The sequence below is a fragment of the Lissotriton helveticus genome, assembly GCF_964261635.1.
Source record: "Lissotriton helveticus chromosome 1_1 unlocalized genomic scaffold, aLisHel1.1 SUPER_1_unloc_16, whole genome shotgun sequence".
NCBI lineage: Eukaryota > Metazoa > Chordata > Amphibia > Caudata > Salamandridae > Lissotriton > Lissotriton helveticus.
Window position 1 is genome coordinate 1,253,878 of NW_027611655.1, and position 144,179 is coordinate 1,398,056.

The following is a 144,179-nucleotide window of genomic DNA, read 5'->3' on the forward strand; positions in this document are numbered from 1 at the left end:
TTGCTATGCGGCGAAGAATGCGTGTTGGACACCTGTCTGGCACTACAATCGGATGTGCCAATGGACGCAGATACCATGTTGAGTCCGGTAACGGCTCATGCATTGTGCTGTCCCCAGCGGCTACCAATCCTGATGACGGCATTCGTGGAGACTTCACCACTACGATTGAGGGGTAGTGAAGTACAAGATGAAAGCAGCATCGATCAGGTACGACCTTCAGTCAGCTATGCTGATCAAAACATCAATGGAGGCAATCATGCTCAGGCTCATGAATGCATGGTAACAACTTTTTCCGAATTAGTGGAACTTGCGCAAGAAGCTGTTGACAGTTTTTTCAACAGTCTAAATGATATGATGTTTTCACCAGAGCAGCAGGAATAACTTTGAGCAGACTAGCACTTGGAGTTCCCTACATGCTGAATTTGGCCTTCAACTTTTAAAAAGCGATATGGAAAAAAAAATTCTCATCATTTTTTCAGACTGCAAGAACCTTCTTCCCCAATTCCCAAATATTTACGATTTTTTGGGACACTTATCTTCTGCTTAAAGTAGACATTATTCTTAGAGAACTAAATTTCTATTCTAGGTAGTCACGAGACATTCGCTATCCTCTAGCACTATTATACATAACTTTATGATTGTGATGAAATGGTCTCGCACTTTTTTCTGTATTAAGAGCCATTTCATGTGTGGTTTTCGCATTTATTCATGCTGATTTTAAAAAAATATGCATTATGTGTTTAGCATTATTAGACTGCTTGTGCATATAGTACATGTGATAGTACATGTGATTGTGTTTCGTATATTTAGCAGTTTCAATTTTTCAGGATACATATGAATGTATTTTGGGGTGGTACGGTATACACAAACGCTACCGGTTTCACTATGCCTAGATTTGTAAATATGGACATAGTCTACGTGGAGTGGGTGTGATGTATTCCTATAGGTACTGTATCGATTCCCCTATTCCTGACCCTGGTTTGGTTAATAATTAACTAGCAGCCATCCAACGGTGCAGAAACTGTTATCTGATTAAGCCACACCACGGCACAGAAGCGCGTTATGTGATTAGGTCATAACGCATGCCATCTAATTAGACAAGCGATATTCCTCCAGCCCCTGATAAGGCATACGGAGTTCTCAAAACAAATCAAACCTACAGCGACCTGGGAAATTCCCATAGCTATTGTTTTGATTTCACCGAGAACTTCAGCAAAAGAATGTGCGAACGAGCCCGTTCATATGACATCCTTATTGACGTATATATGTCCATCCTTACGTCAATCTCGGCACCTTTCAGGTATAAATATTACCGACATTGCCTTAAGCAAACACATGCGGTGGTGACGAGATTGGAGCAGCGAGACGTGCTGAGGAGCCCAGCAGAGAGCGAAGCCCACAGGCGCTGCCCCGCCTTCCTGACGCGCTGAGAACGAGACGCTGCCTTTCTCCTGCTGAGAAATCCAGCTCCGGCGCTTCCAAGCAGCCCTCGCAGGCAGCTGGAATATCAAGACCTGGGATAAGAGATACCAGCCCTCCATCATTCTAGATCTCAGGTACAGAACTGAATAACCCCTTGCAGAGAATTCTCGAGTCAGTCCCTTGGCAAAGCAAACTTAACTTAAACTGCTACTTATCTACTCCCGCCCACGTATTAGGCTTAGGTCAGGTACACTGGGGTAGGCGTGGTTAGAAGCACCAGTTGAGTACGATTAGTCAAATGTATATATGTATTTATCTATTTTATCCATTTTAAAGTATCATATGGCTCAGAAACCATATCAATGCTTTTACAGTATTATTTTATAATTCTGTCTTTACTGTATGCACTTTACTTAACTATAAGTATTACAATAATAGCGATCCATTTCTCTTGTATGAGAAAGGAGACTGATCAATAAATAACATCTTTTTATTGAACACGCCCGTCTCTTCCTTTTCTCTACAATCTGGTGAAACTAAGAATGCACTGAACTGACTGAGTAAAATAAGTTGTCTTTTGTTTTCACACGACTCTAGAGATACACTCTTGATTAGGGGAGAGCAAAGTTGTCATGTTCTATGGTTGTCAGAAACTAAATCCCTTCTTGTCTATCCAGGGAGGTTAAAATCCTCCTAGTCTATTCGAGAAAGTTTCTAGTGAACTCTGAGCTAGCTGGCAAACACAAAACTTTAAGTCTAATATCGTCGGTAGAAGACCTAGTTAACCTCTGCCCTAGGTCTATACTATTGAAGATATTATTCCAATGCGCAGAGCCTATTGGGATAATAGGAACTACACTACATGTTGGTGTGTCACAGAGCAGAGTCGTGTGGAGTGGAGTGGAATAGCGTAAGTAGTAAACTGTCATAAATTTAGTGGGGTCTTGTACAGTAAAGTGTAGGGCTGTGTCATAGAGTATAGAACATGGTTGTATAGTGGATTAGAGTGTTGCACAATGGAGTATACGTTCATAGAGTGGAGTATAGAGTTGGACAAATGTGTGTATGGGGAAGAGTAGAGTGTCGTAGAGTGCCATGAAGTTCATATTACTCTGCCACAGTATAATGTTCACTGCGCTATTTCTCCAGAAGTAAGTCTTCAGTTGGTTCACATGGAACACCCTTTGAGGTTAGTGTGTTACCTGTGTCCAGCAAACAGTTCACATCAGACACTTTCCACTTCCCCTTGTGTGGTCCACACCACTTATCCTCCAAAGCTTTCCCAGATATGAGCTTTCACACCAACATCGCCAGACCCTCCTAATGCCCAATCAGCATTGCTTTCTTGAAATATCACTCCTTTTATTAGCTCCTGAGTAGCCTGAAGGTTTTTCATCACCTGATCCATGTATTGCCCCATCAAATTCTGAGGCCAATCACATAGTCAACCACATCATTTTGTGCGAACTTGGAAGTTCCTTCCACCCTTTGCTAATCAACCTGAGTGGGCCCCAGACTGGGTGCTCACACAGAAGGCAAAGTGACTGAAATCCATGCCCTTGTCGGGAATCTCCTCGTTAGTGAATATGAGACATGGCAGGAGAAGATCCCAGTTCCTTCTGAAGTTCTCTGCAAAAGCTCTTATTATACTTTTAAGGGTTTTGTTAAACGTCTCCAATAATCCCTTGGTTTGTGGATGGTATGCAGCAGAGAAAGGATGTCATACCAGCTTGCTATCACATCCCTGTACATATGAGGGGATTTGAAATTGGTTCCCTGGGTGAAAAGCACAGTCTTTGGAAATACAGTCCAGAAAAGATGCCCAGGAGAGCTCTAACTCCCATCTATGCAATTGTGTTTTTCAAAGGTGCCACTTCTTGACACCTGGTGCCAGGATCCACTGCAACCAAAATGTCCTGACTCTGAGGGGAGGTGCACGAGCCTCTACCCTGGGCTGCTGGGTAGTTCATCTGAAGGCAGAGAGCTGAAGGGGACAGACCTGTGTCATCAGCACTACTTGAGTGGGGTGAAGTGGGGAGCCATTTAGACAGTCACCTTGAGGTTTGTCTTAAGCTTTCTAGAGTGTTCATAGGACTTTACTCTTTCTGGTCCCGACACCCTGGGAAAGAACGTGCATGTGCGTGATCCACAGGATCAGAATCAGCTTCAAGCCCGGTCATTGTACTGCCAGCCACGCACATTGCTCGCATGCGTGCTATCTCTTTGTACCATACATTATCTTAACAGCATCTGACTAGCATTTTCTAGCTTTACTATTGCACCAAAATGCATTCGTTTTAATGTCATTCTTTTTTTGAAAGGCTCTTGGATTTCTATCCATGGGCTGTGTTTGGTGCGTATCATTGGAAGAGATTTCTAAAGTATCAGGTTTCAATTTAGTTATGCACACATATTTCTAAACGTAATGGGGTATACTGATGGGCCAGTGTGCGTCGCTCTTGCACCACTCAATGTGGTGCAAGAGCGATGCAAATCTTAAATGTGATTTATGCAGTCATGCAGGGCCACTTTGCGTGGCCCCGAGTGGCTCCATAAATCTGGAGAAAATCAAGCAACACAAATCGCTGCGTTGCTTACTCTGCCTGTGATGGCGTTCCATGGGCGTTGCGTAAGTGTTCCCATGAACCTCCCATGGTTTTTGACGCATTCTCAGATATACAAGAACTGGTAAAACTGGGAAAGTGCCAAAAGATATGCCTTCCCAGGAGAGGGGTAATGTGGAGAAATATCTTTATTTCTCCTCGTTGCTTCCTCTTTCAGAATGCAGCACACATCGAAAGAGGAATGTGCTTTTCAGGATTGTTTTTGTGTGGAGGAAGGTGCCCCTTCCTGCACAAAATAAATACTGCATGCAACTGCATTGGTGCTAGGCTGCGAAAAGGGAAAAGAACAATTGATAAACAGAATGCAGAACAATATCATGCATTCACCCCAGTACAGAGATCTGGACCTAAATGCACAGTTTTTTTGCTAACCATGCCATTCCAGTTTGGACCCAGCCATATGCAAATCAGCCTTGACCCTGTGCCCAATGGGAACAGTCCAGCCCAAACTGCCAGGCCAGGTCCTCCCTGGAATGAAAACATGCATCCTAGGACCGGTTTCGGGCTTTCAGCCCTCATCAGCCAGGATAGCTTGACTCCAGTGGCATGGAGAGGACGGGACCCATGTCTGGGCATACCCGTCACACTCGGGTGACAAATGGACAAAGAACAATTGATGGACAGAATGTAGAACAATGTCATGCATTCACCCCTGTACACAGATTTGAGCAGAATAAACTGTGACCCGTGCGCCAATTATATACACAAATGAAAACACAGATTCTCAAAATAATTCAGTGACTTCTTCTCAGAGTCTCAGCAGAGTTTTTCACTAGTGTGTCAAGTAACAAAGACAAACAGCAGTACAGACTACTTACTTACTCATATATTGGCCCAGTACACGAGGGCTTTTAGCTTTTAGAACTTACAGAATTATTTCACAATTTACATATGACAACAGCTCAAGCAGGTCCTACTTGGTACGCCAGTGGAGGGCTACATAGATTGCCTTTGCTAGAATGTTAGCACTGTCTGTTCTTACCAGGGGCTCTGAAAAACAGCCTTCCATACTATGAATAAAGCTTGAAACTCTCAGTTAGTCAGGGACATAGGTAAACCAACATTCTGGATATGATCGTTCCATGAACATTTCAACAAAAAGCAAACCCTTAAATAACCTTAGCTTTATCACTGTTCACTCTTCCAAGGTGCTCACAGCTTTCTGAGAAGCTCTTTGTACTCGGCTCCTTCATTCCACATCCATCACAGACACCGTTGCTCTAGATGTAACACAAGTTATCACTCAGTAGATGATGTAGCACTAAATAAGAACCCTAAAAAAATAGAAATTACTTTTGTATATAAAAATGTAATTTAAATCCCTCTTGTAGCAGAATACATACAAGTACTGAACATTTGGTGGCATTTATATGGTTTATTAACAAGGGGAGTACCAGGACAACAATAGTTTTTGTTATCCTGAATAAATGAGGCATTGGTTCGATAAAAAGGACTGAATTAATAGGAGTGTAGCCCGGATCTCTGTATTATAAGTAGCACTTCTCTCTTCATCAACACTGGAGTGCTAGTACCATCTCAAGAAAAAAAACCCTCGTCAGTCCTGGGAAGACTGAAAGCAGAGCCATTCTGGGAGCAGTCACACTGTCGAGATAGGACCCCCTTCTAATGCCACCTCTGCCAGACTACCTGCTGACAGCAGTCACACTGTCGAGACAGGACCCCCTTCTAATGCCACCTGTGCCAGACTCCCTGCTGACAGCAGTCACGCTGTCGAGACAGGACCCCCTTCTAATGCCACCTGTGCCAGACCACCTGCTGACAGCAGTCACACTGTCGAGACAGGACCCCCTACTAATGCCATCTCTGCCAGACTCCCTGCTGACAGCAGTCACGCTGTCGAGTCAGGACCCCCTTCTAATGCGACCTGTGCCAGACTCCCTGCTGACAGCAGTCACACTGTAGAGACAGGACCCCCTTCTAATGCCACCTGTGCCAGACTCCCTGCTGACAGCAGTCACGCTGTCGAGTCAGGACCCCCTTCTAATGCGACCTGTGCCAGACTCCCTGCTGTCAGCAGTCACACTGTCGAGACAGGACCCCCTTCTAATGCCACCTCTGCCAGACTCCCTGCTGACAGCAGTCACACTGTTGAGACAGGACCCCCTCCTAATGCCACCTCTTCCAGACTCCCTGATGACAGCAGTCACACTGTCGAGACAGGACCCCCTTCTAATACCACCTCTGCCAGACTCCGTGATGACAGCAGTCACACTGTCGAGATAGGACCCCCTTCTAATGCTACCCGTGTCAGACTCCCTGTTGACAGCAGTCACACTGTCGAGACAGGACCCCCTTCTAATGCCACCTCTGCCAGACACCTGCTGATAGCAGTCACACTGTCGAGACAGGACCCCCTTCTAATGCTACTTGTGCCAGACTCCCTGCTGACAGCAGTCACACTGTAGAGACAGGACCCCCTTCTAATGCCGCCTCTCCCAGACTCCCTGCTGACAGCAGTCACACTGTAGTTACAGGACCCCCTTCTAATGCCACCTCTGCCAGACTCCCTGCTGACAGCAGTCACACTGTCGAGATAGGACCCCCTTCTAATGCCAACTCTGCCAGACTCCCTGCTGACAGCAGTCACACTGTCGAGACAGGACCCCCTTCTAATGCTACTTGTGCCAGACTCCCTGCTGACAGCAGTCACTCTGTAGAGATAGGACCCCCTTCTAATGCCACCTCTGCCAGACTCCCTGCTGACAGCAGTCACACTGTAGAGACAGGACCCCCTTCTAATACCACCTCTGCCAGACTCCCTGCTGACAGCAGTCACACTGTCGAGACAGGACCTCCTTCAAATGCCACCTGTGCCAGACTCCATGCTGACAGCAGTCACACTGTAGAGACAGGACCCCCTTCTAATGCCACCTCTGCCAGACTCCCTGCTGACAGCAGTCACACTGTCGAGACAGGACCTCCTTCTAATGCCAACTCTGCCAGACTCCCTGCTGACAGCAGTCACACTGTCAAGACAGGACCTCCTTCTAATGCCAACTCTGCCAGACTCCCTGCTGACAGCAGTCACACTGTCAAGACAGGACCTCCTTCTAATGCCAACTCTGCCAGACTCCCTGCTGACAGCAGTCACACTGTAGAGATAGGACCCCCTTCTAATGCCACCTCTGCCAGACTCCCTGCTGACAGCAGTCACATTGTCGAGACAGGACCCCCTTCTAATGCCACCACTGCCAGACTACCAGCTGACAGCACAAATTATCTTGACCTTTTAGGTGAACAATCTACTTTCTGCACAATGAGCAGTCAAATAACATTAATCCAAATAAATATTTTTTGTTTTATTACATATCCAAAACATACATTTCTTTTTATCATGTAAAATTGAGTCATTATTGTGTACGTTATATAGCGTCATAATTAGTTCTAGGAATATAACAGCATGGTGAAATCAATCTCTTTTTTCATTCCTTTTGTGGATCAATCATTTCATAATTCGGCTTCATCTGCCATCTACAATTGTTGTCCAAAAATAATGTAAAATGGTGATTTTGTTCACATGGTGCTCGGCCTGGCTATCACACGGTGTGAGGCTCTGTGACCTTTGTTAATGATCCCTCACTCTTTTAAAGAGAAGCCTTGTGGTCCACCTGGCTATCACGCAGCTGCAGCTCTGTGACCTTCATTATTGATCCTGCACTCTTCTGAAGTGTGTTCAGCCTGGCTACCATACAGTTGCAGCTCTGTGACCTTCATTATTGATCCTGCACTCTTCTGAAGTGTGCTCGGCCTGGCTATCACACAGCTGCAGCTATGTGACCTTCATTATTGATCCTGCACTCTTCTGAAGTGTGCTCGGCCTGGCTATCACACAGCTGCAGCTCTGTGACCTTCATTATTGATCCTGCACTCTTCTGAAGTGTGCTCGGCCTGGCTATCACACAGCTGCAGCTCTGTGACCTTCATTATTGATCCTGCACTCTTCTGAAGTGTGCTCGGCCTGGCTATCACACAGCTGCAGCTCTGCGACCTTCATTATTAATCTGGCACTCGTCTGAAGCTGCGTGCTGGTTATCACACAGCTGCAGCTCTGCGACCTACATTATTGATCCTGGGCTCTTCTGAAGTGTTTTCAGCCTGGCTATCACACAGCTGCAGCTCTGTGACCTTCATTATTGATCATGCACTCTTCTGAAGTGTGCTCGGCCTGGCTATCACACAGCTGCAGCTCTGTGACCTTCGTTATTGATCCTGCACTCTTCTGAAGTGTGCTCGGCCTGGCTATCACACAGTTGCAGCTCTGTGACCTTCATTATTGATCCTGCACTCTTCTGAAGTGTGCTCGGCCTGGCTATCACACAGCTGCAGCTCTGCGACCTTCATTATTAATCTGGCACTCGTCTGAAGCTGCATGCTGGTTATCACACAGCTGCAGCTCTGCGACCTTCATTATTGATCCTGGGCTCTTCTGAAGTGTTTTCAGACTGGCTATCACACAGCTGCAGCTCTCTGACCTTCATTATTGATCCTTCACTCTTTTGAAGTGAGGTACGCGGCCTGGCTATCACACAGCTGCAGGTCTGTGACCTTCATTATTGATCTTGCACTCTTCTGAAGTGTGCTCGGCCTGGCTGTCACACAGCTGCAGCTCTAAGACCTTCATTATTGATCCTGCACTCTTCTGAAGTGAAGTATTTGGCCTGGCTATCTCACACCTGCAGCTCTGTGACCTTCATTATTGATCTGGCACTCGTCTGAAGCTGCGTGCTGGTTATCACACAGCTGCAACTCTGTGACCTTCATTATTGATCCTGCACTCTTCTGAAGTGTGCTCGGCCTGGCTATCACACAGCTGCAGCTCTGAGACCTTCATTATTGATCCTGCATTCTTCTGAAGTGAAGTACTCTGCCTGGCTATCACACAGCTGCATCTCTGTGACCTTCATTATTGATCCTGCACTCTTCTGAAGTGTGCTCGGCCTGGCTATCACACAGCTGCAGCTCTGAGACCTTCATTATTGATCCTGCACTCTTCTGAAGTGAAGTACTCTGCCTGGCTATCACACAGCTGCATCTCTGTGACCTTCATTATTGATCCTGCACTCTTCTGAAGTGTGCTCGGCCTGGCTATCACACAGCTGCAGCTCTGTGACCTTCATTATTGATCTGGCACTCGTCTGAAGCTGCGTGCTGGTTATCACACAGCTGCAGCTCTGTGACCTTCATTATCGATCCTGCATTGTTCTGGAGGGAAGTACTCTGCCTGGCTATCAAACAGCTGCAGCTCTGCGACCTTCATTATTGATCCTGGGCTCTTCTGAAGTGTTCTCAGCCTAGCAATCACACAGCTGCAGCTCTGTGGCCTTCATTATTGATCCTGCACTCTTCTGAAGTGTTCTCAGCCTAGCTATCACACAGCTGCCGCTTTGTGACCTTCTTTATTGATTCTTCACTCTTCTGAAGTGTACTCGGCCTGGCTATCACACAGCTGCAGCTCTGTGACCTTCATTATTGATCCTGTACTCTTTTGAAGTGTACTCGGCCTGGCTATCACACAGCTGCAGCTCTGTGATCTTCATTATTGATCCTGCACTCTTCTAAAGTGTTCTCGGCCTGGCTGTCTCACAGCTGGAGTTCTGCGACCTTCATTATTGATCCTGCACTCTTCTGAAGTGCGCTCGGCCTGGCTATCACACAGCTGCAGCTCTGTGACCTTCTTTATTGATCCTGCACTCTTCTGAAGTGTGCTCTGCCTGGCTATCACACAGCTGCAGCTCTGTGACCTTCATTATTGATCCTGCACTCTTCTCAAGTGTTCTCAGCCTGACTATCACACAGCTGCAGCTCTGTGACCTTCATTATTGATCCTGCACTCTTCTGAAGTGTGCTCGGCCGGGCTATCTCACAGCTGCAGCTCTGTGACCTTCATTATTGATCCTGCACTCTTCTAGTTCAAGTTCAAGAATTTATATAGCGCACTACTCACCCAGAGGGTCTCAAGGCGCTTGGGGAGGGGGTTAATTATTTATCGAATAGCCAGGTTTTAAGTTCTTTTCTGAAGGAGATGTGGTTCTGTGTAAGGCGGAGGTGAGTGGGGAGTGAGTTCCAAGTCTTGGCCACCAAGTAGGAGAAGGATCTACCTCCCATGGTGGATCTTTGGATACGCGGAACTGCGGCGAGGCCTTGATTGGAGGATCTTAGTTGGCGGGTGGGTGTGTAGAAGGATAGTCGAGTGTTGAGGCATTCGGGCCCTAGTTTGTAGAGGGCCTTGTGTGCGTGGGTGAGGAGACGGAATGTTATTCTCTTGTTGACGGGAAGCCAGTGGAGGTCTTTCAGGTGGCCGGTAATGTGAACTTGGCGAGGGATGTCCAAAATGAGTCTCGCTGATGCGTTTTGGATGCGTTGGAGTTTTTTCTGTAATTTGGCTGTAATTCCGGCGTAGAGGGTGTTTCCGTAGTCTAGTCGACTCGTAACCAGTGCGTGGGTGACAGTCTTTCTTGTTTCGGTGGGGATCCAGTGGAAGATTTTTTTGAGCATACGAAGTACGTTGAAGCAGGAGGATGAAACGGCGTTGACTTGTTTGGTCATCGAGAGTGAGGAGTCTAGGATGAAGCCAAGGTTACGTGCGTAGTCTGTGGGTATGGGTGCTGAGCCCAGATCCGAAGGCCACCATGAGTCGTCCCAAGCAGAGGGGGATGATCCTAGGATGAGCACTTCCGTTTTGTCTGAGTTAAGTTTTAGGCGGCTGTTTTTCATCCATACGGCTACTTCTTTCATGCCTTCGTGAAGATTGGTTTTGGCGGTGTTGGGGTCTTTGGTGAGGGAAAGGATCAGCTGGGTGTCGTCAGCGTAGAAGATGATGTTAAGGTTGTGTTGACGTGCGATGGAAGCGAGTGGACTCATGTAAACGTTGAAGAGGGTGGGACTGAGTGATGATCCTTGTGGTACACCGCAGATGACTTCGGTGGCCTCTGATTTGAATGGGGGAAGTCGGACTCTCTGAGTTCTCCCAGCTAGGAACGAGATGATCCAGTCCAAGGCTTTTCCTTTTATGCCGATGTTGCTGAGGCGTTGTATGAGGGTGTTGTGACAGACAGTGTCGAAGGCGGCGGAGAGGTCGAGTAGAATGAGGGCCACTGTTTCTCCGTTGTCTAGTAGTGTTCGGATGTCGTCTGTTGCTGCGATGAGGGCGGTTTCGGTGCTGTGTTTGGCTCGAAAGCCGGACTGCGAGGGATCGAGGGAGTTGTTGGATTCGAGGAAGGCGGCGAGCTGGCTATTGACGGCTTTTTTGATGACATTGGCCGGGAATGGGAGGAGGGATATGGGGCGGTAGTATTTAAGTTCAGAGTGGTCTGCTGTGGGTTTCTTCAGGAGGGCGCTGACTTCGGCATTTTTCCAGCTTTCTGGGAAGGTAGCAGAGTTGAAGGAGCAGTTGATGACATCACGGAGATGGGGTGCGATGATGGAGTCTGCTTTGTTGAAGATGTGGTGGGGACAGGGGTCGGTTGGCGAGCCGGAGTGGATGGAATTCATAAGGCGGATAGTGTCTTCCGTGGTGATTGTGTTCCAGGCGCTGAGGTTGTTAGAGGGCGGTTTAGGTTCTGATGGGGGTGGAGAGGATTATTCGTTGGAACTGTTTTCGAAGCTGTTATGTATGTCGGCAATTTTGTTGTAGAAGAAGGAGGATAACGAATCGCAGAGGTCTTGGGAGGGAGTGATGTCGTTTGAGGCTGCGGTGGGGTTGGTGAATTCTTTGACGATGTTGAATAGTTCCTTGCTGTTATGGGCGTTGTTGTCGAGTCGATTCTTGAATGCTGATTTCTTGGTGGATCGAATCAGCTGGTGGTGTTTGCGGGTGGCTGCCTTGAAGGTGGTCATGTTGTTGGTGGTTGGGTTTTTTCTCCATGTTTTCTTGAGAGTACGGCATAGTTTATTGGATTTCTTGAGGTCATCGTTGAACCAGGGGGCCTTTTTGCTGTCTTGTTTGGTGTGATGGTTTTTCAAGGGTGCTAATTCGTCAGCGCTGTGAGTGATACATTGTTTGAAGTTGATGGCTGATTGGTTTGGGTCTGATGAGAGGGCGGGTGGGTTTTCGTTGAGCGATGTGAGGAGTTGGTCGGTGGTGATTTTGTTCCATTTTCTTCGGGGAATAGGTTGTGGGGGGTTGTGGGTCGAGGTGGTTTTGTAGCTGAAGTGAACACAACTGTGGTCCGTCCAATGGATAGCTGTGGTGCGATCGAAGGAGATGTGTTTGCTTGAGGTGAAGATTGGGTCGAGCGTATGTCCGGCTACATGGGTGGGGGTGTCAACAAGTTGTTTGAGGCCGAGATTGGCCAGGTTGTCAAGAAGTGTGGTGGTGTTGCTGTCGTTTTTCTTTTCCAGGTGGAAGTTGAGGTCTCCTAGTAGAATGTAGTTCTCGGAGGCGAGGGCATGTGGACTGATGAAGTCAGTGATGTCTTCGCTGAATTGTTTACGGGTGCCTGGAGGCCTGTAGATGAGGGTGCCTCTGAGTGTGGTTCTAGGGTCGGTGTGGATCTGGAAGTGGAGGTGTTCGGCGGTTGTAAGGTTATCGTCGGAGCTGGTCGTGATTTTGATGGTGTTCTTATGGACGATGGCGATTCCTCCTCCTATTTGAACTGAGCGGTCTTTTCGGATGATCTTGTAATTGTCCGGGATGGCTATGGCGATGTTGGGTGTTGATGATGCGTTCATCCATGTTTCAGTAAGGAAGGCAACGTCCGGTGATGTAGTGTCGAGTAGATCCCAGAGTTCGGTGGCGTGTCTGTGGACCGAGCGGGTGTTCAGCAGGATGCACTTCAGGTGGTTAGAGTCGGAGCTGTGTTTGGGGTTAGTGGATGTGGTATGGGTCTTGATGCTGGTAAAATTGCAGGAGTGGCAAGCAAAGGGACCGTGGGTACGTCCCGGGGCAGCTTCGTAGCATTGAGGTGTGCGTCCGGGGTTAAGGGCTAGGAGGGTGGCGGCGTCATACGTTATGCTGGAGGAGTGCAGAATGTGGGGGCCAGGGGGTCTGGCGCTGGGTGCGGTCCAGGCGCGGACGGGCGTAGGCGGGCTTACCTTTGGCGCACCTTCGGCGCGCATGGGGCGCTTCCGCTGCGTGTGACCGCTGCGCGCGGGAGCATCTGTCATATGCGGATAGTGGAAGGGGAGGGGCGAGGGAGGGTCAGCTGGGAGGCGGGGCGGGCTGTGGAGGACGGGCTTTGAGGCACGACAACAAGTAAGATGGCAGCGAAAAATGAAACTAGAGATAGGCAGGGGGACTGAGATGAAATAATGGCTGAGACAATGTGTCTGACAAGCGCGACAATTATCGATTTAAAATACAGGCAATGCACAATCAAATAACACAGCACAAATAGCGCTGCAGCTAGAAGAGCGCGATTCAGAGCATGGTGCTATGAAATCCTAAAAGCGCTACAAATACTTCTAATGTTCAACAATGGAAATCGCGCTATAGCGTTATACAATAAAGGATCCAGCAGATTAGAGCAGCAGATCAATAAGTAGCGTAGCTAACGATACCAGGTGATGGCTGGGAGTGAAGGGAGCGACCGCTTCTGACAGCGCTTACGGGTGTTGGAGCGGGCTATGCAGTCCGTGGGAGGGAGGGTCAGCTGGGAGTCGGGGCGGGCTGTGGAGGACGGGCTTTGAGGCACAACAACAAGTAAGATGGCAGCGAAAAACGAAACTAGAGATAGGCAGGGGGACTGAGAAGTGTGAACTCTGAAGTGTGCTCGGCCTGGCTATCTCACAGCTGCAGCTCTGTGACCTTCATTATTGATCCTGCACTCTTCTGAAGTGTGCTGAGGAAAATGAAATTTTGGCTGACCAGGATGCCCCCTACGTATACCCTATGTTACATGTGTGTGCATGTCATCCATGCATATTTCCTTGTAGTGGCCTGAATCACTAGGCCCCTGCAATCATGTCCTGCATTAGAAATGCCAGTCATCAAAGTCTCCCAAACGTTAAGGTAGCATAAGGCCCATGTATTTTACATTGTGCACTTTTAAATAAATATCGTACTGAGCCCTTTTTGTGGTTCAGATTGAACCACCAGTCCCTGAATTCATGTTTTCATGACTCCTGACACACTGAAAGCCCAGCAAGAGGCCTGCCAAGACAGTATTATGAATAACAGTTATCTGTTGCTTTACAGAATCACATTACAGTCTGGTGAAGAAGGTACACAGAACCCATCTGCATAGATAGGGCCCAGCCATTCTGTCTCTGTTTAAGTGGATTACAGTGCTTGCATCCATAGAAAGCTCATGCAATGAACGAATAATCAGATAATACATCCCCTGACTCTAGATATCAGTTGTACTAGATGTGCTGGTCGCCTTGACACAAGAGATCTCTCTACTAGGTTGAAAGTCAGCTTCCTCCCAGTTACACGTCAATTGCACGTCATGCTCATGTTGCACACAAGTAGGACAAAGTTCGAGCTGGTCATGCAAACTCCTCCTCTAAGTACCCACCCACCTATGACACCTACCTATCACCTACCTATGACTCATCGAAGTACACACCCTCATGTACGCCCACATGCTCTTATCTCTTTCTTTCTTGCTCTGCCTGGAGCGCTCCGCCCTATGTACAAGGAGTAAAATGTATATATTCTGTTCATTGTTATTAAATGTTAGATTACTCTTCCTGAACCTCAGTGGTGATGGAACATATTCTCCCTTTGACTCGAGTTATTGGAATAAAGCCCATTTTAACTTGGACACCACGGATCCTGTCTCTCATTTGATGCATGATACTTTGTTAATGCCTAGAAATTCTGCCAGGGTAATATTTTATTTACCACACTGGCTATCTCACAGCTGCAGCTCTGTGACCTTCATTATTGATCCTGCACTCTTCTGAAGTGTGCTCGATCTGGCTATCACACAGCTGCAGCTCTGTGACCTTCATTATTGATCCTGCACTCTTCTGAAGTGTGCTCGGCCTGGCTATCACACAGCTGCAGCTCTGCGACCTTCATTATTGATCCTGCATTCTTCTGAAGTGTGCTCGGCCTGGCTATCACACGGCTGCAGCTCTGTGGCCTTCATTATTGATCCTGCACTCTTCTGAAGTGTGCTCGGCCTGGCTATCACACAGCTGCAGCTCTGCGACCTTCATTATTGATCCTGCATTCTTCTGAAGTGTGCTCGGCCTGGCTGTCACACAGCTGCAGCTCTGAGACCTTCATTATTGATCCTGCTCTCTTCTGAAGTATGCTCGGCCTGGATATCACACAGCTGCAGCTCTGCAACCTTCATTACTGATCCTGCACTCTTCTGAAGTGTGCTCGGCCTGGCTATCACACGGCTGCAGCTCTGTGGCCTTCATTATTGATCCTGCACTCTTCTGAAGTGAAGCCTTGTTCTCGGCCTGGCTATCACACAGCTGCATCTCTGCGACCTTCATTATTGATCCTGCACTCTTCTGAAGTGAAGCCTTGTTCTCGGCCTGGCTATTACACAGCTGCAGCTCTGCGACCTTCATTATTGATCCTGCATTCTTCTGAAGTGTGCTCGGCCTGGCTATCACACAGCTGCAGCTCTGTGACCTTCATTATTGATCCTGCTCTCTTCTGAAGTGAAGTACTAGGCCTGGCTATCACACAGCTGCAGCTCTGTGACCTTCATTATTGATCCTGCACTCTTCTGAAGTGTGCTCGGCCTGGCTATCACACAGCTGCAGCTCTGTGACCTTCCTTATTCTCCTGCTCTTTTCTGAATTAGCCTTGAGCACAGCCTGGCTATCACAGAGCTCCAGCTTTGTTTGCTCAGAGTCCAGCGTACACCCGCAGGGTTTATGTAAAATGAGAGTTCCGTTTTGCTCATAAACTCAGAATATTATTTGTGTCAGGATTAAATATCATTCATGCTCCTTCTCTTCTGAATCCAGATTTCTGTTCTAGGCCAAAGCAACCAGAACTGTAAAGCAGAGAGTCAGTAGTTCTGCATTCTAGCTTCTAAGCACTGGAATTCTTTGCTATTCAAGATTCAATTATTACCTAGCCGTCAAGCTTTCAGAAACCTGTTAATAACTAAAATGTTTCAACTTCTCTGTCTCCTCGGATTTGATTGAATGATGATGGAAATGAGCATCATTTCTTCCACATCAGTGCTTCAGAGGTAAATTGTTAGACCTGGCATCATTGGCGGGAGTCTCCCTTCCATTTTTGACCGATTTCCTCCTCTGTTTTTATATGTTTTTGCTGGATTTATGCTTTGGGCACTGTGCCACTGCTAATCAGTGCCACCTTGCAAGTGCTCCCTATGTTAAATTGATGTACTAATTGGTTATTCCATGATTGAGGAATTTGATTTACTGTCAGTCCCTAGTACAGTGCGCCATGTGTGCCCAGGGCTTGTAAATCAAATGCGACTGGTGGGCTTGCAGCACTGGTTGTGCCACCCACCGAAGCAGCTTGTAAAGTGTGTCTCAGGCCTGCCATTGCAAGGCCTGTGTGCAGTCTAGCACTGCCTTGTTGACTTGGTCAAGTGCACCCACGTATCTGTCTCTAAACCTTCCCTTTGCTTCATATTAGACACCCCTATGGTAGGCCCCAGGGTAGGGTGCATTGTAAGTATAAAGTAGGACATGCTCTGATGGGTGTAGTATGTTCTAATAGTGAATTACAGCCATTTTTGTTTTTCACTATTGAGTGCTACCTGTTCTCATAGGCTAGAATGGGCAGTTAAGATTAATACATTCTTATAATCCTAACTGACTCAGGGAAAATGGTACAAATTCGAATTTAGTATGCCTTGACTCAAAATAATAAAATACATATTTTAGTAAAGTATATTTTAATATTCTGTGTTTGCAAATACCACTTTTAGAAAGTAGGTATTTGCTTGCCTAACCATTTGAGCCTGCCTCTGCTGGGTTGTGTATTCCTTGTCTGGGTTTGTGAGTGATAGGGCTGGGGAATTCCAGGAGACTGGCTGGGGTAGCCCAGTGGTGATTTGAGAGATCTGCATCTAGATGGGCGGGAGGAGGTGCACCCGGGACCTGAATAGGGCTGGGCCTTCCCTCTACAATGCTGGCTCCACCTCCTGTGGCCTGTTTGATGTCTCTACCCAGCACTGTGAAAGGAGAGGAGGAATCAGGTCAACAGAGTGCTCCAGAGCTGTATCTTCCCTCCCCTGTGCTGGCTCCACCTCCTGTGGGGCATCTAATGTCTCTGCCCTGCACAGTGAAAAGAAGAAGAGAGTCATGTAAACAAAGTGCTCAGGAACTGTTTTGAACTAGGCAGAGGCCTCTCTGCCTTCAGAGAACAAAGGATTTTGGGGTATAAATATTGGGACCCTGATCTCACGAAATTAGATCACTTCTGGAACAAGAAATCTTTCTGCCTAGGAGAAGAACCAAGGAAGCTGTAGGAGTTGGACTGCCCCTCTGCCAGTGTGCTGTTTCCTGGGTTGGCCTGCAGTGGTTGCTTTATTGCCGAGGGGAAGGAGAAGTAACTTTGTAAGGACTTTCATCTACAGAATATTCTCCAAGGGCTTGAACTGTGCTTGCCTCCTGCTGAAGTCTCAGGAACAAAAGACTTCACCTCCAGCTCCCTCCTGAATTTCCTTGCTGGGAATTCTGACTCCAGTCACTGGAAGCTGGAAGCGCGATGCATCGAAAAGAATCATGTCGCCGCCGCAGCTGAAATTATCGCAACGCAGGAGAAGCTAAACTTTGTTGCATCTCCCTGGAAGCGTGTGTTCATCAAAGCTGCTGCTGTCGCATCACCAGAGAAACGTGACACCATCGAGAGAGTCGCCATCGCATCACCGGAGAAGGGGGTCACAGGGCCTGTCGCGGCTCCAAAGTACAGAGTCTCGCAAGGCTGCCAGGGCGTCATCGCATCGTCAGCCCATCGCCGCATCAAGGGCGCCATCTTCTCGCATCGCAACCGGATCATTGCATCAAGGTGCCATCATGCGTAACACAACGGGCCCGCAAGCCGAGAATCTACGCATCTCCTTCGCTCCGGTAAGGCTCACGACGAGTCCCCTACTCTGCGCAAGAATTGAGGCAGGACACAACCGTTCCCCCGGATCACGGAACCGACGCAACTCCCCTTTTGCGAGCCTTTTGTTTACTTTGTGTATCGCATCCAGGTACTTTGTTGAGAACATTGTTGCATTTGCCAACAACTTGAACTAAGCAACTTGCATCATATTTTAAGTCATCTTAAGTGTAGTATTGTAGATTTTTGTCATTTGTGGTCTTGTGTGTAAAACCTGTGTTGTGTCCATCGGTAGTGTTTTCACTGTATTACTGTGTATATTCACAAATACTTAACACACTGCCTCTGAGATAAGCCTGTCTGCTTGTGCCAAGCTACCAAGGGGATGAGCAGGGGTTATTAAGGAGTGTAATCCCCTTATCCTGACTTAGAAGTAAGGGTCCCTATTTGGACAAAGGTGAATACCATTGCCAACTAGAGACCCCCAGATCTAACACATCCTCATACACAAGAGTACTTGTAGTTCTCACAGTACACTAGCTGCACATCAGAATCGGCTTGCTCCTATGCAATCCCTCTGTGGCTTCCTTGATCTTGTGACGTGAATGTCTAGGCCACACACTTTCGGACCAAAACCATCTCAAACCGGTGATTCAGTGGAGCAGAAGACATGCACCAGTACCTACTAGGAGGCTGTATGCCCCGGCCCTACAGGACAGAGTCTTCTGTGATACTGTAAGTACACATATCGCCATCTTTGAGGCGAACAAAGGGACGGCCTCTACAACAGTGATAGAGTGGGATACCTTTAAGGGTGTCACATAAGGCCTGTGCATCAAGATGTAGCATGGTGTAAAACATGCCTTGCGAGCCCAGAACCTCTCCTATGAACAAACAATATGAACAGCGAAATATATGTGGGATAGCTGCATGAAACGAGAACATAATCACCCCTCTCTGAAAGGAGTAAAGAGAGGCAATGGTCAGACTAGGAACACTACACTATCAGATACTAGCAAGGCTCCTATGGTCGTTGACCCCAAAGACCCCAAGAAACGGCAGTAGATACCCGGAGGAAAGAGATATTGAATGTGCAAGCAGATATAAACCAGGCTTTTCTGTAGTATCACACATCTGTCTACCAGGCCGAGGAGGGAGTGCGAGCTCCTCAATTAGATGAGTATTTGAATAGACTGTCGATTCCCAGACTTAACCCCCTTCGGGGACATACACCAGATGAAACCCTGACCACTGAGGAAATTGGCTTCATGATTGACTATATCACATGCAACAAAACTCCTGGGATGGACAGGTTCTCGTTAGACTTTTACTTCACCTACAGAGCAACCCTCTCTCCAAAGCTACTCCAAATGTACCAACAGGCCCGGCAGGAGGGCACATTGCCGGGATCCCTATGGGAGGCTATGATATTGGTCCTGCCTAAGCCCAACAGGGACCCCCTGGAGATACGGTCCTACTGGCCACGGTACACCGACCACAAGATTTGCAGGAAGGTCCTTGCAAACAGGTTGCTCCCCTGCCTCTCTACATTGGCACCAAGACCAGAATTATTTTGTACCTGGGAGGTAAATGTATCTAAACCTATGACGCCTCTTGCAGCTGATGGAAGAGAATCTTCATGAATTGCCTCCATACACAGCACTCTCACTAGATATAGAGAAGGCCTTCGACACCCTGGGGTAGTTTTACTTAGCGAAAGTGCTGATGTGCATGGAACTAGGCCCAGAAATACTGTACTGGATACATCTCCTCTACACCAACACGCTGGCCCACATCCGGACAGGCAGAGATCTCAGTTTCTTTTGAAGCATGCAGCAAAGATACCCACTGTCAATTACTTTTGCCCTAGCCATGGATCTGTTTGCTGGCCAGTTTTGTTCCCAGGACCCAGCAATCAGTATACTGAGTGAGCCAAATTGAGAGGCCATATCACGGTATGCTGATGATGCATTTGTGTACCTCAGGATCGTGCATTCGTATCTACCACAGGTGACGGATGTTTTAGACGATTTTGGTAGGGCTTCTAGACTAAGGCTAAATTGGACCAAATCCAGCTTATATCCCATGCGCCAACTCAAAACTTAGAACAGGAAGTGCTGCCCCAATTAGCACTGAGATGGCACCTTGACATCTTCAGGTATTAAGTGCTGAACTTACCACACCAACAAAGAACGTATACAGGGCAACTTAGGAGATGTCTAAGGTTTGCAGCTCCCTATCGTTTTAGGGCTCCCTGCCACTATCGACCCATGGGTAGAGTGGAAGTTGCAAAAATGCTGTTAATACATTTATACTGCTTCTCGACCGCCCTCAGTTTACCCGCCCCGGCGCTTCTTCAGGAAATTGGACTCTGTTTCTGGTTTTATGGACTTAATCTGGGGAGCGGACAACAAGAGAGTCGCGCTTCGCAAACTATACTCTACCTTGGAACGGGCTGGGTGGATGTACATTTAAAAGACTAATAAAGAACTACAAACTACTATGTGACTTGAAGACAATTATTTCTCAATACAGCCCTTGTTTGTGATCTCGTTACACTAGAAGAGATGGGAGCCTGGGGTGTCTGATCACAGAAAATCATTTACATATAAAGTGGGGTGAAAGCCTGTTCACAAAGCACAACACAACTTGTTTATGTAACAGTTTGTACATTGCACAGGGAGTGGGATTCAGGTAACAGTGTGAGTGTTGTATGACCGGAGCGGGCAGTCTTAGTTGCTGAGACATGAATCTCTGACAGGTGCATCTTTAACTCTTTCAACTGTTTGAGAGAGGGTGGCAGTCTCAAATTCTGGGGGCACAGATACCAACAGCTTCCCTCATAATCCTTGATTTTTGCATCTACAGTTGGTGCAGATGCCACCTAAGAGAGTAACCTTTCCAGCTAGGTAGTGTGCTTCCTGGAGTCAGCCTCCTTTACTTTTCCCAAACTTTGGTCAGCAAAGGTAAATGTGTCTTCTACTAAAGTGTTCTTAGCTCGATTTTGGTAACGTGGCCTGAGCAGTATGGCACGCTCGAAGGTAAAGCAAAACAGTGGAAGTCACAAATTTCAATACAGTTTATTAAAAATAGACAAGGAACTTAAAGATTCAAAACAAGTTTAGATTAAAAAGAATATTTAATATTTATTCAGAAGCAAAATCTAAAGGTGGGCTGTGATTTAAGGATTATTAATTAGCAAAAACAACTGTCAAAAACAAACAAAAAGGTAAATGAATAAAAAACAAGCAGTTCCACTAAATCAATCAGGAAGTCACCTACAAAATTGTAGCTGACTTCGGTAGCTATGCTCGAGAGGACAAAGATACGTTTAGTCTCTGGTGATGATTAACACTGGAATTTGAAGCAAGGTTTTTGGCTGAATGAGTCTCAGAAGGTGACGAGCTGCACAGAAGTGGCTTGAAGTGCAAAATTCCCACAGAGTAGAGTTGGGCTATCAAGTTGAACCTGAATCCAGGGCCATCAACATGCGGGAAACTTCAAGCAGTTACAACAGCTGCACATTCTTCGGTGCTTCCAAGTTATGGAGATGGTTCAAGGTTGATCATAAGAGCCAAAGCATGGAACGTGGCAGGCCTGAGGCATGGTTAAGGGGATAGCAGGTTCCATTTGAAACAAAAAGAAGATGGAAAGAGGCCACTCGTATGCATCTTTGTAATACGAGGCCATGTCCCATTGGAACAGAAGTCATTAGGACTATTTAGGGTGGAGCCAAGAATGGTTTGCATATGGCTGGCCTCGTCTGTAGTTACACAGGACTAGAGAATGATGTGGTGGGATGTTGTAGAGATTAGCTACCAGTCTATCCATCACCTTTAGTTTTTCTCAATGATGAGCCCTACGTGGTATAGATATGAACAGATGTTGGTCCCATAGAGACCTACGACAAAGGGACTCCTGCTGCAGCCCCCTGGTGAAGCTCATTAAGGATGGAAACAGTTTCAAGTTACATGCATTCCAGACCCTTGGGGGCGAGGCCTCAAAGTTCAGGATCAAATGGACTTTGTGGGTCAGTCATGGCTTATAAACACTCAGCAAACACAACACGCTGAATGGAATGAGGCCACAAATTGTTACAAAAGAATGAGGTTAATTCAAGCATTTCCATCGCACACTGTGAGCTTTTCTCAGTAGACGGTTTGTTGGACAATCAACAGATCGATGTCTTTGTGGCTGCTTCATGCAAAGGTTTTGTGATGCTGAAAGCTCTTCCTCAGGGTTCACAGTGAGCACCTTTTATTCTCCCACATTCTCTCTCTTATGTGGAAAGGTTACATTTACAACTAACGTTTTTGTCACATTGAGAGCACAGATCATTTTCTTTCTCATTGTGGGTTCTCTCTTGTTGAATGAAACTGAATCTCCAGTAGACGCTTCCCTGGCATTTAGAACAATGACGAGATTTTTTCCAGGTAAGTTCTCGCAGGTTGAATGAGACCAGATTTCCGGCTGAAACTTTTACAGCATTCAGAGAGCTAATAAGGTTTTACCCCAGTGTGAGTTCTCTCATGTCTAGTGAGATTTGTTTTATGGCTGAAGCTTTTCTGGCATTCAGAGCACTGATAGGGTTTATGCCCAGTGTGGGTTCTTTCATGTACAGTAAGGTTGTATTTCTGATTGAAGCTTTTACAGCATTCAGAGCACTGAAAAGGTTTCTGTCCAGTGTGGGTCCTTTCATGTGCAGTAAGGCTGGATTTATGACTGAAGCTTTTCTGGCATTCAGAGCACTGATAAGGTTTTTGCCCAGTGTGAGTTCTCTCATGGTGAGTGAGTAATATTTTCCGACTGAAGCTTTTCTGGCATTCAGAGCACTGATAGGGTTTGAGCCCAGTATGGATTCTCTCATGTAGAGTTAAACCGGATTTGTGATAGAAACCTTTTTGGCATTCAGAACACTGATACGGTTTCTGCCCAGTGTGGGTTTTTTCATGTGTAGTAAGGCTGGATTTTTGACTGAAGCTTTTACAGCATTCAGAGCATTGATAAGGTTTTTGACCAGTGTGGGTTCTTTCATGTGCAGTAAGTCTGGATTTATGACTGAAGCTTTTCCAGCATTCAGAGCACTGATACGGTTTTTGCCCAGTGTGGGTTCTTTCATGTGAAGTGAGATTGGATTTGCTACTGAAGCTTTTACAGCATTCAGAGCACTGATACGGTTTCTGCCCAGTGTGGGTTCGTTCATGTACCGTAAGGTTGGATTTGCAAGTGAAGCCTTTCTGGCATTCTAGACACTGATAGGGCTTTCGTCCAGTGCTAGTTTTCTCATGTTTAGTGAGGTGGGATTGATGGCTAAAGCTGTTCTCACATTCATTGCTCTCATTCGAGTTCTTTGTTTCTCCAAGTTGGGTTTGTTCCTGGATACATGCCATCTTAAAACTGAATCTGATTTCTGATCATGTACTTGTTTGTTACAACTCAGCATTAACTTCTAAAATAAATTTCAGATGCTCTTCTTAACATATGTATTTAACTAATTATAGTTTTTTCCTGGAGATCATTTTCCTACCTTTAAAGGCACCGATCTAACTTGTCTTATAAACTTTCACTGAGGAGCCCCTTGTATTTACTAAGATGCTCCTCATGGATTCATATTCTCCAAGTTATGCCCGGGTGAATTCTGTCTAGTTTAATTAGTCTCATTTAGGTATTCTAGTTTATCACATTTGATTTAGGAGTTTTAAAGGCACTTACAAGGTATTTGGGCTTTAGTGTTTGCCTGTTAAGTATGTTTGTTCATTCAAGTAATGGCAGGTAATTAGGGCATGCCAGGGAGGTTTATGAATTATCAATAGTGTAACACTGGCCCCTTTTATACTTTCTGTAGCAGTATATGCTGTTTTTGCACAGTGGCTAAGACAAGTACATGATCCACTTTGGAAGGTTCAGGACACTTGGAAAGTACTCGGATCAACCGAAGAGACAGAGTTGGTGGGGGAAAATCTTCCTATATTGGAAATGATAATCCGGCATCTTTGCCGAAACAACATCTAATAAAGAGCAGTTACAATTTGTTTCTTTTAAACAATCTTTTCTCTCCTCTGAATCACAGGAGACGGAGTCAAAAGCTTGCACTTGTAAATCGGGGATAATAGTATTTTTGACGGTTCTGTCACATCACAACACGTCTACGGATGCTGATCTGTTGGGGAGGGTTTAAGTCTCCAATGCAGTTCTCATAAACCATCAAACAGAATTTGCAACACGAGTTTTCTCAAGTGCTCTGTGTGGGTATCAGTTGTGGCCAATGTTCTCCTTAATCTCAGTTACTGACACTTGGTAAACATTTATGATCATTTTCCTCTAGGGAGTAGACAACTTTCACATTCACCAGTTTCTTCCGCTCCAACATCCTCACCATTCCTGGCACATAGAATGTGTTTCTTCTCTAGAGCTCGAGAATGTTTTAACTTTCCTTGAAAATAATCTTTTTCGTTGCGTTTCACTAAATTTGAACCTTCTTTTTTCTGTTCATGCTTCTGTCACCTGTAGAAATGGAGTCAAAAATTGTAAATGAACACAAAGACAAAATATTTGTGACTTTATACTTTGCACAAAGAAAGCATTAACAAAAATAAGACAGGAAATCAGTTTGAGTTGCATTTCTGATAGTGGTGAAACAGTGTTGATCGGGAGCTTGTGATCACTGGAAATCAAGGATGTGAGAGCAAAAGAAGTAAATATTTAAGAAAGAAACACAGATTCTCAGAAGCAGCCACACTATCAAATTGCAATTTCTGTGGCAACGGCTGGGAACATAGTGAGATATTTGTAATTCTTGTAATAAATTACTAGATGTTATTTACTCCCCTGCCCACCTAGACTGTTAATCTAATCCCTTTTCCAGTGATCTAGGAAGGGACATTTTATTGAACAGCACAACAGTAATGGAAACCAAAAAGGGTCAAAAAAAGAAAAACAGAAAACAGAGGAAAGAGAAAAAAGGCTATCTTCCACTTTCACCACAGGGGTCAGGCGTAGGAAACTCTGCAGTAGGCGTGGGTGGTAAATTCCGCTCGTGGAATTTGCTGAATTTGGGTAATTTACCGTTCTGCGGAGAACACGAAATTGCCACAAATTCTGCGATTCGACTGTTTCGAGGAATTTTTTGCTTGCTTGCAAGATATTTCTCCCCGAGCACGCAAACAGCATTCGCGAACATGAAAAAAGCAGCGCGAACGGGCGGAACAAGCAATTCCGTGTGTTCACTGAACTTTTGCATGCTGGCGGAGATATTTTACAGTTTCGCCAAGCATTGCGTAGCGCGACTACTCAAATTCCGCCCACCCCTACTCTTCAGCAGATGCTTGTGAACCCATACGTTACTTCTGCAGTGCCCCCAAGGTCAGCACCAGGTGCAGTTCCACCGGTCGCACCACCCTAAAGCAAGCCCTGTGTGCATGTGTGTCCACGCATATGTACTGTGTCTTTTGCTTGTAGTAGACAGGAAAAAAAAGGGCAGGATGGGAGGACGCAAAGAGATGGAAGTCAAATCCAGAGAGAAAATACGCAGAAAGAACAGACAGAGGGAGGATGGTATCATGTGGTCTGGAAGAGGAGACAAATATGCCAATTGTTAAGGAACTGTTGGGCAAAACTGACCTAAAAAGAATTGGACCTGCACTACACTCCCAACATGTACCAGGAGGAATGTGGATCCATCAGGTGATTATCAGAAGTTTGATAACAACGAGAATAGTGCACAGAGGGAGTCAAATGTTGAAGTGAAGAGACAAAAAAAACAGAGATCAAGAACGGGAATAGAGAAAGAAGAAACAGGGGAAAAGGAAACTTAAGAGTAATAGGAATCCTTACCTGACAGTTATATTATATTTTGTTCTTCCGAGGGTGGCAGCCAAGCTGCACTGCCTGGTCATCCCAGAATATCTTGAAAGGAAGTAAAGAAATGGTTTTGCGTCAGACGACTATCACACTTCATCACATTTTACAAAAAAACGTCCTGAACTTACAAAACACAAGAATCTCTTGCTCTCTGGATGCCATTGTGAAGCAACTCTGGTTATGATATTAAACCAAACTTTGAAATGCACCGCCAGTCAATTTCAAATCTCCACCATGTGTGGTTGATAAAGTTTATGTGCAAGGATATTTTTCACAATAAGGGACGCTGTATCCGTAAATGCCACAAAAGTTCAAAATTCCTTTAATAATCCAATAAGGTACCAGCCAACGCGTTTCGTTCCGTCAAGCGGAACTTCTTCAGGGCTGTGAAACAGAAAATAAAATATACAAAAAACCCTTGTGAGTACTTCAAAATAACCCACACGTGAAATAATATACAGACAACAATAAAAATTACGTGTACCAAAACAAAGACTAGATTAAAAACCTCATTTACACATGAAATTGCAGCATTCTTAACATACACTATTTCTAGACGTTCTTAGATTTTTATATATATATGCTGCAAGATCAATGGGGTAAGGATCTTCCACATATAATCACAAGTTATGCATAATTACAGTAAAACCAAAGGCGAAGAACTCCCTCGCCAAATCATGTGTTAAAAAGTGAATCCGCACGGATTCCTACATTTCATTTTCAAGCATTAGGAGCAGCGTCCTCATTTTTCTGATCATATATAATTTTTTTTCATATGTTTATAATCAATACTTTGCACCATTTGATTACATTATCAGACATATTTCATTAGTTATCATAATTGTTAGAGTTGTTTCAACAGAAACTCTATTTTCTACATCGGATTTTTGAGGTTATGTGGTCCCGGGGAAACCCATCTTAGATTTCTCCCCACCCTGACTACGGACAAGGTCCCTGGAGCAGTCTTGTTTAGGGAGTGACCCATTATCCCAACCATCATTGGGGCCAGCCCTGGCCCTACGAAAAGGCAGCAACATATCACCTCGTATTTAGATCTTATTGCTACACAACAAAACACATAGAAAAAGTCATGTAACAAGGCATAAAGTCTTCTTACCGCAAAAGATGTTGAAATGGGATGTAATTATATTCCCCCAACGTTGGTGAATGCCAAACGAAGTAAATCCAGAAACACTGATATTTGTTTTATCCGTTTCCTCTGTATATTTTGTTATTCTTCGCAAGTAAGCTGTCTCTTGCCAATAATTTCAAGATAAATGGTAACGATGTAACGTATACCTGTAATCGTATAAGAGTAGTATGAGTGATAGTCCATGAGAAAGATCATTGGATCTCACCCTCTCCCTCATTGACACAGGTTTAGTACCAAGACATTTTTACACCCAAAACGCAGTTTCATATGAAAATTAAAAGTTAGAAGTTAAATTCCATTCCATACCTTATGATTTCAACAACTGTATTTTTCTATTTCTGCATCATGATTTTCGATTTGCTTTATCTTTCCTATTGTCCATATGGCACTAACCTAAAGAAATATGTAAATATTGTGCAATGTAACTTGGTTCTCTTACAATCTATACTTAATCTCAGAGTTATTTACATTTCTTTCCAAATGCGAATAGTAATCGCTTTGGGTGGTTGACATTGTAAGTCACATACCTTAAAACCCGTAACGTGCACGTCCTGCACCGTTATGTTAGTCTGACTTCTGAATCCTCAGTCGACTCTGAATTTCCAAATATTTAGAGGCAGTCACCTGAAGGAAACACGATATGGGCATAGGTATTCGTGTACTACTATTGACCAATCACTCGCAAGAAAAAACTCTAAGGTGACAATTCTTTTTCTTTTTCAAAGTTCACCATTATTTAAACCTACGATATTTTCACCCGAAACAATCGTCCAGTCCAACCTTATGGGCCGCATTAAGTCAGTGGGACGTTTCTATGGATCACTTCCCCCGTGACACCGAACACGGCAAGATAGTGTTTGGGACCCCCAAAGCGGATATAAATGCCGTGAGAGTCAGCCAACCAACATATGTACTTGTACCAAAGCGACCCGCTAAGTTTAGGAAATTATTATCATGCCAAACGTTGTTTAATTGGCATGTCCCAAGTGCGAGAGTCGAGGCTAATTCTTACCTATCAGGGTCAAAGTGTAGGACCCCCAGCTGGCGTCTCCTTCGTCCGCGCGCCAATTCCTTTCCGTAAAGTTTTCCCAGGCTCCTTCCTTCCGATAGATTTAAAGAGGTCCAATCCAAAGCCACGTGTGGAAAGCCCTGAATCTCGCTATCCTTTACCACTAACATATGCGCTAGCGTGGGCGCCATTTTAAGCTAGTCAAAAGCCGGACCTATACTGATTATATTTCATGTAAAGGTCTTAGTAATTTATCGTAATGTTCTTAGATCATTGTGTGAATACTCACACGGATGTCTGGCCTTTTAACAGGTCAGACGTGTTAATTATAACACAAAAAGGAGAATTATTACTAATTTCATTAAGTCAGAGAACACTAATGATATTATACAAGTGGTATCAGATAAGTGTTCTATTGTGTTTCTTATACATTGCTAACATTGAATCCGCTCCGTAGTCTTTTAGAGAGAAAGTGACAATAATCTACGCATCCAATGACCAGATATGCCATATAGTGACGAGAGATTATCGCTGCCAGTTCATATGGACACCAGGCTGACGGAATGATGACCGTGAATAGACCACCCCCCTGTATTCATAACAAAATATGCCATTTTTACTAATATTAGGACACCAGTATGTGTATTCGAATTTAACATTGCATCACAGTTCACAAGTCATACTTCAAAGGTTTGCATTTCTCTTTTTGTTTTTTGTAAAGCAATGTAAGCATTTGGATAGATTACAAATACAGGAATTTTGCAAACCAGGCACAAGGAAACTCCAAAAAACTAATTGGGTCAGGCATGAATAGAATAAATTCTGTTGTGAGTAAAATTTCTAATGTCACATTAGCTAATTCTTCTCTAACAACACTGTTTATTCCAGATAATGGTGCATCTCCCCTTCCGTATTATGTCCCATTTCCACACACCTCAAGCGACATATCCAAGCTGCTTCTCTCTTTCTCAGGTTAAGTTCACGGTTACCTCCCATTGGGTGTGGTGGTATGTGGTCAATGCCCTGACACCATATTGTCTTGTTGTCTTTATGGTGTTCCTGCATGTGATAGGACATAGGATATTTCAGGTCATAATTTTTTACGGCTCGGGTGTGTTCTTGTATCCTTAGTTTTAATGGTCGCACCGTGCTGCCAACATATATTTTTTCGCACGCGCACCCTATAACATAAATCACATGGCTCGTGTTGCAATTTATATAGTGCCGTATTTCATATTCTTTGTCAGTGTTGTATTTAAACTTCTTTGTTTTGTTTCTACCAAGGGGACAGATATTACAACCCCCACAGGTGTAGAAACCTTTTGGTTTGGTATGCATCCATGTGCCTGTTTTGTTCCTAATGGGATAGCTAGGACATAGGATGTTCCGCAAAGTCCTGCCTCTTCTAAAGGTGACTCTAGGCATATCGCTAATATCTTCTTTCAGGTTGGGGACCTCACTCAGTAATTTCCAGTGTTTTCTCAAAACTTTGAACACCTCCGTGCTGTTTTGGGTGTATTGAGTGATAAAAGCTATACCGCATTTGTTCACTTTATCATTTTTCTTTGCTTTCTTGATCAGAGTGTTGCTACGAGTAACAGACAAAATTCTCTTTTCTGCTTTGTCTAAGATCTTTTTACTGTACCCTCTGTTGGCAAATCTACTCTTGCTGTCCTGTATGGCATTCTGAAAGTCGTTTTCTCCACTGCAATTACGCCTAATGCACACCATCTCACCATAGGGAATGTTACGTATGGTAGAGCTGGGGTGCGCACTTGACGCATGAAGTATGCTATTGCATGACGTACTTTTCCGATATAGATCACTTTGTATTGTGTTGTTTTCTACATAGAAAAGTATGTCTAGAAATTTTATTTGATTGTGATTAGATTTGACTGTCAATTGAATATTATAGGGATTATCATTCAAGTAATTGAAATAATCCGATAGTTGTAATTCCGTCCCTTTCCATAACATTATAATGTCGTCGATATACCTCCCCCAGAAGATAATCATATCCATCCAGGGGGAGGCATATTTACCCCAGGCATGTTCTCGTTCCCACCACCCCATAAACAGCCCCGCGTATGAAGGAGCAAATTTGCTCCCCATCGCGGTGCCCCTTATTTGGTGGTACCAAATGTCCTTGTGTAGAAAGAAATTTCGTGACAGTATCAATTCCGTCATCTCAACGAGCATTTCATTGTGGTCCATGTGGTCTGCTGTTCTAAGAGCTAAAAATGACGAAAGTGCTCTGATACCGAACTGTTGCGGTATGCACGTATACAATCCTGTTACGTCTAATGTGACAAACATTAGGTCATTAGACCATTCTAGACCATCAAATTTTTTCAATATGTCCCCCGAATCTTGTATGTAGGACGGTAGATTAGCCACTAAGGGTTGTAAAAACCCATCTACATATTGCGAGAGGCGTTCTGTAGGGGAGTTAATCCCAGATATAATGGGACGTCCTGGGGGGAAAAGACCTCCCTTGTGTATTTTGGGTAATACATAAATACACGGAGCCATTGGATGTAGTACCTTAAGGTAACGGCACTCTTCTTCAGATAAGAGACCAACTTCACCCCAGTCCTGTATCCGATTATTGATGTGAGTGACAAGGGAGGGAATGGGATTGCTCAATATTCTTTTATAGCAGGTGGCATCACTCAACTGTCTAGTGATTTCACCCTCATAGTCGACAGTATTCATCACAACAACATTCCCCCCCTTGTCCGCTTCCTTAATTGTGATGCTATTGTCCTGCGCTAATCCATCTAGTGCCAATCGCTCTTTCTTCGTTAAGTTATATTGTTTGGTTGAATATTTGTTAGGTGAGTCAACCATTTTGTAGAAGTCCTGTGAAACTCTTTCATTGAACAAGTCAATGTTTTTGTGTGTGTTCGTGGGGATGTATTTAGAACGGACCTTCAGACCACTATCAATGGTTATGTCCTCTTCAATATTTAAATCGGCACGAATTTCTTGCAGTGAAGGATTGTCGCCACTCTCAATAGATAACAAGAGTTGTGCATTCTGAAGATCAGCAATGGTAGTGGTACAGGAAGGTATAGTACTCAAATCACTGACAGAGTTTCTGGTAGTGTTTTTAAAGTGATCCTTTAATTTCAATAATCGTGTGAATTTAAACAAATCCACCATCAATAAGGTGGGATCCCCCACCTGCGACGGACAAAAACTTAGACCTTTCTTCAAGATGTTTGTCTCCACATCTGTAAGTTGGCGGTCTGACAAGTTTACAATGGACAGGGCGTTTGCAGTGGAATTTGTGAAATCTGTATTAGGGTCATTTACAATTGGAGTAGTCAAGAGATCTAGGTTGTTTTGGATCTGGTATCCATTGGGTGTAGCGTTCCCCCTCTTTGTTGAGTTGTTTTTCCACCCCTTCCCCCCCCTCCTGGTTTTGGGTCTGGGTTGGTATTTTGTATCTTTTTCCCTTGGCGGATGCGTTCCATCTCTAATAAAAAATTGTGCCTTGGAGAGACGGCCTGACATGCCCCACCATCTTTGGAGGATAAACTATCAATGGATGAGATCGAGCTACTACTGCCGCTCTTTGATTCTTCTCTGGCACGTTTACCATCGCCTCCCTGTTTCAGATTATCAAATTTGTGGGCAAACGTATAAATACGCCCTGTCCTGTAATCATTGTCGTCGCGCTTTATTTTGCGTAATTTTTTTTCACGCAAATAAACTTGGTAACGACTTATGACATCATCAAAGAGCTCATAGTTCTTTTTTATACTGTCTTTCAGGCTAGATGTATCTATTTCCCGTTCTAGATCTAGAATTTCTTGTTTCAGCATTGCAACTTTTTTCTCAGAGTGGCGGATCAGTATTTTCATCATGGTGTGTGAGGCCTGCTTGAGGTTCTCCTCCCAATCCCTAAGGGCATCGTCATCCAAGTCCTCGAAGGTTGGGAAGATTAAGATTCGTAAGCCCCTAGGGATCTTGTGGTTATCAAGATATTTCTGTAGAGTTATTCCGTCCCACCATCTGGACATCTCTAGTTTTTTTAGTCTTTCTAATTTTAAGAATTTCGCTCGGAGGCCTTCCATACTTGGTTCTTTAGATGATGTGGCACCCACAGATTGGTTACCACCAAATAAACTGGATGCCATTTCCTCCCTAATATCTTTGAATTTTGACATGATGTTTGTGAAATTCAGATCTGATTTTGTTGAATGGTGCGTATACAGTATATTATATCACAGTCAAATACTTCCAATCACAAAGAAACTTATTCACAGTACGAATTACTTGGTTTGGGTTGTGCAAAATGGGTCCAAGACATGAAATTTTTATACAAAACGAAATAGGCAGTGGACCACTTTAGTCCTTTGGGAGCACCAACTCAAATATCACCAGTATTTATGTAAACTCAATCTTTCATATAGCGTGCAATGTTCAAATACTCCCTGCCCTGAGAGTATATCCCAAATCCTTGGGAAAAATCAGTATTAAACCAAACTTTGAAATGCACCACCAGTCAATTTCAAATCTCCACCATGTGTGGTTGATAAAGTTTATGTGCAAGGATATTTTTCACAATAAGGGACGCTGTATCCGTAAATGCCACAAAAGTTCAAAATTCCTTTAATAATCCAATAAGGTACCAGCCAACGCGTTTCGTTCCGTCAAGCGGAACTTCTTCAGGGCTGTGAAACAGAAAATAAAATATACAAAAAACCCTTGTGAGTACTTCAAAATAACCCACACGTGAAATAATATACAGACAACAATAAAAATTACGTGTACCAAACAAAGACTAGATTAAAAACCTCATTTACACATGAAATTGCAGCATTCTTAACATACACTATTTCTAGACGTTCTTAGATTTTTATATATATATGCTGCAAGATCAATGGGGTAAGGATCTTCCACATATAATCACAAGTTATGCATAATTACAGTAAAACCAAAGGCGAAGAACTCCCTCGCCAAATCATGTGTTAAAAAGTGAATCTGCACGGATTCCTATATTTCATTTTCAAGCATTAGGAGCAGCGTCCTCATTTTTCTGATCATATATAAAAAAAATTCATATGTTTATAATCAATACTTTGCACCATTTGATTACATTATCAGACATATTTCATTAGTTATCATAATTGTTAGAGTTGTTTCAACAGAAACTCTATTTTCTACATCGGATTTTTGAGGTTATGTGGTCCCGGGGAAACCCATCTTAGATTTCTCCCCACCCTGACTACGGACAAGGTCCCTGGAGCAGTCTTGTTTAGGGAGTGACCCATTATCCCAACCATCATTGGGGCCAGCCCTGGCCCTACGAAAAGGCAGCAACATATCACCTCGTATTTAGATCTTATTGCTACACAACAAAACACATAGAAAAAGTCATGTAACAAGGCATAAAGTCTTCCTACCGCAAAAGATGTTGAAATGGGATGTAATTATATTCCCCCAACGTTGGTGAATGCCAAACGAAGTAAATCCAGAAACACTGATATTTGTTTTATCCGTTTCCTCTGTATATTTTGTTATTCTTCGCAAGTAAGCTGTCTCTTGCCAATAATTTCAAGATAAATGGTAACGATGTAACGTATACCTGTAATCGTATAAGAGTAGTATGAGTGATAGTCCATGAGAAAGATCATTGGATCTCACCCTCTCCCTCATTGACACAGGTTTAGTACCAAGACATTTTTACACCCAAAACGCAGTTTCATATGAAAATTAAAAGTTAGAAGTTAAATTCCATTCCATACCTTATGATTTCAACAACTGTATTTTTCTATTTCTGCATCATGATTTTCGATTTGCTTTATCTTTCCTATTGTCCATATGGCACTAACCTAAAGAAATATGTAAATATTGTGCAATGTAACTTGGTTCTCTTACAATCTATACTTAATCTCAGAGTTATTTACATTTCTTTCCAAATGCGAATAGTAATCGCTTTGGGTGGTTGACATTGTAAGTCACATACCTTAAAACCCGTAACGTGCACGTCCTGCACCGTTATGTTAGTCTGACTTCTGAATCCTCAGTCGACTCTGAATTTCCAAATATTTAGAGGCAGTCACCTGAAGGAAACACGATATGGGCATAGGTATTCGTGTACTACTATTGACCAATCACTCGCAAGAAAAAACTCTAAGGTGACAATTCTTTTTCTTTTTCAAAGTTCACCATTATTTAAACCTACGATATTTTCACCCGAAACAATCGTCCATTCCAACCTTATGGGTCGCATTAAGTCAGTGGGACGTTTCTATGGATCACTTCCCCCGTGACACCGAACACGGCAAGATAGTGTTTGGGACCCCCAAAGCGGATATAAATGCTGTGAGAGTCAGCCAACCAACATATGTACTTGTACCAAAGCGACCCGCTAAGTTTAGGAAATTATTATCATGCCAAACGTTGTTTAATTGGCATGTCCCAAGTGCGAGAGTCGAGGCTAATTCTTACCTATCAGGGTCAAAGTGTAGGACCCCCAGCTGGCGTCTCCTTCGTCCGCGCGCCAATTCCTTTCCGTAAAGTTTTCCCAGGCTCCTTCCTTCCGATAGATTTAAAGAGGTCCAATCCAAAGCCACGTGTGGAAAGCCCTGAATCTCGCTATCCTTTACCACTAACATATGCGCTAGCGTGGACGCCATTTTAAGCTAGTCAAAAGCCGGACCTATACTGATTATATTTCATGTAAAGGTCTTAGTAATTTATCGTAATGTTCTTAGATCATTGTGTGAATACTCACACGGATGTCTGGCCTTTTAACAGGTCAGACGTGTTAATTATAACACAAAAAGGAGAATTATTACTAATTTCATTAAGTCAGAGAACACTAATGATATTATACAAGTGGTATCAGATAAGTGTTCTATTGTGTTTCTTATACATTGCTAACATTGAATCCGCTCCGTAGTCTTTTAGAGAGAAAGTGACAATAATCTACGCATCCAATGACCAGATATGCCATATAGTGACGAGAGATTATCGCTGCCAGTTCATATGGACACCAGGCTGATGGAATGATGACCGTGAATAGACCACCCCCCTGTATTCATAACAAAATATGCCATTTTTACTAATATTAGGACACCAGTATGTGTATTCGAATTTAACATTGCATCACAGTTCACAAGTCATACTTCAAAGGTTTGCATTTCTCTTTTTGTTTTTTGTAAAGCAATGTAAGCATTTGGATAGATTACAAATACAGGAATTTTGCAAACCAGGCACAAGGAAACTCCCAAAAACTAATTGGGTCAGGCATGAATAGAATAAATTCTGTTGTGAGTAAAATTTCTAATGTCACATTAGCTAATTCTTCTCTAACAACACTGTTTATTCCAGATAATGGTGCATCTCCCCTTCCGTATTATGTCCCATTTCCACACACCTCAAGCGACATATCCAAGCTGCTTCTCTCTTTCTCAGGTTAAGTTCACGGTTACCTCCCCTTGGGTGTGGTGGTATGTGGTCAATGCCCTGACACCATATTGTCTTGTTGTCTTTATGGTGTTCCTGCATGTGATAGGACATAGGATATTTCAGGTCATAATTTTTTACGGCTCGGGTGTGTTCTTGTATCCTTAGTTTTAATGGTCGCACCGTGCTGCCAACATATATTTTTTCGCACGCGCACCCTATAACATAAATCACATGGCTCGTGTTGCAATTTATATAGTGCCGTATTTCATATTCTTTGTCAGTGTTGTATTTAAACTTCTTTGTTTTGTTTCTACCAAGGGGACAGATATTACAACCCCCACAGGTGTAGAAACCTTTTGGTTTGGTATGCATCCATGTGCCTGTTTTGTTCCTAATGGGATAGCTAGGACATAGGATGTTCCGCAAAGTCCTGCCTCTTCTAAAGGTGACTCTAGGCATATCGCTAATATCTTCTTTCAGGTTGGGGACCTCACTCAGTAATTTCCAGTGTTTTCTCAAAACTTTGAACACCTCCGTGCTGTTTTGGGTGTATTGAGTGATAAAAGCTATACCGCATTTGTTCACTTTATCATTTTTCTTTGCTTTCTTGATCAGAGTGTTGCCACGAGTAACAGACAAAATTATCTTTTCTGCTTTGTCTAAGATCTTTTTACTGTACCCTCTGTTGGCAAATCTACTCTTGCAATCCTGTATGGCATTCTGAAAGTCGTTTTCTCCACTGCAATTACGCCTAATGCGCACCATCTCACCATAGGGAATGTTACGTATGGTAGAGCTGGGGTGCGCACTTGACGCATGAAGTATGCTATTGCATGACGTACTTTTCCGATATAGATCACTTTGTATTGTGTTGTTTTCTACATAGAAAAGTATGTCTAGAAATTCTATTTGATTGTGATTAGATTTGACTGTCAATTGAATATTATAGGGTTTATCATTCAAGTAATTAAAATAATCCGATAGTTGTAATTCCGTCCCTTTCCATAACATTATAATGTCGTCGATATACCTCCCCCAGAAGATAATCATATCCATCCAGGGGGAGGCATATTTACCCCAGGCATGTTCTCGTTCCCACCACCCCATAAACAGCCCCGCGTATGAAGGAGCAAATTTGCTCCCCATCGCGGTGCCCCTTATTTGGTGGTACCAAATGTCCTTGTGTAGAAAGAAATTTCATGACAGTATCAATTCCGTCATCTCAACGAGCATTTCATTGTGGTCCATGTGGTCTGCTGTTCTAAGAGCTAAAAATGACGAAAGTGCTCTGATACCGAACTGTTGCGGTATGCACGTATACAATCCTGTTACGTCTAATGTGACAAACATTAGGTCATTAGACCATTCTAGACCATCAAATTTTTTCAATATGTCCCCCGAATCTTGTATGTAGGACGGTAGATTAGCCACTAAGGGTTGTAAAAACCCATCTACATATTGCGAGAGGATGAAAAAAATTTATATATGATCAGAAAAATGAGGACGCTGCTCCTAATGCTTGAAAATGAAATGTAGGAATCCGTGCGGATTCACTTTTTAACACATGATTTGGCGAGGGAGTTCTTCGCCTTTGGTTTTACTGTAATTATGCATAACTTGTGATTATATGTGGAAGATCCTTACCCCATTGATCTTGCAGCATATATATATAAAAATCTAAGAACGTCTAGAAATAGTGTATGTTAAGAATGCTGCAATTTCATGTGTAAATGAGGTTTTTAATCTAGTCTTTGTTTTGGTACACGTAATTTTTATTGTTGTCTGTATATTATTTCACGGGTGGGTTATTTTGAAGTACTCACAAGGGTTTTTTGTATATTTTATTTTCTGTTTCACAGCCCTGAAGAAGTTCCACTTGACGGAACGAAACGCGTTGGCTGGTACCTTATTGGATTATTAAAGGAATTTTGAACTTTTGTGGCATTTACGGATACAGCGTCCCTTATTGTGAAAAATATCCTTGCACATAAACTTTATCAACCACACATGGTGGAGATTTGAAATTGACTGGCGGTGCATTTCAAAGTTTGGTTTAATACTGATTTTTCCCAAGGATTTGGGATATACTCTCAGGGCAGGGAGTATTTGAACATTGCACGCTATATGAAAGATTGAGTTTACATAAATACTGGTGATATTTGAGTTGGTGCTCCCAAAGGACTAAAGTGGTCCACTGCCTATTTCGTTTTGTATAAAAATTTCATGTCTTGGACCCATTTTGCACAACCCAAACCAAGTAATTCGTACTGTGATTAAGTTTCTTTGTGATTGGAAGTATTTGACTGTGATATAATGTACTGTATACGCACCATTCAACAAAATCAGATCTGAATTTCACAAACATCATGTCAAAATTCAAAGATACTAGGGAGGAAATGGCATCCAGTTTATTTGGTGGTAACCAATCTGTGGGTGCCACATCATCTAAAGAACCAAGTATGGAAGGCCTCCGAGCGAAATTCTTAAAATTAGAAAGACTAAAAAAACTAGAGATGTCCAGATGGTGGGACGGAATAACTCTACAGAAATATCTTGATAACCACAAGATCCCTAGGGGCTTACGAATCTTAATCTTCCCAACCTTCGAGGACTTGGATGACGATGCCCTTAGGGATTGGGAGGAGAACCTCAAGCAGGCCTCACACACCATGATGAAAATATTGATCCGCCACTCTGAGAAAAAAGTTGCAATGCTGAAACAAGAAATTCTAGATCTAGAACGGGAAATAGATACATCTAGCCTGAAAGACAGTATAAAAAAGAACTATGAGGTCTTTGATGATGTCATAAGTCGTTACCAAGTTTATTTGCGTGATAAAAAATTACGCAAAATAAAGCGCGACGACAATGATTACAGGACAGGGCGTATTTATACGTTTGCCCACAAATTTGATAATCTGAAACAGGGAGGCGATGGTAAACGTGCCAGAGAAGAATCAAAGAGCGGCAGTAGTAGCTCGATCTCATCCATTGATAGTTTATCCTCCAAAGATGGTGGGGCATGTCAGGCCGTCTCTCCAAGGCACAATTTTTTATTAGAGATGGAACGCATCCGCCAAGGGAAAAAGATACAAAATACCAACCCAGACCCAAAACCAGGAGGGGGGGGAAGGGGTGGAAAAACAACTCGACAAAGAGGGGGAACGCTACACCCAATGGATACCAGATCCAAAACAACCTAGATCTCTTGACTACTCCAATTGTAAATGACCCTAATACAGATTTCACAAATTCCACTGCAAACGCCCTGTCCATTGTAAACTTGTCAGACCGCCAACTTACAGATGTGGAGACAAACATCTTGAAGAAAGGTCTAAGTTTTTGTCCGTCGCAGGTGGGGGATCCCACCTTATTGATGGTGGATTTGTTTAAATTCACACGATTATTGAAATTAAAGGATCACTTTAAAAACACTACCAGAAACTCTGTCTGTGATTTGAGTACTATACCTTCCTGTACCACTACCATTGCTGATCTTCAGAATGCACAACTCTTGTTATCTATTGAGAGTGGCGACAATCCTTCACTGCAAGAAATTCGTGCCGATTTAAATATTGAAGAGGACATAACCATTGATAGTGGTCTGAAGGTCCGTTCTAAATACATCCCCACGAACACACACAAAAACATTGACTTGTTCAATGAAAGAGTTTCACAGGACTTCTACAAAATGGTTGACTCACCTAACAAATATTCAACCAAACAATATAACTTAACGAAGAAAGAGCGATTGGCACTAGATGGATTAGCGCAGGACAATAGCATCACAATTAAGGAAGCGGACAAGGGGGGGAATGTTGTTGTGATGAATACTGTCGACTATGAGGGTGAAATCACTAGACAGTTGAGTGATGCCACCTGCTATAAAAGAATATTGAGCAATCCCATTCCCTCCCTTGTCACTCACATCAATAATCGGATACAGGACTGGGGTGAAGTTGGCCTCTTATCTGAAGAAGAGTGCCGTTACCTTAAGGTACTACATCCAATGGCTCCGTGTATTTATGTATTACCCAAAATACACAAGGGAGGTCTTTTCCCCCCAGGACGTCCCATTATATCTGGGATTAACTCCCCTACAGAACGCCTCTCGCAATATGTAGATGGGTTTTTACAACCCTTAGTGGCTAATCTACCGTCCTACATACAAGATTCGGGGGACATATTGAAAAAATTTGATGGTCTAGAATGGTCTAATGACCTAATGTTTGTCACATTAGACGTAACAGGATTGTATACGTGCATACCGCAACAGTTCGGTATCAGAGCACGTTCGTCATTTTTAGCTCTTAGAACAGCAGACCACATGGACCACAATGAAATGCTCGTTGAGATGACGGAATTGATACTGTCACGAAATTTCTTTCTACACAAGGACATTTGGTACCACCAAATAAGGGGCACCGCGATGGGGAGCAAATTTGCTCCTTCATACGCGGGGCTGTTTATGGGGTGGTGGGAACGAGAACATGCCTGGGGTAAATATGCCTCCCCCTGGATGGATATGATTATCTTCTGGGGGAGGTATATCGACGACATTATAATGTTATGGAAAGGGACGGAATTACAACTATCGGATTATTTCAATTACTTGAATGATAATCCCTATAATATTCAATTGACAGTCAAATCTAATCACAATCAAATAGAATTTCTAGACATACTTTTCTATGTAGAAAACAACACAATACAAAGTGATCTATATCGGAAAAGTACGTCATGCAATAGCATACTTCATGCGTCAAGTGCGCACCCCAGCTCTACCATACGTAACATTCCCTATGGTGAGATGGTGCGCATTAGGCGTAATTGCAGTGGAGAAAACGACTTTCAGAATGCCATACAGGACAGCAAGAGTAGATTTGCCAACAGAGGGTACAGTAAAAAGATCTTAGACAAAGCAGAAAAGAGAATTTTGTCTGTTACTCGTAGCAACACTCTGATCAAGAAAGCAAAGAAAAATGATAAAGTGAACAAATGCGGTATAGCTTTTATCACTCAATACACCCAAAACAGCACGGAGGTGTTCAAAGTTTTGAGAAAACACTGGAAATTACTGAGTGAGGTCCCCAACCTGAAAGAAGATATTAGCGATATGCCTAGAGTCACCTTTAGAAGAGGCAGGACTTTGCGGAACATCCTATGTCCTAGCTATCCCATTAGGAACAAAACAGGCACATGGATGCATACCAAACCAAAAGGTTTCTACACCTGTGGGGGTTGTAATATCTGTCCCCTTGGTAGAAACAAAACAAAGAAGTTTAAATACAACACTGACAAAGAATATGAAATACGGCACTATATAAATTGCAACACGAGCCATGTGATTTATGTTATAGGGTGCGCGTGCGAAAAAATATATGTTGGCAGCACGGTGCGACCATTAAAACTAAGGATACAAGAACACACCCGAGCCGTAAAAAATTATGACCTGAAATATCCTATGTCCTATCACATGCAGGAACACCATAAAGACAACAAGACAATATGGTGTCAGGGCATTGACCACATACCACCACACCCAAGGGGAGGTAACCGTGAACTTAACCTGAGAAAGAGAGAAGCAGCTTGGATATGTCGCTTGAGGTGTGTGGAAATGGGACATAATACGGAAGGGGAGATGCACCATTATCTGGAATAAACAGTGTTGTTAGAGAAGAATTAGCTAATGTGACATTAGAAATTTTACTCACAACAGAATTTATTCTATTCATGCCTGACCCAATTAGTTTTTTGGAGTTTCCTTGTGCCTGGTTTGCAAAATTCCTGTATTTGTAATCTATCCAAATGCTTACATTGCTTTACAAAAAACAAAAAGAGAAATGCAAACCTTTGAAGTATGACTTGTGAACTGTGATGCAATGTTAAATTCGAATACACATACTGGTGTCCTAATATTAGTAAAAATGGCATATTTTGTTATGAATACAGGGGGGTGGTCTATTCACGGTCATCATTCCGTCAGCCTGGTGTCCATATGAACTGGCAGCGATAATCTCTCGTCACTATATGGCATATCTGGTCATTGGATGCGTAGATTATTGTCACTTTCTCTCTAAAAGACTACGGAGCGGATTCAATGTTAGCAATGTATAAGAAACACAATAGAACACTTATCTGATACCACTTGTATAATATCATTAGTGTTCTCTGACTTAATGAAATTAGTAATAATTCTCCTTTTTGTGTTATAATTAACACGTCTGACCTGTTAAAAGGCCAGACATCCGTGTGAGTATTCACACAATGATCTAAGAACATTACGATAAATTACTAAGACCTTTACATGAAATATAATCAGTATAGGTCCGGCTTTTGACTAGCTTAAAATGGCGCCCACGCTAGCGCATATGTTAGTGGTAAAGGATAGCGAGATTCAGGGCTTTCCACACGTGGCTTTGGATTGGACCTCTTTAAATCTATCGGAAGGAAGGAGCCTGGGAAAACTTTACAGAAAGGAATTGGCGCGCGGACGAAGGAGACGCCAGCTGGGGGTCCTACACTTTGACCCTGATAGGTAAGAATTAGCCTCGACTCTCGCACTTGGGACATGCCAATTAAACAACGTTTGGCATGATAATAATTTCCTAAACTTAGCGGGTCGCTTTGGTACAAGTACATATGTTGGTTGGCTGACTCTCACGGCATTTATATCCGCTTTGGGGGTCCCAAACACTATCTTGCCGTGTTCGGTGTCACGGGGGAAGTGATCCATAGAAACGTCCCACTGACTTAATGCGGCCCATAAGGTTGGAATGGACGATTGTTTCGGGTGAAAATATCGTAGGTTTAAATAATGGTGAACTTTGAAAAAGAAAAAGAATTGTCACCTTAGAGTTTTTTCTTGCGAGTGATTGGTCAATAGTAGTACACGAATACCTATGCCCATATCGTGTTTCCTTCAGGTGACTGCCTCTAAATATTTGGAAATTCAGAGTCGACTGAGGATTCAGAAGTCAGACTAACATAACGGTGCAGGACGTGCACGTTACGGGTTTTAAGGTATGTGACTTACAATGTCAACCACCCAAAGCGATTACTATTCGCATTTGGAAAGAAATGTAAATAACTCTGAGATTAAGTATAAATTGTAAGAGAACCAAGTTACATTGCACAATATTTACATATTTCTTTAGGTTAGTGCCATATGGACAATAGGAAAGATAAAGCAAATCGAAAATCATGATGCAGAAATAGAAAAATACAGTTGTTGAAATCATAAGGTATGGAATGGAATTTAACTTCTAACTTTTAATTTTCATATGAAACTGCGTTTTGGGTGTAAAAATGTCTTGGTACTAAACCTGTGTCAATGAGGGAGAGGGTGAGATCCAATGATCTTTCTCATGGACTATCACTCATACTACTCTTATACGATTACAGGTATACGTTACATCGTTACCATTTATCTTGAAATTATTGGCAAGAGACAGCTTACTTGCGAAGAATAACAAAATATACAGAGGAAACGGATAAAACAAATATCAGTGTTTCTGGATTTACTTCGTTTGGCATTCACCAACGTTGGGGGAATATAATTACATCCCATTTCAACATCTTTTGCGGTAGGAAGACTTTATGCCTTGTTACATGACTTTTTCTATGTGTTTTGTTGTGTAGCAATAAGATCTAAATACGAGGTGATATGTTGCTTCCTTTTCGTAGGGCCAGGGCTGGCCCCAATGATGGTTGGGATAATGGGTCACTCCCTAAACAAGACTGCTCCAGGGACCTTGTCCGTAGTCAGGGTGGGGAGAAATCTAAGATGGGTTTCCCCGGGACCACATAACCTCAAAAATCCGATGTAGAAAATAGAGTTTCTGTTGAAACAACTCTAACAATTATGATAACTAATTAAATATGTCTGATAATGTAATCAAATGGTGCAAAGTATTGATTATAAACATATGAATTTTTTTTATATATGATCAGAAAAATGAGGACGCTGCTCCTAATGCTTGAAAATGAAATGTAGGAATCCGTGCGGATTCACTTTTTAACACATGATTTGGCGAGGGAGTTCTTCGCCTTTGGTTTTACTGTAATTATGCATAACTTGTGATTATATGTGGAAGATCCTTACCCCATTGATCTTGCAGCATATATATATAAAAATCTAAGAACGTCTAGAAATAGTGTATGTTAAGAATGCTGCAATTTCATGTGTAAATGAGGTTTTTAATCTAGTCTTTGTTTTGGTACACGTAATTTTTATTGTTGTCTGTATATTATTTCACGTGTGGGTTATTTTGAAGTACTCACAAGGGTTTTTTGTATATTTTATTTTCTGTTTCACAGCCCTGAAGAAGTTCCGCTTGACGGAACGAAACGCGTTGGCTGGTACCTTATTGGATTATTAAAGGAATTTTGAACTTTTGTGGCATTTACGGATACAGCGTCCCTTATTGTGAAAAATATCCTTGCACATAAACTTTATCAACCACACATGGTGGAGAGTTGAAATTGACTGGCGGTGCATTTCAAAGTTTGGTTTAATACTGATTTTTCCCAAGGATTTGGGATATACTCTCAGGGCAGGGAGTATTTGAACATTGCACGCTATATGAAAGATTGAGTTTACATAAATACTGGTGATATTTGAGTTGGTGCTCCCAAAGGACTAAAGTGGTCCACTGCCTATTTCGTTTTGTATAAAAACAACTCTGGTTATGAATACATATTGTTTTTTCGGTTCAAGAACCATGTGGAGAAGTGTGGCTCAGGGGTTAGAGGCGGCAGACCCGGAAGCTGAGATCGGTCCTGGACCAGGGTTCAATTCCCCGCCTCGGCGGGTCTTGGGCTAAAAATTCCACGGACTCGATAATTCTCGCCCAGGTGCCTCCTCGACTCACGGGTTCACACTCTGCGACTCTGGGCAATAGCTTGCTTAATCTCCACAACGGCCCCTCGCAGCGGGATGCCTGACTTTCACCTTGTGGACACCCTGCCGGGGTTTCTCACAGGGGAATACCAGGACGGGTTCCCTAAGCAAGCGCCAGGATGCCCTTTGGGTGACAGGTTGCGCTATATAAGTACACCTACATTTACATTTACATTTACATGATCCTTTTCTGGAAAAGGTCTCTGTGAATATAGAGTGCACCCACAGTCTCAAAGAACAAACCCTAACATTCCACTCCACTTCTTCATAACCCCCATCTTTCCATTTACAGACCATGAAACTTGCAAATCAAAACAATCTGGTTTGCAAAGGTACGTTAATGTCCTTGAACATAATTCTGCCCACCGTTCATAAATCAGTCAACCAGACTCTTAGATTCATACAAACCATGCTCCCGGAGCAACAGCGTTTCAAGCTCAAGCTGATGCAGTGTGGGAATAATCAGCAATGGGAGCAACAAAGCATCAATGTGTTGGTGCTTTTTATCTATAACTTATCTGAAGGGATGATGCAGAGGGTCAGTATAAATAAATCCTTCATGAGACAAAGCTTGGAACATTGAAATGTTTAGACCTCCATTGAAGACAACGGAGCAGCAGCAGCCTATTCAACCTGATATAGGCCCGCTGCTCTCAAAATTACAATGTCCTAATACACAGCCTCTGCCTCTCTGAAATATATGGTTTGGGCAGGAGAAGGCAGAAGATAGAGCCTGCAGCGGGGCACACAGGAGCCTCCCCCCTTCCTCCTCCCGTAGGTCGCAGTGTCACTGGTATCTAAGAAGGAAGAAGGGGGTTCTGCTCATCTCCTGCATCTCCCTGGCTCAACTGAATGATGAAAAGCAGTTTAGTCGAGCCCAGGAAGAATCGGGGGCTGACTTCAGCCTCCTTTAACAGCTATTGCTGTGAATGTTCAACAATTAACCACAGTGGTGCTGCATGCGGCTGTTAACTGTTCAACATCCACGGCAATAGCTGTGAAACAAAGGTTCCGGAGTACCGGAGGTGTTTCAATCCCCTGGGTCTCTGGTTTATTAATTAACACATTCTGCCCTCATGGGGCAAACAGTGTAATGACCTTATAGTCAGCCATAGCAGGCAATTCTGCCCATTAAAGCACTGTTCCCTTGGTAAAGGCACTTGCATTTAGCTTTGGTGCTACAGCAAGCAGTAAGGTCATATTAAAGATTTAAAATAATGGTTACTTAGTCAGAGAAATAATCATCATAATATTTGCAGAAGGATCACATACAGTTAACCTTAAATTATATCAAAAGCCAGACTCCGATATAACTCAAGATGTAAAGTCAATAGACAGACCACGACAACAAATGTGTGCTAAGAAACAAGAAAACCTTTTTCTATAATATCAAATAGCAAACTGACATAGAATCTGCTTAGTTTAAAATCAAGGAAAAGTTTTACGTACAAAATCAGTAAGAGGAGTGACATGTAGTCTGCATTTTGGAAAAGGGTAAAATAAAACAATTGCAACAAATATCATGAAACAGTACATTTTATAAGATTTTAGACAGAGAGAACACATTATTGACATGGTTCATGATGAGGTAAAAATGACAACAACCAATGAATGTTCATGAAAACATAGCACAACAAAATGTAATTTTATAAAAACACACCTACAAAATGAATAATTAATTATGACTCTTCACCTTAAAGCAGGAGATTGGCATTGGACCTTGCATGCTCTACCATACAATACAGCAACATGGGACAACAATAGTATTAATTCTTCTCAGGTACTTTACTATCCTCCTTTATAGGTCTGGGCCTAGCTTTACACTGCGCAGCAGTGTTCGCGCAGCCGAGATTTAATGTTTACAGTATTGGGGGCTTAAACCCACCCCTCTTCTCCATTGGCTGGCCTCGTAAATGCTGGCCAGCCATTGGAGGAGAGGGGTGTCACTCCATGTAAGCCCCGTCTTTTTCGGACTCGGTGTGTTTTTTAGGTTCTCTCTGTGACGTCTTCAGTCACTCAAACCTAAAAAACACGCCCCCAAGTCTGAAAAGGACAGGGCTTTGTTGTGATTGCATGTGTCCCCTATCAGACACAGTACTCTTGTCTTAGCGAACGCTTCTCTTCACGATCCCTCCCCTGGTGTCCTCCTCCTGCCCCGTCTCTTCCCACCTCTTCTCTTTCCCCCAGATGCCTCCCCCTTCCTCCCTCCCTCCCCCTCCCCTCGTCGGAGCCTGCCGCAGTCCGGGATCTGCCAGATCAGCACCTCGCGGCGCTCCGCGGACCCGGCGATGTCTTGTTTACAAGTACAGCAAGATTTAACGTTAGTGATCGCACCTCTTCCCTTCTCTTTTTGTTTTGTTTTTTTGTGTTTTTTTTTTAGACAGCATTGCAGCTTGCTCTGCATTGCCTTCCCGCTCCCAGGCACGCGCAAAACTTTCAGCATTAGCAACAACACAGGTGCCATGCCTAATATTTCAGCAGGCTCCCGATTGACTTGCTGACCTTGCCAATGCTTGTTTTTTTAAGTTTGGGGGGAGAAGAGGAGCACGCAGGAGTTTTGCCCGCTGTCTCCTGCAGTCCAGCCAGTCCGTTAGTTATTGTTTTTGACAAGGGGTCAGTCAGTGAGCGAGGGGGCCGGTCATTACTGGTTGCCGGGAGCCGGGTCAGGTAGGCGCTGGTTATTGCAACATCCATGTTATGTACACATGAGGGCAGGGCTCTGCAAGTTTCAGGCATCCCTCCACATATCCATGTTCATGTTTTTGTCCTAGTGAAACTTAAGAAACTTTCAGGGTCGTCCTCCTTTACTAGGTTTCCTTTCTTATATTCCCCCCTCACATTCCCCAATAGTCGCTCTTTCCTCTCTCCCAAGTATCTTTTACCTGCCCTCTTTTGGTCTTCTCCGCCCCTCTCTTCTCCCTCCCGTATATTTCCTAAGTTCGTATTACATCTCCCTGCCTTGCCTGACAACTTCTCCCCGCCCCCCCATCATGCCCCACCGTCTCCTCTTTTCATCCACACTGTCTACTTCTGTCTTTATCCATCTGAAGATAATATGCGCTCCGAGATTCCCCAAACCGCGAAGAGGCAAAGGAATTGGTGAACTATGCGAAATATATAAACAACAAATTCTCTCAGCCTTCTATTTCTCTATCTATAATCTTTTCCAATTTCTTTCATTTTCCTCCTTTCTCCCTTATTCATTTTTTTCTTCTTCATGTCCACTTCTGCTGTCCGTTTCTTCCTTCTCAGTCTCCTGCTCGTTGTACATGTTTCACAGTGTCACTGAGAACTGATGCTCCTTTCATCCGCTTATTGCTGAGTGGGTCACTACCTGCCAGCTATGTTTGCACAATGGAAATACTACTGGACGTGCCCTTCTCAAACATTTGTAACATGTTTTCGGTCCTTGTGGTTCAGCTGAGGTGCTCAAAGACTACTGAGGATGTAGCTGCCATTAACAAAGCAGGAATGGTGATGCCAGGGCTCTGAAGAACTGACTTCAGGTGGCCACCTCACTCTGTGCAATCACATTGTTTACAGTACTAGTCTTTCATATGACAACCTAATGCCTTCTGGGTATTGTAGTTTAATTTTGCTAACATTGCACTAATTGGACTGAAACATTTGATATCTTTCATTTGTTAATCAAAAGTTCAAGAGTGGAAACGCTGTCTCCGGTGACATGGAGAGAGAGGGCTACCCTTAGCGTACTGCACATCAGCTATGCCTTTTACTCCTCAACCAGTCGGGCAGTGTGCCCATTTTCCTTCGCTGCAATAGGACCCAAGGCACTCGCCTATCTAATGTTCTCTTGCTCATCCTTGTCCCACCTTTTTCAAGCAGTCTCCAAAAAATGAAGCAGAGGTTTTCTCCATCACATTTTTGTGGACTGTTGTTGTCTTTTTTTCTTCCTTATCCCATGTAGTTTTGCCTCTCTACAAGTAGTTTTATTTATATTCTTTCTATCCCCTTTTCTGGTTACCAATCTTCATTCCACTATAATTCCATCTCTCTTTCTGCAGTTTTGAACCTGTGGTTTTTATTGATTTCTTCAATCTTTCCTGACTTTTTTGTTTTTTCACTCTTGTCTCTTGGCCGCTTCTACTTCGCAGTTTATTTTTTTAAAGTCTCCTATCATCTTCTTGTTACTGCTTTACGCACCCTTCATGGCCTCTTTGCTTCCTCACCATCCCTTTTGTCCACTTGTCCCTCCTGATTTTTAAATATATCACCAACCTTTCCTGAAAAGCGGTGGGGGGCGGGGGGAGTTAGCTAAATTTGCTCCAATGTAGTCGATTTATAATCCCCAAAATTGCCGCTTGTGTATCCCACACATCACGTACATGAACTGGCTTTTCTTTTGCCACCAGAGCTCTCCGTCCTTCCGGAACAGACCGAAAGGACGTGTGTGTGTGTGGGGCTCTGTGTGTGTGTGTGTGGGGGGGGGCTCTGTGTGTGTGTGGCTCTGTGTGTGTGTGTGGCTCTGTGTGTGTGGCTGTGTGTGTGTGTGTGTGTGTGTGTGTGGCTCTGTGTGTGTGGCTCTGCGTGTGTGTGACACTGTGTGTGTGTGTGGCTGGGTGTGTGTGGCTCTGTGTGTGTGTGTGGCTCTGTGTGTGTGTGTGGCTCTGTGTGTGTGTGTGTGTGGCTCTGTGTGTGTGTGTGTGTGGCTGTGTGTGTGTGTGTGTGTGTGGCTCTGTGTGTGTGGCTCTGAGTGTGTGTAGCTTTGCGTGTGTGTGGCTCTGTGTGTGTGTTTGGCTCTGTGTGTGTGTTTGGCTCTGTGTGTGTGTTTGGCTCTGTGTGTTTGTCTCTCTGTGTGTGGTTCTGTGTGTGTGTGGCTCTGTGTGTGTGTGTGGGGGGCTCTGTGTGTGTGGGGGGCTCTGTGTGTGTGAGGGGGGCTCTGTGTGTGTATGTGGGGCTCTGTGTGTGTGTGGGGGGCTCTGTGTGTGTGGGGGGCTCTGTGTGTGTGGGGTGGGGCTTTGTGTGTGTGGGGGGCTCTGTGTGTATGTGTGGGGTTCTGTTTGTGTGTGGGGGGGGCTCTGTGTGTGTGGGGCTCTGTGTGTGGGGGGGCTCTGTGTGTGTGTGTGTGTGTGTGTGTGGGTCTGTGGGTCTGTGTGTGGCATTTGCGAGAGAATAAGCTATTGACATTGTAAATAACAATGCCATTTATTTATGTTTTCAAAACCAACACATAAATACAAATGTTGTCAGTTACAATGCCAATATCTCTAACTTTTGCAAAGGTGAGACCGTTGCTTTGTAAATGCTTGTTATACCCATTTATTTAATTCCCGTGATAGTAGAGTTACATGGGCTCCATATCTCTTCTTTTAGAATGCCTTGCTTGAAAATGTTATCAATGACAGGTATATGCCCTCCTCTGCTTCACGTGTACGGTTGTACTGAGGAGAGTGTGGAAACACTGTATTCAGTTTTACCGCGATTTAAGCTGGCTCTGCACTTTCGATCAATTCACATTTCTTTCCTGTAAAATTCCAAGCCTCTTGATTTACTCTGCAATTTAAATCTGGAGTTAAATACTCTTATGTAAAGACTGGGAACAAATTAACTCTCAAGTTGCCGAATGTTATTTAGAGTCTTCACATTGTGTTTGAATACCTACACCATCCGGTGTACAGTAATTTACACAAGTCATTTCACAAGGTTATTCTCTAACATTATAACTGGATCTTAATCACAGTTTAAGTTTGTGGCCATTCATCATTGACACAATCTGTATGGGAACATTTGCTGACAGCTCATTAGTTATTTATTAGAAATGCCTACAACTTGGACTCCTTTCCCAAGAGGGGTGGGTTAGGAGCTCCCGTCAGTCTGACTGTGGAACGGGAGGCACATTTATTGATTAAAAGAGATGCCGGATTCCCATTTACTTCTTCTACAAAAGGGCCACTTTGGGTGACCTCCAGGACTACACCAAGCATGCAACCCTTCTCCCGTCTCAGGCACAGTTATGGTGTCTGATAAGTCCAGTAGAAACTCATAGTGTAGGTGGAAGTTGTGGAAAATCATTGTTAATCACTGAAGAATTTTGTTGAAATCCTGAATTCGTTAAGAATTAGGCGTTCTATTCTGTATTGGGCTGTGGGGCCATCAGGACTGAAGGCATGTACCAATTTAACTGCCTTTGAGTCTGCATGCTCGTCACAGAGGCCAGTTGGGCTGGGACCATTGGCTGTGACATCCCATTCTGTGCCATCTGAATCATGTTCCTGTTTCCCAGTTTGATGCAAGCATGGCAAGGGGCGTGTCTTATTCTGCATAATATTAATATTTTAGGTATTTATATTGTCATGGTTAGTAAAACCAATACTTTGAGAAAAAACATTTCTGGATGCAACGCTAAAAGACAGGCAGACTCTAAACCACAGGCGCCCTCTTCTGTCCGGTCTCTGACTTTGCTATATTGTGTAAATCTGCTCTAACTCGCGATGGTTGGTACTCGCTCACTATGCTTGCAGAAACTGTGTGTGGTAATTGTGATATAGATTAAAGATGGTACATTTCTGAAAGTTCATTAAGTCCATCTACTGCTGTGTTGAATTTGATAATTAGTGTTGCTTCTCTTTTGGTCAGCGAGGATAACGCTTTAGAGAACAGAAGATACCATCCTTTGCTGAGTACCCATGTTATACAACAGTAAAGTGACAGGAAAGGCTGAACTGCGCTTGTATAATTGTGACAGATATCTTGAGTTCACAATCCAAGTTCCCTGAGAAATTATGAGATCAACACTATTATTCCTCTTTTAAGAGCAATGTTTAACTTGAATAAGACATGATTCTCATCTGATTAAGCTCCATGTAAAAAAAAAGTGCTGGGATTCTATCTCGCATGTTCACTTCATTTTGATTCCAACCATGAACTAGATTACGATAGTTTCACTTATCTCTTAGCGTAGTAATAGTGCTATGTAATACATCGTGGCAAATGATTGCACGAATGATTCCCCCCCCCTTTTTTTTATTGGACTTCGGAAGAACTAACTATGGGCAAACAATGTATACGGGAAATCGTATGACAGCTAAAGGATGATCCATTGTGTCAAATATGAGAGATTAAGATCACAGACGTATTTATGGCACAGCCTTTTCGCAAACTAGTATTGACTACAATTCCCAGAATTCAATGCATATTCCTCGCGTTTAAGTACCGAGAGGATACGTCCTTCCGCACCCGCGAAAAAATAACAAACAAGACGAGCAGAACTCGGCCGAGACAACAGAGGTAAACGCCAATGTCTAGAAATTATGATAACGCTGGCTGCAGTCTTTAAGCATTTTAGTCATGTCCCTGTAACGCCAAGTAGAGCCCACAACATTTGACAACAGGTTAGACAGCAAAACAATAGTCACGCTTTAATTCCTTCGCTGCGGTGCTATTCTGCCGCAGTGCTAGCGGGTGGGGGGGGAGGGCGCGGCGCTCCGATGCTGCTGACGGAACCGCTCTGTCACGGCCCTCGGGTGGGCTGTGCTTGTGACGGAGCGGTTCCGTCACGGCCCCGCCCGCTCAATAGAACGCTCCGCGCAGGCGCGAAATCAGTGCCGCGCAGGCGCGGCGAGCGGGCCGTGACAGAACCGCTCCGTCACCAGCACAGCCCACCCGAGGGGCGTGCCGGAACGGTTCCGTCACCAGCGTGGGAGGGGTTAAGTATTTACAAGCCACGGAGGTAAATAGTTCTGCCGTTCGCTTGACTGTAATGCGGCGTCCCCTGTAATTCGTTAAGAGTTTTGTATCAGTACCACAAAGAAAAAGATATATTCCCCCATCCAGGACCTCGCAACGCTAAGCAGAGCCCAAAACAATACGCGGAGCTTTAAACACTCACTAGCTCCGGATAAAAATAGCTTTGCCGACCGCGTAGACATAACATGGCGTTTCTGCTAATACATAAGGCATTTGCTTGAGCAGTATGTGTTTATTATTCCCACACTCAACATTTTTGGACAATTAGAAAGTTTGAGTTTAAGGACAAAATATCAAGACCAAAAGAAGCACATTCTGCCATATTATGCCCAGCCTGGTTACTGGAAAGCAATAGAGTTTGTTGTTCTATAAATAATACCAGCTTATAAACAGACAATTTTTTCAGCACGTGTGAGCAAAATTCATTGCCGCCATGGCACGATAGAACGACCCCATTCCGATGCAGAATAATACCATCAAAAAATAAGCATAATACATTTGGGGCCAGATGCAGGTCGCCAAATACTGGTCGGTACCGACCGGTATTTGGAGTTTGAGATGTAGGGGGCCTAAATTTTTCACAATTGGTAAATTTACAGATTCGGTATATTTACCGATTTGGTAAAATACCGAATCGGTAAATTTACAGATTCTGTAAATCCAGATGTAGGTGGCACTGAAAACAGTGCCAAAGGCCCTTAGGAATTCGTTATTTACCACTAAATAATATTTGGTGGTAAATAATGAATTTCTGTCTACATGCACATCTGTGACACACATACATGCCCTTAGGGTATGTATGTGTGCCACATGATACACAAGCCAGAATCAGGGGTGCAACAGGGTGTCAAAGTGACACCCTGTCCCCCTTGTCAATTCGGTAATTTTACCGAATCGGTATTTACCGATTCGGTAATTGACATTGATTCCTATGGGCCTCAATTACCGATTCGGTAATTGAATCGGTAAAAATACCTACATCCCGATTGCCAGTTCTTAAATACCGAATCGGTATGATTCGGTATTTAAGAATCAGTAATCTGGGATTACCTACATCTGGCCCTTGGTCTCTTTTACATTTTCAGAAACCCGGCTTACTCTACATAGAGAGAATTCCGCACAGAAGAGCATTAGAGTTAAACAGTTACGAAGATGCAACCTTAACTGTTATCAATTACTGCTACCGTTTTTGAAATCTTGGTTACTGATAGAACCAATCCTCACTTTTCAGAACGTCAGCACACTGACAACAACAACATTGGGAAGACTACCCAGATTCAGGCGCTCCGCGCCTGGACGGGTTGAAGTAAGCAACTTCGGTTTTTCAGACCAGTAATGTATGCCATGACATATTTAAGACGGAGACTGTGACAAGTGTATTTTATGTAATTTTTGTTTATAGATAAGACATGAGAAAAAATCCATGAGAATCTGCCGAATGGTTGAAAAGGTAAGAAGTCTCACGCTGTAGTCCTAGATAGATATTTGAGTATTAAGCCACAAACCACCATAGTAAGAAACTGTCTATCATGTTTTTCAGAGACACTTGGTCCTGAGGAGAATCCCTTGAATAAAGGGATTCGAAACGCGTCTACCTTTTTTTTAGGTCAATCAAGTCAAATCATCATTTCAAGAATTGAATGGTTTTGTTGAATCACGGATGGCCTATTTTGAAATTTGAAATGTATTAGTCTTTGTTTATATTTTTGGAAAAATGTTTTGTTATATTTGCATTGAAAAAGATTTTTTGTTGGTACCCCAGGGTGGGGTTAGAGTGAATGAAAGAAAGATGTATGTATAAATGTGGTAATGAGTTGAAACACAAGTATGAATGTAACACTATATGTGAGTATGAAAGAGAGAATGCTCATGTAAGATTGTTGAAAAAGGAACACTAATTAGTTTCCAAAAAGGGTGAAATTTTCTGTGGGGGATGTTGTATAGTTTTTATTGAGTATGGAAATGTTGTAATGAGTTGTATTTTGAAAAAAGAAACATAATTGATAATTGAAAAAATAAATAGATTAATTCAAACTGAAAGAGTGGTTAAGAGGGACTGGTTTTATTATTTTTCCCCGTTCTGAAGTAGAAAAACAAGTGGCAGTATTGGCGGTTGTAGTTGTTTATTGTTATCTGGAACTACAGCCCTTTAAATGTACCTTGTTTCAAGAGGAATAAAGAGAGGGCTTCCTGCAAGCTGCAGGTTAAAAGAGCTCACCTGCATCAACTCCACCAAGAGTCCCCTGCTTAGGGTGAATCCAGTGGACTTTTATTCAAGTCAAATTAATCTTTATTTCGGAAATCACTATAAAAGATAGTACATATAAAAACTTTTGTTAAAAAACATTTTGTAATTACACATACGATATAGCAACTCATTACATGAATCACAGAGTTTTTTGTTGTTGTTTTTAAAAAAAACTATTTAAAAACAAGTAGAAAGGTTTAAAAGGATTGGTATTAGGTTAAAAATAGGATTAGGCAAGAGGCTATACAAGGCTATCAGTTTTGTGGCTGGGGGCGTTGGTAGACTTGATGTGGGACCATCGCCTCCGCCACACAGCATGCCAGAAATGTGATACCGAAAAAACTAATAGGATAGAGGTATCAGATTTCATTACTCTATAGGCGTCCTTGTAATGTACAAAGCCTAAATTACGGCATGCTTGTACAAGCCAATGTTTCCTGATACATTTGTATGTTGGGCAAAAAAACAGAACATGGATTTAATTTTCAGTTGGAGCACCGCAGGTTGGGCATTCAGATGGAGTATTAAGGGACCATTTAGCAGTCACAGCCCTGAGAGGAAGAGTAAATGTAAATGTAAATGTCAAGGTATTTGTAGAGCGCACGGTCACCAAGCGGTTTCCTGGCGCTATTACTCATACCGCTGTAGAACCCTTCCTGGCTTTCCCTGTGAAGTGTCCACTCCTGGGCACCCCCAGGGTGAAGCCAGGCATCCTAGCGCTGTTGGGGCCGGTGTGGAGGTTAAGCAAGCTATTGCCCAGAGTTGCAGCGTGGGGCCCATGATTAGAATAGGCACCGAGGCGAGAATTGTAAGGTCCGAGGAAATTGAGCCCAAGACCCACCGAGATGGGAATTGAACCCTGGTCCCGGGCCAGAAATCTGCATCAGGGTCTGCCGCTCTAACCATTGAGCCACACTCCTCCACGAGTACCAAGTCTAAATTGGACGTAAAGTTTCCTTGCTGCCCATGGTTCAATGTAGTCCAAAAAGTCCTTGAATTTGTACTCTACTTTAATATCAAAGAATTCTGAAGTCAATCTGCCCACCCCGCTGTTAAATGTTACAGCCAATTTGTTTGCCCTATACAGGTTAACCAAATCAGTACGTGACAAGTTAGAAACAGTTTGTTCTGGATTAAGCCAGAGAGCTGGGATGCCGAGGATTGCACTCGTAGTTTTTATATGAGCGAACCAAGGTATTCTAACAATGCCGGGTAGGCCCAATAGTTGTTTGAGTTCATTTTTGTAGTGCGCCAGCTCCGGCGTTGTCCACAGCCTACGCCAGTAAAGTAGTGGCCTCAGCGCAACTTCATCTTGTACAGGTCTGATTTTTTTTTTTTTTTTTTTTTTTATTGTTGCATCATCAAGCATGAGTACAGAGTAAATCATCTGCTGGCGTGGCGTCAACATTCAGCTGTGGTCAGCCAGTCGCGCAACTTTTCTATACATAAACCTGAGTAATTTGGCATTTCGTCCACTGAACATTACAGACCAATCAAACAAGTATTCAGGCTAGGATACAAGAAATAAACTCCGCAAGGGAGGAAGAAGATTAACCATAGACCTGTGGGTCCATGCCATAGGGATCGGTAGATCAGGGCCTGTATAGTTCGCATAGTGGTGGTGCCAGGTAACTGGGGGGACGGAACTGTGGGAGGGAGCATGTGGGCGGTAGCAAGAGCATAGCAGAAGGAGACGGGTGTCGGGCGTCGAGTGACAAGGGGGTCCATAGTATTCGCTCACAGTGAGGTAGAGCAGTCAGAGGGTGGAGGCGTCCCGTGCATGTGGGTAGCGGGGCGGTCGACCTGGGGGACGGGGGGCGTTGACGAGGGGGCATGGAGTACCGGGGTCCGGTACAGGCAAAGGGGCATCAGTCAAGGATTATGGGCTCGCTCGATTGGGCGGGGGGGAGGGGATGGAAGGGGGGGAGATAGTCGGAGCCTATGTCGGGGGGGGTGGTGTAGGCGTAGGCGGGTCATCAGTGCAAAAGGACTGCCGGAAGCTATGAAGGAGCATGACCCATTCCATAGAAATGGGATGTTTACGTGCACCCCTGGCCTCCTCCTCCCGGAGGGCATCTTCCTCGGCCGCCGCCCACTTACAGACTGCCCCTGTCCAACCCGCTATGGGGGGACCTTCCGGAGAACGCCAATGCATAGCTATACATCTTTCGCCAGCAGCAGCGCTAAGGATACAAAGCGTCTGTGTACCGGGACCTGTTTAGAGATGTGAAAAATGCCTAGCGCGCTGGATTCCCAGGTGGTTTGGGTCATGAGGCCTGTAAGATCTCTCAGCGTGTTGTGTACCATCTGCCACAGGGACTGGAGGCCGGGGCAGCTCCAAAACATGTGGCGGAAGTCTGCAACGGGGGAATGACATCTGGGGCATAGGAATTGTGTCGTGGGATAAAACTTTTGCAGTCGTGCCGGTGTGAGGTATGCCCTATGTAGTATGTAGTATTGGATGTTTTTGAAACGGGCGTTCCTAGATACTCGTTTCGGGGCCTCCAACGCCTTGGTCGACTCCGAATCATGTAATGCGCGCCCGATGTCTTCCTCCCACGTGGCCCGTAGGGTCGCCGGGGGGTGCACGAAAGTTCTCGGATCGATTTATAGAGCCAGGTGACTAAGTGGCGTCCCATTCCCATACGCAGGATAGTGTGTATAACTGGATGCGTGTCAGGTTCGCCGGCCTGGAGATTATGATAAGGACGGAAACCTTCAAGCAGCTGGCAGTATCTGAGGAATTGACCTGGGGGGAGCGCAAACTCAGCGACCAGCCGGTCGATTGGTTTCAGCTGACCCTCCTCAAAGAGCGACTCCATGTCCGTGATGTCGCAGTGCGTCCATTCGGCGAGCATAGGAGCCGAGAAATAGGATTCCCGTCTGGGGCAACCAACCAGCGGTAGTAACGGGGAGTACGGGGTCCTCCCGGGGGATATCCGGTGGATACACATAATGCATTGGCGTGCTATCGCGACTTGGAGGGGGTATGTACGTCGGGGTTAGGTGCCCGGGAGGAGAAGGCGGATAAGCTCCGGGGTCGTGACTCTGCCGGTCGGGGTGTAAGCCTCCTGGGTATGTCGGTCCGCTGTCCAATACGACAGCCATTGGAGCTGCGCCACCAGGAAATAGGACTCAAAGGAGGGAGCTCCGAGCCCGCCCTGTGTTGTGGGGAGTTGGAGGGTTTTCAGGGCCACTCTGTGTCGACCCGAGCCCCATATAAGTGTGCCCAGGAGGGAGTTAAGGTCTCGGAAGAAGGATCTGGGTGGCACCACTGGTAGGTTTACAAAATGATAGAGGAGCCGGGGGAGCATTACCATTTTAGCCAGGGCTATCCGCCCTATCGGGGCTAGCGGAAGCTTGGCCCAGAAGGCAACCGTCAAGCGAAGGCCAGCTAGCGCTCTACGGTGATTACCGTCAGAGATGTCAGTTGGAGAGTGATACAGACGGACACCAAGGTATCGGGGGCCTCCGCAGACCATGAGAGTCTATGGGTCCCCAGCTTGACGTCACGGGGTGGCAATTCCGGGTGAAAGGGGTAGATCGTGGATTTGTCCCAGTTCACTCGGAGTCCCGAGGCATCTGCGAACTCAGTGAGCGTCACCCCTATGGGGGTAAGGTCAAGTTCTATGTCCCGGACATAGATGAGGAGGTCATCCGCGTACATAGAGACGCAGTGCGTGACGTCCGCGAGCGGGATGCCCCAGTGTATTCCCTCCTGACGCAGTCTGATCGCCAGTGGTTCGACGGCTTGGGCGAAAAGCAGAGGTGACAGGGGGCACCCTTGTCTGGTGCCTCGCCGGACCTCAAAGGCAGGCGAGATGTGTTTCCCAATCCTGACACGTGTCGTCAGATCGGTGTAGAGAAGGCGTGTGTATGCTGTGAGTATCGGGCCAACGTTGAGACGGCGTAGGACCGAGAAGAGGTACGGCCAGGTGAGGGTGTCGAACGCCTTCTCCAGATCTAAGATGAGGCAGGCGGCACAAGGGAATTTGTCCCGTGCCTGGTCCTGGACATGGAAGACCCGGCGGATGTTTTGTGAAGTGCTTCTACCCGGAACGAAGCCGCATTGGTCAGCGTGGATCAGTGGACATATGACCTGGGCGTACCTGTCAGCCAGTATCTTCCCGAGGACCTTACAGTCCGCCGATAGGAGCGTGATGGGGCGATACGAACCCATGTGGTGTGGGTCTCTATGTGGTTTGGGGAAGGTAACGATCACTGATTCCCGTAATGAACAGGGTAAGACTCCTAGATCTAGGGCCGTTGCAAACACCTGAGCCAGGTGAGGGACCATCAGGGGGGAAAACGTCAAGTAGTATTCTAGCGGGAAACCGTCTAGACCCGGGGCTTTATTACGAGACATGGCACGCAATGCTTGGGTGATATCTGAGGGTGCTATTTTAGTGTCGAGCGCACGTTTGTCAACATCCGATATCGCGGGCAGCGACAGTGGATCGAGAAAGTGGTCCACGAACGACGGAGAGAACCGCGGTGGGGCCCCGTAAACCTGAGCATAATAGCGTTGGAACGCCAGGAGGATATCAGCTTGAGATCGTACTAACACACCCTCGAGGTTGATGATGTCCGTGATCGGTTTGATCTCGGTGTCTTGCTTCGCCATCCAGGCTAGCAGTGCTCCCGTTTTGTCCCTGTCTTTATGGACTCTGGTGGCATAGGCCCTAAAGTTAGATTTCCTAAGATCCGCACAGGCCGCCTGGTATGATGACTTCGCCTCGGCTGTGAGATCGGCGTGTGCTTCCGAGTCATCGGTTTGTTTAGTGAGTGCAGCTAGACGCTGTTCCGTGGTTGAGAGTGTCTGCGCCAATGTGCGGCGAACTCCTGCGATCTGTTTGATGCATTCCCCCCGGGCCACCACCTTAAACGCATCCCATTCCACCAGTGCCGATGATGCCGTGTTCGCATTGTGTGAAAAGTAGTCCTGTATGCTGTTTTGGTGTGAGTCCCTGAACACCTGGTCTGTCAAACAGTCTTTAGGGAGTCGCCAAGTGGGGACGGGCGGGTGCGGGGGGCACCAGGTCAGGCGCAATATGTGGGCATCATGGTCTGAGATGATACGACCCAGGTAGTCCGAAGAGATTAGTCTAGGGAGGATCGATGCAGAGCATAAGAATCTGTCCAGGTGGACCCGGAGGTTGTGGGGTATCGAGTGGAATGAGTAGATGTGGGTATGAGGATATAGGTGTCGCCAAGCGTCAGTAAGCGCCCAGTGCGAGGTCCACGCTCTGAATAGCTCCGCTTGCCGGGAGACTGGGGAACGCGCCGGGGGGGGTGTGATCGGTCCAGAGTAGGGTCCAATGTGCAGTTGAAGTCACCCCCTAAGACCCACGGGACTGTGGTGAATTGGGCCATGTTGGACTTGGCCCTTAATACTTGTAAACAACAAGGGTTCCCTGTATGCAACACAATAACAGTCAACCCCTAGGTCAGGGAATAAATCAGTGGAAAAAACTACCTAGGCAGTGAATATGAAATAAATACACAAAAATATAAGGACCAACACTAAAGTGAACAGTTTCCAAATAGTTACACACGTTTATTGTAAACACATAGACAATGGCTAAAAAATATACATTTCATGAAAATTAAGTATATATAGATCATCACATAAAAATTGGTGAACATAAAAGAGTAAGTTGTGTGTCGACGCGTTTCGGCGACCAGCGCCTTTCTCAAGACAGATTACAACTTTCTGCAAAAAATAAAACAGTGTATAGTTTAATTTTTCTATTTTCAGTTATTATAATGTTATCTCAGCATAGATATGAATAATTTAAACGATAACTATTATCCACTATGTGTTCTATTTTAAACAAGGAAACACTGTTCAAACAAACAAACAAACGGTCCTTAATTGATCCAAAATTGGCAAGGCATAAATCACATGACAACCTCTATTGTAGCCTACTAATTTTTTCAATTAATTCTAACGTATGTTAGTGGTATAACATGCTCTCGCTACATGTTCTCTATTTTTACATGCACTGATATTTAATGAGCTTTATTTCTTAAATGATTATTTATCCACAACATAATAGCTTCAAAGAATATGTATACATTCATTTACATGTCAGAAAGTATTCTTTGTGTCTACATCAATCATAGGTATTCAGGATAAAACTATGAATCTCATTCTAATAGGACAGGTATACAGGAGATATTAGATGGAAAAGAGTAAGGAAGAGACTAATAATTCAGTACTTTATATTTTTGTGTCGCCACTCCTCCTCACTATTAGGAAATCTTAGTCGTTTCAAACATAGGAGAGTGTCTATTCTATCTATTTTATCTCTAAGAGATTACTTCTCTCTTTTATACATACCTATGTAGAGAATATGCTCTTTCTTTCACTAATTTCATCACTGGTGGCTATTGAAAAGTTTCCTAGATTCAAACCACACATCTAGTTGTCACTTACCCCAGATAAAAATGGATTTAACACATAGGTCAGGGATGAGACGCTAATAATGTTCCATCTACTTCTTTGAACCGGAGTTCACGCTTCTGATTATCAAATTGATTCTGTAATATTATTAACAAAAACAGAAACCTTTTATTATTGTAGGCATGCAAGGCTACAATCAATTAGTTCATTTCTGCAATAGGCATTTTATTTATTTTTTGTGTATTTATTTCATATTCACTGCCTAGGTAGTTTTTTCCACGGACTTGGCCCTTAAGGCAGGTTCACACTAATCTTTTTGCTTTTAGTCTGTGATCTGTATGGATGATTTTCTGGTCTGTGCGCACTTTTTCCCTGTGTCCCAGAGTAAAGTGCGTGCATGTAGTTAGGCTGGCCTGCTCTCCCATAGGAATGGATGGGGAATGTCTGTGTCCCTGGTAGTTCCTGATGCGTGGGGAGTGCATGCTCGAATTTGGTATGTGCGAGCTCGTGGGAATGAATGCTTCGCAATGGTGTATGTGATATGTGTGTGTCATGTGTAGAAATGCCATTTCTAGGACGTGGCATATTAATGTAAAATATGCCTGCCGTGTGATTGGCTGGAGCTGGCTGGTGAGCCTGGCTCCAGGAAGGCTGGATGGGTCTGCCCGGTGGTGAGTGTGAGATTAGCATGTTGATGGCTTGGGAGGAGTGCACCTGGTCCCTGATGGGCCTGGGATTTCCCCACACAATGCTGGCTCCACCCCCTGTAGTGCGACTGATGGCCCTAGCCCTGCCAGTGAATAGAGAGGGTGGTTGAGGTAAACAGAGTACTTCAAAACCAGCTGCAACTGGTTTTCCCCCCACCCTGCACCTACAGACAAAGGAATTTACTGTATAAGAAGGGCCTGTGTCCCCATACAATTTGTTCTCTGTTCTGCTTTGGACCTTGCCAGAGGGGGCCGGTGCCCACCCGGCCTCAGAGCCGATTTGCCGATTTTTGGCGAGCGAGTGCGCACCTCGCTTTATATTTTGATTAGAAGCCGGAGCCCACCCGGCATTGTCCCGCTGCTATTTTATTATTGAAAAGCCGGTGCCCACCCGGCATTGCCCAGGAGATCACCGCCGCAGCCCAGGAGTGTGTGTTGCCCCTGCCGGGCCGCCGCGCTGCCTGCAGCGACCCGGAAGTCCCGCCTCCTGACCCCCAGGGCCGCGCTGCCATTGGCGGCCCCCGCGGAAGTCAGGCAGCGTGCAGGAGAGACAGGTCCAGGCGGGAGCGCGAGAGGAGCAGCCGGCTCCCGTGTCCGCGAGGCTCCCCGTGTGGAGAGGAGCCCCGCGCTGCTGCTGCTTGGAGGCTCCCCGTCGGAAGAGGAGCCCCGCCCGCCACAAGACACCCGGTGAGTGCCGAGGAGGGAGAGGGGCCGCGGGACACATTGTCGGTGTCCGCCCCTCCCCCGTAGCGCGATCTTGCGCGCACTGCTGTATGAAGCCCGAGGGCTTCAGGGGGCATTTTTCTTGAATACAGAGTCCCCCGTGAGGGACTCCAACGCCCCCATTTGTGCTGTCAGAGCCACGAGGCTCTGAGGGGCCATTCTGTTCCACGAGCCCAGCGAGGCTCAACGCCCACATCGTATTGAGAGCCCTGAGAGAGGCTCTGGGGCATTGTCATTATTTTTAGAGCGCTGAGCTCTACGGTGCCACATTTGCTTTGCGAGCCTGAGAGGCTCTAGGGGGACACAGGCAGCCAGTTGGTTGTAGCCCCGAGGCTCCCACGCTGTGTCTCCCCACTTTGTTCTTGAGCCCTCCTGGCTCCAACGTTGCCCAGTCCTGTTTAACAACTGTCCAGCACTTAGTGGACAGTTGCTACGTTTAGGTTTGTGTGCTGTGCTGCCTGCGCAGCTTCCCTGACATTGAGACTCAGGGCATTCCGCCCCTTTCGAGGCCAGTTGGCCTGAGGGACAATTCTAGTGTTGTGCTACATGCACCCTGCGCATTGTTATTTCTTTGCTATGTGATTCTTGCGCAAAAGTTCTAACCTGCACCTCTGAATGTGTTTTACTGCCTCATGTGCAATTGTAGATGACCCATTTTATGTTTATCCCCTTTGCTAAAAGTGACCTGCTTAGAGGATTGTTTATGTCCGCTTACCTTTGCTAAAAGTGACCTGCTTAGGTATTTTATGTTTATCCCCTTTGCTAAAAGTGACCTGCTTAGAGGATTGTTTATGTCCGCTTACCTTTGCTAAAAGTGACCTGCTTAGGTATTTTATGTTTATCCCCTTTGCTAAAAGTGACCTGCTTAGAGGATTGTTTATGTCCGCTTACCTTTGCTAAGAGTGACCTGCTTAGGTATTTTATGTTTATCCCCTTTGCTAAAAGTGACCTGCTTAGGTATTTTATGTTTATCCCCTTTGCTAAAAGTGACCTGCTTAGAGGATTGTTTATGTCCGCTTACCTTTGCTAAGAGTGACCTGCTTAGGTATTTTATGTTTATCCCCTTTGCTAAAAGTGACCTGCTTAGAGGATTGTTTATGTCCGCTTACCTTTGCTAAAAGTGACCTGCTTAGGTATTTTATGTTTATCTCCTTTGCTAAATGTGACCGGCTTAGGTGATTGTTTGGGTTTCCTTCCCTTTGCTAAGAGTGATCTGCTTAGGTGTTGGTATTCCTTCCTTAGGTCCTGATGATAAGGTCCTAGTTCCCTGCGTGATTTTCCTACAGTGTTTAGGTTTGCGTAGGAGGTATTTACTCTTTACCAGTGATTACTGGTTGTGTGCTACATTTACTATTTTGGTGCTACAGTCATTATATGTTTATGTGCTAAGTGTTATACCTACAAGTATTATTTCTAACAAGTGCCTACCCCTGACAGTGGTCCATGTGGCCCTGTCCTGTACATAATCCCTTGTAAATTCTGCCCGTGCCTGTTGGCACATTGTAAAGTTGTGTGTTATCTACTGTGTATTTATTATAATACAAAGGCTATTTTTATATAACCTTGTGTGGAGTTTCCTTTGTGGTGGGCCTTGGGTGTCGTTGCTGGGGTGCGTGCGCAAATACTTAACTCATACCGCCTCCAAGTTTAGCCTTGCTGCTCGCGCCACGCTACCTAGAGGGTGAGCGGGGGTTATCTTGGTGTGTGACTCCCTTGCCCTGACTTTAGAAATGGTGATCCCTGACTGACTTTGGCGTGAGCCTTGGCCAGCCAGGGTCCCGTTTCTAACAGGCCAATACTCCCGTAAGGTGATCCCAAAATGTATCCTGCTCAGTGTTAGGGGCGTAAATGCTACCCAGGAGGATCCCCTGTCCGTCTAAGAGTCCTTCTAGTAGTGCATATCTGCCTTCCTTGTCCACCACCCGTCTGAGTGCTCGGATGGGGGTTCCCGGCCTAACCCATATTAAGGCGCTGCGCGCAAATGCAGAGTATGTCGTGGCACAGAAGGTCTCCCGCCATTTGGCGTGTAACTGGCCCAATTCAGTAGCATTAATATGTGTCTCTTGTAAAAGAGCAATACTAGCTGTCATGCGCTTTATGTAGGAGTAGACGGAGTAGCGTTTACTGGGTGTATGAAGGCGCCGTACATTCAGTGAGAGGACATTAACGTTCGAACGTGGAGCTGTCATTACTAAGGGATCGTGCTTGCGGTCGGGGTCCCCGAGGACAGTGAGGTCTTGTGTCTCGTGTTTGCTCCTGCGCGCCATGCTTCCATAGGTATAGGGGGGGAACTGTCGGGAGTAAAAACAGATAGAACTAAGTGTGGGAAACAGTCCCAATACAGGGGATACATCACCGGAGGTGGCATATTCAAACTAAGGTCCTACCAGGGGAGAAATATAACGGAATTCCGTGGGGGCGGCAGCATGTGTTACCGCTGGGCTTGTGCGCGGATTGGGCTGTTGTAGGAGAAGTGCCTATCGAGCACACACAGATAATCAGTTATGCAACATTAGCACACAAACAGCACATAGAGTGTCCAAGAAAAGAGGATACAGCAATAGTCAGTTCCCTCAGGAAGAGGTGCCAGGTGGTTCAGCCAGGGTAGCGTCCACCGTGTGTGCGACAAGGAGAGGGGAAGAGATTGGGCCAAACCCTGACATTGTTCCATCGCTGTCTCGGTCTTTCTCAGGGGTGAACAGATGCGGTTGGTGTTCCAGGTCCGGTGCAAGGGGAGAGAGGTGTAGGTCGGTCACCGCCTTCAAAGCATCGCGTCTCTCCTGCATGATTTGCGTGAGGTCGGGTGAGCCCAAGGGGGAGGATGCTTGGCTTTTGGATGAGCCCATCTGAGTACGTTTCGTGCCCCGTCTCCTGGAGCGACGCGAGGTGCTGGAGTGTTCCCGTTGGGGCCCGGCTTTAGGGATCAGCGGACAGTGGAACTCAGCCCAATCCTGTGCCTCATCCGCAGTGGTGAAGAATATGGCCTTTCCTTTGTGTAGCACCTTGAGGCGAGCCGGGAACAGTAAGGAGTATTGGATATCGTTCGCGCGGAGGCGTCTTTTAACGTCCAGAAAGGTAGACCTCTGCTGTTGGACTTCTCGGGCATAGTCTGGGAACACCATGACCTGTTGGTCCTCCACCTGCAGGGGACCCGCCGCCCGGGCCGCTCCAAACACCGCATAGCGGTCCCGGAAGTGCAGGAACTTGGCCAGTATGGGACGTGGAGGGAGACCTGGCTTAGGTTTCCGTGCGGGGACCCTGTGGGCTCTATTTCAATAGAGAAGAATGCCGAGCGCTCCGACTCGGGGGTGAAGGAGCTGGTCCATGATTCCATGTAGGTCAGGGGGTCTGAGTTCTCAATTCCTTCCGGCAGACCCAGGACGCGGATGTTGCATCGCCTCGAGCATCCCTCCAAATCAACCGTACGTTCCTCGAGGGCCGCCACGCGGCGTAGGATCTCCTGCATGTCCGCCCCCTGAGTTTTCACCCTTGGCTGCAGCGCGGCCACAATCTGCTCCCCCTCCTTCACCCTGTCCGCCAGTTTACGATGGTCATCGCGAATCAGGCTGATGTCTGTCGTCAGGACACCCAACCGTTCCTCCATCGAGAGTCGGGACAGTTCTATAGCTGCCAGCACCTGGTCCAGTTTCGCCGACAAAGTAGGGTCAGTGTGTGGGGTGTTGACTTGTGTCCAGGCCCGCGTTTGCGGCATGTTGTCAGGGGCCGTTTCAGGGACGGCGGTCACCTGCTGGCCTCTCGGTTTCCCCATGGGGCCGATGGGAAGGGTCCCGTACCGCTGTGTATTTAGGGGGCTGCGGGCTTCCGGACACCAGCTCGCTGGGGTAGACAACAACCCGGTGGGGGTTGGGACGTAGCCTTCGTTGGTGCGGGGGTGGTGAAGGGGCTCGCCCGCCCAGTGACCTCGTTTCAGCGGTGCGCCGAGTAGCAGAAGGGTGCCAACAGCAAAGATAACTGGTGTCAGGGAACTCCGTCTACTTGGCAGTTCAGGATCTCGGGGGAGTTGAAACCGGGGGGCCCCCAATCTGGAGTGGGCTGGTGGCCCGCAGCCGTTGGTGGCTTCCGTGGGGTGGTAAGGGGTGAAGTGCGCTGTCGCAGGCACCTATGGTCTGGAGAGCGTACCTTCTGGTCAAGTCGCTGCCAGAAGTGGGGGTCCCTCGTCGCCCATGATGAAGCTGTGTTGGGGCGGTAGGCCCTTGTCTCGGGTGTGGCGAAGGGTCGTCCTCTGTGTGACTGGTGGCCGCCGCTGTTCTGGGGGCGCCGCTGCTCTCAGAGTGGGGGTGTGGCAGCGCGCATCATGCCCGGTACTTGGGTCCTCGCAGGCGCCATGTTGAGGTCAGGCACCACAACCCGGAGAGCCGCCCACGGGCCCAGGAATGTCTCGGACCGTCCGCCCGGAGGGACGGAGAGGCGGGTGTCCTCCGATGAGTCCCAGATAGCCCGGGGGGGGCAGGCACTCACCGTCCAGGAGAGCCGCAGTCGCTAGGAGGGTCCGGCGCCGCGAAGCTGGCGCGATCACAGGCTCAGTCAGTCTGCGATGGCAGGCGGGGCTGGTGCAGGGGTCGGGTCAGACTCCCGTCTGGGACAAGGCGCTGGTGCTGCGGAGCCCTGGAGCTGCGGTCGCCATCTTGTGCCCAAACGGGCGGCTTCGGCAGGGAGCTTGGTCCAGGTTTACCCCCACGGGCCAGTCACGCCCCACGGCCCGGATCTCCGTTGCAGCCGGCCGGCCGCACCGCCCAAGGCCACCGATCGGGTGTCTCAGGCGCACCGTGGTGCAGGTATCAGTGAATCGGAGCCGCGACCGTCATTTTGGAGCTCGGCGCGCGGCTCCGGCGAGGAGGTGTCGCTGGGGAGTCCGCCCGGCAGCGTGATCCACACCGTGCCTGGGGGGTGCCGCTGGGACAGGGGGCACCCCGGTTGCCGAAACTGGAAGTTGAGGCTCCCGGCAATCACTGGAACTGGGCAGGATGCTAGCCCGATCGCGGAGCCTCAGCAGAACACAGCCGCCATCGTGGCTTGCTAAGCCACGACCCCATCTTGTACAGGTCTGATGACGAGATCCATTCTAAGAGGGATTAAAGGAGTGCTGACTGGAAGGGCCAGTAGGGATCTGAAAAATGAGTTTTCGGCTGTGGTGATTTCCTTAATCTTAGAATGGCCCCATAGTTCGGCCCCATATAAATTTGCACCCCGAGCTTGGGCTCTATACATTTCCATAATGGGGGCAATAGGTTTTGTGGGTTTTAAGGATACCGCCACATAGCTGAGTAAGGCGTAATTTTGCCTTAGCTAGTTGAGGACGCCAATCCATGTTATCCGTTAGGGTTTCCCCTAGGTATTCAAAAACGGTTACCCTGTCTAGAGTAACACCATTTAAGCGGGGGGTCGGACGAGAGGAGTTAGGAGGGTGGCAAATCATATATTTGGTCTTTTGTGTGTTACTTTCCAAACCTCTCAACTGACAGAATTCTGAGAAGCTGTCCAGAGCACGTTGGATTCCCATCGGGGACTTTGACAGCAAGAGTGTGTCATCCGCTAACATTAACGCCACCACCTGTTCGTTGTTAAGTTTGGGGGCATCAATGTCTTTGGATCCCCTTAAATGGAAGACCAGGCCATTTACGTAGAGGGAGAAAACCGTGTGCGCCAGAACGCACCCCTGCCTGACTCCTCTACTAACGGGAAACCTAGACGTCAAATTACCCATTTTGCCACTCCTAACTTGAGCAAAATTATCTAGATGCAATCTCTGTACGACCCCTAGAAGGGAAGGGGTAAACCCCATTTCTGTAAGTACCGCCCAAAGAGTCTGACGCGTTACCAAATCAAACGCAGCCTTGAGGTCTACAAAAATTAGGTAGAGGCTGCCACCCTCTACCCTCACGGTTTTCCAATAAAGAAGTAATAATCGTAAAAGTTGGTCCACCGTGGAAGTTTTTTCCCTAAAGCCAGCCTGGTATGGACTGAGTATATGTTGGTCCTCAATCCTTACCTGTACCCTATCCAAGATGATATGGGAAAAGAGTTTTTGGCTGACATCTATCAGACTAATTGGGCGGTAATTAACTGGGAGGAGTGGGGAGCCCTTTTTGAAGCTTGGGATTATTTCGGCGCCAGCCCATGTCTCAGGAATGGGTGCGCCGTTAATTATAGCATTAAATAATAGAAAATAAGGGATCCATATTTCAGGTTGGTCCTTATAGAGGTCCCCAGGAATTTTATCTAGACCTGGGGCTTTGCCCAAGGGGAGCTTATTTATGGCTAATTCCACCTCAGTGAAAGTTATAGCTGTAATACTCTCCTTTGGGTCATAGGGATCCTGGTTAGAAAAAGTTAGAGGGGCATAGAGGTTCTGGTAGTGGTCTATCCACTGGCCCGGTGCTATATTAGGGTCATCTGCCACTAGGCCCCATTTAGTATCTGATCTAACTATTGCCCAGAAGTCCCTCATATCCCTTTTGTTTAAGGCTTCTTTAATACTTTCCCATTTTTCTGATTCCCAAGATTGTTTTGCCTCCCTTATCGCAGCTTAGTAATCAATTCTCCTGGACGCCACCAGTGTCCTATCGCCACTTTTTAAAGACTCCAGAAGTGCAGATTTAGCCACCTCACATTTGGAGTTAAACCATGTTAAGACCTTCTGTAGCTTTCTTGAGTTAGATACCACAGGATTAAAAAGGTCAGCTAAAGTAGTCACCAACTGGATGATAGAAATCATCCTCCTTTCTTGGTTCTCAGCAAGGGAAAGGGTGAGATCTGAGAGTGCTTTAGAGATAGCATTATTATTATGTTTGCACTTGTAAAGCGCGCTGCTACCCGGAGGTTTCCTGGCGCTGTGCAACGCTGGGGAACCCGTCCTGGCTTTCCCTGTGGGATGGTCCCTGCTGGGAGTCCCCAAGGTGGAGCCAGGCATCCCCGGCGTTGGGGGGGCCGTTGTGGAGATTAGGCAAGCTAATGCCCAGAGTTGCCGAGTGGGACTCCTGACTAGAGTAGGCACCGAAGCGAGAATTATCGAGTCCGCTGACCCGAGTCCACGACCCTGCCGTGTCGGGAATTGAACCCTGGTCCCGGCCGACTTCTGCTCTCGGGTCTGCCGCCTCTAACCAGTGAGCCACACCACTCCACATTATAAGTACATCTAATTTTTTCTGGGGATTTACTAATTGTTGGCCATTTTAAACGTCTCCTGTCATTAGTAAGTAAGGGAGGATTGGAAATTGCTTCATTGTAATGACTACAGGAATTAGGTAGAGGGAGCTTAAAGAGAAGCATTAGGGCGTTGTGGTCACTGTCATAACAAACAGAAACCGCAAAGTCTTCTACAAAATGCCAGGCTCTTGCCTCAACCAAAATGTAGTCGATGCAAGAGTTCTGCCCGGGGCGAGTGTAAGTAGGGCACCCTAGTAGGTCTGACTGTGCACGGCCATTGCAAGCTCTTAAGGAATGTGCGAGAGTTAGAGAGTTGATTTGAATTGCAAGAGGTGTCCATGCCTTAATCGGTGGAATTGAAAGATCTGGGATCGACCACTGGTCATCCTCCTCTCTAGAGATACTCTCAATAATACCATGTAGTGGTTCGTACTGACAATTGAAATCGCCAGCCACAATCAGCGAACCCTTTCCCGCTAGGGAGTATATAAAATCGTCCAGAGCTGCCACTGTGGGCGATTCGCTCCCTAGTCTACTAGGGCGGGAATAGACATTGACAAGGATCAGGGTAAAATCATTAGGGAACAGTAATGATAGGCATTGTAAGTCTATTGTGGGGGTGGTAATTTGGGAGACTACGCAGCCCAAGTGGGACGCGATAAAGATGGTTAGGCCCCCGAATGGTCTCCCTCTAGAGCCAATAAGAGCTAGATTGTTGACCGCGTGAAACCCCTGCTTAGTTAACTCTTGCCTTGCCCATAAATGCAAATGTAAATGTAAATGTTTTTGTACTTGTATAGTGCACAGCTACCCAACAAGGGTCTCCCGGCGCTTGTACTCATACCGCTGAGGAACCCTTCCTGGCTTTCCTTGTGAAGTGTCCACTCCTGGACACCCCCATGGTGAAACCAGGCATCCCCAGCGCTGTTGGGGGCCGTTGTGGAGATTAAGCAAGCTATTGTCCAGGGTTGCAGCGTGGGGCCCATGATTAGAATAGGCGCTGAGGCGAGAATATCAGGTCAGAGGAATTTATGAGCCCGAGATCCGCCGAGGCAGGAATCGAACCCTGGTCCTGGGCCTGAGCTCTGCATCAAGGTCTGCCACTCTAACCATTTGAGCCACACTTCTCCACATGTCTCTTGGAGTAGACAAATGTCGTATTGGTTGATAAATTGGTTCCATTCCGGGCAAATTAGCTTTTTTGGAGTATCCGCCACATTCCATGACAGGATTTTAAGTTTGGTCGTGAGTGAGTCTGTCGAGCTACTGCTAGTCTGTTGGATGCTTATTGAAGGGTTGTGAGACTGCATATGGTTATGGGGGTTATCTCGACCTTTGTAAAGGGAAGAGATGGCCATATTTGAACAGGGTGGGGGATGGCAGGGAGACGATGGGGAACCATTGGCAAAACTCTTAAGGGAAGGGCATGATGGTGTGGGAGGGGCCCCGGGATAAACAGATCGTAAAGTGTCTAGGTCGGGGTTACCTGGTCTATGTATAGTAGCCCTAGGTGATACTTGAGCAGAGTTAGAAATAGGTGGAACTTGGTCTTCCAGTCAATCTACGTCCTCTAGCGAAGCAAATCGATTATTGAGGGGAATGCGGAAAGAAGTCAGGTCTTCGTAATGCCCCAAGGGCGGATGTTGGAATCGTATTGCACCTAGCGTTAGCGCTCTAGTAGGGCTAGTTTCACCTAACCTATTACTAGGGGGATAAAAATATCCAAGATTAAATGCAGTTATAGATGTAGAATTTCCCCGGAGAGGTACCAGCTGGGTAAGGACTCTTTGCGTGAGTTGGCGATCTCTAAAGTTAATACTCACGCAATCGCCATTGATATTGTTTTCTGTAGGGCCCCCCCAGGCAACTCTCCTTACCATCAGGATTTCATTGGCCAGTTAATATGGAACATTTTATGCTTAGCCAGCCAGAATAGAACTTTGTTACGGAGATCCAACTGGACCTCCCTAGAAGTATTTGTAAGTTCGGGGATGCCTGTTAGTACAATTACATAGGGGGAAGCTGCAGGGGGAAGATCTATCATCGGGAGGGTTCCAAAAAGTGGATCATTACTAAAACTAGGATGATTCCGTTGGATGGGCAATCCAACTGCCGGAACACCTATTGGCTCATCAGTCCTTGGGTGAGCACTATGAGCACTATGATTGGAGGGATGGTATCTGTTTGTTGATTGAGTCTTCGTGGAGCTTGTTGGGAGCGGGTAGTAGTTATGTGGGTGGTACTGGGGTTGTTGTTCTGCGATGGTGTTTTTGATGATGGTTTGGCCATTGTGGGGTTAGAACTTCTGTCAGCATTCCCTAGCCCAGCCCCGGGGCATAACAATGCAGGACGATTTTGATCGCTTTCAGTAATAGAGATAGTTTGTAAAATTGGTGCAGGAAGAGGGCAGTGATGTATTGCGGTAAAATCTGTAATGAATTTGAGTATTGGAGCTACCTCCTCTTTTATAATTGCCCTACACTGGATAACTAAATCAGATAATAATGTATCTATCCAGGGTGGGTAGGAGGGGTTAGATGAAACAAGTAGGGGTGTAGTAGTTGCAGGTGGGTTACTACTACAAGTATACTTACATTACATTACATTACATTACTTGGCTGACTGGAGCTTGTTGTCTGCTTCTCTTTGGCCTTTCTATATCTAGTCCCACCCTTACTTCCTGTTCTTTTTTTCCTCCCAGTAGTTCGACCTATAACATTGGTTTCTCCCCGTATATCATTAGGATGTTGAGTCAGGTTAGAGGTACTAACTAGGGAGGAAAAAACCTCACTAGGAGTTGGAATATCGTCTAGGGCTGGCTCAATGGGGGGTAGTGGGTACCAGTAATGATAGATCTGGTGTTATAGATAATCGGCGTTCAGTATTCACTATTTCGGTGTTTACTACACCAATTGCTTTCTGAAGCATTAGATCTATGGCGGTAACAGATTTTGTGGCAGAGGGGTTAGCTTGGACTTTGGGGGGCTTAAGTGCACAAGCTCGCTTCCCTTGAATACGTTTAGGAGGATTTGGCTGGATCATCTTGTGCAGGGAGGATTAGATCAATTTTGAAAAAACAAACAATGTTAAATGGTCCCAGGTTTAGGATGTTGAATAAATGACAGTGAAGAATCAACAATACCTCGGTCCATTTGAATAGTGTCCCTGCTCCAAATGAAAAGAAGGTGGCCCAGCCCAGCCTCTTCCGGGTGATGACGGGCAAGGACGGGCCCGCCCTTGGCCCAGCCTTCGCCCGGGCGCTGCCCGCGCGCATACCGTGGAGCGGGATGTGCAGGTGGATTTTAAGAGGTGTTGGTCGCCTCTTGATGATGCCAGTAGATGGCGCCTAGGTGGAGGATGCTGGGAGTTTGAGTCCCCGGTTGGGAACTCCGGCCGTTTCCCTCACGGCACTTTAGGGCGGAAAACTTGTCCCCTGGCCCCTAGTGGAGCCTCTCAAGAACTGCCGTTCCCCTCACGGCTGGCAAGGTAAGGGGTTGTCAGCATCCCGCGGAGCGGGAGGTGCAGGCGGATTTTAAGAGGTGTTGGTCGCCTCTTGATGATGCCAGTAGATGGCGCCTAGGTGGAGGATGCTGGGAGTTGGAGTCCCTGGTTGGGAACTCTGGCCGTTTCCCTCACGGCACTTTAGGGCGGAAAACTTGTCCCCTGGCCCCCACTGGAGCCTCTCAAGAACTGCTGTTCCCCTCACGGCTGGCAAGATAAGTGGTTGTCAGCGTGGACTTTTAAGGGTGTTGTACAGGTGCATTGTGGGCATTGTGGTCCTAACCTTTCAAGGACCATTTTTGAGATTCCAGACCCTTAGGTTGTGTTTTGGACACTTTGGACCATCAAGAGGAACTTCGGGAAGAAGTTCCAGAGGTTTGGGAAAGTTTGGTGAACTTTTGTGAAAAAGCTCCATAGGGAGACCAGACTCTCACAGAAAGGCAGTCCGGTGAACCCTCACTGAATCCGGCCTGCTGGAGGAGGTTGCCCGACGTCTGGTGAGAAATCCTCCAGAAAAGGTGTCAAGTGTAAAGGTAAACTATTGACAGGGTCTCCTGCTTTGTGTACCCACCAGGGATCGATCTCGCCGGCCTCAAACTTTGACCGTGTCTCAGTCAGAGGCGACCAAATGTCCAGAAGTGACTCTATTGGTTCCTAAGTACTAAAAGGTGTTTAATCTTTAAAAAATCATATCTCTGGTTCCCTACATTGGATTTTTTTGTTTTGATGTTATTTAAAAGATAAACATATTTCCTATGTTCGTAAATTGGTGTTGGGTTTTTATTGTGGGTTGTGTCTTAATTATTTACTGAATTAGTGTTTCTAAATGCTTTACATACCTGTCTCTGAAGTTAAGCCTGCCTGCTCACAGCCAAGCTACCAAGGGTTGAGCATGGGAATACTTTTATGAGACCTATTCTGAGCCCTATATTGTGTCTGTGGTATTATTGTCAGTGGTAGATATATATTGACCACAACTAATAATCCACTTTCCAACAATGGGCCTCACCTCTCCTGGCTGCCCTGGACAAACCACCTCTTCTCTGCACTCCCCTCCGAGTTTTATTTATTTATTTATTAAACTTATAAAGTGCGCTATCACCTTGCAGGCATCCTGGCGCCAGGCATCTCATAGGACAAAAGACGTATGTCAAATAAAAGGCAGAGGGCTATACCTTAGGGAGCAGCCAGGTCTTCCGTCTCCTTCTAAATGGGAGGAGCTCCTTGATTTGTCTAACCTCCCACGGGAGTTCATTCCATAGTTTGGCCGCTACCACCCCAAACGATCTGCCACCTGACCTGACTTTCCTAAACCTCTGTACCTTCACCAGCCTGGCTGATGAGGAGCGAAGCCTTCTCATTGGGGCATACCAATCAAATTTCTTTCGCATGAGCGCCGGACCCAGCCCATGTAGGGCTTTAAAAACAAGGCAGAGAGACTTGAACTGAACTCTCTGTTTCAGCGGGAGCCAGTGCAGTTTGACCAATCTCACCTCCTCTGCACCCCTGCACAGGCCTCACCACCTTCGCAACCCTACAGGACAGGCCTCATGTCCTCTGCATCCTACCTAGACACGCCCCACCTCCTCTAAACTCCCACAAGCACAGGACAGGCCTCCCATCTTCTTCATCTCCTGAACAATGCTCACCTCCTCTGCACCTCATTGGATAGGCCCTAACTCCTATGCACTCCCCTGAAGAGGACAGGCCTCACCTCCTCTGCCCCTGGACAGGTCTCACCTCCTCTGCATCTATGGACAGGCCTCACCTCCTCTCCACTCCCTGGAAAGGTCTCTCCTCCTCTGCACTCCCTGGACAGGCCTTACCTCCTCTGCACTCCCTGGACAGGCCTCTCCTCCTCTGCACCCGCTGGACAGGCATCTCTTCCTCTGCACCCCTGGACAGGCCTCACCTCCTTTGCACCTGTAGACAGGCCTCAGCTCCTCTGCACCCCTGGACAGGCCTCAGCTCCTCTGCACCCCTGGACAGGCCTCAGCCCCTTTGCACCACTGGACAGGCCTCATCGCCTCTGCACCCCCTGGACAGGCCTCACCTCCTGTGTACCCCTGGAAAGGCCTCACCTCCTCTGCCCCCCTTGGACAGGCCTCAACTCCTCTGCCCCTCCTTTGGACAGGCCTCTCCTCCTCTGCCCATCCTCTGGACAAGCCTCTCGGTGAAGGATTCTCATTAAGGACAGAGGAGCCCAGAGTTCATTCCACCCCATACAGCGCCTCTGACTCCGCCCTGAGCCTCGGAGCGCTATGCACAGGCCCTGAAGAGAGACTCTGCTCACCTGGACCTGCCTAGAGGCGCCCCCTGGGGGCAGGACTCTGGCTCGGACCGAGGCGCTTTAATACCACACACCAGACACGAGGCGCTACACCCGAGGCACGTGTTCATCCCTCAGAATGAGGGAAATGAGGGAAATATCCTGATCCATTTCCATCTTTCAGCCCCGGGACCTGGTTCCGGTGATGCTGTTGTCCCCCCCCCCCCTCCCCCCCTCAATGATCCGTCCCCAAAAGTGACCTTTAACCCTGAAGTGTCCTCTCTGGAGGGGGCAGATCTCTGGGGTATTTCTGACTTGTGGGGATGATCGTGTCTTGTGCAGCTGACACTGCCCCCCACTGTACCCCATTCCTGATGTGTGTCCTCTGGGGGTGTTATACTGTGTGTATCTCTTCTTGGGCACAACTTGTGATAATAAATGTTTAATCCGAGGCGCCTTGACTCCCCCCCGGCCTCGTTCAAGCTTTATAAACATCCCAAAATAAAGACAGAATAAACCCCTCCCTGGGGGACTGCTGCTGCCAACCCCTGGGGGCCACTGTAGGAGGTTAGGAGGGTCCCTCTGCTTCTTCTTCTGGGAGGGGCCCCTCTGCTGCTCCTTCTCATGTGTATGGAGTCCTTGTCAGTCACGCCTCAGACATGCCTCTGCCTCCCAAACAAACACCTCTTACCTCCTTGTACCAAAGGCCCTCTTCACAACCACCCCACCCTCATCCACAACCACACACCAGCCAGGGACAACCACACACCAGACAGGGAGAACCACACACCAGGCAGGGAGAACCACAAACCAGGCAGGGGCAAACACACACCAGAAAGGGGCAACCACACACCAGACAGAGACAACCACACACCAGACAGGGAGAACTACACACCAGACAGGGACAACCATATACCAGGGACCAGACAGAGACCACCACACACCCAAAAGGGCAAACCACACTCCCAACAGAGAGAACTACACACCAGACAGGGACAGCCACACACCAGACAGGGACAACTACACACCAGACAGGGACAACCACACACCAGACAGCGACAACCACATGCCAGACAGGGACAACCACATGCCAGACAGGGACAACCACACGCCAGTCAGGGAGAAAAACATACCAGACAGGGATAGCCACACACCAGACAGTGACAACCACACACCAAACATGGAGAACCACACACCAGACAGAGACAACCACACACCAGACAGGCACAACCACACGCCAGACAGTGACCACCACACGCCAGACAGTGACCACCACACGCCAGACAGGGACAACCACACACCAGACAAGGACAACCACACACCAGACAAGGACAACCACTAAGCATGGGCGTAAAATCCGCTCCGATCGCGGATTTTTCGGATTTTCGGCAAATTCGCAATCCGCGAACGCTCGCGAATTTGTCGAAAATCCGTGAATCCGCTCGCGGCGGATTTTTTGCTTGGTTGCGGCGCGCGGCGTGGTGCACGGCGTTCACTTTCCGTCATTTTAGCGTTTGCCGAGTTGTTTTTCTTTGCGAGTGACGCGCCATTTTAGATCTTGCTGCGTGTTCCCGCGGGAGTTTGTCGCCCGCGAATACGTACTCGCGGCTTGCCACCTTGCACAGCACACCTCGCGAGAGTTCGCAATTGCGAACACGTAGTTGCGGCGGAAAGGAACAATCTCGCACTTGCGAAATAGAGATTTTGCAATTTCGCACAAGAAAATCACCAGCAAACAGGATAAACCTTCAGAAAATTATGATTTTTATCAGAATCACTCCTCAGGTTGACATTTGCATGGCCTTTTTTTTTGCAAGGAGTCCATTTTGGGGGGGGGAGGAAGGAAGTGCCCCACAGTCTCCAACTTCCTGTTCCTGTCCAGCAGGCTCCTCCCAGTGCTTTGTCCATCTCCTGGTCACTTTCATTTGGATCTGGAGCTGGAAGGATTACTTTTTGTGGGTGCTGCTGGATATTTGGATTTGAGGCCTTTTTGACTGTCTTTGGATCACTTTTGGATTAGAAATCAACTTTCACAAGTAAGTTTGTTTGGGGCATTACAGTTGCTGCAAGTACAATTTTGGAACTTTTTCAGAAAATTAAATAAATTATATTGTGGGTAGCCACAGTATCCAGTAGGACCAGGGTTGGTTATGGGTGCATGATACAACTGTTTTGTTGAATTTAAACACCATTGAGGCCATGGATGGGCTGGGATTGTGCAGATTTTATTGTTTTTTGTCATTTTTTTGGGCCTGCTGGTGTGGCCCTTTGCCCAGGGGTGGTGAGTGTTGCATGGGCCTAGTCTTTCTGTGGGGTGTCTTCTTGAATTTAAACATAATTGAGGCCATGGATGGGCTGGGATTGTGCTTATTTTATTGTTTTTTGTCGTTTTTGGGGGGCTGCTGGTGTGGCCTTTTGCTTGCCCAGGGGTGGTGGTGGTGCATGGACTGAGTGTGCCTGTGGTGTGGTCTCACTCTCTTTGATGTAAACATCATGGATGGCATTGGATTGTGGTGATTTCTGGCTGTTTTTCTGTTTTTTGTGGGTGTACTGTTGATGTGGACTGGCCATGTGGGTGGTGGTGGTGGCCATCTTGAGTGCTGGCTGGTACAGGCAACATGTGCTTGGGGTGTAAGGGGGCCATTTTGAGGAGAGGCAGTGTCTGAGGCCTGCACTTATTTTGCCTACTTTTCATCCCTTATGCCCAGGGGTAGTGAGTGTTGCATCGGCCTAGTGTTTCTGAGGGGTGTCTTCTTGAATTTAAACACCATTGAGGCCATGGATGGGCTGGGATTGTGCAGATTTTATTGTTTTTTGTCGTTTTTTTGGGCCTGCTGGTGTGGCCCTTTGCCCAGGGGTGGTGAGTGTTGCATGGGCCTAGTCTTTCTGTGGGGTGTCTTCTTGAATTTAAACATAATTGAGGCCATGGATGGGCTGGGATTGTGCTTATTTTATTGTTTTTTGTCGTTTTTGGGGGGCTGCTGGTGTGGCCTTTTGCTTGCCCAGGGGTGGTGGTGGTGCATGGACTGAGTGTGCCTGTGGTGTGGTCTCACTCTCTTTGATGTAAACATCATGGATGGCATTGGATTGTGGTGATTTCTGGCTGTTTTTCTGTATTTTGGGGGTGTACTGTTGATGTGGACTGGCCATGTGGGTGGTGGTGGTGGCCATCTTGAGTGCTGGCTGGTACAGGCAACATGTGCTTGGGGTGTAAGGGGGCCATTTTGAGGAGAGGCAGTGTCTGAGGCCTGCACTTATTTTGCCTACTTTTCATCCCTTATGCCCAGGGGTAGTGAGTGTTGCATCGGCCTAGTGTTTCTGAGGGGTGTCTTCTTGAATTTAAACACCATTGAGGCCATGGATGGGCTGGGATTGTGCAGATTTTATTGTTTTTTGTCGTTTTTTTGGGCCTGCTGGTGTGGCCCTTTGCCCAGGGGTGGTGAGTGTTGCATGGGCCTAGTCTTTCTGTGGGGTGTCTTCTTGAATTTAAACATAATTGAGGCCATGGATGGGCTGGGATTGTGCTTATTTTATTGTTTTTTGTCGTTTTTGGGGGGCTGCTGGTGTGGCCTTTTGCTTGCCCAGGGGTGGTGGTGGTGCATGGACTGAGTGTGCCTGTGGTGTGGTCTCACTCTCTTTGATGTAAACATCATGGATGGCATTGGATTGTGGTGATTTCTGGCTGTTTTTCTGTTTTTTGGGGGTGTACTGTTGATGTGGACTGGCCATGTGGGTGGTGGTGGTGGCCATCTTGAGTGCTGGCTGGTACAGGCAACATGTGCTTGGGGTGTAAGGGGGCCATTTTGAGGAGAGGCAGTGTCTGAGGCCTGCACTTATTTTGCCTACTTTTCATCCCTTATGCCCAGGGGTAGTGAGTGTTGCATCGGCCTAGTGTTTCTGAGGGGTGTCTTCTTGAATTTAAACACCATTGAGGCCATGGATGGGCTGGGATTGTGCAGATTTTATTGTTTTTTGTCGTTTTTTTGGGCCTGCTGGTGTGGCCCTTTGCCCAGGGGTGGTGAGTGTTGCATGGGCCTAGTCTTTCTGTGGGGTGTCTTCTTGAATTTAAACATAATTGAGGCCATGGATGGGCTGGGATTGTGCTTATTTTATTGTTTTTTGTCGTTTTTGGGGGGCTGCTGGTGTGGCCTTTTGCTTGCCCAGGGGTGATGGTGGTGCATGGACTGAGTGTGCCTGTGGTGTGGTCTCACTCTCTTTGATGTAAACATCATGGATGGCATTGGATTGTGGTGATTTCTGGCTGTTTTTCTGTTTTTTGGGGGTGTACTGTTGATGTGGACTGGCCATGTGGGTGGTGGTGGTGGCCATCTTGAGTGCTGGCTGGTACAGGCAACATGTGCTTGGGGTGTAAGGGGGCCATTTTGAGGAGAGGCAGTGTCTGAGGCCTGCACTTATTTTGCCTACTTTTCATCCCTTATGCCCAGGGGTAGTGAGTGTTGCATCGGCCTAGTGTTTCTGAGGGGTGTCTTCTTGAATTTAAACACCATTGAGGCCATGGATGGGCTGGGATTGTGCAGATTTTATTGTTTTTTGTCGTTTTTTTGGGCCTGCTGGTGTGGCCCTTTGCCCAGGGGTGGTGTGTGTTGCATGGGCCTAGTCTTTCTGTGGGGTGTCTTCTTGAATTTAAACATAATTGAGGCCATGGATGGGCTGGGATTGTGCTTATTTTATTGTTTTTTGTCGTTTTTGGGGGGCTGCTGGTGTGGCCTTTTGCTTGCCCAGGGATGGTGGTGGTGCATGGACTGAGTGTGCCTGTGGTGTGGTCTCACTCTCTTTGATGTAAAAATCATGGATGGCATTGGATTGTGGTGATTTCTGGCTGTTTTTCAGTTTTTTGGGGGTGTACTGTTGATGTGGACTGGCCATGTGGGTGGTGGTGGTGGCCATCTTGAGTGCTGGTTGGTACAGGCAACATGTGCTTGGGGTGTAAGGGGGCCATTTTGAGGAGAGGCAGTGTCTGAGGCCTGCACTTATTTTGCCTACTTTTCATCCCTTATGCCCAGGGGTAGTGAGTGTTGCATACTTGCATGTCCCTAGTCTTTCTGTGGGGTGTCTTCAATGTAAACATCATGGATGGCATGGGATTGTGCTCATTTTTCTGTGTTTTGTCGATTTTTTGGGGTGTATAACTGAACTGATGTTCCTCTGTCTTCCATTGCTTTTAGGTGCACAAGAAGACTCAATAGAACCACCAGTGCCAGGAAGAAGTCCTGCAGCGGTGTGTGCAGCATAACGTCACGCGACGTCACGTCTGGACACAGAACCCTCTGCAACTCGTGCAACTGCTGCCTGCTGACCTGCTCTGAAGAAGATGGCCCCAAAAAAAGTAACCAGTAGCTCCTCTAGCAAGAAAGGTGCCAGTAAGGAGCAGAAGAAGCAAGTTACCAAGGACACTGGTGTGCCGCCCGCCCCTTTTTTTGGGAGTAAAAAAAAAAGTATGCCTGCAGCAGCTGCAGCGGGATCTGCTGGGGACCAAGCTGGCAGCAGCACCCCCGCTCCATTGGGCTCAGTGCCACCACCACCACCACGCCAACTTAAGTCCAAGCCCTTGAGTGCTGCAGAGGCAGCCAGTATACTTCTTCAATCACCATCGACCAGTGATGTTGGCTCATCGCAAGAAAGCAGCAGCAATGTCCCTCAATCAACACAGGTTGTTGTAGCTCATCTGACGAGTGTTGAACAACCACCGCCGCAACAACAATCACATGTGCAAGTACAAGCCCAAGTACATGTGGAAGGAGAGGCAGCGCAAAGAGATGCGCAAGCAGAGGTGCATGGAGGGTCACAACAAGTGCCCACAATAGTTGTTCCTCCCGAAGTAGGGGCACATCAGGAAATCGACAATCAAGGCGAGGTATCATTTGAGGAAGCCACTCCTCCTGATGATCCTTCATTGTCTTCCACACCCCTATCAAGGAAGAGATCAAGGGTGGTGTCTACATCCTCTTCAAGCACACCTCCTTCTGATGATACGGATCAAACTTGGGAACAAACAAAGGTAGTTAAGCGTAAAAGGAAGCTCGTCCAAAGTCTCAGAGTTATGGAGTGTGATGAGTCTCAACAAGAAGTGGCGGATACTGCTGCTGATGAAGACTCTGCCAACGACGACCCAGTCATCATAAAGGTCACTGCAGCCCCAGCGGGCATGCAGCAAACAGACATTTTGACCCTAGCCCGAAGAGCTGCTGAGCGTGATGATGATGTTGTCGATGAGGAGGCAGTGGAAACACCACAATCATTGGAGTTAAGTAGTACACCAACTCGTCCCGCTTCCATATTTCTTTCTGGCAAGAAGAGACCTCCGTCAACCTCGACCTTAATTAGTGGCGGTGAAAGTGCAAAACGTACAAAAGTTGGGCAATCCACATCCTCCACTTCATCTGGCATTAGCTTCATGACCACCACCACCAGTATCGCCGCCTCCTCCATGTCCCACAGACACTTCAAGTCCCCAGTTTGGGACTTCTTTACTGTTTGTCCAAAAAATCCAAAGTTTGCCATTTGTACCATTTGTAAGCAAGCAGTTAGTCGTGGTAAGCCAGGTACCAACTATGGTACCGGAGGCCAGAGAGGTCATCTTAGGAGACAGCACACTGTCAAATGGTTTGCGCACCTAGATGCGATCAAGAAAGGCCAAATTCAAGGAAACGTTGATGTTTCATCTGATGATGACGAGCAGCAAGAAGACGTGTCAAACACTTCCCTTACACCCAGTACCCCTGTCAGCAGCACACCCAATGTGAGGCACACTAAGAGTGTTGGAGCGAGTGAGACACCAACGCACAAAAGTTCACCAGCGAGCAAAATTGGGTCAACGAAGTCATTATCAGCCCGTAAATGCTTGGTCCAGAGGCAACATTAGAACAATGCTTACTTCAGACGTGCCATATGAACGCAACCACCCACTGACGCGTCTGTATAACACTAAGCTGGCTAAAATGCTAGCTGTGGACCTTCTACCTTTTTCTTTTGTAGAAGCCGTAGGTTTTCTTGAATTAGTGGCAACGCTCTGCCCTAAATGGAAGGTTCCGAGCCGGTTCTATTTTGCCAGAGTTGCGGTTCCAGCACTACATGAAGATGTGCTGCAGGCGATTGGGGCAGCTTTGCAGAAGAGTGCTGTTCACACAATACATCTGACAACAGACATGTGGACCAGTGGCGCAGGCGCTGATTACATGTGCATCACTGGACACTGGGTCTCTTTTTCAGGTGTTTTAGCAAAGCTAAACGCAGGTGTTGACCCGGACAAAGTTTTCAAAGCTGCTCGGAAGCATGCAACACTTGCCATGTTTGGCTTGGAGAAAAGTCACACAGCACAAAACATTTTGGAAGAGTTTAACAAAAAGGTCTTGAAAATGCTATCCCCCCTAAAACTCAAGATTGGTTATGTTTCCACGGATAATGGCGCCAATGTAGTTAAGGCCATGCAGAAGGGTGACCATGTTAGAGTGCCGTGTTTGGCGCACTGTATCAACCTGGTAGTTCAAAAATTCTTGAGTGATAAAGACAGTACAGCGTTCGAGGTAATGGCCACCTGCCGCAAAATGTGCAACCATTTCAGCCATTCTTTTAAGGCCCGGAAGCATCTGCGGAGACTGCTATTTATACGTGGAATGCCAGTGAAAGCACTCATCCAGGAGGTGGCAACACGTTGGAACTCAACCTTCTACATGCTTGAGCGTCTGTATGAGCAGTATACGGTACTCGATCACTATTTCTTCACAGAGGGTACATCTCAGAAGGAGGACCTGCGGATGAGTGCGGCGCAATGGGACATAGTTAAAAGCCTGACAGACATGCTTCGTCCTTTTGAGTTCTTCACGCGTGCAGTCAGCCAGGAGGACTGTAATTTGGGAAAAGCTATCCCATTGTTGTGCATGCTGGAGCACCAACTGATGGCGGTGTCTTCTGAGTTTGAAAAAGATGCAAAAAAAAAAGACCATTTCATTTTGTCTGAGAAATTATTAGAGCGCCTACGTGGTGATGAACGTCTTCAAAAGATCAAGTCAGATCAGCATTACATTTGTGCTACTATTCTGGATCCACGCTACAAAAAGGCGCTGGCAGGCGAAGCATTCTTTCCTTTTGCTGATGCAGATGTTCAAAAGTACAAACATTGGTTAGCCTGGTCAGCCAAGAGGTTTGAAAAAGAACGGCAGGTTATTGAAGGAGAAGCGAGTACATCAGCATCAGCATCAGCAGGCCATCCCCAGTCACAAGAATCCACTTCTGCACCTGTGGCTGGGGCACAAGTGACCTCTCAGCCGTTAAAGACACCGGCAAGTGGATCATCTGCACCACACACAAGGACAACACTAACAGTGGCTGCGGAGGAAGATTGGCTAAGTTTGATGGGGTATGGTTCTCGAAAAAATGTCACAGGCACGGCAAAAAGTAAGCAAAGTGGAGGAACCGTTGCTGACCTTGAGTCGATGGTGCAGGACTATCTGAATGACTCAACAGTGGTCTTTCTTAATGATGAGCCATTGCAGTATTGGCATGGCAAAAAACAATTGTGGCCACAGCTCTTCAACCTGGCTATAAACTATTTGTCTTGCCCACTCGCAAGTGTGTTTTCTGAACGTGTTTTCAGTGCTGCTGGTGGCATTGTAACTCCCAAACGGAGCCGCCTCTCGCCCAAAAATGTGGAGCGGCTGACAATGATCAAGATGAATCAGCACCTCATACCACCAGATTACAAAGTACGAGAAAGCACGCCGCATGAAGACGAGGAGGACGGCAACGTAGATGAGGGGATTTGTTCTCTGTTCGGTGGCACTGACCTCATCCAGCCTGAATTCGCAGAGTATGATGACGAAATCTTGTTCTTATTCCCTGACACCGAGCCCTGAAAATGAGACAATCAATCAAGAACTTTCTTTTTCGTCCTTATTCACTTTTATTCCTGTGTGCTTTGTGTCTCTCTTTCTTTGTTTTGCACAGTTAATTTAATTCAAACTTTAATCACCTAATCCCAAAAACAAGACCATCATCAGAACTGTCTTCACTTGTTTGCTTATTGATTTGAAGGTGCCGCAGTCTACATTCCTCAGGTTCACAAGTTCTGAAGAACATGCTCCTCTATCCTCCTCCTCCAGACTGCGATTTCCCTCCAAGCAGAGTGCTGGATTACGCCCAATGAAGAAAGACTCAGCACTTGTGGGGGTGTTGTACTTCTTTGCGGGTGAGTTGACGGATTTGGGCCCATTGCTGTGAAGCTCTAATAATGGACAAAAGTGTTTTGGACCAAATATGAGGTGGAAATTTCTTGCCGTTTTTGCTGACTTGCTTGCCTTTGAGGTGCTCTTTGGCGGGGTTCCGGGTGTTTGTGGGTAATTTTTGGTGTCTGTCGAAGCACTGATGCGACATTCTAATCTTGATTGCATTTGCTTTTCATGAAATCCGTGGTGGAAAACAGGAGTTATGATGATTGATGATGATGACCTAGCTGAACAGCGCCGCATTTGGACCGAAGGCCGAGAGATATTGTAAGTATGAGATTTAGCTTTTTCGCTGTTTGGGGGTGTTGTCGGGTGCTTTTTTGCGGGTGGGTTGGCGGGTCTTGCCTGGGGCATTCCTGGGAAGGTCTAATACCGGATAGAAGTGTTTTGGACAAAATCCATAAGGAACAGCCTTTTTTTTGCTATTTCTTCTGACATCTTGCTCAATGTAGCGTTTTGGGTGGCTTCCTGCTGTTCGTGGGTGGGTTGCGGCCGGGGTCTCTGTCTTGTCGAAGCACTGCTGCGACAGTCTAATCTTGATTGCATTTGCTTTTCAGGAAATCCGTGGTGGAAAACAGGAGTTATGATGATTGATGATGATGATGACCTAGCTGCACAGCGCCGCGTTTGGACCGAAGGCCGAGAGACATTGTAAGTATGAGATTTAGCTTTTTCGCTGTTTGGGGGTGTTGTCGGGTGTTTTTTTGTGGGTGGGTTGGCGGGTCTTGCCTGGGGCATTCCTGGGAAGGTCTAATACCGGATAGAAGTGTTTTGGACAAAATCCATAAGGAACAGCCTTTTTTTTGCTATTTCTTCTGACATCTTGCTCAATGTAGCGTTTTGGGTGGCTTCCTGCTGTTCGTGGGTGGGTTGCGGCCGGGGTCTCTGTCTTGTCGAAGCACTGCTGCGACAGTCTAATCTTGATTGCATTTGCTTTTCAGGAAATCCGTGGTGGAAAACAGGTTTTATGATGATTGATGATGATGATGACCTAGCTGCACAGCGCCGCGTTTGGACCGAAGGCCGAGAGACATTGTAAGTATGAGATTTAGCTTTTTCGCTGTTTGGGGGTGTTGTCGGGTGTTTTTTTGCGGGTGGGTTGGCGGGTCTTGCCTGGGGCATTCCTGGGAAGGTCTAATACCGGATAGAAGTGTTTTGGACAAAATCCATAAGGAACAGCCTTTTTTTTGCTATTTCTTCTGACATCTTGCTCAATGTAGCGTTTTGGGTGGCTTCCTGCTGTTCGTGGGTGGGTTGCGGCCGTGGTCTCTGTCTTGTCGAAGCACTGCTGCGACAGTCTAATCTTGATTGCATTTGCTTTTCAGGAAATCCGTGGTGGAAAACAGGAGTTATGATGATTGATGATGATGATGACCTAGCTGCACAGCGCCGCGTTTGGACCGAAGGCCGAGAGACATTGTAAGTATGAGATTTAGCTTTTTCGCTGTTTGGGGGTGTTGTCGGGTGTTTTTTTGCGGGTGGGTTGGCGGGTCTTGCCTGGGGTTTGAATACAATCCACGGTCTGTATTTGGGCCTACTGTTACTTTCAAAGTACGTTTTGTAACCATTTTTCTGCTAGGCAGCGTTTTTGGAGATCTGATTGGGGTTCTTCTACATTTTTGCGACTGGCTTTAGTAAGGGTCTTGGTGGGAGCATTGCTGGGAAGGTCAAATTTTGTTCTAAAACACAGTTTACAGTACACCTACCTTGAGGGGAAAGATCCGCTATAATATTTTGGCCATACTTATTTATCCTTAAAAAGGTGACTCAGACAGAGCACGCAATTTCAAAAATATTGTACTGTCTATTAGGGAAATCAAAGTGTCACTTTTTGAACCACACAGCGTACATACCTTTTATTTATTTATCAGTGGTATTGTAATAGCACTTCCTGTTTTCCGTTCAATAATTACAGGCCGGGTCTCAGTCAACATCCGCCAGGCAGGCAGTGGACAGGGTGTCTTCTGTCAGTGGTCACCACATTGATGGACGAAGCATCAGCTGGAATGGAGGAGTGCCGCCAATAAGAGGAATTGTTTGCTGCATGCAACTTACTTACCAAATTCAACAGGACAACTCCAACAACATACGCAATACAGATACAGTATCCATTGTTGTCTTTTATTCTATGAGTGTGACTGCATGTGCTTACCTTTACTTTGTAACCAAAGTTTGTCTGTATCTTCAATTATTGTTTGTCCATGCTCTGCTTTTTTTTTCTTCTCTCAACAAAACCTACCCAAAAAGAAACCCCCATTCCCATCCATTTTACAAACCCTAACCCTCTTCCCCCGGGCTGTGTTGTTTTGCTTGATGTCTGACTAAAATGACATCAATAATTCCACACACTTGCTGGGGAGGATAAGGTCATAGCAACAGGCTGGTGAAGGAATACGAGGATATCTTCTAGACTTACTCAGCTTCAGTACTATATCTTCTAGTAGTAGTAGCCAATGTCAAATAAATTCAACGCAAGTACTAGTTATACTTGCAAGCAAATACTTTACCATTTGTTAGGCTACATTATGGCACTGTTCTAGTGTACTGTCACCTGCTATTTTCTCGATCGTACCGTAACCGTTGTAATGCTACAGTAAGGACAAACAAGGTTTCGTTTTCTTTTTTTCCATAGGCATGCAACTGCCACTGTGTCACACCACTAGTACCACCGCAATGAGGAAATGTCACCCGCCCAGGATTGACAACGTTAATCCCCATTTCACCTGGAGCCAGCCCTGGGCCTAGCCCTAATTTCTAACACAAATTACAGGTAAGATAAGCGTTTGGTGGGAGGTAGTATAATGGAGTATTATTTCGGAGTAGACAAGAGATTGACGGTTGTACTACTAAAGTCCTACGACTGTTCAGGAAAACAAAGTTACTGTTACACCCCCGCCCCCCACCCACCAGACTGAAAAGCAGTAAAAAACAGGTATGGTCAGATAAAGTTTAAAAATATATTTATTTAGCCCTAACAAAATAATCTCCCTCACCCACCCTAACCCCAACGATTGTCTGTGAAACGTCCCAAAACGATCCCAACTCCCAAATCCCACCCCCCAAAAGTCTATAAAAAAAGGGCAAGGGACACTCCACTACTGGAGGGTGCTGGTGCTGGTGCATGATGCGGCATGGGCATCATACTCCTTGCGGAGGGTGGCAAGCTCGGAGCGGAGGCCCTTAACCAAGTTCTTATACTTCAGGACCTCCTGCTCCAGGTTGGACATGCGGACTCGTAGGCGGCGTTGGCGTTCCTTGCAGCTCCTGTGGGGGGCAGCTGGTATTTCGGTTGCTTGGCGGTGGCGGTCGTCTTTCTTAGCCCGGCTCGGTCGCGCTGGCTTAGTCACGGAGGAGGATGCAGTGGTCACAGTCGAGGATGTCGTTGTTGCCCCGCTCGACTGCGTGTCCTCCTCCTCCTCCAGGGCCACCAGCCGCCGATATTCGGCGACAGTGGCCTCCAGCCTCCGTTGCCGGGCCAATCTAGCCTGCTCCCTCCTTGGTGTTGATTTGGAAGGAGCAACTATATGAAGAAAGAAAGACATAGTCTGTAACCAATGCTCCTTATTAATAACACAAAGTGATTGAGCCGAAAGTTGGGTCACAGAGTACAAGTAGCAAATTGAAAGCACAGTACATAACTATTGAGGACAGTATCTATGTAACCTCCCACTTCTGCATCCTTGCTCTAACATGACTTTAGGTGCTTTGCTTAATATTGAGTGAACAGTGATACACCCACACATGAATGACGTACTACAAGTAAACTAAAGTTATTAAGAGAGGTACGGAGTGTCCACCGTAATAACCAGATATATGCTGTGATTGCAAACGCAGTACAAAGTACTGCTACTATTCATGGTAGTATTGGACACATTTACAATTTCTTTTCCTTGCCTTCCCTGCACTGGAACGGACGTGCGGGTGCGGTGGTACATGCTCTTCAAGGTAACACTTACTTCACCTGGCGACCATCTACTCTCTCTAGATACACATGTGCTATCTAAGAGTCAGAGAATACCATGCTCCAGGCATCCATTCAGTCAAAGTATACGCACACATACAGTTTCTGTTTCACCCACCCAGGCTGCTGTCCTTCCACCCATCCTTGCTTCATCATTGACCCAGCCAAGCACCATACCATATTCTTTCCTTCCCAGCCACCTCGGGGGCCAAGCAAACACATATCGTTCTTCTTTGCCAGCCATCATACAAGTTCGCGTCCCACTTACTTACACCCTTCTTTCCCTTTTCGTTCATCCCATCCATCACGTTCGTCTAAGAACTTATTGGGATTCTTCTCACCAAAAACTTCACAGCTAAGTCGAAGTACATTTCGAGGAGGCTACTACCTGGTTGATTTGTAATTGTAATACACCCGTGCAGAAAGCACACTATGCAGTCTTCAATCTCAATAAGTAAGGAATATATAGCTTACCTGTTTCCGCCACCACCGTTTGATCCCCCACAGGACCGCCCGCCGGCTCTTGCACCGCCTCCTCCCCAGAGGCCTCCGAGTCCTCGCCCAACACAGCCACCTCCGCGCTGGCCCCGTCACCAGATGTTACACCTACAAAGTACATTTAAGAATGTTAGAATACACCACTCACTACTATATAATATTTGGTCTAGGAGAAATGTTAAAAAAACAGAATACAATGTAATAATTTGTGACTGTCTACTCCATAGTAAAAATGTCCCATTTTCCAGGGAAGGCTGTTGTCTTGCTGCACTTTTATGCACAACTGATGAATGCTTGCTTTTGATTTTTAACACGCACCACTTTTTCTCCTAACAGACAGAAGCTTGACTCCTAAGAACACGACCAGGATCAAGTTCAAACCAGGTGAGAGCTCGGCTCGACCACAAGAAATGTGTCCAATTAATCGTCAGCACTAACCACTTTTCCGTTTTCAGTTAAATAGTTTTATGACAAAGTAGATTTTAATAAATGTGTTTACTTTTAATAAAGCTTTTAAACTTAAATAGACTCTGTGGTTTTTGTTCCTCCAGACTAGAGTGGATGAGCTAAAGGTTTTGGAATTTTTGCAAGCATGAGTGCCTCTGACACTTCTTGACTGTGCTGTGACTCCGTACTACTCTCTTGTCCTGCGTACGATAATCTAGAGATCATTGGGGATCTATAATCGGTGACTTCGGGAGCTGAATGACTCTGCCACACTATCTAGTCAGTAAGGAGACAGTGCATAGAGCTATTGCTGAATAGAATGGGAGTCCAATGGAATTGCCAAATGTCCAATCTTAGTTAGCTACACAGACAGACTAATAAGAATAGTCTAGTAATACCACAGGGAGTCATATTCGAGCCAGGATAAGAATTTATATCCAGTCTACAAGAAGATCAAAGACGATTTAGAAAAAATCGAATGAGGAACGCTAGGAAAAAATAGGTACTCTTTATTAAAATGTAAACTTACTGGGGCCAGCAAAGGAGCCCTCGCCTGCCCGATCCTGGCCTGCATCCTCAGCACCCTCCTCCTGTGTCCTCCTCTTGCCCTTGGGGGGAGCTGATGTACAACATGAAAGAAAGAAAGACCAGAAAACATGGATGAGATTTTTCAACCAAATCAAACATTTCAAAAAAACAATAACTAAATATTTTGGAGAAATAGCAAATAGATAGACAACTATTCCACGGGATCTATCTCATGTGGTATACTACGTTATTCGTATTGCCTGATTTGCGGAACGTTGACTTAGAAAGTTCCTATGTAACTCAATAAACAGACTACTAAAGATGTTTGCCTAGGCCTGGCACTGCAGGCAGCAGTCCGCAGCACGCGAAGTGACAGACAAAGTCCATCCTGCTTGCAGATCAGTGAATACTCAAACTATCAATCCACCCACCACCGCCACTATTTCTTCTTATAGCCATGTGTCTAAAGGAAGGACTGGACTTCAGTCTGTTGGGGCTGATTTAGAAGTCCCTTGCGGCTCATTTTCCTCCATTGTTGCGTGCCTTTTGTGACGCAGCGGCAGAACAAAAGACTCGCCATGGTGTTGGTGCGGCGTATATATTAAAAAAAAACACATATGGGCATATGGGCGATGCATCACGTTGTAAAGCCCTGCGCCATCAGGGGGCGTTCCGGCGCAAGGGAGGGCGTACCTGCGCAGGAACGAATCCTAAAAGTGGCTGAGGGAAATCGACAAGATGTCAATCAGTCACTTTTAGGACAATGATGCATGACTCAAACCCTGCGCGCTTGAAGCCGACGTACGGCTTGATGCAGCATTGGGGAGATAGGGTACCCCAGAGCATTGCTGGAGCTGCGCCATCGTTGGCACGCAACTCCAGCAATGCGCTGCCTTTACGGCACAGATGCGTAAGGCTTCTGTGACGTTTTGGGCCAATGGGTGGTGGTGGCATGGCACACAATTACTGCCGCATCCCTGCTACTTTGCAGGGATGCGCCGGTAATTGAAAATATGACCCTTAGTGTCTAGCATTACGCAGTTCTTATCTTTACACTACACTCATACATAATTTCTCAGGCCAATGAAATGCTTCTGAACACAACATACAAAACAAAGAAGCATAGTAGCAAGCAAGGCTACTGAGAAGGAGAGCAGTGCACCTGAAATGCATAGAAGATTTTGAAATATAATTTACCTCAATGTAATCGGCAGCATTATTGCTCTTGGTAAAGAACAAAGATTTGCAAATAACAGAGCAGGATAAAACAGAGTAGTAAATGTACTACTACTACTACTCACCAAGCCCGGGGACCTCTACGCCGAGCGCGTCCAGCAAGTCCCGCTCCCGGTCCATGACATCGGTCCAGCGGTGGGTGGCCTGGTTATATGTGCGCCGGACCCCAGAGATCTTGTACATGGCCCGGCACACCTTCTCCCACCGCTTGCGACGCTCCCGGATGCCATAGCCAGTCGCGATCTTGCCGCCTCCCAGGATCGTCTTGGGGAGGCGGCGCTGGACGTGGAAGATCAGTGCCGCCACTTCCTCCGCGCTGAAGATCTCCCTCGGGACCACTTGCTCCCCCCTTAAACGCCCGCACGGGAGCCGGGCACGGGGTGCGGGACCCTTCCCCTTCTCAGGGTGCTTCCCGGCTCCCTTTACCATGGTCTGGGCAGAAATAGAGTTAAATGATAAACAAGAAATAGAATAGTGAAGAAGAAAAGAAAAGAGTTTAAAAAAGTAGTTTAAAAGTAACTAAAAGCTGCAGAAAACACAAAAATATAGAGCTAGAAAAATAGAGGGATAGATAATAAGTAAAATTAGATCAAAAAAACTTCAAACAAGCAAAGGATGGCAGAGATTGAGAGAGGATAGAGAAAGCATGCTCAGAACCATAGCAATGAATGAGAAACAAGATGGCCGCGCCCGTTCACGACCGCGTGGGTAAGTTCGCGCGAGATTTTCCTTGCGAGTACGCGCGAAATTGTACTAGCGAGCAGCACACTTTGCGAGATTACACATAGCGGGCGGAAACGGAATTACGTCACGCCAACAAGATGGCCGCGCCCGTGTACGACCGATAGGGTAACTTGGCAAACGTATAGCTAGAAGCGCCTCGCGAACACGCGCAAGATCACGCGAACATACACGTCGCAAAAAAAACACTTTTGTATTCGCACGTATTCGCGGCTTCCGAAATCGATCTCGCACGGATTCGCACCCCAAAAAATGCGCGAAATTGCAGAAAAAAACGATTTTAGCTAAACTGAAAGCAATGAGCAGGTGCAAAAGTTCAAACTTAACATTAGTAACATTCAAGGTAGTGCTTCCTGATGGGCCCCTCCAGAGTTTGCAACTATTCTATGACCCTGCTATGACCCAAACAGCAGGCTCATAGAATAGCTACAAGTAGACCATAAAGGTCCTGTGAAAAAAATGTTTCACTGCAACAAAAAGCAAATTACAGATAAGGAAGGAAGCAGGTGCCAGCCAGACTGGAACTTTCAAAATTACTGACACATTAATGAAACACAAATTAATTGATGGCAGTTGAAGAAGGGCAGGTGTGCTTGCTTTTTTCAACCACCATAATCTACAGTGATAAATAAACCTAATGGGTGGCAGTGAGGATGTACCAGAGGGTGGCATGGGTGTCCCAGAGGGTGGCAGTGGTGAAACAGAGGGTGCTGTGAACCTGTGATGATAAACCAGACGTAGAAACAACATAGTCGCGGCCGTTGCGAGCCGAAAAGTAAGTTCGCAATTGCGAACTTGTCCCAAAATCGGCGCGAACGCGCGCCAACACAAAAAACGGGAAAATCCGCAAATCCGCTAGAGTTCGCGGATCTTCGCGGATTGCGAATCCGTAAATCCGCAATTTCGCGTACGCGAGATCCGCTAGATCCGCCCATGCTTAACAACCACACAGGGACAACCACACAGGGACAACCACACACCAGACAGGGAAAACCACACACCAGACAGGGACAATCACACACCAGACAGGGACAACCACACGCCAGACAGGGACAACCACACACCAGACAGGGACAACCACACACCAGAGAGGGACAACCACACACCAGACAGGGACAACCACACACCAGTCAGGGACAACCACACACCAGTCAGGGACAACTGCATAGCAGTGCAGAGTGGACAAATGTGCATTCAGTAGCAATTCTGATGGTGTGTGTCCAGTTCACACCAACTCAGAACATCTTTAACATACAGAAGCCAGAGTTTGAATTAATTCTCACGCAGCTTGCAAATTCCACTTTTCATTTGTTTCCAGGGATACACAGGCTCTCATAGGCACACACAGGTACAAAACTCACAGGCACTCAAAGGCACATACAAACACATATGGGCACATACAGGCACACATAGGCCCGCACATGCACACAGAGACACACACAGGTACAAAACTCACAGGCACTCAAAGTCACATACATGCACACATGCGCACAGAGAGGCACACATAGGCACACACAGACACTCATAGGCACACACAGGCACACAGAGACACACAAACAGGCACTCACATGCATGCACAGGCACAAACAGGCACTCATGGACACACACAGGTATACACAGGAACTCATAGGCACACACAGGCACACAGAGGTACTCAGGCACATACAGGCACACATAAGCGCACACAGGCACTCATAGCCACACAGGCACGCCAGACACACATAGGTTCACCAAGTCACTCATAGGCTCACCCAGGCATACAAAGGCACACACAGGCATTTATTGGACCACAGTCCCATATAGGCACTCATAGGCACATACAGGCACTCACAGGCACTGAAAGGCACACATTAGACCACACACGAACCCCCCGGGCCACAGAAGCACACACAGGCAATCACAGGCACACAGATGCACTCACAGGCACACACATATGAATGCACAGGTATGCACAGACACAAAAAGGCACTGGTAGACACACAGGCACACACCACCACTAAAAAGCACAAATGGTCACACACACAGGCATTGATAGGAACACACAGTCCCATATAGGAACACATAGGCACTCATGGGCACACACAGCCCTCATAGGAACATACAACCACTCATAGGCATACACTGCCACTCAGGGGCACACACAGTCACCCCTTTGGCATGCACAGGCACTCATGGACACATACAGTCACTCATAGGCACAAACAGGCACTCATAGGCACAAACAAGTACTCAAAGGCACAAGCAGGCACTTACAGGCACAAGCAGGCACTCATAAGAACAATCAGGCACTCATAGGCACAAGCAGGCCCTCATAGGCACAAGCAGGCACTCATAGGCACAAACAAGCACTGGGATGGGTATGCTCAGACGTGAGTCCCATGCGCCCCACACCACTGGAGTCAAGCTATCCTGGCTGAAGACGGCTGATAGCCAGAAACCGGTCCTAGGATGCTTGATTCCGGTCCAGAAAAGACATGGCTTGGCAGTTCGGTCTGGACTGTTCCCATGAGGCACAGGGTCAAGGCTGATTTGCATATGGCCATGTCTGAACTGGGGTGGTGTGGAGTACAAAAAAACGATGGATTTAGGCCCAGGTCTCTGTACTGGGGTGAATGTATGACATTGTTCTGCATTCGGTCCATCAACTGCTGTTTTTGCATCATTTTTTGGCCAGCATGCCAATTCAGATTAGACCAAGCCCTCTGCAAATCAGTGTGCTCCTGCTGCAACATGAACAGAACAGCCCAAACTGCCAGGCCAGGTCCTCCCTGAACCGGAGCACAAGCAGCCCCGGCCGGTTTTGGCGGAGTTGGGGCTCTAAATCAGGGCGGACTGTTCTCGAGAGCGGCTGGGTTGGGACTAATTTGCATAAGATAGGTGAGGTCATCTTAAATAAATCATCTTCTTTACACCATGATTTAAGAACTTCATTTATTACAAAAAGTACATCTTCTCTACAGAAGAGACAACCTGAAAGTAAGTGCTTCATCTGGAAACTTGGCCTGTCTTCCTTCACCTTCTGAAGTCTGGAGCCCATGTCAAGATTCCATATATAACCACGAGGATATTACACATTCCCTTCTGTAAATTTGAGTTGAAGTAACATATGTACAGTTTCCAAACAACTTACCATAACACTTTATCAACCTCAAAACCTGTCTACATTTGTTACCTATAACCACGGGTGGGAATTAAAACTGGTGGTGATTTGGGACATCTCATAATCATTACTCCAAAGGGGAGAGCATTTCAAAAGAGTCATCAATCTTCCATTCCCTTGACCCATACTCACCTCCATGAATCCCACCGTAGTGGATGCATCATTATCTGTTATATGCTTCTTAGGCCACAGATATCTTTTTCAGTATAGGCACTTTGCTCATGTTGCACACATTCCCATAAGTCAATTCTATCACATTATGACCAACGCTGACAACTTTCATAGGCTCAGTGAAATTGGATTATCCTGCTCTTACATACCTCCCTTTTTTCACACTGACCCAATCACCCACCTTAAGAAACATATGAAAGGGTCAGATTCACAGAACTAACTTAAGACAAAATCCTAAACTTACTACCATTTTGGTATTCAGAGAAGGCACTTACTCATTTCAGTATTCACAGGAGGCACTTACTCATTTTGGTATTCACAGAAGTTAGTCCTAACTTTAGGACTCCTAAAGGCCTTCTGTGAATACCGAAAGTCTTAAAGTTAGGATTTTTCTCAGTTTAGGAATAGTAAACTTAGGAGTCCTAACTTCTGTGAATACCGAAATGAGTACGTGCCTCCTGTGAATACCAAAATGAGTAAGTGCCTTTTGTGAATACAAAAATGGTAGTAAGTTTAGGATTTTGTCGTAAGTTAGTTCTGTGAATTGGGCCCTACGACTCTGACAATCAGAATTGGACGCAGTTTCACCACTCTATCTATCACTGCCATGCTGATTGGCATACCTTTTAATTTTCTCAAACACATTCAACGTCCACCATGGTTTAATATTGCACCCAGCAGATCTTCCACGCATCTTTTCAAATAGAGATTTTCCTACCACACCCCTAGGAGTATTGCGATAATTCCAAAACACTTTTCTAATGGTTTCATCACAATCTTTACCAGAAGCCACGGCCAATTGCAACCCTCCCTTCAACACTTTTATCCACCTTTCCACAATGTCATTACTTTGTGGATAATATACAGATGTGCAAATGTGTTCAATTACATGACTCGATAAAAACATTTAGTCTCCAGATACGTTAATTGGACCCCATTACCCGTCACTAAACTTTTAGGGAATCCTTCTCTTTCCAACACTTCTTTTATAAATAGAATTACATTTTCGGATGTGACCTGATTGACAAACTTCACTTCCGGCCACTGGGACAGTTGATGAAACAAAACTAAACAAAACACCGGGGTGAACAACCTTTACAATGCATCTTTTACCACGCAGTGCCTTTACAATGCGGTCATTACAACGCAAACCATTACAACGCATTGCGCTGGGGGACGCTCTAGGATAGGGAATAAGTTTAATTTACTATCCAACACCTTCCCTAGTGTCCACGGGGACTGGTGTTGGAATAGTAAATTAAACTTTTCACTATCCAGCACCCCAAAGCGCTATGCGTTGTAATGGATTGCGATGTTTCAGTTTCATAAACTTTTATTCGATTGCCACATGTTATTGCAACCATAAAAAGTACATAGAAAAAAACATTACATTTAAACAATGTTAAAAGACGTTTAAGGAGTAAGTCAGTCATGTTAAAAACAGAATAAAAAGAGTATAGGCTAAAATATGAATTACTCGTGATTACGTCGGTATTTGATACAGGCTTTTAAAAAATTCGCTACATACTTCGCTATAAAAGGAGACTCCAGACATTGCAATGATAAATATGCTGGACGACAAGTTCTTAGGCCGAATAATCTTAATAAGGGCAAAATCCAAACCTTCCTGGGAAAAGAATAAAATGTACAGAAAAAAAAGAATATGTATTGTTGATTGGGGGGAAACATTATCGCAGGGACAGGAAGTAATAATGGGGGACCAGTTTTGGATATTTGGAAAGGTTACAAGCCGAAAAAATGAATTAAAACGAAACCTTGTAAGGAGGTATTGTTCATAATTGTTCAAAAGGAAGGTAAGATATGGTTGGATACCCAGATGAGTCTGTACAGCAATAACTTATGAGTTTGTGGGTTTCGCCAGTTCTGCTGAACATCGGAGTGCTCTTAGATGGGACAAACATAGCTTTTTTAGATCTTTTCTCGATATGTCACTCATGCTCGGTGGGTCATTGAAAAAGTTTGTGCGGTCCATGTCCTAACAAAAGTTCCTAATGTATGCTAGCCAGGGGATTTTGTCCCAGTAGTCGAGGGCTGTACAATCTAAAATTAAAGAACGAGTTAGGTGGCACTCTTCTTTCGTCCATATACGATGCCACAGTAGCAATGGTTGGCAGCGGATGGTGTCCGTAATAAAATCCATGCCTAGTTCAGCTAGCGAGGCGTAGGTTGGGGCACTCTGCGGTAAGGCCAACAGATATTTAACAAACTCGTTCTCAATCACTTGGAGTGGACTTATCGGACCGTAGCCCCAAACCCCTGCACCATATGTTGCCACACTGTGGCATTTTGCGTAGTATATTGTGAGTAGTTCGGGGGGAGCCGGTTTCCCCAGTTTCCTTGAAAAAGAAACTAGGGCTGCCTTGGCTCGCAAGAAGAGCAGTTTTTTACTTGCCACGGCCTGCCGCCAACTCAAAGAATCGTCCACCAAAATGCCCAGATAGGGATAGACGCAGGTTCTTTCAAGTTTGATTTTATCAACAAAAATGGATTTAGGGTTTTTTATTTTGGGGCCAAGGTGCATTACAAATGTATTTTTTATATTAACCTTGAGGCCAAGAGAATCCATATAAAAACAGTATTTATTAAGCTGTACTTGAAGTTGAATCAGCGTCCTGGCAAAAATGACTGAGTCGTCCGCATATAACAACGTTGGTATGGGGCGATGTTTAATTTGTGGAAGATCCTGGCTCCCTTCTAGCATGGCTGCCTCCAAGCCATTGGTGTACAGGTTAAACAAGAAGGGAGCCAGTACACAGCCCTGTCTAACTCCTTTTGTGATTTGGAAAGGGGGGGTGAGTTCTCCACTTATCCTGTACCTAACTCTTGCAGTTGCGTCAGAGTACAGTTCACGCAAGAATATTATCAGGGCAGGATCGACTCCCATCTCCTCAAGAATAGCCCAGAGTTTCGAATGCTGTACACAGTCGAACGCTGCGCTGAGGTCTACATATACCAGAAATAGGTGGCCCTTTTTTGCGTTCACGTACTTCCCGATCAGAAGGGCTAGATTCAGGGCCTGCTCTACAGTCCCAAGACCCTCCTGGAACCCATATTGCAGGTCGGTTAAGATGTTGTTGGTTTTTGCCCACTCCTGGAGGCGTTCCAGCAGTAGACAACCCGCTACCTTACCCAGGGAATCCAGGAGGGAAATGGGTCTGTAGCAGACCGGATCATTCCGATCGCCCTTTTTGAAGATGGGAAGGAGAATGGATGTAGACCAAGAGTCAATAAGACCCGAAGTTGTTGCCGCAGTCAGGACCTGGGTGAGAAGTGGAGACCAAAGCTCGATGTTATGGGTGAAAATGTCTACCGGCACCCCGTCTGGACCGGGGGCCTTTCCTGGCTTAGACATTTTTAGGGCCCTGATCACCTCTCCGTGCTCAAACCGGATGTTTAGTGGGTAGATCTTTGGGTCCAGTATTGAAGTGGTTGTGGAACCTCCCTCGGTTGATTTAGTTGGAGGTCCTCCAAAGATTCTTGAAAAGTGGGCCACCCATTCTTCTGCAGTTACTGCGACGTCGAGATGTTGGGATGACGACGAGTTAGACAGGAAGGGAGATTTCACGACACGCCAGAAATATCCACTATCCCTTGTTCGACAGCTGTTATGAAGTTGTAACCACAGATTAGCCTTGATATCTTTGGTTCGTTTTACCCTTTCGGCCTTGTAGAGTTTTCGCAGTTTTGCTATCTCTTGGGGGTCTCTTGGGGAAATCTGGAGAGCTGCCTTGAGGTTTGAAAGTGCTTTCCGACAACCAGTGTTAAACCAACCCTCAGCCGATGGTTTCCGGGCGATAGTACGAGTTAGTTCCTCTTTAATTGCTCCCAAAATCTTGCCGAAACTGGCCAGCACTGTTTGAGACGATGAACAGGGATCTAGGCAATCGTTAACAGAACAGATGGTTTTTTTGAGGACTTTCTCTGTTACTGCGTCGGGATCTATTTTAGCCCATTTCACTGTGAACCCATTCAATTTGTCCATTTTTAAAGTTTCTTGTGTTAACAGGCTTCTGGCATTTGTGTGGAGTGATATTGATTTTGATTGTATTGTAATTCTGTTTGGGTAGTGATCACTGGAACTGTCTGTACCTGTGGAGAATTTTACCAGTTGGCCCCTTAGATTCTGTGAGCAAAGAATAAAGTCGATTGTACTAGACAGTCCCCTACCATGAAATGTTGTGGAGAAGTCAACTTGAGGGTGGACCAACTGATTTGCATAGTCCAACTCTAGCGTGAAAAGGCTCTCATTCAGAGAGTTCCCGTTGGTACTATGTACGAAGTGGGCCAGAGGGCAGTCGGTCTCATCATTCAATCCACAGTTTCCGTTTCTATAGTTAGGGCATAGTGAGATGTTAAAATCGCCTCCCCAAATGATGTAAAGGGGGAGAGGTGATGGCTTATTCAGCTGTGACTTTAGACAAGTAATAATTTCGTTTATTATCTGCTCACAATCGATGGGTGAAAGGTTATTGTACAGATTTACCAGAAGGTATACAAATCTATTGTCGATATGGATACTTAAAATTTGGTAACAGACCTCTTCTTTCAAGCTGGTAATTTTTGTAAGGGGAAGGGTGTTGGTTACGTAGACAGTTAGACCACCCTTAGGTCTTCCAAACAAACCCTGGGTTGCTGGAACGAAGAAAGTTTTATAGCCCACCAGGTGAACGGGGACCGTTAGCCAGGTCTCCTGGAGGCAAAGGATGTGATTCTCGTTGATCATATCCGCCCAAGATTGTAGGTTGATCTTGGTACGGAGACCAGCAATGTTCCAATATATGACGGATAGGGACATCTCATTGGATGAGAGGGAGTCACGGGCTTGAGTATGTAAGGAAGTTGTAGTTGCATTGTCAGTCATCATTAGTTGAAGAGGGCTTGTCCGAGTCTCAGTATGGAAGAAAGATGTGGAACCCTCAGTCAAGGGGGGCATTTGACCAGGAGAGGTTTCCAAATCCTCCACAGCATGGCCTGTAGGAACAGGGGAACAAGGTAGAGGTATTGGTGATTGATCACAGGTAGGGGTCGAAAGTGGCCGATTTGTATTAATCGGTAAATTTACTGAAACTCTCATTCTGGTCGGTAGAGGGGTAAATGCCCTTTGAGGCTGAATAATGCACTGTGGAGTGGCTAACGGTCAGTCGACCATTTCCAGGCAGTCGTATCTATTTCTAGTTGGGAGACCTTGCCACCCCACCAAGGGAACCTGCTCTCTGCTGGAAAACCAAGACCTGGGCTGCCATTCTCTGCTGCTATTTCTCTGGGTAAGCCAAGGGCCCTCGTAGTCCCAGGGCCTCCTTAGGGGGGTGCTCCCAATTTGGAGCCATTGGGTATTGGTTGTTATATTGGTTGTTATATTTTGAGGGGTAAAAAAAGGAGAGACGATAAGCGTCAATCCCCCCGCTCTTGGCTAGAGCTGGCCATGAACAGATGTGATCAACAGTGGCTGGGTCTTCACAGTTAACTATAATACAGTCTCCCTGTATACTCTTAGGTTCCGGGCCTATCCACGAAACTCTACGTACAGTGTATATTCTGCTAGTATATGCAGTTTGTGTTGGCCTGTTAATGTTAAGCCACTGTAGAACCTTATTTTGGAGGGACCAAGATGGTTCCTTGGTTATTTCTGGGAGTTCTGGGACCCATGTAAGAATGACGGTAAAGGGGGATGCTTCTCGTGGAAGATGTATCGGGCGTCTGGACTTAAACCCCCTATTGCCGTCACCTGGTGCATTTAACATGGGGTGCTGGGGAACTAGAGGTGGGATTGGTCTCTGGGATTGTGGCTGGACGGGACCTTTGTCTAAGGTAGACTGAGTTAAGGCTGGTTGTGGGGGTGCTATCTGGGTGAGGGTGGTAATCGAAGTCACATCTATTGTCCCGCTTCCAGAAGTTGGAGTTGGGGGAACGGGGGTGAGAGGCTTCTTAACATTTGTTTGTGTTATTTGGTGTATTGTCGTCTTGGTAGGTTTAGGTACCCCGACTTTCTGACCACCTTGAACACTAGAGCTTGTGGAGATTCCCTCACTAGCCCCTATGTTTGATTGAACCATACTATGATGGCTAGATGGTGTTTGGGTCAGTTTTGCAAGTTATTTTTCGATAGCCATTATGCTACGTTCTAGGGGCTGGAGATGATGTTTTAGAATTTCCCTAAAACTTGCCAAAAGCTGGGTGTTTGTGCTACATAAACTACATGAACTGTAAGGCTCCCCCGTGTTAACTGTAGGTGGAAAACTTAAGTTGCCAGGTTGATCTGTTAAATTGATAGACTGGGTGGGCGGGGCGTTTAATAAACCCTGCGCAGTTTGAGAGCTAGCTCCTTCTTTATTAGTTGAACCAGTTTTGGTGTTGTTTGGATTGTCTTTTTTCTTGTCTTTTTTCTGCTTGTCTTTTTTCTTCTTGGGGATAGCTCCCTCCTTTACCCCCGTTTGTTGGGAGCCAGAGCTAGGTTCCTGAGACTGTAATAACTGGAGGTCAGGTGTGATTTCCAGATTGTCTAAGGTAACTGAGTCTAGTGAAAGATTCGAGACAGAATGATCGATAGATTTCGGAAATGAATGGATTTCTGCTAGAACATTTGACTGTGGTTGCAATGGTTGAATTAATACAGGTGATTGTGTTAACACTGGTATGTCTGATGACAATCTGAGCAGGGATTGGGCTAAAGCTAAAGGGCCCAGTGACGACCGTCTAGCGATAGCAAGGTCTTGTGACACCTTTCGCTCTAGAAGGGATATGCTCTGGTTAATGACTTCGTTAGTCCTTGAGATAAAGCGGTCGATGGGGCCAGTAAGTAAAGCGTTGGTCATAGCTGTCTTACTTCTAGTCTCCCGGGTCATGGTGGGTGAGTCTAGGACTCTTCCTAGGGAGTTACGTTAGGTCTGGTAGCGACAACAGCGAATGATAGAATAAACGTACCTGGGTTGTCGGGATGCATGTAGCTTGAATGAAGAACCAAGGGGAGTGGCCCAGCCCAGCCTGGAACAGTCTAGAAAGGGCTAAAACGGGCCCGCCCTTTGCCCGGGCTTCGCCCGGCGTCCCGCGAGACGGGTCTGATGCGATTTAAATGCGCCGCCTGGTGCTCCCCGGTGACACGGACCCCAGCAAGGGCTTCTAGGGGATGTAGTTCGCCCCTCGCCGGTGTCCTCTCGGCGGCCCCACTCTAGCTGGAATCAGAGCGGGCGGGCAGCGGGAGACAGGCGGGCGGGTCCGTGGAGGCAGTCACGGGTCTAGAAAGGCCCGCAGTGCTCTCTGAGCGAGACTTTGTCGACAGCAGCAAGGGCAGTAGAGGTTCCCCCTCTCGATGGGGCTGATGCGATTTAAATGCGCCGCCTGGCGCTCCCCGGTGACACGGACCCCAGCAAGGGCTTCTGGGGGATGTAGTTCGCCCCTCGCCGGTCTCCTCTCGGCGGCCCCGCTCTAGCTGGAATCAGAGCGGGCGGGCAGCGGGAGACAGGCGGGCGGGTCCGTGGAGGCAGTTAGGGGTCTAGAAAGGTCCGCAGTGCTCTCTGAGCGAGACTTTGCCGACAGCAGCAAGGGCAGTAGAGGATTGCGATGTAAAAACCGCGTTGTAAAGGCATGCGTGGTAAATGCATGCGTTGTAACGTCATACATCCAAACACTGGACATTTGACTAAACACATAGGCCCCTCAATATCTAGCGATACTCTCTCCCAAACTCTGCTGGGTCTTGTCATGGGACCTTTCTAATATTTAACAACTTTCTGCGATTTATTATTTGTTGCAAATTTTATGCACAATCTTACCTTGCCTTCAATCTCCCTGTCCACACTAGGCCACCAAACATCACATCTTACCCTCTGTTTCATGCTACTCATACCTGGATGTCAACATCCCATTAAATTCAGACCATTCGCGCTCCACATCCCAATATGCTAATACATTTTCATCTAACATATTTTTCTTTGGCCACCTGGATTTAATGTCCTTTAGCACTAATTGCATCTCAATATCATCTTCACTAGCCTCCCTCCATTAATATTCAGCTAAACACCCTTCTGAAATGTCATAAATCTGTATTACTCTACCATATCAGTATCACCTAACTGTAATTCATCGCTGATGTGTATTGGTAGCCTTGATAAACAATCAGCAAGGACATTACTGGCTCCCAGAATGTATTTTACCTGAGAATGGAAATCTATGCTGCCATTTTGCCACTCTTTGTGTAGCCCTCCTACACCTGCATGTAAAAAATAAATCAATTAACGTACAATGATCTGTCCTTCTATCAAATTCCATACCATATACATATTTTTTAAAATACTAAACTGCCCACCAGCAAACAACGACTTCTTTTTCTGACGTTGAGTACTTATTCTCCACACCCCTGGAAGGTTTGAAGCAAAAGCTGTATTTACCACCTTTCCATCCTTTTCTTGCATTAGCAACGCACCCAGACACACATCGCTGGCATCTGTGGTTATTATAGTCTTACCATTGGTGTCAAATTGTGCTAGTGTGGGTGCACTAGCAATGCATTGTTTTAAATTGCTGAATTCATACTTGCAATCATTGAACCAGTCAAACATGTGCTTTAGCTTAAGTAATTCTCTTGTGTGTACAGTCTTATTTGTAAAATTGAAATTAATTAAGCATAATATTCTGCTAAACCTACAAATTATCTTAGTTGATCCTTGTCTTCTGATGCATCTTCAATAGTTCTCACTAAGCTATCCTTGGGTGCAATACGATGACTAGAAATATTATGACCTAAATAATCTACAGAATCTCTTTCAAACCTACATTTCTCTTTAGGTATTGTCAAACCGCTATTCACAAGAATGGTTAACATTTTTACCAAAGTTTCTGCATGCTTTTGTTTTGATTTTCCCACACCAAAATAACGTCTTGAAAGTACATAACATTATTAATATCTTTAAACAATTTGTGCATAATGCGTTGGAATACAGCTGATGCCACATTTAGACCTTACAGCATTCTCTATTTGCAAAAAGCGCCCCCTGAAGTTAGGAACGATGTATAAGGCTTGCTGAAGTTATGAACGATGTATAAGGCTTGCTGAAGTTATGAACGATGTATAAGGCTTACTGAAGTTATGAACGATGTATAAGGCTTACTACCATCATGCAAAGCAATTATCTAGAGTTGTGAACACTGTAGCACCCTTTAGCTTTGCAAAAATGTCTCCAATATTGGGCAGAAATGGCGATCTACCCACACACAGTTGTTTAAATCCCTCAAAGTCACACATAATCTAATGTTCCCACTATATTTGTGTACAACGAAAACTGGAGACAACCAATCTTAGGACTCCATTTCTTCTATATCTAAATTACATAATCTTTCCAATTCTTTCTTCAGAGCTTTTTGCATTGATATGGGCACGTTTCAAACTTTATGAAATTTCATTTCAGCACCCTCTTAAAGAATTATCATGTGAATAAAATCTTTCAATAATCCTAAATCGGTTAAAAATACCCTAGGGAACTGTTAGACGGGGACCCGGAGGGTCGGCCGAGTACAGGGGGAGAGGCCTCCGGTGGGGGCCCTCTCCGGGAATCATACAGACAAGTAACTTCCCCCCCACAGATAGACACCACACAGAGATGAGTTCTGCACACTTTTATATATCTCTTTTAGGCAAGGTGACTGACGATACAGCAGGACCAGGATACGAGGGTCCTGTCAATTCTAGTCTCTTTGGGGAAAAGGGTAGCGGGACAGTCTGAGTACCGGTCCGGTACAGGGGCAGCAGAGGGAGAGCTCACAATCCTCGAGCTGTATGGTTCGCAAGGAGGGCCTCGGCAGCGCCAGCAGGCCTTGAAGATGGTTTACGACGAGAAGGGCCGCGGCAGCGCCAGCAGGCCTTGAAGATGGTTCACGACGAGGAAGGCCGCGGCAGCGCCAGCAGGCCTTGAAGATGGTTTACGACGAGAAGGGCCGCGGCAGCGCCAGCAGGCCTTGAAGATGGTTCACGACGAGGAAGGCCGCGGCAGCGCCAGCAGGCCTTGAAGATGGTTTACGACGAGGAAGGCCGCGGCAGCGCCAGCAGGCCTTGAAGATGGTTTACGACGAGGAGGGCCGCGGCAGCGCCAGCAGGCCTTGAAGATGAGTTCGTCTCGGTGTCTCTCGACTCCAGGATAAAACTGCCTTCCTGCTCTGGAGCTGCCCCAGTTATAGGTCTGGCGCCCTTTGATGTCCGGACCCTCGCACTTGGAGGTCGGAAGGTCCGGGATGAGGGAGTCCAGACACCCAGCAGGGGGGTGGAGCCAGCGCCCGGGGAGGCTGGGGGCAATCGACACCTGGAGGAGGGAAGCCATCGACACTCCTTCTCCCATTGACCTGCCAAGTGGTCTCTTCACCCCCTGGGTGGATGGTGGTGCCTCGATGTCGGGGCCTGGCTGGGCCCGAGGCCGGGGTCGACCCGAGGCCACGAGGCCTGGTCGTGTAGTGTCAAAAATGGCGGTTGGGCCGGAGACCGGGGTTCTGGAAGGGACCCGGGCCAGCCGATGCGGTGGTGTTCAGGAGCCAGGGGTCCGTCGGGGAAGGGCCGGGGGTTGCCCCGGCGGGTTGCAGGGGTGGTTCTTGTCCGGGGAACAGGAGGAGCAGGGGTCCGTGCCCCGCCATGCGGGGAGGGGACGGGCCGGCCATGAGGCCTGTCCAACAGGAACATATTTTCTAAGCCCTTGGAACTATCCTCCTTCACCTGAGCAATCAAATCTTCATACCCTAATAATTGCTCATGATTGTTGTCATCAAGTTTAAACATTAAATCCCTTTGTTGTGGCCACCCCAATAAACATGAACCTTCTTTGGCAACATATATCTTAGCATCATTTGTTTCCCTTTGTAAGCTAAAGAAAACACTCAATCACATCAACCGGGTTTATTCCCTTAACCCACCAATAAAATATCTGGTGGAGACATATGTACATCAAGAAAACTGTGTAATACATCATCTCCAATAAAAGTATGTTCTCCTATTTCTGCCACACAAAATCCTTATTATTCTCTATCACTCCTTACACACCTAGTATATCTTCCTCCAAATTAGGCTCTTCATCTTGTCTAACCTCTCTAATCTGACATTGTTTACTGGCTCCACCATTAACATTGTGAATTCTATTTTTGCAAACCTTAGCAAAATGACCTTTAACTTAGCAGTTTCTACAAAAGTGTCCAATAGCCGGACATGTTCTGTCATTAGCATAATGGCCCACTTCACCACATTTAAAACATTCAATACACCTCATCTCCTCAGCCATATCATTACTTTCGATAATCTTGGGTTTTGTTTCCCCACTCTTGCTAGATTTGAATATCTTTATGAGGTAATTCTTTCATACCAATTTCATCTGGTGTTTAGACAAAATATCGAGTTGCAATAATCGACAGGCAAGAATATCAGGTTTAAAATATCTTGACATGGAAATATCGGCGTCAAGAATATCAATGTTAAAAATAGCGATATGAACGTAAGTAATGTCAATTTTTAAAATATAGAAGTCATTTATCGTTTGCAATAAAACATCGTTTTTTAATCAGTGTTATGTATTTTAGTATTTATTTAAATGTATGTGATGTAACTTTTTTGTAATTGTTGTTTATGTTTTTTAATGTATGTGTTACATTTTTAGTAGTTATTACATTTAATTTAAATACATTTTGTGTTTTTTAGTTCTGTAGTGTATTTATGAATTTGATATTTAACTGTTAATTGTGATTTACATTTTTTGGGGGTAAATTTTATGTGTGGGTTGTAGGGTTTATAGGGTTGAAAGTAATATAGTTTTAATCAATTAATAATTAGTTATTAATTAATATTAATTAATTAATTGATCATTAATTCTGGTAATTGCGTAAATGTTTTGGTCCGCGTTGTGGGGATATAATGGTAAAAGTGTGGGAAGTAATTCATTTGTATTTAATAATTAGTTGATAATAAATATTAATTAATAATTATGTTAATTGTGTACAGACACCCGGTGTGGCCCTCTCTGAAGTGACACATTCACCTCACACAGGAGACGATGAGGTGAGTCACTGCAGACACCTGGTGTGACCCTCTGTACCGAGGCACACTCACCTCACATAGTAAGATGGTGAAGCGTGTCAGCACAGAACCCAGTTTGACCCTTTGTGCAATGACACATTCCACTCACAGAGGAAGATGGTCAAGAGAGTCAGTGCAGACACCTGGTGTGACCCTCTGCACCGTGGCACATTCACTTCTAACAGGAGATGGTGAGGCGAGTCAGCGCAGCCACCAGGTGTGTCTGTGCAGTGACTCATTCATCTCGCACAGGAAGTTGGTGAAGTGATTCAGTGCAGACACCTGGTGCGACCCTCTCTGAAGTGACACATTCACCTCGCACAGGAGATGGTAAGGCGAGTCAGCTCAGACACCTGGTGTGATCCTCTGTACCGTGGCACATTCACCTCACACAGGAGATGGTGAGGCGAGTTAGTGCAGACACCAGGTGTGACCCTCTGTACCGTGACACATTCACCTCACACAGGAGATGGTGAGGCGAGTCAGTGCAGACACCTGGTGTGACCCTCTGTACCGTGACACATTCACCTCACACAGGAGATGGTGAGGCGAGTCAGTGCAGACACCTGGTGTGACCCTCTGTACCGTGACACATTCACCTCACACAGGAGATGGTGAGGCGTGTCAGTGCAGACACCTGGTGTGACCCTCTGTACCGTGGCACATTCACCTCACACAGGAGATGGTGAGGTGAGTCAGTGCAGACACCTGGTGTTACCCTCTGTATCGTGATACATTCACCTCACACAGGAGATGGTGAGGCGTGTCAGTGCAGACACCTGGTGTGACCCTCTGTATCGTGACACATTCACCTCACACAGGAGATGGTGAGGTGAGTCAGTGCAGACACCTGGTGTTACCCTCTGTATCGTGACACATTCACCTCACACAGGAGATGGTGAGGCGTGTCAGTGCAGACACCTGGTGTGACCCTCTGTATCGTGACACATTCACCTCACACAGGAGATGGTGAGGTGAGTCAGTGCAGACACCTGGTGTTACCCTCTGTATCGTGACACATTCACCTCACACAGGAGATGGTGAGGCGTGTCAGTGCAGACACCTGGTGTGACCCTCTGTACCATGACACATTCACTTCACACAGGGGATAGTGAGGCGAGTCAGTGCAGACACCAGGTGTGTCCCTCTGTACCGTGGCACATTCACCTCACACATGAGATGGTGAGGCGAGACACTGCAGACACCAGGTGTGACCCTCTGTACCATGACACATTCACCTCACACAGGGGATGGTGAGGCGAGACACTGTAGACACCAGGTGTGACACTCTGTACCGTGGCACATTCACCTCACACAGGAGATGGTGAGGCGAGTCAGTGCAGAGTGCAGACACCTGGTGTGACCCTTTGTACCGTGGCACATTCACCTCACACAGGAGATGGTGAGGCGAGTCAGTGCAGACACCTGGTGTGACCCTCTGTACCGTGGCACATTCACTTCACACAGGGGATGGTGAGGCGAGTCAGTGCAGACACCTGGTGTTACCCTCTGTATCGTGACACATTCACCTCACACAGGAGATGGTGAGGCGTGTCAGTGCAGACACCTGGTGTGACCCTCTGTACCATGACACATTCACTTCACACAGGGGATAGTGAGGCGAGTCAGTGCAGACACCAGGTGTGTCCCTCTGTACCGTGGCACATTCACCTCACACATGAGATGGTGAGGCGAGACACTGCAGACACCAGGTGTGACCCTCTGTACCATGACACATTCACCTCACACAGGGGATGGTGAGGCGAGACACTGTAGACACCAGGTGTGACACTCTGTACCGTGGCACATTCACCTCACACAGGAGATGGTGAGGCGAGTCAGTGCAGAGTGCAGACACCTGGTGTGACCCTTTGTACCGTGGCACATTCACCTCACACAGGAGATGGTGAGGCGAGTCAGTGCAGACACCTGGTGTGACCCTCTGTACCGTGGCACATTCACTTCACACAGGGGATGGTGAGGCGAGTCAGTGCAGACACCTGGTGTGACCCTCTGTACCGTGACACATTCACCTCACACAGGAGATGGTGAGGCGAGTCAGAGCAGACACCTGGTGTGACCCTCTGTACTGTGGCACATTCACCTCACACAGGAAGATTAATGCAAACTCCCACCGACCCATAGCAGCAGTCACCAGCCGAATGAAGTCCATCAGTGAGACACGTTGGCGCCCTAGAGAGACACACAGCGGTGGAGGTCGGAGTGAAGGAGGTGGGGCGGGGCGGGGGGTGCAGTGGAGGTGGGGGGGAGTGGTGGCTACTCCCTCACCAGTGCCGGACGGTCATGGCCCCCTCTCCCGGGGGTATCCTCTCTCTATGTCAGCGAATAGAAGCTGCTTCAAGGCGCTAGAGTGCAGAGCGCCTGGACACCACGGTGGTGAGGCTGGAGTGAAGCAGAGGGGGGGGGGCTCTGCTCACCCACGAGGGCTGGGGGGGGCCTCTGCTTTCAGCCGTTGAGGGGCCCGAACAGGTGCGGACCCTGAAACGGCCAATCAGAGAGCGGGGGAGTGAGTGTGGTATAACCCCCACGTTCCTCCCCAGCATATCCTCTCTAAACTGCATTAAACACAACAACACACTGAGCACAGCCACACACACTCGTGCACTACACACAACAACACAGAGCACAGCCACACACACACTCATGCACTACACACAACCACACACTGAGCACAGCCACCACACACTCGTGCACTACACACAACCACACACTGAGCACTGCCACACACACCCATGCACTACACACAACCACACACTAATCACAGCCACACACACTCATGCACTACACACAACCACACACTGAGCACAGCCACACACACTCATGCACTACACACAACCGCACACTGAGCACAGGCACCACACACTTGTGCACTACACACAACCACACACTGAGCACTGCCACACACACCCATGCACTACACACAACCACACACTAATCACAGCCACACACACTCATGCACTACACACAACCACACACTGAGCACAGCCACACACACTCATGCACTACACACAACCACACACTGAGCACCGCCACACACACTCGTGCACTACACACAACCACACTGAGCACAGCCACACACACTCATGCACTACACACAACCGCACACTGAGCACAGCCACCACACACTTGTGCACTACACACAACCACACACTGAGCACTGCCACACACACCCATGCACTACACACAACCACACACTAATCACAGCCACACACACTCATGCACTACACACAACCACACACTGAGCACAGCCACACACACTCATGCACTACACACAACCACACACTGAACACAGCCACACACACTCGTGCACTACACACAACCACACTGAGCACAGCCACACACACTAGTACACTACACACTACCACACACTGAGCACAGCCACACACACACTCGTGCACTACACACAACCACACTAAGCACATCCACACACACTCATGCACTACACACAACCACACTGAGCACAGCCACACACACTCGTGCACTACACACAGCCACACACTGAACACAGCACCACACACTGAGCTAGATGTGGTGAAAGAGAGAAAGCTTGGCATTGGTGTGTGTTCCTTTGTGTGGTTTGAAAGGTGGGTGTAAGCTTGTATTTTGTGATGGTAAGTATTATGAGGTGTTGTGCTTGGAAGATCTTGCTGTGTTGGTGTGCGTGATAGGTTTTGTTTTTGAGGAGTAGTGAAAAGAGTTTCTGGTGTATTTGCTTCATGCAATGGATTTGTTTGTAGAGTATTGTTTGTGAGAGGGGATTGTAAGGTAGAGGGGGTGATCATGTGTTTATGAGTAGAGTGTATGTTTTGTGTAGAAGGGAATGAAGTAAAGGTAAGAGTGTTTGTCTTAGATTGGTTTGTTGCAAGAGTTTAAAAGTGTGGTGCTGTGCAGTGTATGTGTTGTGTGTTTGTGTTAATATGGTAGAAGGAAGAGGAGGGTGTTGGTTAGATAAATGATGGATGGCTGATTATATGTTTATTAGGGATGAAAAGTGGTCTGTTAGGAGTAATTAGAGCAAGGAGTGCATGTCTGAATGGGATGTAGTTAAGTATGGTGTGGAATGGGGTTGTGTTAGTGATGAGTGGATTGGTTGGTTATTTAGGATAGAGTTGTGTATTGTTTGTAGAAGATAGTGGAAATGTGTGGTAGCTGGGATAGAAGTGTGTATAGGTGTGGTTTGTGTGGATTTGTAGTGAGTGCTGAGACATGGATTTGTGCATAGTGTTGGTTTGTAGTAAGTGTGTGGTGTATATTTGGTGTGGTGAGTGTGTTGCTCCGTTTGTGAATGTGAATGGTGTAGGCTGGGTATTACTGAATGGAAAAATGGCCAGCATTTCTGGCCCTAGGCTCGACTAGTGGGCTCAAACATTCTCGACCAGGCTCAAACAAGCAATTGCCCTTGTCCTCTCTGCCTTTAGCCTCGACGCCCAGGCTGATATACCCTAAGCTTTACCTTTTATCACCCAATTAATCAGCTGACCCCCTTGAGTCAAAGGGAACCCTACCCCTAACACTATCCAATCACAACACTAGCCCTAAAATCTAAAACCAATAGGAGACCAGGACCTTACAGCCAATCGTAGCCCTAGTCCAAGCACCCAATAAGTTCAAAAATCCTGATCTCTACGTCCAATAGAGGCCCTAGCCATACCAATAGTCTCAACCCAAGCCCAAGCAAGCAATGGCACAGGAAGCCCTTGTCCCTACTTCCTATAAAAAACCTAACTCTACTCTTAGTCCCATACCTAGCCCACCAACCAATCACACCAGAAGCCCTAATCGCTACTTCCAATTAAAGCCCTAGCCCCAACCCTAATACCACCCTAGTCCCAACAACCAATCACACTTGAAGCCCTAGTCCCTACTTCCAATAGAAATCCTCACCCTAGCCATAGCCCTAGTACCAACAATACATTGATTGAGTCACAAACCCAGAACCCAAACAGAACCCTCAAATACCCAACCAATGAAGACACTAACCCTAATCCAATAGCAACACCAGATACAATCACCAATCAGTGCACACATGTACCAACCAATAGCAGACTATATAAGGTCGCAGCGACCTCAGACAAGGTTTGCTGGCCAGGGAGTTGGAAGCTGGTCCAAATATTCAGAAATCTCCTAGGAGACAAACAGGCTCAATCCAAACTTTGGACTTCTGCAGGTAAGGGCCTAACAAACTTGTCCTCTAACAATACTGTTTGTATAAAATTGTACTCCCTTTTCCTGGCCAAAAACGAAGTGCACAGTCCCTAATAAACACAGCTTAAACAGAGGATTACTGTTGTCTTAGAGCACCCTCTGATCTCTCTCTGATGTAGAAATATCCCAATTGCTTGGGGGGATGGCTGGTTTCACTCACTTGCTAACACAAAATGGGAGCTGGGGTGGACTGCTTCACATACAGGTCTTAGCACAGAGCAAGGGAAAGAAACAGATGAAGTCTGCCTCCCTACCACTTCCGGACTCTGCTGAGTCACTGCAATCTGGGGCACAGGTAGACTGCAACTCCCCAACATGGTGGCAAATGTTATCACAAACAATGCTTTTTTTTAAGTTGACTCAAAGTATAAACCTTGCTGTATGGCACACTGCCAATGTGACAAAGCAAGAAACACCTCTCTCTCCAATGTTCATAATTCACACATCAGGATATATTACTCCCAACATCAAAACACTTACTCAACATCCCCACTGATGTCAACTTTGGATCAATAATTTTATCAGGTCATACTCCAATATCACTGGTATTTCACAACACTTCTGTCCCTGTATACAACTCCAGTTGACAGTTTTACAAATAATTGCTGAATAATCCAGATAAAGTAAATCTTTTCAGAAAATTCCTTAATGAATTCTCTAATATTAATGACACAGACAATTTAAAAAAAGACGATTGTGCTGTGCCCACAAAGCATGTCTTGGTAGAGAAAATATAGCGCAAGCCACCAAAACAAATCTAGAGACTACCAAAGGCTCTGTAGCCCTACGAAAGAGAAGTAAAACAAAACCTAGAAAATGTGTACATTAACAAGAAATGTACATATGTTGAAGACAACACCCTCCGCAGCATTACATTGTGATGAAATATTGGTGGAAATGAAGAAGGGAAACTCCTGGCCACCTACAGCAAAGTTAAGAAATAAAAAAGCTAAATAATATCACTTAAAAGATAAACCAGGGACTCAGGTCAAAAAATAAAAATATGATTATACTCTTAAATGATTTAGAAGTTTCTTTCACCTATCAGGAAGCAACAACAAGAAGTCTAAGATAAAAGACTTCAGACCAGCTGGACTTGTCCCTCTCTGCAAGGTCACCACCAAACTTTTTGCTTTCACTGCTCCTGTGTTTTTTAACCAGTTTTAGATGGCTTTTAGGACTATGTTCACTGTGCCACTGCTAACCAAAGCAAACGTGCTTGGGCTACTCTTTTAAACAATGAAGTTGGCATGCATTCAACTGCCACATTTAATTTACTCGTTAGTCTCCAGTAATGTGGTACTATACATACCCAGGGACTGTAAATTAAATGCTATAAGTGGGCATGCAGCATCCATTATGCCAAGCACTAAAGTAGCCTTTTAAAACATGTCTTAGGCCTGCCACTGCAGCTGGGAACTGCAGCCTAAAACTTCCATTTCGACCTGGTAAAATGAACATTTTGTTAGACCCATACCGTCTTTTCAAAAACATATGTCGCCTCTAGGGTAGGCCCTAAACAACCCACAGGACAGGGTGCACTGTATGTAAAAGGTAGGACATGTGTTTTTAAATATTACATGTCTTGGTAGTGAAAAAACCCTACATTTGTTTTCACTACTTGAAGGCCCATCTTTCCTATTGGATAACATTGGGATGCATCATTACATTTTATAAGTGATACGTTTTGACTAGGAGCAGGTAGAAATAATGTGTTTACACTCTAATGAATTCAAGCACAGGTGCTGCCTCTCTTCACCCTGCACTGTATTTACCCTCACAGTTTCACCACTGTCTTCAGTCCAGGGCACAAGCTTTCTCCTTCCTGGCTCTCTTTTGTTGAAGGATTGACACCTGTTGCCTACAGGCATCAACCAGCCTCAAAGGCCCTTTAAGATTGACACCGGTTGTCTACAGGCATCAACCAGCCTCACAGGCCCTTAAGGATTGACACTGGATGTCTACAGGTATCAACCAGCCTCACAGGCCCTTTAAGATTGACACCGGTTGTCTACAGGCATCAACCAGCCTCATAGGCCCTTAAGGATTGACACTGGTTGTCTACAGGCATCAACCAGCCTCACAGGCCCTTTAAGATTGACACCGGTTGTCTACAGGCATCAACCAGCCTCACAGGCCCTTAAGGATTGACACTGCTTACCTACAGGCATCAACCAGCCTCACAGGCCTTTTAAGATTGACACCGGTTGTGGGATGCTTAATTGCAGATCCCTGGTGAAACATTATCAGGAGGTGTCCGACGTGTTAGAAAACATGGATATGGACGTCCTCTTTTTAACAGAACCGTGGACTCGTACTGAGTCGTTGGTACAAATGAGCTTTGCTTGCCCGGATGGATATAAAAAGTTTCACAAACCAAGGACTGTTGGGAGAGGAGGAGGGGTTGGGGTGATTTTCAAGGAAAAATTGAACTTCTCACCTTTACAAGTAGACGATGTTACTGGGATTGAACGGTTGGGCTTCTCATTTCAAGAGGCTAAAGGTAGGCTACTCACAGGAGTGGTCTGTTACAGACCCCCGGGTGCAGACACCCAGTTTCAAGATCTGTTCAACTCCATCGCTGACCTGAGCCTCACCCATTCGAGAACGATCGTACCAGGGGATTTTAACTTATGGGATAACGGCAGCCTAGATAACCATTTGAGAGACTTAAGGTACACTTGTGAGAACGTTAATTTACATCAAATGGTCCTACCACCGACTCATCTAGGAGGACATGTCTTAGATCTCCTGTTTGCGAACCAGGCCGAGCCTGAGGTGGTCGATGTGCTGCCTCAAAGCTGGACCGACCATTCTTTAATTCATTTCCGTATCATGACACCCAGTTCAGAAGATAATAATAACCAGTCATCGACCTATCGAAAAGGAAGAGAATGGGTCAAGCTGGTGAAAAATAGAGCACTGCCGATCTTTCAGGATCAGAATCTCTTTACTCCCTCGGCCCCTGTAGGTGAAAGTTATCAGACGTACTGTAATTATATTGCAGGAACCCTGGATTTAATAGCTCCAGTAAAACGTATCAAAAACAGGAAAAAATCTCTGCTTCCTGGTATAATGATGAATTAAAACAGCTACGGGTACATGCAAAAAGGCCGAGAGGAAATGGAGGAGGGCCTACCTAGAATCAGATAAGAAAGCCTTGAAATCGGTACAGGCCCAGTACAAGGAATCTATTGTCAGGGCCAAAGCAGACTTTTATGCTAAATCGGTTCTGCAAGCTCCAAATAGCACAAAAGTGCTTTTTAATATTTTTAGGGATTTATCTAGTCCTGCTTGCACGAGCAATGAGGTGGTCGCATCGCAGAAACTCTTCGATGAGATTGCCATTTTCTTCGAGGAAAAAATAACAAAAATTGTTGGAGAACTACATCCTGATGGTCCGGATGATTTAGCCTGGACGTTAGATGCAGAATCTCAGATAGAAACCTCTTTGAATATCTTTCATGCCCCCACAGAGGATTCTTTTAACCAGCTGGCTCAAAGTATATCCTCTGGCTCCCCGTTAGATCCTCTTCCAAATAAAATCTGTAAAATGTTTGGTCAAGAAACCTTTCCCTGGCTATGGAAGATCCGTTGTCAGTCGCTGGAGGGGGAGGTACCAGAGGTATAGAAGCAAGCAGTAGTAACTCCTTTGCTTAAAAAAACATCCCTGTACCCTTCTAATCCAGCAAATTTTAGGCCAATCTCTCTACTGCCATATCCTGTTAAAATGTTAGAGAAGGTAGTTAGTAAAAGTCTATTGTGCTACCTTGAAGACAATCTCCTGCTGGACAGGGACCAATATGGCTTCTGCCCGGAAGACGGTACCGAGACTGCTTTGGCAACCGTAATGAACAATCTACGAATGGGTGCTGACAATGGGAATTCCTCTCTCCTAGTGTTACTGGACATGTCAGCTACATTCGATACGGTGAGCCATACCGTGTTAGCGGAGAGACTGAAAGGTACAGGGGTGTTTTCCCTGGAGGGGAAACAAGCAGTATCTATGGACACCTTCCAGGAGTGTACGCGCCAGACTGCTGGTTGGCGTAGGAAAAATTCTCTACAGTTTAAAGGGGGGAAAACAGAGGTGGTGTACTGTCCTGCCACTAGAATGTCTTGTCATCGATCGGTGGAGTTTAAACTCACCCCCGAGGATGAACCCCCGATTCCGGCTAAAGTGGTGGATGAAAATCTTCAAATGGACTCACAAGCCAAATAAACGGCCAGTGTTTGCTTCACCTTGCTACGCATGCTACGGAAGGTTCTTCCGCTACCTCCAAAAGACACTTTTAAATCTCTCTGCATTATATACAGGGCAGTACTTGGTCAGGGTCCTGTCCCCCTGCAGGAGATGTTTACCTGGTATAATCCTGGGAGGCTGCTCCGCTCTTCGAATGTAAATCTGATAACAACTGCCGGATTTAAGAGGTCGCGGATGGGGGCAGAGCCTGTGGTGTGACTGCCTCGCGTGTATGGAATGAGTTACCTCTGGACCTTAGACAGGCCAGTTCCCTGACATGCTTTAGGAAGAGCCTGAAAACCACGCTATTTCCAAAGGGTGATCTTTAGATCCTCTCACTGACAACTGAGTCTGCTTTGTGGTGTCTATTCGACAATCCAGGCGCCAGGATACCCGTAGGGCGGCAGTTTTGTGCTATATAAGTGTATATTTAATTCATTCATTCATACATGCATCAACCAGCCTCACAGGCCCTTAAGGATGGACACTGGTTCCTTACAGGCATCAACCAGCCTCACAGGCCCTGGAGGGTGGACACTGCTTGCCTGCTTGAGGGTGGGCACAGCCAGAGGAGCCCCCCCAGCAGTGCCTCCTCAGAGGAGCCCCCCTTGCAGAGCCTGCTCAGAGGCGCCCCCCCTTGCAGTGCCTGCTCAGAGGAGCCCCTCCCCCGGCTGTGCCTGCTCAGAGGAGCCCCCCTTGCAGTGCCTGCTCAGAGGAGCCCCCCCTTGCAGTGCCTGCTCAGAGGAGCACCCCTGGAGGAGCCCCCCTTGCAGTGCCTGCTCAGAGGAGCCCCCCCTTGTAGTGGCTGCTCAGAGGAGCCCCCCTTGCAGTGCCTGCTCAGAGGAGCCCCCCCCTTGCTGTGCCTGCTCAGAGGAGCCGCCCTTTGCAGTGCCTGCTCAGAGGAGCCCCCCTTGCAGTGCCTGCTCAGAGGAGCCCCCCTTGCAGTCCCTGCTCCCCCCTTGCAGTGCCTGCTCAGAGGAGCCCCCCCTTGCTGTTCCTGCTCAGAGGAGCCCCCCCTTGCTGTGCCTGCTCAGAGGAGCCCCCCTTGCAGTGCCTGCTCAGAGGAGCCCCCCTTGCAGTCCCTGCTCCCCCCTTGCAGTGCCTGCTCAGAGGAGCCCCGCTTACAGTGCCTGCTCAGAGGAGCCCCCCTTGCAGTGCCTGCTCAGAGGAGCCCCTCCTGGCTGTGCCTGCTCAGAGGAGACCCTTGCAGTGCCTGCTCAGAGGAGTGCCCCCCTTGCTGTGCCTGCTTAGAGGAGCCCCCCCTGGCTGTGCCTGCTCAGAGGAGCCCCCCTCCCCCCGCAGTGCCTGCTCAGAGGAGCCCCCCCTTGTAGTGGCTGCTCAGAGGAGCCCCCCTTGCAGTGCCTGCTCAGAGGAGCCCCCCCCTTGCTGTGCCTGCTCAGAGGAGCCGCCCTTTGCAGTGCCTGCTCAGAGGAGCCCCCCTTGCAGTGCCTGCTCAGAGGAGCCCCCCTTGCAGTCCCTGCTCCCCCCTTGCAGTGCCTGCTCAGAGGAGCCCCGCTTACAGTGCCTGCTCAGAGGAGCCCCCCTTGCAGTGCCTGCTCAGAGGAGCCCCTCCTGGCTGTGCCTGCTCAGAGGAGACCCTTGCAGTGCCTGCTCAGAGGAGTGCCCTCCTTGCTGTGCCTGCTTAGAGGAGCCCCCCCTGGCTGTGCCTGCTCAGAGGAGCCCCCCTCCCCCCGCAGTGCCTGCTCAGAGGAGCCTCCCTTGCTGTGCCTGCTCAGAGGAGCCCCTCCCCCCCCCCCCCTCGGCTGTGCCTGCTCAGATTGCCCGGTTGTGCTCATGACTGTGCCCCCACCCAGGCACTGGAGTCGGTCACACTGAGCCCTAAACACCCCCCAAGGCTGCTGCAGCCTCCGCCCAGGTTAATGGGATCAGAGTATCAGCAAAACCGACCCCCAGCGGGGCTGCGCCATAGACCCCTCAGGCCAGTGCAACCTGACTCCCAAAGACTAGCGCTTAGAGACCAAGCGCTCGACGGAGAGCGCTGCACAGGAGCTGAAGTCCTCAGTCACTCACTCACCCGTGCTCTGCGCCCTCTGCTGGACGGTCGGTCCCCGTCTCCAGGGGGCGCCCTCTGTGCCACCCCTGGGTGCAGGTCGGTGCTCTGCGCCCTCTGCTGGACGGTCAGCCCCCCTCTCCAGGGGACACCCTCTTTGCTACCCCTGGGTGTAGGACGGCCGGCGGCAGCAGCTTCAAGGCGCTAGAGTGCAGTGCGCCTGGACGGGCAGGCTGGAGTGAGTGTTAGTGTGCGTTCTCTGCTCACTCCGCAGGATCCAGGGAGGGCTGAGGGGCCGGTTTCTGAAAGGGCCAATCATAGAGCGGGGGCCACACCCCGCCCTGCACAGCCTCCCCTCCTGTGCTGCTCGTGCACTCACACTTATTGATTGATTTATATTATCTGATGCGTTTTTATCTCGCGCGGACTTTACCCGAAGGCGTCGGAGGCTTCAGAACAGGAACAGCAAAGAGACACGAGCAGAAGAAGACAAGAGAACACGTTACAACAGCAGAGGACGAGTTACAGGAGGCAAAAGGGACAATTGTGAGCAAACAAAATACAAGAGGAGCGAACGGAGTGTTACTCACAGCCCCCCCCCTCCCCGCCCCCCACACGTCCTCGTGCAGGTGCTGCACCCTAATAAACTTCACCCAGTCTCACAAATAAGCTTCACACACGGGCTCTGATTGGCCAGGGGGCATCGGACATGGCACTGCCTGTGCACCCCAAACAAGGCTGCCTGTGCACCCCATAAAGGCTGCCTGTGCACCCCATACAAGGCTGCCTGTGCACCCCATGCAAGGCTGCCTGTGCACCCCATACAAGGCTGCCTGTGCACTCCATACAAGGCTGCCTGTGCACCCCATACAAGGCTGCCTGTGCACCCCATACAAGGCTGCCTGTGCACCCCATGCAAGGCTGCCTGTGCACCCCATACAAGGCTGCCTGTGCACTCCATACAAGGCTGCCTGTGCACCCCATACAAGGCTGCCTGTGCACCCCATACAAGGCTGCCTGTGCACCCCATACAAGGCTCCCTGTGCACCCCATACAAGGCTGCCTGTGCACCCCATAAAGGCTGCCAAGGCTGCCTGTGCACCCCATACAAGGCTGCCAAGTCTGCCTGTGCACCCCATACAAGGCTGCCTGTGCACCCCAAAAAGGCTGCCTGTGCACCCCATACAAGGCTGCCTGTGCACCCCATAAAGGCTGCCTGTGCACCTCATACAAGGCTGCCTGTGCACCCCATAAAGGCTGCCTGTGCACCCCATACAAGGCTGCCTGTGCACCCCATACAAGGCTGCCTGTGCACCCCATACAAGGCTGCCTGTGCACCCCATACAAGGCTGCCTGTGCACCCCATACAAGGCTGCCTGTGCACCTCACACAAGGCTGCCAAGGCTGCCTGTGCACCCCATAAAGGCTGCCTGTCCACCCCATACAAGGCTACCTGTGCGCCCCATACAAGGCTGCCTGTGCACCTCACACAAGGCTGCCAAGGCTGCCTGTGCACCCCATAAAGGCTGCCTGTCCACCCCATACAAGGCTGCCTGTGCCCCCCATACAAGGCTGACTGTGCACCTCACACAAGGCTGCCTGTGCACCCCATAAAGGCTGCCTGTCCACCCCATACAAGGCTGCCTGTGCCCCCCATACAAGGCTGCCAAGACTGCCTGTGCACCCCATAAAGGCTGCCTGTGCACCCCATACAAGGCTGCCTGTGCACCCCATACAGGCTGCCAAGGCTGCCTGTGCACCCCATAAAGGCTGCCTGTCCACCCCATACAAGGCTGCCTGTGCACCCCATACAAGGCTGCCTGTGCACCCCACACAAGGCTGCCAAGGCTGCCTGTGCACCCCATAAAGGCTGCCTGTCCACCCCATACAAGGCTGCCTGTGCACCCCATACAAGGCTGCCTGTGCACCTCATGCAAGGCTGCCAAGGCTGCCTGTGCACCCCATAAAGGCTGCCTGTCCACCCCATACAAGGCTGCCTGTGCCCCCCATACAAGGCTGCCTGTGCACCCCATAAAGGCTGCCAAGGCTGCCTGTGCACCCCATAAAGGCTGCCAAGGCTGCCTGTGCCCCCCATACAAGGCTGCCTGTGCACCCCATACAAGGCTGCCTGTGCACCCCATAAAGGCTGCCTGTGCACCCCATACAAGGCTGCCTGTGCACCCCATAAAGGCTGCCAAGGCTGCCTGTGCAGCCCATAAAGGCTGCCAAGGCTGCCTGTGAGGTTCCATTTTAATCGTTACGACGTTTTGGGCATCACCGAATATGGACAAGTTTGGTGTCTATGAACCGTAAATGACGAGTTTAGTGGGTGTACGCGTTTTCGCTACGCTACTTAGAAGGGTTCGCCTTATTTACGGGTTTCTTCACATGAACCCTCGGGTTCCATTTTAGATACGGCATCCATTTTGTATCTTGCCCTCACGTAGTCAGCGAGCAGGCAACTGCCCGCCTCATGACCCTTTAGTTCCCAAGCCTTATGGAGGAAGCATATTCCTTTTGTGCATCCTTTATGACCGGAGGGATGACACTGCAAAGGCAGCTGCCTCCGCTCGAGGGTGATCTTAACGTGCCGGTCTATTGTTTCAGCCTTGCACGTGCTGGGATCAAGCCCTTTGATCCTACGCTCACGCATCCGATATTACCCTCACACTTCTTTTCTCTATTACCGTCTGTCTTCCTTGCAGCTGTTCTTGTCTCTTTCTCTTGCTCGTTTACAACTAGAGTGGAATGTGCCCAGCAGTGAGAAGATGTGCTTTTACAGTTGGGAACCGGCGATGTTACTGTAATTATGTTCCGGGGTTCTGAAAACATGAAAGCGATCCTTTTTGTAGTTTACTGTGGGAACTGAACTATAACCTTTTGTTCACATGTTGTGCAATGACCAAATCGTGTATAAAAGAGAGCGACTCACATATGCAATTTGAAGCAGACTCTCGGAACCTACACTCGGTTGTACTTCCCATGACTTTTGCATCCCTGCAGTAATAAACGCTGATCTTTGACGCCGAAGGAAGTGTCCCGTGTCTCTGTCACTTGTGCGCCGAACAGGTATCCCATGAAGGTTTCAGGTGTTGTTCCCTGGCACCGCTGGTTCTGAAAAAGACCAGTCCTTCAGTTGGCGCCCAACGTGGGGCGACATCAGCGGTACCGGTCCAAAGCCTGACGATTGCGGGGAACTTCGTGTGAAATCTCCGAGGAAAAGGTGCACCCCGCTTCATCGATCCTGTTGTCGAATAAGTGGTCCGAAGACTTTTCCCGTGAAGATTCCCGCCTCCTGACGGCTGCGAAGGACCGATATCCTGACTGTCGACCTGTTTTGGTGCCTGGCGTAGTCCTTTGTATGGCGAGACGATAGACGGGCCTTCCTGGTGACGCCATCGAGTTCTCAGTTAAGTATTTGTGGGTCGCTCCCAGTCCTTAGTTGTTGGTGCTTAGTTGTTTCTAGGTGCTTAGTTGTTTGCATGGTTCCATTGCATTTGAGGTGCTTAGTTGTTGGTCCTTAGTTGTTATTTGACAGTTGCAATTGCCAAAAACCGAGGGTTTTGTCTTGCACGGAGATTTAGTACTTCAGTAACCCTTGAAGTTTGATACTTGGTTAGTGTGCACGATGCCTAGCCGTAGTGGTTTCCTTGGTTTCTTTAAATGTTGCAACAAGGATTCCCGGTTGGAGGACTCGTGTCCGATACCTCCAGTTGGAACTCCGATATATGAGCTCTATAGTCGACATGGTGTGGGTCCTATCATATATAATGACTGCTGGATCCGTTACACGAGAAAGGATGGTGCCCTTAGTTGGCCACCCCATGGAAGTTTTGATACTGGGATTTTAGATAATCTCGAAGTAAAATTGTTTAAAAAGAAAGCTAGGCCAGCTATGTTTGATTCTCTTCGGCTTTGGCGCAAAGAGGCCAAGCAGAGGGAAATCAGATAGTTTAAGAAAAATAAAAGAGAAGGTATCCTTACAATGATGCAGGGCGCAGAACAGTATCAGCGAGATAAGGCAGAAAAAGAAAGTGAAGCTTCTATTAGACTGCATCACATGAAGGTGGAGAAATGTTATCCGGTCTTATCGAGTATGGATAAACAGGAAGAAGACCCGAAAGAAGATCCGTTATTAGCATATTTAATGAAATCACCACCTCCTTATGCACAGGATACTACGGCTCCTATATTTCCCCTGCAGTTCCTCCCGTAGTTCCCCCTGTCGTTCCAGCGGCTGCTGCTCAACCTGTTGCTGGTCCTGTGTTTGTCCCTCCAACTACTTCTATTCCTACTGCTCCTTTACCTATACCCACTCAGCCTCTGATTTCCGCCACCCCGACTATTGTTACTGCTCCCGCTGTTCCTACGTTCACTTCTAATATTGTTGCTCCTGTTCTTTTTCCTTCTTCTCCTTCCGTTCGCACCCGTATTCCTAATACTGTTGCTACGCTCTATTCCCCACTTTCTGGATCGATACTACCATCCAGTGTTTCCGACACTCCCCAGAGACGAAGTCAAATCCCTGGTGGAAGGGAGAGTGCAACATTAGCGAATATGGCTCGTAGGTGGATAAGTCACCCTGCTAACTACCCTCCATGCATGGTGGTCGACACATTTTCTCAGTTTAATGAGCCTACGCAGAGATTCGTGTTCGAAGAAATGTGTAACTTTTTGAGAGAACAATGGTATAATGACAATTTAGATAATGTACCGCCCGATATGATTGAACTTCAGAGTCAATTTTCGAACGGTATGATCGTGGGTGAAAAGGTACGACGTGCCTTAGAGCGATTGTTAGCCCATAGATCCACAGTGCCTCCTCAAGTATCGTTTGATGACGACTCCGAAAATTTGAAAGCGATTCCTGGTCAGTATCCTATGAGAGAGGTACCGCCAGTATGGATCCCAGGTGATCCTACAGCTAACCCTGCGATTCTGCCACACTTCCAAAGAGTTTGGATCCATCTCCCATGGAAACGATCAGAGGTCTTACAGGTAAAGCAATCTTTGCCTGACCCACGCAAGAATCCGGCAGGTTACTATAAGGAGTTGTCTCAGTTAGTAGATGCTACTATTATGAACCTTGCCGACATCGACATGTTGTTCGGCAATGTTGTACCACAACCAATTTGGGCAAAAATTCGCCAGCAGAATCATGCGAATGAGCTAGGCGGTGATTGGGCTGCAATAATAGCGGCTGATGGCCGACAAGTTGGTGGGGCTAAGCCTGAGCAGGTTATTTCGGATCTGCCCCAGAGAATAATTACGTTCATGAAAACACTTATGCCAGCGATGAAGGTAAACTGGGATAAATTAGCAGCCTGTAAGCAAAAGAAGGACGAGAGTGTCTCCGATTTCTTTACGAGATTCGAAGAAGCATTTGTCGACCATAGTGGTCAGGATATGGGTACCGAGGGAGGCCAACGGTTATTTGTTGATAAATTTGTAGTGAATTTGTTGCCTGAGCTATGCAACAAATTGAAGAATTCAGAAAGTGCCTGGGCTGTTTCAACTACTGCTCAAATATTAGCGACAGCTCAATATTATGAAAATAGGGAGAAAGAAGAAAGCGATCGTTCAGACAAGAAAACGAAGGAACTTGAAACGAAAGTTCTGTTGCAGCAAGCGTATCCTCCACGTTCAAATCAAAATGATTCGCAACAGCAATATAGGCCGCAATCGCAATCCTCCAGAATGCAGTCACGTTCTGACTCCTCTGACTATAGATCTATGCTTGGGTACAATCAGTGCGCCTATTGTAGAAAAGAGGGACATATAAAATATGATTGTCCTGCTTTGCGTGACCGACTCAATGGTGTGTCGACACGAGGGGGTCGTGGTGGTCCCCAACAAGCATCTCGAGGTAGAGGCCGCGGTACCCCTCAAAATCAGATTGAGCGCCCTAATACATCATCAGACGCGAATAATTATTTTGACCAACGAAATGTGAGGTCCGCACAGTATTATGCGGACGATTATTACGTTGAACCTGATATTGTTGCAAACGACCGTTACTAGGACATCCACCGACAAAGAGAGGGAGTAGTGTCAGTTCCGGTTGATCCGAGTGGGCCTTACGTCGCAGTTGCTACATCTGGCGTAGTTGAGCCTTTTCTGTTGGACACTGGTGCGACGAAAAGTTCTATCATGCATTCAAAACTCCCTGGCGCACCTTTGTCCGGCTTAACAAATTTTTCCATTGGATTCTCTGGCGCCCCTTTTAGTAATCCTGTCTCTAGCCCTTTGTCCCTTGAAATTGGTCCTCGTAAGCTGGAGGCCTCATTGATTCTATCTACTGGTTGTGGTGAGAATCTTTTGGGCTTGGATTTGTTAAAAAGGTTATATGCGACTTTGTACTGCTCTCCTGAAGGTGTGGAACTTACGTTAGGTCAAAGAGTAATATCTCCCATGTATTTGTTGATTGATAAGCTCCCGCCCGAATTGAGTTCCCTTCCTGCGTCGTTGTGGGCCACAGGTCCTAATGATGTAGGATTGCTGGATATTCCACCTTATGTGGTTCAGTTGAAATCAAATGTGCGATTACCACGTATACCTCAGTATCGTATCTCTCTTGAAAGTGAGCGAGCGCTGTTGGCGATCGTTCATGATCTGATCGAGAAGGGTGTCATTGAAGAAACTCGTGGGAATGTGTGTAATAGTCCTGTGTTGCCTATTCTGAAACGAACTGACCCATCTAAACCTCCTGTGTATCGTTTTGTAATTGATTTAAGAGAAGTCAATAAAATTGTGATTCCCCAGTTTCCTGTGGTACCTGACATCACGGCCTTGTTGACTCTGATCCCAGCTTCCGCCTCTTGGTTCACAGTGATCGATCTAAAGAACGCTTTCTTTAGTATCCCGATCGCAGAGGAAAGCAGAGACCTATTCGGATTTTCATTAAGTGGTCGCAGTTTTAGAATTTCACGCGCACCACAGGGCTATTGTGAGAGTCCGTCGATCTATAGCCAAGCCCTTAAAAGTCAACTTGACGCCTTTGTGTTACCGACAGGCGCAGCCCTAATTCAATACGTTGACGACCTATTGGTGGCTGCTGATACGGAAGTTATTTGCAGAACCGCTACAGTATCATTGTTGCAATACCTATACGAATTACATAACAAGGTGTCACCTTCTAAACTGCAATATTGTTGTCAAGAAGTAACCTACTTAGGTCACTTATTGTCAAAGGATGGGAGAAGGTTGACCCCAGAAAGAATTGCGGCGATTGCTCGGATGACTGTGCCAAAAACTCAGAGAGATGTACGTGCCTTTCTAGGTATTACGTCATACTGCAGACAATGGATTCCAAATTTTTCACTATTGGCAAAACCATTGATAGCCCTCACGTGCAAGGATGTTTCAACTCCTTTGCCATGGACTGAAGAGTGTCAGAAAGGTTTTTCTGAATTACGTGATGCGTTGTGTTCGGCTCCTGTGTTAGGCACTCCTGACTACAGTAAGCCGTTTACACTATACGTTCACGAGAGGGATGGTTGTGCATTGAGCGTCTTGACGCAACAATTTGGCGACAAACAACGTCCATGTGCATATTTTTCTTCAACTTTAGACCCAGTAGCTATAGCATTACCGAGTTGTTTAAGAGCAACAGCGGCAGCTGCGGCGTCCATTCGACAGTCCGCAGGTTTGGTCATGGATAATATGCTTACAGTGATGGTCCCTCATGCAGTTGACACTCTCGTGAACCGAACGAAAACTCAACATCTGACGAGCGCAAGGTTGTCCGGATATGAGTTGACGTTATTGGCGAGTCACATACGAATAAAGCGGTGTAATGTGTTGAACCCAGCAACAATGCTGCCGATCGACACGGAATTGGACGATGTAGCATCGCATGATTGCTATTTGAAAACTGAAGAAGAAACGAAGGGTCGTATTGACCTAAAAGATACTCCATTGGTAGATCCCGATGGTACTTTGTATGTTGATGGTTCCTGCTTTAAGTTACCGAACGGTGATGTGACGACTGCGTATGCTGTAGTGACGTTGAGAACGGTTGTGGAATCTACGAGATTGAGTCAGAATTCGGCCCAAGCAGCTGAGTTGATCGCCTTGACGAGAGCGTGTGTGTTGTCCAGAGGGAAGCGAGTGAATGTGTTTACCGATAGTCAGTATGCATTTGGTGTGGCACATAGTTTTGGGTGATTGTGGAGAGAAAGAGGATTCTTGACGTCGCATGGCACGAAGATTCAGCATGGACAGCTTGTGAATGACCTTTTGGATGCACTTACATTGCCTAAGCAGGTGGCAATAACCAAATGCAGTGCGCATCGGAAGGTGACAGATGATGTTGGTCGCGGAAATGCGTTTGCAGATGAGACTGCTAAAGAGACAGCTAGAGATCTGACAAACCGAATGTATGTTACGAGTTCAGTGAGATGGCCTGCAGAGACTAGTATGTGTGAAGGCACAGTCGAGAGTGTGAAGGAAATACAGAATGAGGCCACTGAAATGGAAAGGATTAAGTGGAAAGAAAGCACGGGGAAGTTAGACGAGAATGGATGTTGGGTTGATTTGTCGGAGAAACAGAGATGGATGTTACCGGATGCATATGTGCTTGCTGTTGTTACTATGGCTCACGGCACAGCACATATTAGCGCAAAGGGCATATGCAAGTTGTTGTCGCCTGTATGGAAGAATGATGGGATTACTAAATGTGCGGAGAGAATGGTTAAGAATTGTATGATATGCATGATGTACAATCCTGGTAAGGGCACCCCCACTCCACCTGGTCACTTTGCCCCTCCTACATGTCCTTTCGAAGTTATCCAATTGGACTTCATCCACATGGAGAGATGCAATAACTTGAAGTACGTTTTGGTTGTAGTATGCGCGTTCTCCAGATGGATTGAGGCCTATCCCCTTAAGGATAATACTGCCCTATCCACAGCTAAAGTTTTGCTCAAAGAGTATTTTCCCAGGTATGGCATGCCTCGAATTGTATGGTCAGACAACGGAAGTGAGTTCGTGGGGAGTGTGATGAAGAGTGTCTGTCGTGGTGTAGGCATATCCCAGAAGTTTCATAGTGCTAATCATCCTCAGTCAGCGGGTTTGGTGGAAGGATACAATGGCACCCTGAAACTAAAGCTTGCTAAAATCCAGGCAACGACTGGTTTATCATGGCCCGACGCTTTGCCTTTAGCTCTCCTATCGACCAGGGCAACTGTACACTCTCGAGTAGGGCTTAGCCCATATGAGATTGTGTTCGGTCGTCCTGCGAACATTTGGGGAGTTCCGAGGCCTAAAGAATTCGACAGACTTGAATATCCAATGTTGATTGATTATCTGTATGATCTGACTGCTAAATTGAGTTTGATTCATCAACAGGTCTTTGAGGCGCTACCGTCACAAACTGAGGGTCCTGGTCATCGGCTCCAACCAGGGGACTGGGTCCTCACCCGGAACTTCGGACGAAAACGGAATCTTGAGCCGAGGTTCGTGGGACCTTTCCAGGTGTTGTTAGCCACGAGGACTGCAGTTCGACTGGAAGGCAGGAAGCATTGGGTGCATGCCACCCACACCAAGAAGGTTCCGCTTCCTTTGCCAGCAGATACATGGGTGAGAAAAGGATTTGCTTCATCTGAGACCGACGCCCCTCTGCGCTTCATACCGTTTAGCGAAGCTCAGCCCATAAGAAACATTCCAGTTCTATCCGACACCCCTGTTGATTCCTTGCAAACAATATCGCTACCATTGACGTTGGAGAATTCAAGTTCTGAACAATTGCCTGAACAATCGAACACTCTTTTGCAATCCGATCCACTGTTTGAAGAGCAGACTCGCCCTGGAAGAAGCCGATATTTTCTCCGTCCACGCAATAAGGACTAATAAATTATTTTTATTATTTTTGGTTTCACCTTACCCCCTCACATTTGCCACGAATATTATGGACATTGTTATTATGTGTGTTTTTTTCCAGTACAGCTAGGAGACGTACATGAAATTGGTTATCTCAACTGATTAAAACCTATCATCTGGGTTGGCCGTAGGGCCGCGCGGGTACTTCCTTCTGTTTAGCAGGTCTCTGACACTAGGTCGATTCTTTTGTCGATTTCTGGGAACTCCTGGGAATTGATAATCGCTACTCAGAACGAAGTGCGTCAAGAACGTTGCGGACGGTCGTTAGAGGATGGAGTTCTCTAAGCTGTCGAAAATGGAGAGAAAGGCGGTGCAAAGATCTGAATTGTACAAAACATTCCAAACAAAATGCTTTCTGTTACAGGTATTCATGCTGTTCCTAACTGTGTCTATGCTGCTGGTGGGTGGAATATATTTTGGTTCTCAATTATTGTTGCCTTCTATTTTACCCACTCCTCCTTCGCATGATCTAAATCTCGTTTCTACTGTTTCTCCACAATCTTTTCACCTATTGCCCCAACATGAACAAGTCAGACGTGCGGAATTTAGAAACAATTCCTTCATTCAACTTCTGCATCAGCATCAGTTGGTGGTAAACACTACCAATTGTTGGGTGTGCGGGTTAATTCCACATACCATGGATAGGGGTATTCCATATTTGGTTCTTCCGTACAGCCACTAATCACAAAAGGAAGGTCCCAGGGGTATATTAAAGACTCTACCTGTTGAATCCCCTGAACAGAATTGACACCAACAAAAATCAACAGAGAGTCTACATACACTAACAAGGTACCCAAAAACAATATACTAAGGAAAAGTTTCTCAAAAAGGAGTTCCCATCAGTACACCATCGAGACCGCCCTTCATCATCTGGGATCTCTTTAGACACATATGCCTATTGCTGTAAGAGGTGAAAAAACCTGCACTGGCTGTTAACAAGCCATGTACCAGGAAAAACCACAGCAATTATATAGGATGTGAAAGAAGACATGTCTGGTGGAGTACTGAATAGCAGTGCAAAGAAATAGTGTGTGTGAAAAGAATAAGAAAAGGGGTTCTAAAATTAGGTAGTGTTCAGGGACAACAAATTTAATAACCACCGTCACACTCCTAAATCAATAAAAACAGTGCAATAAAGTGGCGTAACAAATAACCACTTAGTAGATGTATAAGGTCGACATGTTTCTGCAGTCTAAAAGAGTCTCGAGATCTCCTGCTGCTTCCTCAGGACCAATTAGTGCTACTTCTAGATAAGATCAAAAAGATCAAAAAATGAATAAATAAACCATATCACCTGAATAGTGTAGGTTACTGTGAAAACATCTTCCCATCCTAAATATAAGAAGAAAAAGTGTAAATGCAAATCACTGAAAATGAACAGAGAATAGCTGGGTACAGTGTGAGGTATATAAATAGCATGCAATATTATGCATACAAAAACATGTGATTCCAGTCACGTGTAATTAATGGCCGGCACAAGGGTCAGCTCGAGCGTTTCAGAGTATGTTTCGCAGTGCCTTAGATTCCTACCCCCACCGAGAGCCACGCTCAGCAGGTTTTGGTCCTGGCCCGTACCACAAGTCTTTGGCGATAGCTATTGCGGATCTAGATAGAGACATCTTTGACGTATCGCTTATCCCAGAGGAGGAAGTACGAGCATATAACGATCTTAGTGAAGCTGAGTAGAGTGTATCCGTGGGTGATAGGCAGCTTAAAAGCTCATCTCCAATCTGGATAGTACCTCACCTAGGCCACTTTTGTCTGCAAGGTCGTGGCTGAAATCCGAGAGCTCAGCTTGGGAGGAGTGCTTGTGTTGATACCTACGTTCTACCAATGCTCTCATCCCCTGTCTTTCTAACTGCCAAGGGTACCTATTTTGTATGTTATGATCGAGCATATACGTGGTTACCCCATGACTTCTCGGGTACCTGCTATATCGCGAATCTCTTGCCTCCAACTTTCACTGTTGCCTCAGACTACCACAAAACCAGAGTTGAGAGAGGTGTCATTAGTAAAGAAGATACTGCCGGTCAAGAAGCAGGAGACTTCTTTAAGGGTTTACTACCGTTTTAGGGCCCTATGGTCAATAGCAGGAGTCTGAGACAGTTAACTCGCGTAGTAGAGTCAACTGCTAACATAACTGCAAGCGCCCTTGGTAATCTGACAGCCGAGCTCCAAGCGGATAGGCTTATGACGTTACAGAACCGTATGGTTCTAGATATTGTTCTAGCAGATAGAGGTGGTGTGTGTAAGGTCATCCATTCGAGCTGCTGCATTTTCATACCTGATAATGCTCCAACGGTTTATCAAGCCATCTCTAAGTTGCATAAAATCTCAGAGTCCATACACGTGGACGAGGGAGATTGGACGCTTCTAGGATGGTTTTGGGGTCTGATATCGACTTGGGGTTGGAAGATTCTGATGATTATAGGAGTTGTTGTGACGTTTCTGTTCACGTGTTGTCTTTGTGTGCAGTGTGGTCCCGCCTTATGTGGCCTATGTGCTACAACGTGTATAAGGAGGCCATCTGTTACCAAAGAGGCATTAATGGATAGAATAATGTTCCAGCAACATCTGACTGATCTGATGAATATCGAGATCGACTCTGACTTCGACTAGTTCTTGCCTACATGAGGGCAAAAGGAGCGTCTGAGGTTCCGTTTTAATCATTCCGACGTTTTGGGCATCACCGAATATGGACAAGTTTGGTGTCTATGAACAGTAAATGACGAGTTTAGTGGGTGTACGCGTTTTCGCTACGCTACTTAGAAGGGTTCGCCTTATTTACGGGTTTCTTCACCTGAACCCTCGGGTTCCATTTTAGATACGGCATCCATTTTGTATCTTGCCCTCACGCAGTCAGCGAGCAGGCAACTGCCCGCCTCATGACCCTTTAGTTCCCAAGCCTTATGGAGGACGCATATTCCTTTTGTGCATCCTTTATGACCGGGGGGATGACACTGCAAAGGCAGCTGCCTCCGCTCGAGGGTGATCTTAACGTGCCGGTCTATTGTTTCAGCCTTGCACGTGCTGGGATCAAGCCCTTTGATCCTACGCTCACGCATCCGATATTACCCTCACACTTCTTTTCTCTATTACCGTCTGTCTTCCTTGCAGCTGTTCTTGTCTCTTTCTATTGCTCGTTTACAACTAGAGTGGAATGTGTCCAGCAGTGAGAAGATGTGCTTTTACAGTTGGGAACCGGCGATGTTACTGTAATTATGTTCCGGGGTTCTGAAAACATGAAAGCGATCCTTTTTGTAGTTTACTGTGGGAACTGAACTATAACCTTTTGTTCACATGTTGTGCAATGACCAAATCGTGTATAAAAGAGAGCGACTCACATATGCAATTTGAAGCAGACTCTCGGAACCTACACTCGGTTGTACTTCCCATGACTTTTGCATCCCTGCAGTAATAAACACTGATCTTTGACGCCGAAGGAAGTGTCCCGTGTCTCTGTCACTTGTGCGCCGAACAGGTATCCCATGAAGGTTTCAGGTGTTGTTCCCTGGCACCGCTGGTTCTGAAAAAGTCCAGTCCTTCACCTGTGCACCCCATAAAGGCTGCCTGTCCACCCCATACAAGGCTGCCTGTGCACCCCATACAAGGCTGCCTGTGCACCCCACACAAGGCTGCCTGTGCACCCCATAAAGGCTGCCTGTCCACCCCATACAAGGCTGCCTGTGCACCCCATACAAGGCTGCCTGTGCACCTCACACAAGGCTGCCAAGGCTGCCTGTGCACCCCATAAAGGCTGCCTGTCCACCCCATACAAGGCTGCCTGTGCCCCCCATACAAGGCTGCCTGTGCACCCCATAAAGGCTGTCAAGGCTGCCTGTGCACCCCATAAAGGCTGCCAAGGCTGCCTGTGCCCCCATACAAGGCTGCCTGTGCACCCCATACAAGGCTGCTTGTGCACCCCATAAAGGCTGCCTGTGCACCCCATACAAGGCTGCCTGTGCACCCCATAAAGGCTGCCAAGGCTGCCTGTGCACCCAATAAAGGCTGCCAAGGCTGCATGTGCACCCCATAAAGGCTGCCTGTCCAACCCATACAAGGCTGCCTGTGCACCCCATACAAGGCTGCCTGTGCACCCCACACAAGGCTGCCAAGGCTGCCTGTGCACCCCATAAAGGCTGCCTGTCCACCCCATACAAGGCTGCCTGTGCACCCCATACAAGGCTGCCTGTGCACCTCACGCAAGGCTGCCAAGGCTGCCTGTGCACCCCATAAAGGCTGCCTGTCCACCCCATACAAGGCTGCCTGTGCCCCCCATACAAGGCTGCCTGTGCACCCCATAAAGGCTGCCAAGGCTGCCTGTGCACCCCATAAAGGCTGCCAAGGCTGCCTGTGCCCCCCATACAAGGCTGCCTGTGCACCCCATACAAGGCTGCCTGTGCACCCCATAAAGGCTGCCTGTGCACCCCGTACAAGGCTGCCTGTGCACCCCATAAAGGCTGCCAAGGCTGCCTGTGCACCCCATAAAGGCTGCAAAGGCTGCCTGTGCACCCCATAAAGGCTGCCTGTCCACCCCATACAAAGCTGCCTGTGCCCCCATACAAGGCTGCCTGTGCACCCCACACAAGGCTGCCTGTGCACCCCATAAAGGCTGCCTGTCCACCCCATACAAGGCTGCCTGTGCACCCCATACAAGGCTGCCTGTGTACCTCACACAAGGCTGCCAAGGCTGCCTGTCCACTCCATAAAGGCTGCCTGTCCACCCCATACAAGGCTGCCTGTGCCCCCCATACAAGGCTGCCTGTGCACCCCATAAAGGCTGCCAAGGCTGCCTGTGCACCCCATAAAGGCTGCCAAGGCTGCCTGTGCCCCCCATACAAGGCTGCCTGTGCACCCCATACAAGGCTGCTTGTGCACCCCATAAAGGCTGCCTGTGCACCCCATACAAGGCTGCCTGTGCACCCCATAAAGGCTGCCAAGGCTGCCTGTGCACCCCATAAAGGCTGCCTGTGCACCACATAAAGGCTGCCTGTCCACCCCATACAAGGCTGCCTGTGCACCCCACACAAGGCTGCCAAGGCTGCCTGTGCACCCCATAAAGGCTGCCTGTCCACCCCATACAAGGCTGCCTGTGCACCCCACACAAGGCTGCCAAGGCTGCCTGTGCACCCCATAAAGGCCGCCTGTCCACCCCATACAAGGCTGCCTGTGCACCCCATACAAGGCTGCCTGTGCACCTCACACAAGGCTGCCAAGGCTGCCTGTCCACCCCATACAAGGCTGCCTGTGCACCCCATACAAGGCTGCCCGTGCACCTCACACAAGGCTGCCAAGGCTGCCTGTGCACCCCATAAAGCTGCCTGTCCACCCCATACAAGGCTGCCTGTGCACCCCATACAAGACTGCCTGTGCACCCCATACATGGCTGCCAAGGCTGCCTGTGCACCCCATAAAGGCTGCCTGTGCACCCCATACATGGCTGCCAAGGCTGCCTGTGCACCCCATAAAGGCTGCCTGTGCACCCCATAAAGGCTGCCTGTGCACCCCATACAAGGCTGCCTGTGCACCCCACACAAGGCTGCCAAGGCTGCCTGTGCACCCCATAAAGGCTGCCTGTCCACCCCATACAAGGCTGCCTGTGCACCCCATACAAGGCTGCCTGTGCACCTCAAACAAGGCTGCCAAGGCTGCCTGTGCACCCCATAAAGGCTGCCTGTCCACCCCATACAAGGCTGCCTGTCCACCCCATACAAGGCTGCCTGTGCACCCCATACAAGGCTGCCAAGGCTGCATGTGCACCCCATAAAGGCTGCCTGTGCACCCCATAAAGGCTGCCTGTGCACCCCATACAAGGCTGCCTGTGCACCCCACACAAGGCTGCCAAGGCTGCCTGTGCACCCCATAAAGGCTGCCTGTCCACCCCATACAAGGCTGCCTGTGCACCCCATACAAGGCTGCCTGTGCACCTCACACAAGGCTGCCAAGGCTGCCTGTGCACCCCATAAAGGCTGCCTGTCCACCCCATACAAGGCTGCCTGTGCACCCCATACAAGGCTGCCTGTGCACCTCACACAAGGCTGCCAAGGCTGCCTGTGCACCCCATAAAGGCTGCCTGTCCACCCCATACAAGGCTGCCTGTGCACCCCATCGAAGGCTGCCTGTGCACCCCATACAAGGCTTCCAAGGCTGCCTGTGCACCCCATAAAGGCTGCCTGTGCACCCCATACAAGGCTGCCTGTGCACCCCATACAAGGCTGCCTGTGCACCCCATACAAGGCTGCCAAGGCTGCCTGTGCACCCCATACAAGGCTGCCTGTGCACCCCATACAAGGCTGCCTGTGCCCCCCATACAAGCCTCCTGTGAGTGCGCACCCATAAAGGCTGCCTGTGCACCCCATACAAGGCTGCCTGTGCACCCCATACAAGGCTGCCTGTGCACCCCATACAAGGCTGCCTGTGTACCTCACACAAGGCTGCCAAGGCTGCCTGTCCACTCCATAAAGGCTGCCTGTCCACCCCATACAAGGCTGCCTGTGCCCCCCATACAAGGCTGCCTGTGCACCCCATAAAGGCTGCCAAGGCTGCCTGTGCACCCCATAAAGGCTGCCAAGGCTGCCTGTGCCCCCCATACAAGGCTGCCTGTGCACCCCATACAAGGCTGCTTGTGCACCCCATAAAGGCTGCCTGTGCACCCCATACAAGGCTGCCTGTGCACCCCATAAAGGCTGCCAAGGCTGCCTGTGCACCCCATAAAGGCTGCCTGTGCACCACATAAAGGCTGCCTGTCCACCCCATACAAGGCTGCCTGTGCACCCCACACAAGGCTGCCAAGGCTGCCTGTGCACCCCATAAAGGCTGCCTGTCCACCCCATACAAGGCTGCCTGTGCACCCCACACAAGGCTGCCAAGGCTGCCTGTGCACCCCATAAAGGCCGCCTGTCCACCCCATACAAGGCTGCCTGTGCACCCCATACAAGGCTGCCTGTGCACCTCACACAAGGCTGCCAAGGCTGCCTGTCCACCCCATACAAGGCTGCCTGTGCACCCCATACAAGGCTGCCTGTGCACCTCACACAAGGCTGCCAAGGCTGCCTGTGCACCCCATAAAGCTGCCTGTCCACCCCATACAAGGCTGCCTGTGCACCCCATACAAGGCTGCCTGTGCACCCCATACATGGCTGCCAAGGCTGCCTGTGCACCCCATAAAGGCTGCCTGTGCACCCCATACATGGCTGCCAAGGCTGCCTGTGCACCCCATAAAGGCTGCCTGTGCACCCCATAAAGGCTGCCTGTGCACCCCATACAAGGCTGCCTGTGCACCCCACACAAGGCTGCCAAGGCTGCCTGTGCACCCCATAAAGGCTGCCTGTCCACCCCATACAAGGCTGCCTGTGCACCCCATACAAGGCTGCCTGTGCACCTCAAACAAGGCTGCCAAGGCTGCCTGTGCACCCCATAAAGGCTGCCTGTCCACCCCATACAAGGCTGCCTGTCCACCCCATACATGGCTGCCTGTGCACCCCATACAAGGCTGCCAAGGCTGCATGTGCACCCCATAAAGGCTGCCTGTGCACCCCATAAAGGCTGCCTGTGCACCCCATACAAGGCTGCCTGTGCACCCCACACAAGGCTGCCAAGGCTGCCTGTGCACCCCATAAAGGCTGCCTGTCCACCCCATACAAGGCTGCCTGTGCACCCCATACAAGGCTGCCTGTGCACCTCACACAAGGCTGCCAAGGCTGCCTGTGCACCCCATAAAGGCTGCCTGTCCACCCCATACAAGGCTGCCTGTGCACCCCATACAAGGCTGCCTGTGCACCTCACACAAGGCTGCCAAGGCTGCCTGTGCACCCCATAAAGGCTGCCTGTCCACCCCATACAAGGCTGCCTGTGCACCCCATCGAAGGCTGCCTGTGCACCCCATACAAGGCTTCCAAGGCTGCCTGTGCACCCCATAAAGGCTGCCTGTGCACCCCATACAAGGCTGCCTGTGCACCCCATACAAGGCTGCCTGTGCACCCCATACAAGGCTGCCAAGGCTGCCTGTGCACCCCATACAAGGCTGCCTGTGCACCCCATACAAGGCTGCCTGTGCCCCCCATACAAGCCTCCTGTGAGTGCGCACCCATAAAGGCTGCCTGTGCACCCCATACAAGGCTGCCTGTGCACCCCATACAAGGCTGCCTGTGCACCCCATACAAGGCTGCCTGTGCACCCCATACAAGGCTGCCTGTGCTCCCCATACAAGGCTGCCAAGGCTGCCTGTGCACCCCATACAAGGCTGTCTGTGCACCCCATACAAGGCTGCCTGTGCACCCCATACAAGGCTGCCTGCGCACCCCATAAAGGCTGCCTTTGCACCCCATACAAGGCTGCCTGTGCACCCATGGCACCCCACACAAGGCTGCCTGTGCACCCCATACAAGGCTGCCTGTGCACCCCATACAAGGCTGCCTGTGCACCCCATACAAGGCTGCCTGTGCTCCCCATACAAGGCTGCCAAGGCTGCCTGTGCACCCCATACAAGGCTGCCTGTGCACCCCATACAAGGCTGCCTGCGCACCCCATAAAGGCTGCCTTTGCGCCCCATACAAGGCTGCCTGTGCACCCCATACAAGGCTGCCTGTGCACCCCATACAAGGCTGCCTGTGCACCCCACACAAGGCTGCCTGTGCACCCCATACAAGGCTGCCTGTGCACCCCATACAAGGCTGCCTGTGCACCCCATACAAGGCTGCCTGTGCACCCCATACAAGGCTGCCTGCGCACCCCATAAAGGCTGCCTTTGCACCCCATACAAGGCTGCCTGTGCACCCATGGCACCCCACACAAGGCTGCCTGTGCACCCCATACAAGGCTGCCTGTGCACCCCATACAAGGCTGCCTGTGCACCCCATACAAGGCTGCCTGTGCTCCCCATACAAGGCTGCCAAGGCTGCCTGTGCACCCCATACAAGGCTGCCTGTGCACCCCATACAAGTCTGCCTGTGCACCCCATACAAGGCTGCCTGCGCACCCCATAAAGGCTGCCTTTGCGCCCCATACAAGGCTGCCTGTGCACCCCATACAAGGCTGCCTGTGCACCCCATACAAGGCTGCCTGTGCACCCCACACAAGGCTGCCTGTGCACCCCATACAAGGCTGCCTGTGCACCCCATACAAGGCTGCCTGTGCCCCCCATACAAGGCTGCCTGTGCACCCCATACAAGGCTGCCTGTGCACCCCATACAAGGCTGCCTGTGCACCCCATACAAGGCTGCCTGTGCACCCCATACAAGGCTGCCTGCGCACCCCATAAAGGCTGCCTTTGCGCCCCATACAAGGCTGCCTGTGCACCCCATACAAGGCTGCCTGTGCACCCCATACAAGGCTGCCTGTGCACCCCACACAAGGCTGCCTGTGCACCCCATACAAGGCTGCCTGTGCGCCCCATACAAGGCTGCCTGTGCACCCCATACAAGGCTGCCTGTGCACCCCATACAAGGCTGCCTGTGCACCCCATACAAGGCTGCCTGTGCACCCCATACAAGGCTGCCTGTGCATCCCATACAAGGCTGCCTGTGCCCCCCATACAAGGCTGCCTGTGCACCCCATACAAGGCTGCCTGTGCACCCCATACAAGGCTGCCTGTGCACCCCATACAAGGCTGCCTGTGCCCCCCATACAAGGCTGCCTGTGCACCCCATACAAGGCTGCCTGTGCACCCCATACAAGGCTGCCTGTGCCCCCCATACAAGGCTGCCTGTGCACCCCATACAAGGCTGCCTGTGCACCCCATACAAGGCTGCCTGTGCACCCCATACAAGCAGTGGTCGAAGTGGGGAATAAAAAGTAGGGGAACTGTGGGTGGAGAATCAGGGGGCGGGAATAACAGAAGATTGGATCAGTGGGCGGAGTCAGGGGTGTGGCTAGAAATCGCAAAACATACCAATTTTTAGTACGTTTAGCTTTTTTTACTGACCAGTTACAGCTTATAACGTTATTTGATTCAAACAATGGATAGAAATGTTTATTTGAGGTTTAATTCAGGAAAAAGCAAATACTCATAGGGAATATAGGTTTATGTAAAGCGTGTGAAATATAAGCAGGAACAATGGCATGGGCGCAAATTCAGGATGGTGAAAAATTCAGGACAAGGAGTCAAAATTCAGCACACAAATTCGGGACAACAGGTATGCTTTGCAGACACATCAGTGAATGTCATGCAATAGTATATAAATAAATAGGCAAGGAACATAAGTACAAGTCACTTCTACCCCGTCACCGCTCCTTCCCTGTCATTTCCCCTGCCCGGTCACCGCTCCTGTCCAGTCAGCACTCCTGCCCCATCACCACTCCTGCCCCATCACTTCTCCTGTCCCATCATTCTCCTGCCACTATCCGTTCACTGCCCCTATCCATCCACTGCCCCTATCCGTTCACTGCCCTATCTATTCACTGCCCCTATCCATTCACTGCCCTATCCATTCACTGCCCCTATCCGTTCACTGCCCCTATCCATTCACTGCCCCTATCCATTCACTGCCCCTATCCGTTCACTGCCCCTATCCATTCACTGCCCTATCCGTTCACTGCCCCTATCCGTTCACTGCCCCTATCCGTTCACTGCGCCTATCGATTCACTGCCCCTATCCGTTCACTGCCCCTATCCATTCACTGCCCCTATCCATTCACTGCCCCTATCCATTCACTACCCCTATCCATTCACTGCCCCTATCCGTTCACTGCCCCTATCCATTCACTGCCCCTATCCGTTCACTGCCCCTATCCATTCACTGCCCCTATCCGTTCACTGCCCCTATCTATTCACTGCCCCTATCCATTCACTGCCCTATCCGTTCACTGCCCCCATCCATTCACTGCCCCTATCCATTCACTGCCCCTATCCATTCACTGCCCCTATCCATTCACCGCCCTATCCGTTCACTGCCCCTATCTGTTCGCTGCCCCTATCCGTTCACTGCCCCTATCCATTCACTGCGCCTATCCGTTCACTGCCCCTATCCATTCACTGCCCCTATCCATTCACTACCCCTATCCATTCACTGCCCCTATCCGTTCACTGCCCCTATCCGTTCACTGCCCCTATCCATTCACTGCCCCTATCCATTCACTGCCCCTATCCGTTCACTGCCCCTATCCGTTCGCTGCCCCTATCCGTTCACTGGCCCTATCCGTTCACTGCCCCTATCCGTTCACTGCCCCTATCCATTCACTGCCCCTATCCATTCACTGCCCCTATCCGTTCACTGCCCCTATCCGTTCACTGCCCCTATCCGTTCACTTTCCCTATCCGTTCACTGCCCCTATCCATTCACTGCCCCTATCCATTCACTGCTCTATCCGTTCGCTGTCCCTATCCGTTCACTGCCCCTATCCGTTCACTGCCCCTATCCATTCACTGCCCCTATCCGTTTACTGCCCCTATCCATTCACTGCCCCTTTCCATTCACTGCCCCTATCCATTCACTGCCCCTATCCGTTCACTGCCCCTATCCGTTCACTGCCCCTATCCGTTCACTGCCCCTATCCGTTCACTGCCCCTATCCGTTCACTGCCCCTATCCATTCACTGCCCCTATCCGTTCACTGCCCCTATCCATTCACTGCCCCTATCCATTCACTGCTCTATCCATTCGCTGCCCCTATCCGTTCACTGCCCCTATCCATTCACTGCCCCTATCCATTTACTGCCCCTATCCGTTTACTGCCCCTATCCATTCACTGCCCCTTTCCATTCACTGCCCCTATCCATTCACTGCCCCTATCCGTTCACTGCCCCTATCCGTTCACTGCCCCTATCCATTCACTGCCCCTATCCATTCACTGCCCCTATCCGTTCACTGACCCTATCCGTTCACTGCCCCTATCCATTCACTGCCCCTATCCGTTCACTGCCCCTATCCATTCACTGCCCTATCCATTCACTGCCCCTATCCGTTCACTGCCCCTATCCGTTTACTGCCCCTATCCATTCACTGCCCTATCCGTTCGCTGCCCCTATCCGTTCACTGCCCCTATCCATTCACTGCCCTATCCATTCACTGCCCCTATCCGTTCACTGCCCCTATCCGTTCACTGCCCCTATCCGTTCACTGCCCCTATCCGTTCACTGCCCCTATCCATTCACTGCCCCTATCCATTCACTGCCCCTATCCATTCACTGCCCTATCCATTCGCTGCCCCTATCCGTTCACTCCCCCTATCCGTTCGCTGCCCCTATCCGTTCACTGCCCCTATCCGTTCACTGCCCCTATCCGTTCACTGCCCCTATCCGTTCGCTGCCCCTATCCATTCACTGCCCTATCCGTTCGCTGCCCCTATCCGTTCACTCCCCCTATCCGTTCGCTGCCCCTATCCGTTCACTGCCCTATCCGTTCGCTGCCCCTATCCGTTCGCTGCCCCTATCCGTTCACTCCCCCTATCCGTTCGCTGCCCCTATCCGTTCACTGCCCTATCTGTTCGCTGCCCCTATCCATTCACTGCCCCTATCCGTTCACTGCCCCTATCCATTCACTGCCCCTATCCGTTCACTCCCCCTATCCGTTCGCTGCCCCTATCCGTTCACTGCCCCTATCCATTCACTGCCCCTATCCGTTCACTGCCCTATCCGTTCGCTGCCCCTATCCGTTCGCTGCCCCTATCCGTTCACTCCCCCTATCCGTTCGCTGCCCCTATCCGTTCACTGCCCTATCCGTTCGCTGCCCCTATCCGTTCACTGCCCTATCCATTCACTGCCCTATCCGTTCGCTGCCCCTATCCGTTCACTCCCCCTATCCGTTCGCTGCCCCTATCCGTTCACTGCCCCTATCCGTTCACTGCCCCTATCCGTTCACTCCCCCTATCCGTTCGTTGCCCCTATCCGTTCACTGCCCTATCCGTTCGCTGCCCCTATCCATTCACTGCCCTTATCCGTTCACTGCCCTATCCGTTCGCTGCCCCTATCCGTTCGCTGCCCCTATCCGTTCACTGCCCTATCCATTCACTGCCCTATCCGTTCGCTGCCCCTATCCGTTCACTCCCCCTATCCGTTCGCTGCCCCTATCCGTTCACTGCCCCTATCCGTTCACTGCCCCTATCCGTTCACTCCCCCTATCCGTTCGTTGCCCCTATCCGTTCACTGCCCTATCCGTTCGCTGCCCCTATCCATTCACTGCCCTTATCCGTTCACTGCCCTATCCGTTCGCTGCCCCTATCCATTCACTGCCCCTATCCGTTCACTGCCCTATCCGTTTGCTGCCCCTATCCATTCACTGCCCCTATCCGTTCACTGCCCTATCCGTTCACTGCCCCTATCCGTTCACTGCCCCTATCCGTTCACTGCTCCTGTCTGTTCACTGCTCCTGTCTGTTCACCGCTCCTGCCCGGTTACCGCTCCTGCACATGCCTAATCACCGCTCCTGCCCCGTCACTTCTGCTGCCCCATCACTTTTCTTGCCCCGTCACCTCTCCATCCCCGTTGCCTCTCCTGCCCGGTCACCTCTCCCGCCCCATCACCTCTACTAACGGGACAGCAAGTAAACAACCTTCATGTATGTAAGTAACTTGGTCAGCGCGCAAAGGATTCCCTTAGCACGGGTCTTTACAGGCAGGGGTTTCCACGAAAATTCATGCCTTTAAAGCACATTCACTCAAGAGAACATTCATGCAAAATCACAATCGCTTCAAACCACCACAACTTGCTGTAAAAAACTGGGAACCTCCGAGATACTCGGTCAAAACGAGCTCTTGGTCGCCTTTTCTGGTTCAGAGCAATACATGCCCAGTTCATTACAGACTAGAACATTCCCCAACACCCCAAACAATTTTGTCCTGCAAAATACGGGTATATCCACAAATGCCGCGTTCAGAGCTGTCTGTTAAAAATGACAGGCCCTGAATAAGCAAAAGTACACAAAGCATACAAGTCGATAAGCAAGTATCACGACAAAACACCAAGAGACTAACATCACATTACAGAACAGCCTGGATTGTTAAATTAGCCACAGTGCAGGAAAACCCCGAATTATTGTTCGGAAAAAACTATAGAGTATGCTGAAGCCACGGTGTGGCTGTGAATCTACAGTTTCTGGCCCTGGTTGCTTCATGACATTCGCAGGAATGGACATCGTCAAGGAGCTGGACAAAGGAGTATCAAGTTTAAACTAGATCAGTTGGCACGGACATTAAGGCCTAAAAACACAAGTCACAATTTTTCATGCGTTTGTTTTCCTCACAAACTTCTTACAAAGACATCTTGCCACCTTAACCAAAAAATAATCATGCAGGTTTCGCAGAGTTGGTGGCGAGTTCCCGACAGTACTCTCTGTCTGGGGAAAGCTCCTCTGTAATCACCAACTCAGCATGATATGCTAAAGGCAGAGGGCGGCGCATTGTCATTCGAAAGGATTAATCAGCCTCAATCGGAGTGACAATGGGCCGCCCTCGGTCTGTGTGAGCTCAGGGAGGGGCTGCTGCAGCCTCTCGAGTTCAACAGAGAAGTGCCAGCAGCCCCTGGAAGATGAAAGAATCATCGTTTTGTAAGTTGGACTATTCTTGCCGTCCCGGGACGATTTTTTGAATGACAGAAGTAGGGGAACGGACTGAAAGAATTTTTAAAAGTAGGGGCACGCCGTGCCCTTCCGATCCCGCCCACTTCTACCACTGCATACAAGGCTGCCAAGGCTGCCTGCGCACCCCATAAAGGTTGCCAAGGCTGCCTGCGCACCACATAAAGGCTGCCAAGGCTGCCTGCGCACCCCATAAAGGCTGCCAAGGCTGCCTGCGCACCCCATAAAGGCTGCCAAGGCTGCCTGCGCACCCCATAAAGGCTGCCAAGTCTGCCTGCGCACCCCATAAAGGCTGCCAAGGCTGCCTGCGCACCCCATAAAGGCTGCCAAGGCTGCCTGCGTACCCCATAAAAGCTGCCAAGGCTGCCTGTGCACCCCATACAAGGCTGCCAAGGCTGCCTGCGCACCCCATAAAGGCTGCCAAGGCTGCCTGCGCACCCCATAAAGGCTGCCAAGGCTGCCTGCGCACCCCATAAAGGCTGCCAAGTCTGCCTGCGCACCCCATAAAGGCTGCCAAGGCTGCCTGCGCACCCCATAAAGGCTGCCAAGGCTGCCTGCGTACCCCATAAAGGCTGCCAAGGCTGCCTGTGCACCCCATACAAGGCTGCCAAGGCTGCCTGCGCACCCCATAAAGGCTGCCAAGGCTGCCTGCGCACCCCATAAAGGCTGCCAAGGCTGCCTGCGCACCCCATAAAGGCTGCCAAGGCTGCCTGCGCACCCCATAAAGGCTGCCAAGGCTGCCTGTGCACCCCATACAAGGCTGCCAAGGATGCCTGCGCACCCCATAAAGGCTGCCTGCAGACATGTCCTGAGCCTGCCCCCAGAGGCAGAGGCTCCTCGCAGGCGCGCCCCCGGCTTCGAGGCGCTGCAGATGCTGGGTGAGATCTGCTAGTCCAGGTAGTAATGGCTGCCTGCCACTGCTGAGATCTGCTAGTCCAGGTAGTGATGGCTGCCTGCCACTGCTGAGGTCTGCTAGTCCAGGTAGTGATGGCTGCCTGCCACTGCTGAGATCTGCTAGTCCAGGTAGTGATGGCTGCCTGCCACTGCTGAGGTCTGCTAGTCCAGGTAGTAATGGCTGCCTGCCACTGCTGAGGTCTGCTAGTCCAGGTAGTGATGGCTGCCTGCCACTGCTGAGGTCTGCTAGTCCAGGTAGTGATGGCTGCCTGCCACTGCTGAGGTCTGC

The 144,179-nt window shown here is 47.5% G+C and overlaps 1 protein-coding gene across 1 annotated transcript; it reads right to left on the minus strand.

Moving 5' to 3' along the window:
• Positions 1-21,162: 21,162 nt before the first annotated feature.
• Positions 21,163-118,828, minus strand: LOC144805612 (uncharacterized). The gene is made up of 3 exons (XM_078672136.1): positions 118,633-118,828; positions 25,840-25,911; positions 21,163-24,510 (listed from the first exon to the last, which is right to left on the minus strand). The coding sequence occupies exon 3, from the start codon at positions 23,394-23,396 to the stop codon at positions 22,503-22,505; it is 894 nt and encodes a 297-aa protein (XP_078528262.1). The 5' UTR covers positions 23,397-24,510; positions 25,840-25,911; positions 118,633-118,828; the 3' UTR covers positions 21,163-22,502.
• Positions 118,829-144,179: the final 25,351 nt, after the last annotated feature.

Coding starts and splice junctions, on each gene's coding strand:
- LOC144805612 (XM_078672136.1), bottom strand. CDS start 23,396: ATGGCATGTATCCAGGAACAAACCCAACTTGGAGAAACAAAGAACTCG.